The following is a 144179-nucleotide window of genomic DNA, read 5'->3' as shown; positions in this document are numbered from 1 at the left end:
CTACCCCTCGTACAGTTTTGGTTTGTTGCCTATATAACTTGGCACAAAAGTAGATTATACTGAAATACATAATTATCATGTAAGAGTTTTGATAAATTGTTTCCATGGTGTCTAAAATCGAAAATTCTATAAAATTTTATTTAAAGCTACTCCTGGAGTTGGGAGTCCTCTTGCAATCTTGCCACAAAAAGACAGCTAATCGAGGATCATTATTCTATTTAAAAATCCCTCTTCTTCTGATATTTGCCAATGTTTTTTTTTCTTTGCTTTCTCGTATTTTCCCATAAGTCGATAGACCCACTCCCTCCTCTCTCTTGATCTTTTTGTTAAGTCGGTCAAAGGCAAGCAAGGAAAGATTAAAAAATGCAGACTTTGTCTTAACGTTTGAGCATGTATTAAAAGATTCTATACCCGTTCTACCAGGTCCTTGTTTTCTCCCTTCAATTCTTCCATCTTCATAAGGAGTCTGTCATTTTGTTTTGTGAGAAATATAAACTAAACTCCGTATGCAAGTGATAAAAAGTATATTGTTGCATATTACCGTTTAATTACAAATCAAAAACAAGCAAATAACAAACAAATTAATTAATAACAAAGAAATACACAACAAAACAGCCATAATGATTCTTCTTTTTGCAGCAATCTGGAAAAGAGTTGATTAAAATGATTAGCGCAGTAGACTTTTATTCTTATTGACAAACAAGGGAGGGCGCATTGCTTTGCTGTTGTCGATCGGTCTGTCGGTCCACCAGTCTCCGTCTATTTTTCGTAGAGATTGCACATACTGAAATGAAATTTGGAATACAGATTTATCAGAAGAATATAAAAAGTAGTGTTTTGGGGGTATGATGGACTATTTTGATTTGAATCTTCTGCAATTTAAACTAAATCTGGATAAAATTATGCCCCCTGGACTACCAACTTGGCACACAAAACAGAAAAGATACATAATTCTGTGTAACAGTTTTTGATTTGGATGAATGGTGTTGCCGTGGTTACTAAATATAGGAGTTTCTTTAAAAATACATTCAAAATGCTACTCCTCGTACAGTTTTGGTTTGTTGCCGATATAACTTGGCACAAAAGTAGATTATACTGAAATACATAATTATCATGTAAGAGTTTTGATAAATTGTTTCCATGGTGTCTATTATCGAAAATTCTATAAAATTTTATTTAAAGCTACTCCTAGAGTTGGGAGTCCTCTTGCAATCTTGCCACAAAAAGACAGCTAATCGAGAATCATTATTCTATTTAAAAATCCCTCTTCTTCTGATTTTTGCCAATGTTTTTTTTTTCTTTTTTTTCTCGTATTTTCCCATAAGTCGGTAGACCCACTCCCCCTTCTCTCTTGATCTCTTGATCTTTTTGTTAAGTCGGTCAAAAGCAAGCAAGGAAAGATTTAAAAGAGCAGACTTTGTCTTAACGTTTGAGCATGTATTAAAAGATTCTATACCCGCTCTACCAGGTCCTTGTTTTCTCCCTTCAATTCCTCCATCTTCATAAGGAGTCTGTCATTCTGTTTTTGTCTTTTTTTATGAAAATGTACTGATGGATACTTTACCTTCTCTATGAATCCTTGTTTTTCTTTATCAGGGTTGTACTTGTGCAGTCTGTCAATCTCGTGTATGATTTAATGTGAAAATGTATTGTTAGATACTTTACCTTTTCTTGAAGTTTTTCCTTTCTTTAACAACCCCTCTCAAGCTCTCATTCTCTCCTATGATTTTATATTTAAAAAAAATCATCAAAGGGTTAAATACAGGTATGGTCCTGTTTCACCTGATAATGTAAATCGTGACAATTTATACAGAAAACTTAATGCCATTTGATTAAGAAATACAGACTTATTTAGATCTAAGTTTAAAATATATTTTATTCATTTAATGAAGTGGATTGAACAGCAGGTATAAATGCCCATGATCGTTCTCTCCATAATCTTTAAGGGATTTAGATCTTATTTGTCAAATGGAAAGTAATTTGTATGGTGACATCCCAGGCACTTGTTTCTGTAATTAATTTTTGACCTATAGTATAATAATAACACAAGGTATCTAATTCCGATTTACACCGAGTACCCCCTCCCTTTGAATCGCTATCATTTACACTTTCAGAGACAAGGCAGCGGCAAACTGTTTATGCCTATGTCATCTACTATAATTTATCTAAAAAGCCATATATGGCTTGCTTGTCTTTGTTTTCTTCAATCTCCGGATACAGCATCAAAATTTTACTCGCCTTGTAGAAAAGTCGAACTATACCATAGAACGGTATGTGCTAATCTCGGGCAAAGAGATGCTTAACCTAAACCCCGCCATTGATGGTTGATATGCCGTAACCGGACGATTTATTAATCGGATACATTAAACATTCTCCATTGGCAGCATCGTAGGAGGTTTTTGAACTGCTTTTCTGTTTCGTCTTATGTACTTGGTTAGATATTTAAACTGTATTACAATTAACCAATCAGATAAAGCGAAACAGAAAAGCAGCTCCAAAACCTCCCCCAAAGTTTCGAGAGGGACGTACAATAATATACTTGTCAATTTCACCATCTTATTTCATTGACTATTAAAAAAAAAATAGAGCAAAATCTGTTGACTGAAAAATAAATATAGTCAAAAATTGTTATCTCAAACTAAACTGCAGCAAGAGAATAAAAGTCTTATAAGCGGACTGATATATTTAAAGGGAATTAGTAGCAGGGATTTAAACATATCCATGGTGTTCGAAACGTATGTATTAGTATTTCAGATACACAAGTTATACTTAAAAAATAATCTCGTTCTTCATTTCATCATTTTTGATGAAGACTGCAAGTGGCTGATTTTGTGTTTTCATGTGAAATGTATTGTTAGATACTTTACCTTTTCTTGAAGTTTTTCCTTTTCTTTAACAACCCCTCTCAACCTCTCATTCTCTCCTAGGATTTTATATTTAAAAAAAATCATCAAAGGGTTAAATACAGGTATGGTCGTGTTTTGTGTTTTCATGTGAAAATGTACTGTTAGATACTTTACCTCTTCCTCGATGCCCCTCAGTCTGACTACTTCTCCTATGATTTAATATAAAAAAAGAAATTCATCAAAGGGTTTTTATACAGGTCTGGTCTTGTTTGACCTGGTAATGTAAATCGTGAAAATTTATACAGAAAAAATAATGTCATTTGATTAAGAAGAAGAGACTAATTTAAATCCTACCTGTCAAATGGAAAGCAATTTGTACAATTAGAAAAAGTGAATTGGAATGACTACATTTAAAGCAGGAGCCAAGACAGTTTTATCTGTCTGTTTATGAAAGATTGTTTCCTCAACATTTTAGATAAGATTTGTTCCTGTAGTTTTATTTTCATCCTCGGGGAAAACAGGGCGGAGGGAGCAAATACGACTTTTTCAGCATTGAAATCCTGGATCCCAGAATGATGTACAGGACATGCTGAAACAGCTTAGGGAATTTTTTTTATCTAACCCAGGATACCAATTGCTTTTGATTTATTAGAGAATTACCTCATTCTGTCTCTTCTGAGCTGATGCTCATTGCATCTTTAACCATCTTCCTGTATTTATTTGCTTTTCTTCTTTCTTTTGCGTTTTTTCTCTTGAGTTTTGCTTTCTGTCAAAAGCAGTGATATAATGCAGATTCGTATTAATTAAACGGTTAAAACTGATTCACTGTATTTAAGTGAGGATTCAATTTTGGCATTTTAGTGCAATTAGATGTTATGGTATCATTTAAGCACATGCACAACACTAAAATTACTTCTCATTCAAAGTTGATACTTTTTTTGAAGGACGAATAGCCAAATTTTTGATTTGCTTAAAAATTTCACTGATTTGGTAGATCACACAAGAAGATATTAAAATTATCATATTAAATTTTTATTATCTTTTTTCATTATGCTCGCCGCGTGGCGCAGTGGTTAGAATGTCTGATCTAGAGTGGCGAGGTAAGGTGTTTATCCTTACGTCGCGGGTCCAAAGCCCACTGTGGGATGCGGAGACCGGTCTATTGGACGAAACCGTATAAACCAAGGCCTCATGTTGCAAATAAGTGCTGGCATCCCTCATTGCTCTATGGCCCTGAAGGCCGAGTACAGGACTTTTGTAGCTTCCACCGACAATTGGTGGCGTCTCCATATGAGTAAATAGTTTTCGAGAGGGACGTACAATAATATACTTGTCAATTTCACCATCTTATTTCATTGACTATTAAAAAAAATAGAGCAAAATCTGTTGACTAAAAATAAATACAGTCAAAAATTGTTGTCTCAAACTAAACTGCAGCAAGAGAATAAAAGTCTTATAAGCGGACTGATATATTTAAAGAGAATTAGTAGCAGGGACTTAAACATATCCATGGTGTTCGAGACGTATGTATTAGTATTTCAGATACACAAGTTATACTTCAAAAATAATCTCATTCTTCATTTCATCATTTTTGATGAAGACTGCAAGTGGCTGATTTTGTGTTTTCATTTGAAAATGTATTGTTTGATACTTTACCTTTTCTTGAAGTTTTTCCTTTTCTTTAACAACCCTTCTCAACCTCTCATTTTTTCCTATGATTTTATATTTAAAAAAAAATCATCAAAGGGTTAAATACAGGTATGGTCGTGTTTTGTGTTTTCATGTGAAAATGTACTGTTAGATACTTTACCTCTTCCTCGATGCCCCTCAGTCTGACTACTTCTCCTATGATTTAATATAAAAAAAGAAATTCATCAAAGGGTTTTTATACAGGTCTGGTCTTGTTTGACCTGATAATGTAAATCGTGAAAATTTATACAGAAAAATTAATGTCATTTGATTAAAAAGAAGAGACTAATTTAAATCCTACTTGTCAAATGGAAAGCAATTTGTACAATTAGAAAAAGTGAATTGGAATGACTACATTTAAAGCAGGAGCCAAGACAATTTTATCTGTCTGTTTATGAAAGATTGTTTCCTCAACATTTTAGATAAGATTTGTTCCTGTAGTTTTATTTTCATCCTCGGGGAAAACAGGGCGGAGGGAGCAAATACGACTTTTTCAGCATTGAAATCCTGGATCCCAGAATGATGTACAGAACATGCTGAAACAGCTTAGGGAATTTTTTTTATCTAACCCAGGATACCAATTGCTTTTAATTTATTAGAGAATTACCTTATTCTGCCTCTTCTGCGCTGATGCTCATTGCGTCCCCGATTAGTTTTTTGTACCTGTTGGCTCTTCTTCTTTCTCTTGCCTTTTCTCTCTTCAGTTTTGCTTTCTGTCAAAAGCAGTGATATAATGCAGATTCGTATTAATTAAACGGTTAAAACTGATTCACTGTATTTAAGTGAGGATTCAATTTTGGCATTTTAGTGCAATTAGATGTTATGGTATCATTTAAGCACATGCACAACACTAAAATTACTTCTCATTAAAAGTTGATACCTATTTTGAAGGACGAAAAGCCAAATTTTTGATTTGCTTAAAAATTTCACTGATTTGGTAGATCACACAAGAAGATATTAAAAGTATCATATTAAATTTTTATTATCTTTTTTCATTATGCTCGCCGCGTGGCGTAGTGGTTAGAATGTCTGATCTAGAGGGGCGAGGTAAGGTGTTTATCCTTACGTCGCGGGTCCAAATCCCACTGTGGGATGCGGAGACCGGTCTATTGGACGAAACCGTATAAACCAAGGCCTCATGTTGCAAATAAGTGCTGGCATCCCTCATTGTTCTATGGCCCTGAGTGCCGAGTACAGGACTTTTGTAGCTTCCACCGACAATTGGTGGCGTCTCCATATGAGTAAATAGTTTTCGAGAGGGACGTACAATAATATACTTGTCAATTTCACCATCTTATTTCATTGACTATTAAAAAATTAGAGCAAAATCTGTTGACTAAAAAATAAATACAGTCAAAAATTGTTATCTCAAACTAAACTGCAGCAAGAGAATAAAAGTCTTATAAGCGGACTGATATATTTAAAGAGAATTAGTAGCAGGGACTTAAACATATCCATGGTGTTCGAGACGTATGTATTAGTATTTCAGATACACAAGTTATACTTCAAAAATAATCTCATTCTTCATTTCATCATTTTTGATGAAGACTGCAAGTGGCTGATTTTGTGTTTTCATGTGAAAATGTATTGTTTGATACTTTACCTTTTCTTGAAGTTTTTCCTTTTCTTTAACAACCCTTCTCAACCTCTCATTTTTTCCTATGATTTTATATTTTAAAAAAAATCATCAAAGGGTTAAATACAGGTATGGTCGTGTTTTGTGTTTTCATGTGAAAATGTACTGTTAGATACTTTACCTCTTCCTCGATGCCCCTCAGTCTGACTACTTCTCCTATGATTTAATATAAAAAAAGAAATTCATCAAAGGGTTTTTATACAGGTCTGGTCTTGTTTGACCTGATAATGTAAATCGTGAAAATTTATACAGAAAAATTAATGTCATTTGATTAAAAAGAAGAGACTAATTTAAATCCTACTTGTCAAATGGAAAGCAATTTGTACAATTAGAAAAAGTGAATTGGAATGACTACATTTAAAGCAGGAGCCAAGACAATTTTATCTGTCTGTTTATGAAAGATTGTTTCCTCAACATTTTAGATAAGATTTGTTCCTGTAGTTTTATTTTCATCCTCGGGGAAAACAGGGCGGAGGGAGCAAATACGACTTTTTCAGCATTGAAATCCTGGATCCCAGAATGATGTACAGAACATGCTGAAACAGCTTAGGGAATTTTTTTTATCTAACCCAGGATACCAATTGCTTTTAATTTATTAGAGAATTACCTCATTCTGCCTCTTCTGAGCTGATGCTCATTGCGTCTCTCATCAGCTTCTTATATCTGTTCGCTCTTCTTCTTTCTCTTGCCTTTTCTCTCTTCAGTTTTGCTTTCTGTCAAAAGCAGTGATATAATGCAGATTCGTATTAATTAAACGGTTAAAACTGATTCACTGTATTTAAGTGAGGATTCAATTTTGGCATTTTAGTGCAATTAGATGTTATGGTATCATTTAAGCACATGCACAACACTAAAATTACTTCTCATTAAAAGTTGATACCTATTTTGAAGGACGAAAAGCCAAATTTTTGATTTGCTTAAAAATTTCACTGATTTGGTAGATCACACAAGAAGATATTAAAAGTATCATATTAAATTTTTATTATCTTTTTTCATTATGCTCGCCGCGTGGCGTAGTGGTTAGAATGTCTGATCTAGAGTGGCGAGGTAAAGTGTTTATCCTTACGTCGCGGGTCCAAATCCCACTGTGGGATGCGGAGACCGGTCTATTGGACGAAACCGTATAAACCAAGGCCTCATGTTGCAAATAAGTGCTGGCATCCCTCCTTGCTTTATGGCCCTGAGTGCCGAGTACAGGACTTTTGTAGCTTCCACCGACAATTGGTGGCGTCTCCATATGAGTAAATAGTTTTCGAGAGGGACGTACAATAATATACTTGTCAATTTCACCATCTTATTTCATTGACTATTAAAAAAAATTAGAGCAAAATCCGTTGACTAAAAAATAAATACAGTCAAAAATTGTTATCTCAAACTAAACTGCAGCAAGAGAATAAAAGTCTTATAAGCGGACTGATATATTTAAAGAGAATTAGTAGCAGGGACTTAAACATATCCATGGTGTTCGAGACGTATGTATTAGTATTTCAGATACACAAGTTATACTTAAAAAAATAATCTCATTCTTCATTTCATCATTTTTGATGAAGACTGCAAGTGGCTGATTTTGTGTTTTCATGTGAAAATGTGTTGTTTAATACTTTACCTCCAGCTTTAGTTGTTTATTCTCTTCCTCATAATGTTTTAGTCTTTCTACTTCTCCTTGAAGTTTTTCCTTTTCTTTAACAACCCTTCTCAACCTCTCATTCTCTCCTATGATTTTATATTAAAAAAAATCATCAAAGGGTTAAATACAGGTATGGTCCTGTTTTGTGTTTTCATGTTAAAATGTACTGTTAGATACTTTACCTCTTCTTCTATTTCTCCATATCTGACTACTTCTCGTATGATTTAATATAAAAAAAGAAATTCATCAAAGGGTTTTTATACAGGTCTGGTCTTGTTTGACCTGATAATGTAAATCGTGAAAATTTATACAGAAAAATTAATGTCATTTGATTAAAAAGAAGAGACTAATTTAAATCCTACTTGTCAAATGGAAAGCAATTTGTACAATTAGAAAAAGTGAATTGGAATGACTACATTTAAAGCAGGAGCCAAGACAATTTTCTGGTTATGAGAGATTGTTTTCTTTAAATTTTAAGTTTCGATCCAATAGTTTCATTTTCCTCCTCGGGACAAAATGGGTGGAGGAAATAAAACGACTTTTTAGAAAATCCTGATTGATGTACAGAACATGCTGAAACAGCTTAGGGAATTTTTTTTATCTAACCCAGGATACCAATTGCTTTTAATTTATTAGAGAATTACCTCATTCTGCGTCTGTGCTCGTGCGTCGTGCGTTGTGCGTTAACATTTGAACATTTTAAGCTTCTTCTCTTGCAACTACTTTGCCAATTTCAACCAAATTTGGCACAAAGCATCTATGGGTGAAGGGGAACAAAAATTGTGAATTTCATGATCCCTGCAATTTTGGGCCTTAGGGGTGGGGCCAAAACCACTAAAATTAATGCAATCTTTAAAAATCTTCTTCTTTACTCCTGGACATCAAGCAGTCAAAAATGTTTGCATGATTGTAATCAGCATTGAGTCCTTAAAAGCAAAATTTTTAAATTCATGGCCCTGGGGTAGGGTTCTAGTGCTAGGGCGGGGCTAAATGTATATAGTGAAAATGCATTATTTCTTTGAAAATCTTCTTCTCTGCTCCTGGTCATTAAATAAACTAACTGGCACATAGTTATGATGAGCAAGAGTGCCTCTACCAAAATTGTGAATTTTATGGCCCCAGGGTCAGGGGTTCTGGTGTTGGGGGGGGGGGGGCACCATCTATTGATTATATAAAAAAAATACATGAATTCTTTGAAAGTTTTTATCTCTACTCCTGGGTATTAATTAATTAAACTATCCAAGTTCATATTTATAATGAGCAAAGTGCCTCTACCAAAATTGTGAATTTTAAAGCCCCAGGGTCAGGGCTGATTTTGTGTTTTCATGGGAAAATGTGTTGTATTGATTATAGAGTAAAAATACATGAATTCTTTGAAAATCTTCTTCTCTTCTCTCCTATGTTATTCAAAAAAAATAGATTTAGTAGGTGCATAGTTTTTCATGAAAATGACTGTTAGAGTTCCTTTACCAAAATTGTGATTTTTAGGACCTCAAGATCAGGGGTTCTGGTGTGGGGGGGGGGGTCTGGTCTTGTTTGATTATATATGAAAATACATGAATTCTTTGAAAATCTTCTTCTTTGCTCCTAGGTATTAAATAAACTATTGAAGTGCATAGTTATAATGAGCAAGAGTTCCTTTACCAAAATTGTGATTTTTAGGACCTCAAGATCAGGGGTTCTGGTGGGGGGGGGGCTCTATTGATTATATAGTGAAAATACATGAATTCTTTGAAAATCTTCTTCTTTGCTCCTAGGTATTAAATAAACTATTGAAGTGCATAGTTATAATGAGCAATGCCTCTACCAAAATTGTGAATTTTACAGCCCCAGGGTCAGAGGTTCTTGTGTTCAAAAGCAGGGGGGGGGGGCAGATTGATTATATAGTGAAAATACATGAATTCTTTGAAAATCTTCTTCTTTGCTTCTAGGTAATAAATAAACTAACTAAGTGCATAGTTATAATGAGCATGAGTGCCTATGCCGAAATTGTGAATTTTAGGACCTCAGGGTCAGGAGTTTTTATTATCTTGTGTTGGGGGGGGGGTGGCGTAGTGGTTAGAATTGATTATGTAGTGAAAATTCATGAATTCTTTGAAAATCTTCTTCTCTGCTCCTAGGTGTTAAATAAACTAACTAAATATATAGTTATAATGAGCAAGAGTGCCTCTACCACAATTGTGAATTTTTGGGCCCTAGGGTCAGGGTTCTGGTGTTAGGGGGGTGGCGTCTCTATTGATTATAGTGAAATACATAAAATCTTTGAAAATTTTCTTCTCTGCTCCTGGGTTTAAAGCAGTTGAATTACCTATATAGTTACAAACAAGGACCGTTAGCTTCGGGATTTGTGAATTTCAAGAACCCAGGGTCAGGGGTAAACATATCCATGGTGGGGGGGGGGGTATGTACTTATACACAAGTTATACTGAAAAAAATGAATTGTTTGAATTTGCTCATTTTTGATGAAGACTCAAATATTTTGTGAAAAATAAGGATACCTTTTCAAAAATTGTGCAATGTGTCCTTTGATTTTATATTTTAAAAAAATCAGGAGTTCATGTGTAGTAGGGGCATTACTGATTATTGCTGAATATGAATAATTAGTTGAAATGTATTTTTTGTTCCTACTGCCTTGTCTATGGAAAAAGTATTGGAATAACTACATTTAAAGCAGGAAAGCAACTGCTTATGAGAGATGTTTTCTTAAATTTTAAGTGATCAATGATTTTCCTCTTTCAAAATTGTGAAGGAAATAAAACATTTTTATGCATTAAATAATGAATCAAAATTCAATCACTAGGCAGTAGCCAAATGATCTTTTAAGAATATGATTGATGTACAGAAGAAGTTCATTAAGATTAGGGATTTTTTTTTATCCAGAAGGGTAGTTGGTGGGTCAAACTTAATTATTATATTTTTTTTTTTACAATATTACATTTTTATTCCTACTCACTGCTACTGCTTTTCTTTTGCACTAGCCATGTATCTGACCATTGTTATAAATACAGTCAGTTTATTCCTTACCTTTATATTCAGAACTGCTCTCTGAGTAACTGGAAATGAATCTAACCAAGCGTAGTTTTCTTCCCATGCGATCCAGTAATTTCATTTTCATCCTTGGGGCAAAGTAGGTGGAGGGGAGCAAAACGAAGATGCTCAAAAAGCTTAAATTATCCGGGACGCCATCCAGTTGGTGGGTCCAAATTTATTATTTTATTACAACATTACCTCAATCCTCCTCAGACGAAGAGCTACTATCATAATCTCTTCCTATGCCAGTAATCAGTCTTAATTTTTTCTTCATTTTCCTTTTGTAGTTCCTCATTCTGTCAAAAACAGTGAAGTAGTGCAGGTTTGTATTAATTTAACTATTTAGGTAGATACACCAAAGTTTAATATTTAATTGATACTATTTTATTACAATATTACCTCATCAATCTGCGTCAGAGCTGGAACTGCTATGGTACTGTCTTTCTAGCAGCTACTAATCGTAAATCCCGGCTTAACGTCTTATTCTCTGCTTCTAGTTCTTCGTTCTGTCAAAAACAGTGAAGTAATACAGACTTGTATTAATAAAACAATTTAGGAAGATAGGCTGTATTTTAGTGAGAATTCAAACTGAGCATCTTGGGCGAGGTATAAGGATCACCAAAGTTTAGTATAGCTAACAATTCATTTCATAGTAAGATGTTTTTGTTATCTAAGCACATCGTTCACACAAGAAGATATTAATTTAATTCTTTTCTTTAATCAAGATCGCCCGCTACACCCCGTGCCGCGGCGACCTTATTTCACGTCTGCTCTAGAGTCGCGAAGTAAGGAGTAATTCCTTATGTCGCGAGTTCAAATGCCACTGTTGTTTTTCGAAAACAATTGAGATCTCATTTCTCAATAGGTGCTGGCACGATAAAGATCCCTCCATGCTCAATGTACCTGATTGCCATGTTTATGACAAATTTAATAGCTTTCGAGAGTTACGTTAAACGAAAATTCAATAAATCCTACTTCATTGTGACTACATAAACAACAGATTTATAATCCTTTGACTACGCAATATTCTTTTCTGAAACTAAACTTTACCGAGAGAAATGTGTTATACGAGGATTGAGAGGTTTCCTTGCTGTGGCCTTCATCCATACATTTAGATATATCGACGACGTATTGTCAATTAACAATGGTAATTTCCATTCCTACGTCGATACGATATGTACCGGTGAGCTTGAGATAAAGATACCACAGAGTCTGACACAACTGTTTCATACTTGGGTATTTACTTGAAAAAGACGTTAATGATAGTCAAACAACCAAGCTATATGATAAACGTGATGACTTTAACTTTTTTATATCGCCAACTTCCCTGAGTTATGTAGTAATAACCTTCGTTACCTACATACGGAGTGTATTTATCTCAGTTCGCAGCACAGTTAAGGTTACAGTTAGGAGGCGGGGCCTAATTTGTACGGGAAATGTTTATTATGACGTCACACTTAATATAAGGTCTTCAAAATACCACAAAATGAAATTATTTGCTATTTCAAACAGCTGGATAGCTGTACACTCAGACAAACGTACTATTACATGCAGTTTTGTCGTTTGTTAAATCCCACACAACAGTATATAAACGATGCATCGATCGCAATGCACTGTCAATGTGACGTCATCTCGCAAAAATGACGCAGTTTGTACACAGCGAGAGGCTGATCAAGTCACATTTTGTACAATGAAGAATGTCTTTTGTTCTCAAATAAAATATTATTTGCAGTAAAATAAAAAGCCGTTAACTTGGATGCGATGTCTATTTTAGTATTTTATTTATAAACAGTACGTGCATTATGCAGACAAGCGATACTGTCGTGTGTTTGTATGCAGATTCATTGAAAAAGTAATGGAAGGGCCCTAATAAATCAATTTATTGCAAGGGCATACCCTCAATGTATCTTTTCAAAATTTTACACATAAAATCAAGAAGCATTAAAATATTTGAAAAGTGCTGCAAACCTCTTGAAATCTTGCAAATAAATTAATTATAGGTATATTTAATGTATTTGACCATCAAAATATTCAACCTGCCGTCCAACAAATTAAATTTTACCAATTAAAAAAGGGAATCTATATAGGTTCGCAGCACTTTTCACGAACTACTTATAGTATTGAAAAGGATTATAAAATAAATTAAAATCTTTAACTTGGTTATGCCCTTGCAATATTGAAATTTATAGATGACCACTAAACTGTAAGTATAATTGCCAAAGTCATGTGACGTCGACATCACATGACAAGTCTAAATAAAAAATCTAAATGTCCCCAACATGTAGATTTAAACCACATTACATTTTTTGATATCAGTGAATTCCTAAAAAAGAATCGCCCATCCTAATAAAGTATGTATTTTTTATCTTAAAAAGTCGCCGATATTTCAATTTGTAACCTTAATTGTGCTGCGTTGAGCTTGCTCTACGTATGAACAATTTCTCAAACGATATAGTCGCCCGCTTGGCGCAATGGTTAGAGCATCTGCTCTAGAGTTGCGTAGTAAGGAGTCAATCAATACGTCGCGGGTTCGAATCCCACTGTGGGACGTGGAGACCGGTCCTTCGGATGAAACCGTGTAAACCGAGGTCCGATGTCTCAGTAGGTGCTGGCACGAAAAAGATCCCTCCCTGCTCAATGCCCCTGAGGGCCGAGCATCTCCAAATGAATGAAAAATTCTCGAGAGGGACGTTAAACAACATATATTCAAACGAGATAATATACTGTCAGGCAAGTTGATGAAACAAGCATATCAGTATTTTCGTTTAAAGTAATCATTTCGTAAGTTCTATGGTCGATACAATGACCTTGTCAGAAATACAATTTATCATTGAGCTAAATCCTGACGGACGTTTTTCAAACCAATAGTTAGTTTATTTATACACTGAATTGACGACGGGTTTTTCTGTTATTTACTAATCATGACAAGGAGCACACGGCAGGTGTGACAGGCCAGCAGTGAATGCTCACTTCTCCATGGCGCCTGATCCCATCTCTGATGTATCGGGGGTCCGTGTTTGCTCTGCTCCTGCTTTGTATTGTTGTATGGACTTCGATATTGAATACTGTTCGTTATCTCCATATCATTCTTCCTGTAAATTTAAAATGGAATTCCATCCAAGGCAAAGAAGATGCCCAAGAAAGCTTCGGGAATTTTCTTTTTTATCCTGGAGGTCAGTTGGTGGAAAATTATTTTTTTACTTTATTATAACACTACAAGTGACGCTTTGAGTTGGTTTGCTATTTATAGCTTCTGCTTTTGCCCAGATATTTACTTTTTCTTTTCCCTTTTATTCTCTCCTCAGTGCAGCATTCTGTATAAAAAAAAGTAATGTACTGCAGATATGTATTCAATATACTGTTTATTTTCATCCTTGGGGAAAACAGGGCGGAGGTTGCAAACGACTTTTTCAGTATTGAAATTCTGAACCGAAAATGATGTACAGAAGATACTGTTCAAAACAGCATAGGGAATTTTTTTTCTTACCCAGGATGCCAATTGCTTTTAATTTATTACATTACCTTATTCCGAATCATTATCGCTTGACTCTATGGCTTTCAGCGCTTTTCTGTATCTCTTCCTTTATCTTCTTCCTTTTTGCTCTTACTTCAAACTTATTATTAAACTGTTTACGTAGATTCCCTGTATTTTAGTGAGGATTCAATTTTGACATTTTTAGCGAGGTATTAGGATCACAAAAGTATATTATGACTAACAATTAATTCCATCATTAGATGTTATGGTCATCATTTAAGCAAAAACACAAGGCTAAAATTACTTCTCATTAAAAGTTAATACATATTTTGAAGGGCAAATAGCTAAATTTTCGTTTTGCGTAAAAATTTTACTATTAAGGTAGATCACATCAGAAGATAAATAAAAGTGTCATATTTAATTTTTATCACCTTTTATTATGCTCGCCGCGTGACGTAGTGGTTAGAACGTCTCATCTAGAGTGGCGAAGTAGTTTATCCTTACGTCGCGGGTTCAGATCCTACTGTGGGACGCGGAGACCGATCTCTTGGATGACCGTATAAACCAAGCTCTCGTGTTGCAAATAAGTGCTGGCATCCCTCCCTACTCTATTGCCGTAAGTGCCGAGTACAGGACAACTTTTGTAGATCTTCACCAGCAATCGACTCCTCATTTTCCTTCATGACTTTCTCAAACCCTTGTTGAACTTATGTATAATGACATGTATACTTATGTATATTTGGTTTAAGCGTCATGACATAATATCAAATAAATACTTCTTCTACTACTTACGTTTAAGCTCTTCATTTTCCTTGATTGTCTTCTCCATATTTTTTTGCGTGCTAATTTTCAGTTGGGTTTCTTTCTTGTGAATAAAGAAAAAAATCATTGTTTGATGCATATTTCAGCAATTTTTAATGATACATATTTACTGCACTCTTTTTATCTACTTTAAATGTAATACTCATACGTTATGCATGGATTAGCTGGGGTTTAAAGAAATAAGTCTATGAATCATTTAAATGTAACTCCCCAAATATTTTATTTTTGTAAATGATATTATTAAAAATTCGTAATTTTGTTGCCTTTAATCCCCCTTTCCCCCTTTTTCCTACGTAAAACAACGTTGTGTGTTAAAAAAATTAAACATGGAGAGAAAATTACCTAATAATGTAATGGGTCGGAGTCGTTACTCAGCATGCCTGGTATCATCGCCTCTATGACAGACCTGAATCTGGATCTTAGTTATCTTCTCTTTGTCATCTTTTAATTTTTCCTTGAGTTCATTTATCTGTCAAAATCAGTGTTATAATGCAGATTCGTGTTAATTGAACTGTTTAAACATATTCATTGTAGTTAACTGAGGATTCAATTTTGCTATTTTAGCGAGGTATCAGGATCACTAAAGTTTAATATTGCTAACAACTCATTCCGTAATTAGATGTTATGGTTATCAATCTCCATATCCTTCTTGCTATTAGAACATTTTGGTTCCTGAGCCTATGGAAGATGTAGGCATATTTGAAAGGGTGGTAAATGTAGGCATCCTTGATGGTGTGGTATAAAATATTGACAGTAGTGAAGGAAAAACTTCAAGAGTACTGTACAACTATATATTCAAGAAGTGGAGTAAATCAGATGTAGAAATCACAAGCTTCCAACAGCATAAAAACTTACGAGAAGGTGGCTTTTTGAGACAGCTGTTCTTCAGGGATCCTTGAGGGAGTTAAAACAAATTCTGATTGTACACATAAGTACTCTGAAGTTGACATCAAGAAGATGCTTGAGTTTCTGATTGACAATATCTATGTGGTTTTTGGAGACCAGGGGTGGTACAAATTGCGCTCCGTTATTAGCAGACTTATTTTTATATTCATATGAAGGAATTTATGCAAAATCTTTTGCGTGAAAAGGAAAAAAACACTTGCTGTGGCCTTCAAACATTCATATCGACGACGTATTGTCAATTAATGATAATTTCCACAAAATATCTGTACGTTTCTGCTTCATACTTGGATATTTTAAAAAAGACACAAATGCTAACAACCAAGACGTGATGACTGCTTGCTATACCTAGAACATTTTATATCTCAGGTTCCGCAAGAGCATGGGATTTCTTAAACGAGGTAATCTATTGACAAGCAAGTTGATGAAACAAGAATGGTGGTGGCAGACCTTGTCAGCAAATACAATTTATCATTGAAAAATTGAAGTTTATGTCCATTATTTATACACTGAATTGACTACTTTTTTCCGTTATTTCCTGATTATGACAATGAGCACACGGCGGGTGTGACCGGTCAGACTGTAGGTTCTTATCTCTAACTATTGAAATTATCTATTTTTCCGAAAATACATGTATATGTATAATAGTTGCTCAAATCGGTAAATTATATGTCACACTATCTCACTGTGAGAAGAAAACTTGAAGTATATTTTTAGGGCACCATGTGCCATGTTCATTTTAAATAAAACTAAAGCTGTGGGAGGAAAAGGATTTTTAAAGCATTTCACCAAAATTTCTATTTTTAGTAACCAGAGCAACACCGTTCATCGAAATCGAAAACTGATGCATTAAGTTATGAATCTTGATGTAGTCAATTTTTTTGCTAAGTTATAATGTAATCAGTCCAAAACTGTAGGAGTTGGGTTTTACAAGAATTTCACCGAAATTTCTTTTTTTAGTTAACATTTCTTTCTTTCTCAATTCTTTCTTCGATGATTGATTGATTATTGCTTTTTTACGCCGAGTCGGTAATATTTCAGCCATATTTCGGCGGAGTAATTTAAATACTGTATAAACGGTTTTGAAAGTTTTGGGTTTCTCTGGCGGCCCTCAGTGAGCCTACTCTTTTTCGAACTCCAGAGAAACGATCTTTTGCGTGCCAAGGGGGTTGTTATCCTTGACACGGGGCACCATTTAACGTCCCATCCGACGGACTTTGAATTTAAAAATAAAAAAACAGTTAAATACAAATATACAAAGATAACAATGTTTATAAAAATATTGACATTTAAATCTTATTGTAAAAATCTGTATCCTGCAGGTATTGTAAAATAGCGCTAGGAGTTGCATTTGCAAAGATCATGCATCGTTTTTAAACCATAAAAAAGTTTATTTCGAACAGGTGTGAAATCAGAGGTCTATCACTTCGCTTTCAGCTTCATCTCTCTCTGTGTTTGGATAGACATAGATTTTTTTTGCGCCAGCACCTACTGCGACACGGGGCCTCGCTTTATACAGTCTCATCTAAGGACTTGCCCCCGTGGGGACCCGGGGTGACAAGAATAGGTCCCTGGCACCTCCTTGCATGTACATGTATGAAAAAAGTGACTAAATGGAGCAACCTGTTAGCCGTGGGTTGCAACCCGTGTTGATAGAGGAGGGGATCCTGGTGGCTGAGGTCTGCAGGTGCTTGGTGTAACGCACCTGTTTGACCAACACTCCACTTTGGCCCCATATTCATCTAGACGGTAGGTAAAGTTTAGCCCGATTTGATCAAGCGATTGGTCACGCGCCGAGCTGATTTTTATTGACATGCCTTAGTATTGATGTATTTGTTACCCTTTTGTTATTTCCTGATTTTTCCTGACAAATTTCCAATACGCCGACGTTTCCATTAAAATATATGTATATCAAGCGGTGGCTTACGGTCAATCAGATATATTTTATGTCTGAGTATAGTTTCTTTGTATCCTCTCGGTGTCCTTCTTACTGGATATCCATTTGATTTGACACTGCCCTTGTTGGCGCTCCGTGGCGGGCGGGGAGCAAGGATTCTGAATTGTATTCATAAAACCATGGCTTCTACTAAAAAAAGTTGTTACCCATCATGTTTAGAAACCTCTCTGAATGATGAGCAGATTTCTTCAGTTTTAGAACATTGGCCCCGCTTTATCACACTTGAAGCACAATTATCTGAAAACTATACAAAGCCTTTGACAAAAGTGTAACCTTTTGTAAAACAAAAAGGTATACAGGGAATCATAGGAAAAAAAGCCCCGAGTGCAGTCCGGTCGGTGTCAGTGTAGACTAGGTAAGGGAATGGTGTTTCCGCAGGGATGCGGAACTATTGTTTTCTGTTAAATAATAAATAAAAAAATAGTTTCATAGTTTAATCAAAATTTCAATGGTTGCAAATTGTGACATCTTGTTTACGTGCTTGTCCACCAGCTCATATAAAATATCTATTGAAGTGTCTTGTCTCCTCTTCAGACCCTTTACATTTGTTATTCACTAATTGTTCAACAATCTCCTACAAACAAACAAGATAAAGTAAATGGTTCGTGGTAAAATGGTGTATGGTACCTTCAAAGAGAGTCTTTGGTCTAATTTTATATAAAGGGTACTGTGTCTACTGTTTATGGGTTCTGTTTCTACTGGCTATGGGTTCTCCTTTACCCATGCCTCATCCATACATTCTTTTTCTAATTTTATGGCATCCCATGCCATGGATTTTAAAATGCGCGGGAGATTTATTCTATAAAGAATTTGTAAACTGCAAAAATGAATAATAAATTCCTCCTAAATTAAAATTATTATATATACTAATGGAATTTTAATTTTAAACATTCATATCTAAATCACCGATTCTCAAGTTGAACTACACAGGTACACTTCAGTTGTCCTTTACTTCACTTCATTTATTTACGAAATCTCATAATATAAAGTAAATTAAAAGTATAATGCAAATTACAAACCTTTAACCATGCCTCCTCCATTGATTCAAATTTGATGGCATCCCAAGCCATGCTTTTCAATATTCGCTCCATTGTGCAACTAAAGATAACAATTAAGTCAGATTAGTTATCTACAAAAAAAAAATCTTTCCATTTGACTTTTCATTCTATTCTACGATATCCATGTATTACTTTACACTACTCATTGTTTATTCACCATGTGGGCATTTTATACTACTCACTTCTCAGGAGCATTGGGAAATAGCAAAGTTTTAAATTCACTCAGGAAGAAACTATTATTTTGGGTGGTTTCATTGCCTTGAGAATTGGTTTCCTTCCTCAGATAAGCATAGAGGGGAAGTAGTCTCTCCTCGCCTAGTTATTAACAAGTCAAAAGGATTCAAATGAGTAAACAAAAACCGCATGTACTGAATAATCATTTTGACTTAATAAGCAATCAAATGTCAACAAATCTATCTTGTTTGATTAACAATAAACAATCTTGTTTTAAGTTAGAAGAATAATTACCTGTGTCCCTTTTGGCAAACGCCTCCTCCAACAGAGCCCCTGTGATGGCCCTGCCTCGATTTTTTTTTTCATAAGTCTCTCCACTGCTTGATGTTGATGCGTGGAGTGGAATACAATTAAAATAACAAAATTTTTATCGTTGTAGTCCATGGAATCAGTAAACTGTAAAAATGAAGATTAAATTCCTCCTCAATTAAAATTATTATATATGTTAATGGAATTTTAATTTCAAACATTCATATCTTAATCACCGATTCTCAGGTGGAACTACACAGGAACACTTCAGGTGTCCTTTACTTCACTTCATTTATTTATGAAATCTCATAATTTAAGTAAATTAAAAATATATAGCAAATTACAAACCTTTAACAATGCCTCCTCCATCGATTCTGATTTTATGGAATCCCACGCCATTTCTTTTATTATTCGCTCCATTGTGCAACTAAAGATAACAATTAAGTCAGATTAGTTATCTACAAAAAAAAAATCTTTCCATTTGACATTTCATTCTATTCTACAATATCCATGTATTACTTTACACTACTCATTGTTTATGCCCCATGTGACATTTTATACTACTCACTTCTCAGGAGCATTAGGGAATAGCAAAGTTTTATTTTCACTCAGGAAGAAACTATTATTTTGGGTGGTTTCATCGCCTTGAGAATTGGTTTCCTTCCTCAGATAAGCATAGAGGGGAAGTAGTCTCTCATCGCCTGGTTATTAACAAGTTAAAAGGATTCAAATGAGTAAACAAAAACCGCATGTACTGAATAATCATTTTGACTTAAGAAGCAATCAAATGTCAACAATCTATCTTCTTTGATTACAATAAACAATCTTGCTTTAAGTTAGAAGAATAATTACCTGTGCCCTTTTGGCAAAGGCCTCCTCCAACAGAGCCCCTGTGATGGCCCCTGCCTCGATGTTTTTTTTCAAAAGCCTCTCAACTGCTTGTTGTTGATTTGTTGAGTGGAATACAATTAAAATTAAAAATTTTTTAACGTTGTATTCCATGGAATCTGTAAACTGTAAAAATGAAGATTAAATTTCTCGTCAATTCAAATTATTATATATGTTAATGGAATTTTAATTTTAAACATTCATATCTTAATCACCGATTCTCAGGTGGAACTACACAGGAACACTTCAGGTGTCCTTTACTTCACTTCATTTATTTACGAAATCTCATAATTTAAGTAAATTAAAAATATATAGCAAATTACAAACCTTTAACAATGCCTCCTCCATCGATTCTGATTTTATGGAATCCCACGCCATTTTTTTTATTATTCGCTCCATTGTGCAACTAAAGATAACAATTAAGTCAGATTAGTTATCTACAAAAAGAAATCTTTCCATTTGACATTTCAATTTATTCTACAATATCCATGTATTACTTTACATTACTCATTGTTTAATCTCCATGTGACATTTTATACTACTCACTTCTCAGGAGCATTAGGGAATAGCAAAGTTTTATTTTCACTCAGGAAGAAACTATTATTTTGGGTGGTTTCATCGCCTTGAGAATTGGTTTCCTTCCTCAGATAAGCATAGAGGGGAAGTAGTCTCTCATCGCCTGGTTATTAACAAGTCAAAATGATTCAAATCAGTAAACAAAAACCGCATGTACTGAATAATCATTTTGACTTAAGAAGCAATCAAATGTCAACAAATCTATCTTCTTTAATTAACAATAATAAACAATCTTGTTTTAAGTTAGAGGAATAATTACCTGTGCCCTTTTCGAAAATGCCTCTTGCAACAGAGCCCCTGTGATGGCCCCTGCCTCGATTTTTTTTCTCAAAAGCCTCTCAACTGATTTCTTTTGATGTGTTGAGTGGAATACAAGTAATATCAAAAAATTTTTTACATTGTATTCCAAGGAATCTGTAAAATGTAAAAATGAAGATTAAATTCCTCCTCAATTAAAAGTATTATATATGTTAATGGAATTTTAATTTCAAACATTCATATCTTAATCACCGATTCTCAGGTGGAACTACACAGGAACACTTCAGGTGTCCTTTACTTCACTTCATTTATTTACGAAATCTCATAATTTAAGTAAATTAAAAATATATAGCAAATTACAAACCTTTATCAATGCCTCCTCCATCGATTCTGATTTTATGGAATCCCACGCCATTTTTTTTTATTATTCGCTCCATTGTGCAACTAAAGATAACAATTAAGTCAGATTAGTTATCTACAAAAAAAAATCTTTCCATTTGACATTTCATTCTATTCCACAATATCCATGTATTACTTTACATTACTCATTGTTAATTCCCCATGTGACATTTTATACTACTCACTTCTCAGGAGCATTGGAAAATAGCAAAGTCACTCAGGAAGAAACTATTATTTTGGGTGGTTTCATCGCCTTGAGAATTGGTTTCCTTCTTCAGATAAGCATAGAGGGGAAGTAGTCTCTCATCGCCTGGTTATTAACAAGTCAAAATGATTCAAATCAGTAAACAAAAACCACATGTACTGAATAATCATTTTGACTTAAGAAGCAATCAAATGTCAACAAATCTATCTTCTTTGAATAACAATAATAAACAATCTTGTTTTAAGTTAGAAGAATAATTACCTGTGCCCTTTTGGCAAATGCCTCCTCAACAGAGCCCCTGTGATGGCCCCTGCCTCGATGTTTTTTTTTTTCAAAAGCCTCTCAACTGCTTGTTGTTGATTTGTTGAGTGGAATACAATTAAAATTACAAAATTTTTAACGTTGTAGTCCATGGAATCTGTAAACTGTAAAAATGAAGATTAAATTCCTCCTCAATTAAAATTATTATATAGGTTAATGGAATTTTAATTTCAAACATTCATATCTTAATCACCGATTCCCAGGTGGAACTACACAGGAACACTTCAGGTGTCCTTTACTTCACTTCATTTATTTACGAAATCTCATAATTTAAGTAAATTAAAAATATATAGCAAATTACAAAACTTTAACAATGTCTCCTCCATCGATTCTGATTTTATGGAATCCCACGCCATTTTTTTTATTATTCGCTCCATTGTGCAACTAAAGATAACAATTAAGTCAGATTAGTTATCTACAAAAAAAATCTTTCTATTTGACATTTCATTCTATTCTACAATATCCATGTATTACTTTACATTACTCATTGTTTAATCTCCATGTGACATTTTATACTACTCACTTCTCAGGAGCATTAGGGAATACCAAAGTCACTCAGGAAGAAACTATTATTTTGTGTGGTTTCACTGACTTGAGAATTGGTTTCCATCCTCAGATAAGCATAGATGGAGGGGAAGTAGTCTCTCATTGCCTGGTTATTAACAAGTCAAAAGGATTCAAATGAGTAAACAAAAACCGCATGTACTGAATAATCATTTTGACTTAAGAAGCAATCAAATGTCAACAATCTATCTTCTTTGATTACAATAAACAATCTTGTTTTAAGTTAGAAGAATAATTACCTGTGCCCTTTTCGAAAATGCCTCTTGCAACAGAGCCCCTGTGATGGCCCCTGCCTCGATTTTTTTTTCTCAAAAGCCTCTCAACTGATTTCTTTTGATGTGTTGAGTGGAATACAATTAAAATTAAAAATTTTTTACATTGTATTCCAAGGAATCTGTAAACTGTAAAAATGAAGATTAAATTCCTCCTCAATTAAAATTATTATATATGTTAATGGAATTTTAATTTCAAACATTCATATCTTAATCACCGATTCTCAGGTGGAACTACACAGGAACACTTCAGGTGTCCTTTACTTCACTTCATTTATTTACGAAATCTCATAATTTAAGTAAATTAAAAATATATAGCAAATTACAGACCTTAAACAATGCCTCCTCTATCTATTCTGATTTAATGGAATCCCACGCCATTTTTTTTATTATTCGCACCATTGTGCAACTAAAGAAAACAATTAAGGTTTCGTCAAAGGGCATCATGTCCAAAATTTTATTTTTACAATAGCCTCAAAAGTATGTAAGGTATAAAGTTAAAACTTTTACAGTTTATAAATTATTTATTGGTTAACAGATAGAAAGTATCAGTTGATAAAAATAAGACTTGGAATAATATTAATTGAGAAAAATTCTTCTTAAAAATGCATATAATTTCAAAAAAATAGACCTAATTAATTCTATGCTTTTAGTGAAAACCATAATTGCAGAAACAAAATATGTTTATCAATGAAGGGGGAGTTGAACTTGGATAGCCTCTGTAAAGTTGTTTTCCTTGTTTATTTTGTCCAAATGTTAAGACTTGAAAGTGAAAGTACACTGCAAATGGCGGATTCTATAGGGGTCTTGTCTTTATACATGCCATGCTTTCAATAACAGGCTTTCAGAGACCATTCATGTCCAACTTGCCCTTCAATGATAAACATAAATTATATCTACAATGTTGGTTTTCACAAAAAGGACAGAATAAAGCAGATGCATTTTTTTAAAATATGCACATTTTCTGATACAATTTTTCTCAAAAAATATCTTTATGAAAATATTTGTTATCATGTAATACTTTCTATCTATTAATCAGTGATATATTTACAAAATGTAAAAGTTTTGACTTCATATCACACAGAATTTTGGAGCAATTGTAAAATTAATTTTTTAGACATGTTGACCTTTGACGAAACCTTAGGTCAGATTAGTTATCTACAAAAAAAAAATCTTTCCATTTGACATTTCATTCTATTCTACAATATCCATGTATTACGTTACACTACTCATTGTTTATGCCCCATGTGACATTTTATACTACTCACTTCTCAGGAGCATTAGGGAATAGCAAAGTTTTATTTTCACTCAGGAAGAAACTATTATTTTGGGTGGTTTCATTGCCTTGAGAATTGGTTTCCTTCCTCAGATAAGCATAGAAGGGAAGTAGTCTCTCATCGCCTGGTTATTTAACAAGTCAGAAGGATTCAAATGAGTAAACAAAAACCGCATGTACTGAATAATCATTTTGACTTAAGAAGCAATCAAATGTCAACAAATCTATCTTCTTTGATTAACAATAATAAACAATCTTGTTTTAAGTTAGAAGAATAATTACCTGTGCCCTTTTCGAAAATGCCTCTTGCAACAGAGCCCCTGTGATAGCCCCTGCCTCGATTTTATTTCTTTTGTGGCTCCACTGATTTCCTATGATGCGTGAAGTGGAATACAAGTAAGATCAAAATATCTTTCACATTGTATTCCAAAGAATCTGTAAACTGTAAAAATGAATAAGAAATTCCTCTTAAATTAAAATAATTATATATATTAATGGAATTTTAATTTTAAACATTCAAATCTTAATCACCGATTCTCAAGTGGAACTACACAGGTACACTTCAGGTGTCCTTTACTTCACTACATTTATTTACGAAATCTCATAATATAAAGTAAATTTAAAGTATATAACAAATTACAAACCTTTAAAAATGCCTCGTCCATGGCTTCTAATTTTATTGCATTCCAAGCCATGCTGTTTAAAATTCGATCTATTGTGCAACTATAGATAACAGTTAAGTCAAATTAGTTATCTACAAAAATCTTTCCAACTGATATATGATTCTACTCTATAATATCCATGTATTACTTTACACTACTCATTGTCTATTCCCAAAGTGACATTTATACTACGCACTACCAATGTAGGGACATTGGGAAGTAGCAAAGTTTTATTTTCCCTCAGCAGGAACTATTTTTCCCTCAAAAAAATATTTCAGATATCGAAGATAAATAGTAATTCAAAAATAATTTGATACATATTTTCCTTCATACTCAATATTGTTCATCCTATTTGATGAAGACTACAAATGTCTGACTTTGTCTTTAGGTTTGATGTAGACTACAAATGTCTGACTTTGTCTTTACGTTTGATGAAGACTGCAAATGTCTTTGTCTTTAGGTTTGATCAAGACTACAAATGTCTGACTTTGTCTTAACGTTTGATGAAGACTACAAATGTTTGTCTTTGTCTTTACGTTTGATGAAGACTACAAATGTCTGACTTTGTCTTTAGGTTTCATGAAGACTAAAAATGTTTGTCTTTGTCTTTACGTTTGATGAAGACTACAAATGTCTGACTTTGTCTCTACGTTTGATGAAGACTACAAATTTCTGACTTTGTCTTTACATTTGATGAAGACTACAAATGTCTTACTTTGTCTCAAGGTTTGATCAAGACTACAAATGTCTTACTTTGTCTCAAGGTTTGATCAAGACTACAAATGTCTGACTTTGACTGTAGGTTTGATCAAGACTACAAATGTCTGACTGACATTACGTTAGATGAAGACAATGAATGTCTGACTTTGTCTTAACGTTTGATGAAGAATAATTTGATACGTATTTTCCTTCATACTCAATATTGTTCATCCTATTTGATGAAGACTACAAATGTCTGACTTTGTCTTTAGGTTTGATGTAGACTACAAATGTCTGACTTTGTCTTTACGTTTGATGAAGACTACAAATGTCTTTGTCTTTAGGTTTGATCAAGACTACAAATGTCTGACTTTGTCTTAACGTTTGATGAAGACTACAAATGTTTGTCTTTACGTTTGATGAAGACTACAAATGTCTGACTTTGTCTTTAGGTTTCATGAAGACTACAAATGTTTGTCTTTGTCTTTACGTTTGATGAAGACTACAAATGTCTGACTTTGTCTCTACGTTTGATGAAGACTACAAATTTCTGACTTTGTCTTTACATTTGATGAAGACTACAAATGTCTTACTTTGTCTCAAGGTTTGATCAAGACTACAAATGTCTGACTTTGACTGTAGGTTTGATCAAGACTACAAATGTCTGACTGACTTTACGTTAGATGAAGACTATGAATGTCTGACTTTGTCCTTAGGTTTGATCAAGACTAAAAATGTCTGACTTTGTCTCTGCGTTTCAACATGTTTTGTAAGATATTTTACCCTCTTTAGGATTTCTGAATTTTCTCTGCTGTCTTTCAAAATCTTCATGACTTTGTTTAATTCACCTATGAATTTAAAAGAGAAAATACATCAAAGGGTTTATATACAGGATGGCTGAATTCGTCTTTACATTTGAACATGTATTGTTAGATACTACACGTATATCTTCTCCAGAAGGGTTCTTTTTTCTTTATTTTGTGCCTCATACACAATTTCAGGGGTCTACCTCTTACCTATGATTTTATTTTGAAGCCGCTTGGTCCGATTCTAATCGCTAAAAATAGATATTCGTTTTTCTTCTTGAAAAAAAATTGTCAATAAATTGTTTCAACTTTTGTCAAATTATATCCCCAAAGTCTTCTTCTTTTAAAAGATATGAAAATTCAAACGTTAAAAAAATAATTTTTGTTAGGTCACACAAAAAATAATCCTATGTTGAACATTGTTGATATTGCGTGAAATCACTTTCGAAAAATTAAATTTATCGCTTATATGTTTATCTCATGAAGAACGAACCCGAGCATTTTTTTTTACATACACGGACAATATTTTAACTCCTTTAAAACAATCATTTAAAATATCTGATTTTCCTTTATACCTTAAATATGAATATTAATATAAAAATTACAATGGATTATATTCAAGTAATTTCTTAATTTTGAAAAGATGTATTATGACTAAGGCTTCTATTAGTAGAGAAAAAAATACTCGGGTTTGAATTTTCTTCATTATTTAGATATATCCGATAAACTTATTTTTTTTCAAAATTGATTTCACAACAGGTCTTAACTTCCGTCAGGAACTACTGTATGTCAATAACGTTTTTGATCTGCGTTCTCCATGTAAGGATTGTTGTAATAAACAATTAAATCAATCTTATATTTATTTTTATGTATTATCTATGTTATGACGTACTTTTATTGTGTAAGATAACATGCGCCTGTTTCGGGTTAAGCGGCTTTTAAAAACAAGAGGCCCACGGGCCTTATAGGTCACCTGAGCATTATGCAACAACTTTCCAGTTATTGAATTTGATTCATGTTTTAAGCCAGATGCTATATATGGCATTCACAATTTTGAAAGAGGCACCATTGATCATTATAACAATACACTTAGCAGATGCTTAGCTTGGTTACTGAATACCCATATGCAGGGTAGGGGAACAATATTGCATTCCAACAAATCAGTAATATTCAGCAATAATCAGTAGTGCCCCTAACACTGTGACATAAACCCCTGACCCTAGGTCCACACATTGCACAACTTTTTAAAAGGCACCCTTAAAACTGCCCATCAAAAAATAAATAAATGTTTTATAATTATAAAGGAGTAGATTTCAAACAATTTATTCATTTTCAGTTTATAAGTAGAGCCCCCCACCCCCACCCCTGACCCTGGGGCCTTGATTAATTCTGAAAAAAACTATTTAAGTAGTTTATCTGCTTCATACCCAGAGACAGAGAAGAAAATTTTCAAAGATTTAATGTATTTTCACTATAAAAATCAATAGAGCCCCGCCCTAACACCAGAACCCCTGACCCTGGGGCCATAAAATTCAAAATTTTAGAAGAGGCATGTTTGCTCATCATAACTATGTACTAAGTTAGTTTATTTTATTCCTAGGAGCAGAGAAGAAGATTTTCAAAGAATTCATGTATTTTCACTATAAAATCAATAGAGCCCCCCCCCCCCCCCCCAACACAAGAACCCTTGACCCTTGGGCCATAAAATTCACAATTTTTGTTCAGGCACTCTTGCTCATCATTACTATGCACTTAGTTAGTTTGCTTAATACCTAGGGCAAAGAAGAAGATTTTCAAAGAATTCATGCATTTTCACTATACAATGTAAAATCAATAGAGCCCACACATACCCCCCCCCCCAACACCAGAACCCTTGACCCTGGGGCCATAAAATTCACAATTTTGGTTCAGGCACTCTTGCTCAACATAACTATGCACTTAGTTAGTTTATTTGATACCTAGGAGCAGAGAAGAAGATTTTCATTGAATTCATGCATTTTCACTATACAATGTATAATCAATAGAGCCCCCCCCCCCCCCCTGAGAACTCTTGTGGGGCTGTAAAACAATTTGGGTAAAAGCACTCTTGCTCATCATAACTATGCACTTAATTAGTTAATTTGATACCTAGGGGCAGAGAAGAAGATTTTCAAAGAAATTATGTATTTTCTCTATATATAATCAATAGAGCCCCACCCTAACACCAGAACCCCTGACCCTGGGGCCATAAAATTCACAATTTTGGTAGAGGCACTCTTGCTTATCTTAACTATGTACTTAGTTGGTTTATTCAATATCCAGGAGCAGAGAAGAAGATTTTCAAAAATTTTCAGAAATAATGCATTTTCACTATATACTTATTTAACCCCACCCTAGCACTAGAACCCCTGACCCCAGGGCCATGAATTTCACAGTTTTGGTAGAGGACTCAATGCTGATTACAATCATGCAAACAGTTTGACTGCTTGATGTCCAGGAGTAAAGAAGAAGATTTTTAAAGATTGCATTAATTTTAGTGGTTTTGGCCCCACCCCTCAGGCCAGGGGGGCAGGGATAATGAAATTCACAACTTTTGTTTCCCTTCACCCATAGATGCTTTATGCCAAAATTGGTTGAAATTAGTTTGAGTGGTTGCAGAGAAGAAGCTGAAAATGTTCAAATGTTAACGCACGTGAAATATTAGCAATAGGTCACCTGAGTTTACTCAGGTGACCTAAAAAGAAATTTTAATTCATCAAAAGGTGATGATGATTTTTAAAACAGCGTAGATGTCAAGCACATCGAAATGGGAGGCAATCGTTCCGACGCTTATGAATCTTTTGATAGGTATCAAACTAGCACCGTCAACATATTCACTTGATTATTCATGCAAAATTAGAAATTAAAAGCCAATGCAAGTATCAGGCAGTGTATATATTACATTGTATAAAATCAGGTTGTGTATTTAATACATTATATAAAATCAGACAGTTTATATATTACATTGTATAAAATCAGGCAGTTTATATATTACATTGTATAAAATCAGGCAGTGTATATATATATCATTGTATAAAATCCCTGTTAAATTTTCCTCCACACCAATAAAATTTGATGTTAACTAGCTGATGTTTTTCAGTCATCTCCATCTTTGTAGTTCTTCTCCCCACGCGAGTTTAACAGCTCGACACTGCTTTCTTTGCATATAAATGACGTCACTGCGCACAAAGGAGCTCACGGTAAACACTGGTCAGATCTAGTGAATAAGCCAAAAAGCATGATCGTCTACTACATGTTTATTTTTACTACAAACCTGTAGGTTAGGGAAACTTAGGATGTGATTTTACATCACTGCAGGAATTTCAATTAGTATTTTTTTTAAACATGTTTGTGAAAAATACGAAGGATAGGTACTTAGTAAGAATTTCCATACTCACATTAACAAAGTCAGTTTTCCATGTTAAATAGTACTCTTAGGTATTTAATGTATAACGACCGTATTTTGTACCTAATAAATGAACGGTCCAATATTTTTAATCATGGTAGCAATTTGAGATATTATCAAATGAAAATGCTCATTTTACAAAATTTTGATTATTGCCCAATTAATATCTCTTTGAATTTTACATTGAAGTCTATGGGCAGTGCATGATTTTATAAGATATTGTAAAAAGTAATTTGAATTTCAAGAAAATCTCTTGGTGAAAATGCATAATTGGAATTTAAAAAAAATTATTTATATTGTGAAATCAAAACATTTCTTATTTTTAAATGTGCAAAATGAAAAGGCATGTTATAAGTCTTGTCAATTTGGTTTTTTTCAAAAAGGTTTGTTTTCCACAAGTAAACAAGATTTTTTTTAATTTTACCATGTACAGTGAAACGCTGTCGCAACCACTATTGAAATAATGACCACTATTGAAATAATTGTTTCAGTAGTGGTTGCAACAAAGCGCATTGAAGTGAAAAAAAATTTCTGTTTGGATGGAACGTTTTGAGCTATCTTTAGACACGCCCGTTTCTTTTTAATAAATTGTATTCTGAACAATTAGATACCTCGGACCTGCTCCCCACAGTTTTCGGCGATTTGTTATCCGTAGGGGTTGTATCCTTGCTTGTTGTAAAAGGCGACTATATGGGGCGGTCCTTCGGATGAGATCGTATAACCCGGGGCCCCATGTCACAGCAGGTGTGGCACGAAAAAGACCCCTCCCTGCTCAATGGCCCTGAGTGCCGAGCATAGGCCTAAATTTGCAACCCTTCACCAGCTATGGTGACGTCTCCATATCAGTGAAATATTCTGGAGAGGGACGTTAAACAGTATTCATTCAATCAATCAATCGTTCGTAACATCAAACTAGAGCGGCAGTTGAAAAAAACTTCATTTAAAACAGCTGCGTTGTCATCTTTCTGATTATGAAAGATTGTTTCCTGTAAATTTTAAATAAAATTTGATGCAGTAGTTTTCATTTTCATCCTTGGGGCAAAGTGAGTAGAGGGGGAGCAAAAAGATGCTCAAAAAGCTTAGATTTTCCAGGACGCCATGCAGTTGTTGGGTCCAAATTTATAATTTTATTAAAACATTACCTCATCATTCTGCCTCGGAACTGCTTCTCATTCTTTTCTGATAGCAGTCATCAATCTTATTTTTCTTCGTAATTTCTTATTTTCCTTTTCCAGGTCCTCATTCTGTACATCAAAGGGTTTTTATACATTGTACAGGTTTGTTGTTGTTTGACCTTTTAAAGGCTTTTGATAATGTAGATCATGTAATTTTACGTAGAAAACTAAATGCCATTTGATTCAGAAATACAGACTGATTTAGTTCTTACTTATTAAATAGAAATGTATTATTATGTGTAATGTATTGTTTAATGTATGATGACATGTATAATTATGTGTGCTTGCTTTGATAGGTTATCACACTGAATGGTGCGTGTTTACTGCAGTATTTAATGTATTTCAATACACCTCATACATTCTCACAAAAATGTTTGTATTTGTTTAATGTATGATGACAAGATACCAAATAGATACTACTACTGACTCAGCAGCTCTTCTTTATCTCGTTGCAGACTTCTCGCTTCTCCAATCAATTTGGTGTTGTCTTTTTTAGATAATCTCGTTGCAGACTTCTCGCATCTCTCCTCAATTTGGTGTTGTCTTTTTTTTAAGACCTTTTTTTTCTTTTGTTCCAAAGTCCGCACTCCTTTCTCATGTTTCAAAGTCCGCACTTCTTTCTTCAAATTTGTGTTTTCTTTTATTTGTTTAGGTTTGATATTTAGACATTGAATGATACGTGTTTACTGCAGAATTTAAGGTATTTCCATCCACCTTTGATGACAGACTCATGCATTTTTACAAAAATGTTTTAAATCCATACACAATAGATCCTTTTCACTGAGTCGATTGGAGTTGTATCGTAAGACCCAGGGGACCTAAGTGAAGGTCTGCAGTTTTGGAGGAGTGGCAACAGGCAATGGCTTTAAGAAGGTTTAATATAAGTGGACAAGAATGAAACCGTTGAAATAGTTTTAAGAGTACATATAAGAGAGTGAAAAGAAGATAGTATATACTGTAAACCATGTTTATTCGCGTCCGAGAAATTTTCGCGGAGTTTGCAAGAGCCTCGTCATCGCGAATATTTCTCGCCGCGAACCGGTCCTTAAAGTGTATTTGTCTATCAACTACAGATCAAAAAAGGCTTGATCGCTAATATTAATCGTCGCAAACTAGTTTATCCATAGTCAATCGCGAAATAAAGTCGTCGCGAATAAAAGTTGGTTAACAGTAATGCATGTCATAAGAGCTAAAGAAAGATTCTTTATATTTGAAATGACCTTGACCTTGATATAAATTTCAAGGTCAAACATCAATGAATCACATGCAGTTAGATTCGTGTCTCCATGACTTATCATTTTGAAAATGTTTGATTATTTGTAAAATTTGTAAAAACTTTCCGGTGCAATCACTTATTAAAAGGGTCGATTGATTGATTGATTGTATATTGTTTAACGTCCCTCTCGAGAATTTTTTACTCATATGGAGACGTCCCCGTATGCCGGTGAAGGGCTTCAAATTTTGACCTTTACTCGGCACTCAGGGCCATTGAGCAGTGAAGGATTTGTATCGTGCCAACACCTGTCGCTGACACGGGGCCTCGGTTTTTAAGGTCTCATCCGAAGGACCCGCAACTTTCACTTCAATGTGCCGAGCGCATGGCGAAGGAACAGTTGCTACCAATTTTAACGACTAGGTCAGTCGCGGCCGAGATGCGAACTCATGACCTCCCGATCACGGAGCGAGCGCTCTACCGACTGAGCTACCGTGAACGGTTTAAAAGGGTCGAAGAAAAATTAAGCAATAAATAGATTGAAAAGTTTTCTTAATTAGTCATAGATATTGGAAAACGTTTTGTATCTCTACGGTAAGAGAGTGAAAGGAAGATTATATATGCTGCATGTCATGGGCGATATAGAAAGATTTTTTTCATATATTTGAAAGGTCAAAGGTCAATTAATCACATGCAGTTAGCTTCATGTCTCTACGACTTATCGTTTTGATAAGGGTTCTGTTTTCTTTAATTTGTGCATCATGCACTTTTTATGCCCCCGTAAACGAAGTTTCGGGGGTATATAGTTTTGGTCATGTCTGTCATGCATTGGGATATCCTACAGCATGATATATAGCAATTAGTATGAATCAAGTGCATGCACGTGCGCTGCAATCTCATTGGCTGAAACTTTAAATAGCTATAACTCCCTTGGTTTTCAACTAAACAGGATGGGATTTGGAACATAGATAGATATAAAAGACTTCTACAAGAAGGTATGGTCACCATGCACATGCATACACGTGCGTGTACGTGCGCTGCAATCTGACTGGCTTGAATATTAAACAACTATAACTCCCTTTGTTTTCAACCAAACAGGTGGGGATTTAGAACATAAATACATGTAATGGACTTCTACAAGAAGGTATGGTCACCATGCTCATGAAAGGACGTGTGTGCCCGTGAAATGAGTAAAATCAAGAATACACTTGAATGAGCGAATTTTTTAATACTTTTGGATTAAATGTGCTAGTATTAAGTATATTTTAATATGTAGATATGTACTACAGACAAGATGATATGGTCATTACGCACATACATTCACATGCGCACGCGTGCAATGCTAAAATTTGAATGAACTTGGGTACACTTCTGGGTAAACGTTGTTAAAGTCTCAAATTCACAGACTTTGTCTTTTTGAATGAAGCTTACAGGGAATAGTGCAACAAAAGGGAGTTGGGGAGCGCTTGGGGAACATCTGTAACGGTCCCCGTTACAATTAGCACTAGTTCATATGTGTATTCCTTTCTTTGGGTACCACCAAATTTGACCTTTTGACCTTGACCTTAGAGTTTGACCCACTTTTACATGACGCTTTTAAAATTTTACTTTGGTCATATCTTTTGATTGATTGATTATATATTGTTTAACGCCGAGTCGGCAATATCTCAGCCATATTTCGGCGGACTATAAGGTTGACGGATAAGTAAAGTTTTTGGTTTCTCTGGCGGCCCCCAATGAGCTTACTCTATTTCGAACTACCCCGTGGGGATCCGGGTTATAATAGTTCCTCAGTACCCCTTGCTTGTCGTAAAAGGCGACTAAATGGGGCGGTCCTTCGGATGAGACCGTATAAACCGAGGCCCCGTGTCACAGCAGGTGTGGAAAGATAAAGATCCCTCCTTGCTCAATGGTCCTGAGTGCCGAGCATAGGCCCAAATTTGCAGCCCTTCACCGGCAATGGTGACGTCTCCATATCAGTGAAATATTCTGGAGAGGGACGTTAAACAGTATACAATCAATCAGTCTATTTCAAACTCCAGAGAAACGATCTTTTGCGTGCCAAAGGGGTTGTCATCCTTGACACGGGGCACCATTTAACGTCCCGTCCGACGGACTTAAATATTTTAAAAAATATACCAACTGTTAAAAATAGTGTATAAAGTGTTGATAAATAAATTCATATATGCTAATGCATTTCTAATTGAAATTACTTTCAAGATTTTATTCAAATTTTACTATAATAATCCGTCTCTTGTAGATATTCTAAAATTTTGTAAACATGAACATTTGCATATCTTTTGAAACTAGACATCAGGACATTTATACTTCATATATGTAATGTTTGTTAAAAGACCTTTCACTGGATACCAACAACCTTTACCCTTTGACCTTGTAGATTTTCGTTCTTGTGAAAAACTTTAACCTTGAACATAACTTTTGAACGGTAAAGTATAGGGCTTTCACACTTCATATATGTAATCTTAGTGAAAAGACCCTTCATAGGATATGAAGATCCTTGACCCTTTGACCTTGATCTTTGAAATTGAACTTCTTTTAAAAAAAACAGACCTTAATCATAAATTGTAAAGACTTAGGGCTAGTACTTTCATACTTTACATAAGTGATCCTTAAGACAATACTTTTTATTTGATAACAATTACTTTGACCCTTTTACCTTGGAGTTTGACCTACTTTTTAGGGAATTTAAAATTTTACTTTTGTCATATCTTTTGAACAGTAGACACCTGGACAATTATACTTCACATATGTAATGTTTGTTAAAAGACTTTTCACTGGATACCAACAACCTTGACCCTTTGACCTTGTAGATTATCGTACTTGTGAAAAAACTTTAACCTTGGCCATAACTTTTGAACGTTAAGATATAGCGCTTTCATATTTCATATATGCAATCCTTGTGAGAAGACCCTTCATTGGATACCAAGAACGTTTTACATTTTGACCTTGACCTTTGAGATTGACCTACTTTTAAACAGCAAACCTTGACCACAACTTTAAAAGACTTAGGGCTAGAGCTTTCATACTTACATATTTGATCATTATGACAAGACCATTCATTTGATAACAATAACTTTGATCCTTTGACCTTGGCCTTTTTTAAGAAATTGAACGTTGATTATACCTTCTGAATGTGTAGGGCTAAGTCTTTCATGCTCTACAAAAGTATTTTTATGTGGCAAGACCTTTCATTTTATACTAATTACATTGACATTTTAACCTTGGAGATTTTTGTATTTAAAAAACTTTAACATTAGCTAACTTACAAATTTCACAATTGATTTCCAGTGAGAATACCCTACTTTTGGTACCAATTAATTAAATTTGCATTCAAGAAAAGCTTAATCTTTGCTATGTTTTCATACGGGGGCATCAATGTTTTACAAACATATCGTGTTTGCTTAGGCAGTCTACTTCACCTTTCAAATATAAAAAAAAAGAAATTCATCAAATGGTTCAATACAGGTATGATCTTGTTAAGTGATTTTGTCTTTAAAATATCTTGGTTGTCTCTCGTGCCTTGAAGAAGATTCCTTAAACTTTCATTTCCACCTACTTTGTATGATTTTATTAAAGAAAACAGAAGAAAATAAAAGAAAACGTTCTATATCTTTACGGTTTACGGTCTCGGAGGAGTAGTGATAACAAGCTTTTCAGTAAAAGGGGGCAATAATTGCAAAAGGCGTCAAAAATCAAACATGGGGGGTCGTTTTTGGAATAACTTTTAGAATCCGGTATTATGAACTTAAATGTTTTTTCAATAAGTCTTGCAGTTTCAAAACATCTGCAGAAATGAATTGAAAACCGGGATAGAGAACAATAAGAGGTCTTGCTTCCTACTTTGAATTTCGTTTTATATCCGTTTCCTTAAAATTAAATTCAATGAAAAAGAAAACAAAATTGGCTTAGTTAAAGGATTAGAAAAAATGAAAATTAAATAAACTGAAACGTATAACCTATAAATTTTCAAGGTCAAAAATCAAGGGTCACATTGCAAAAAAATTCATGCCTCTACGACTTACACTTTAAAGTTTTAAGGTATAAAAACAAGCGCAAAGACAGTAATGGGCGATAACTCATATCAGGGTCATAAGATCCTTTCGCTTTGATAGACTGAAGTTTTGTCTTAAGGCCCTGAAGGAATTAGTGACGGCGTTCGTTTCTCTACTGTCTGCGGTGTCGGAGGATTTGCAAAAAAAGGATTTTCGCACAAAGGGCAGTAACTTTTAAAAGTGTTAATCTTAGGGGACAAGAATGAAATGTTTGGAAAAAAAATTATGAGTACATAGTAAAGATGCAAAAACATGTAATATATGTTGAAAGATAGAAGAAATAAAAAAAAAGGATTTTCGCACAAAGGGCAGTAACTTTTAAAAGTGTTAATCTTAGGGGACAAGAATGAAATGTTTGGAAAAAAAATTATGAGTACATAGTAAAGATGCAAAAACATGTAATATATGTTGAAAGATAGAAGAAATATAAAAAGAGCTTAATTTCTCGTATTTGGAATGGCCTTGACCTAACTTTGGCCTTTGTATAAATTTCAGGATCAAAGATCATTGAATCTTGTGCAGTTGGTCCCTTGTCTCTACGACTTCTCGTTTTGAAAATTTTCAATGAGCCGTAAAATTCAAAAACTTTCAGAAGCAAACACTCATTGAAGGGGTGAACAAATACAAATATTGAAAAGTCTCCCAATTAGTAAAAGACATTGGTTAAGTTTCGGAACTTTCAATTTTGAAAGAGACCAGAGACCAGAAGAGCTTATGCGAAAGTAATGCGCCCGGCCGTCTGTCTGTCTGTTAACAATTTTTCAAAATGCTACTCCTCCTACAGTTTTGGTTTGGTTTCAATATAGGAGTATTTTACCCTATCTTTGGACTTTTAGTAGGGAGTGACTTTCTCGGCGCTACGTATTGGAGAATACTAGTAGATTCTCATAACTAGTGGTTATGAAATAAATAACACAGGAACTTAAAATTGTTGTTGATAACGATCAGACGACTTATGCCCAATCCTGTGCCGTGAGAGAACTTTTAATTGGCTATTTACACCATTTGACATTCGGCAGCATTTCTATCATGTATATTTCAACAGTGAAGGGAAGCTGTGTAAATTTCCGAAGCTAATTAGGTAACGTCGAGAATGGCACACCTGACTGAAAGTCCAAACTAAGCGTGTAATTCTTCTCAGTTGACACACAAGTAGACCATACTAAGATACATAATTCTGTGTACCGGATTTTGATTTCGATGAACGTTGCTGCCGTTATTACTAAAAATAGATTTTTTTTGGTGAAAATCATTCAAAATGCTACTCCTCCTACAGTTTTGGTCTGATTTTAATATAACTTGGCAGACAAGTAGACTACACTAAGATACATCTTTCTATTTATCGGTTTTTGATTTCGATGAACGGTGTTGCCGTTGTTACTAAAAATAGAATCATTTGTGAAAATCATTTCAAATGCTACTCCTCCTATAGTTTTGGTCTGAATTCAATATAACTTGACACACAAGTAGACCACATTAAAATACATTATTCTGTATATAGATTTTTGTTTCGATGAACGGTCTTGCTGTTGTTACTTAAAAAAAGAAATTCTTTGATATACATTTAAACGCTACTCCTCCTACAGTTTTGGCCTGATTTCAATATAACTTGGCACAGAAGAAGAAGAAGACTACACTCAGATTGATTGATTGTATACTGTTGAACGTCCCTCTCCAGAATATTTCACTGATATGGAGACGTCACCATTACGTACCGGTGAAGGGCTGAAAATTTAGGCCTATGCTCGGTACTTAAGGCCTTTGAGCAGGGAGGGATCTTTATCTTTCCACACCTGCTGTGACACGGGGCCGCGGTTTATAAGGTCTCATCCGAAGGACCACCCGATTTAGTCGCCTTTTACGACAAGCAAGGGGGTACTGAGGACCTATTCTAACCCGGATCCCCACGGGGCGACTACACTAAGATACATTATTCTGTGTGTCGGTTTTCGTCATTAAGGTCTTTCGTTTCAAAGGAATACTTTCTTATTACTCCGTTGTTTCTTTTAAACTTTTCTTATTATTCTTACCGATTTTGTGCAGGCGATTTCTCGTAAATGCGTCGATGGATTTTCATGAAACTTTCAGCATTAATGACAAATTATATGAACTTAAGGCGTTTTTTTTTTATTGGATGACGTCACTTCCGATTCGGGGTTTTCTGCGATTTAGCGAGTTTTAGAGGGTAATTTTGTCAGCCAGCAGTTTTCTCAAAAACAGCATGAAATTTTCAGTGCTGATAGAGCAACCTTTTGAGGTGTGTATTTGGTATATCTCAACCACCGGAAGTACGAAGCGCCGACGCTACGCTATGGCCCGAAAATAGTCCTATCGCGAATTTTAAAATTTCGGATACCTTTTCTTCGATAGCTTTTTACCTAGAGATATTTTGTTAAAACATATAAAACAAAAGAAATGTAGAATTACATGATCTATCAGATGACATTTTGAAAAATGGCTGGTCCCTATAATTAGAGCCAAAAGTTTTTCTCAATACCTAAACAAGAGGCCCATGGGCCACATCGCTCACCTGAGAAGCTTTGACAATTCTGTCCTTTACTAGTTTTACCCCTTGTAATACATATTGTTACCCCACCCTACCCCACTGATAATAATTTAGACAATTTGAAATCTACACTACCCTAGGATGCTTCCATATAAGTTTCAGCTTTTCTGGCACAGTTGCTATTAAGAAGATATTCAAAGATTTTTCCTATATATTTCTATGTAAAAATTTGATTCCTCATTGTGGCACCGCCCAATCCCCGGGGGTCATGATTTGTATAATTTAAAATCTTCACTATCCCAGGATAGTTCCACATAAGTTTCATCTTTTCTGGCCCATTGGTTCTTGAGGAGAAGATTTTCAAAGATGTTTCCCATATATTTCTTTGTAAAACTTTGATTCCTCATTGTGGCCCCAACCAACACCCGGGGGTCATGATTTGTATAATTTAAAATCTTCACTATCCCAGGATGCTTCCACATAAGTTTCAGCTTTTCTGGCACAGTGGTTCTTGAGAAAATTATTTTCAAAGATTTTTCCTATATATTTTTATGTAAAACTTTGATTCCCCATTGTAGCCCCGCCCAATCCTCGGGGGTCATGATGTGAACAATTTAGAATCTACACTACCCCAGGATGCTTCCACATAAGTTTCATCTATTCAGGCACAGTGGTTCTTGAGAAGAAGATTTTCAAAGATTTTTCCTATATATTTCTATGTAAAACTTTGTTTCCCCATTGTGGTTCCGCCTAAAACCCGGGGGTTATGATTTGAACAATTTAGAATCTACACTACACAAGGATGTTTCCAAATAAGTTTCAGCTTTTCTGGCACAGTGGTTCTTGAGAAGAAGATTTTCAAAGATTTTTCCTATTTATTTCTATGTAAAACTTTGATTCCCCATTGTGGCCCCGCCCAATCCCTTGGGGTTATGACAATTTAGAAACTACATTACTCCAGGATGCTTCCACATAAGTTTCAGCTTTTCTGGCCCAGTGGTTCTTGAGAAGAAGATTTTTTAATGACCCCACCCTATTTTTGTCTTTTCTTGATTATCTCCCCTTGCGAGGAGATATGTCCCTTCATTTTAACAATTTAAAATCCCCTTTACCAAAGGATGCTTTGTACCAAGTTTGGTCAAAATTGGCCCAGTGGTTCTTGAGAAGAAGTCGAAAATGTGAAAAGTTTACGGACGGACAAACGGACGGACGACGGACACAATGTGATCAGAAAAGCTCACTTGAGCTTTCAGCTCAGGTGAGCTAAAAAGAAATGAGAATTTGTAATATGTTAAAGAATCAAAGTTTTTCAAAATGTCAAGGTTAATCTATTGGAGTCGTCAAAATTTGTTCGGTTACGTCACTTCCGATCAAACCGGATGTAGTCAGAAAATGTGTATTTTTCTTCGTTTTTGACAAGTTTTGGGAGCATAAAATTCATTTTTCAGTCCATCGTCATCACTTCCTGTCAGACCGGAAGTAGCCAAATGGCTTTTTGCATGAATTAACATAGATTTGAAGGATCAAACCATTTTTGGATGTATTTAGTCTTTTTTTTTTTTTAAATGAAAGTTACTTCCGGTCAAACAAGAGGGAAGACCTACTCGTTGCTTTGCAACGAGCTTTGCTTTAGTTATTCTATTTATTGCATTTGTAAAGTTTTATATCCCAACTGCTATTTTCCTCTTTATTTTTTATAAGTACAAACCAGTAGAGTTTCAGTCTCGACAGAGACTTCTGGTTATTCTCAATACTAAGGAAAAATGGTAATCTTGGTGCGTATAAATGAAAAAATTAAATCTTTTATCCAGAAAATTCACCGTAGAATTGTTCGATAGCAAAATATACACTATATTGTAAGTCCGTGCAATTGTGGTGAACAAACTTTAAAAATGAACGCACCCGGTGAATCTTTAACATCATCAATAACAGAGCTCGTGCCCTGTTTATAAAAACTGGATATGTTTCACGGGTGTGATCGGTTTGCTAAACTGTGTTTTGATAGCCAACATTTTTAATCTGAATATGATTATTTTTCGGGATTCAAGTTTTTTTTTAAGAAAATAGATTGTTACACGAGCAACCAAGTCAGCTTTCTGATTATGAAAGATTGTTTCCTCTAAATTTTAAATGATTCGATTTTAGGGCAAAGTAACCAAAATACACATCTAACCAATTTTCATAATTTTCGGCTACATAGTCAAAAAAAAATTCGCATACTATGTTCTTATGCTTTTCTTTTAAACTGTATGATAAACGTAATGACTTAGCAGTGTAGTTTAAAGTCATAATTTTGAAAATTCTATGGTCATACAATGACCTTGTCAGGAAATACAATTTATCATTCACTCAAATGCTGACTGACGTTTTTCGTGCTGGCAGTTGGTACATTATTTGTACATTGAATTGACAACGGATTTTTCCGTTATTTCCCGATCATTACAAGAAGCACACTGTGTTTATGACCAGTCGGTGGGGGATGCTCACTGCTCCATAACTCCTGATCCTACCTCTGATATTTCGGAAATCCGTGTTTTCACTGCTCCAATTTTTTTGTTGCTTTATGGACTTGGATATTGAAAACTAGTCGTTATCTCCATATCTTCCTTTAAGTATACAATTTGATATGACTATTGAAATAATAAAAATCACAATCTTGACATATATACAAGTACTTCACACCCACAACCTGTATAACTGATTTAAATCTACCCAAATATTATTAAAATACATATTACGAGTACCTTGCAGTTATCTATCTCTGTATCTCACTACAGCTCTTTTGCGAAGGAGTTGAGAAAGCTCGACTTCTGGGGCATATGTCACTATTTACAATCGAATGATTCGTGTCGCCCGCGTGGTGCAGTGGTAAGAGCGTCTGCTCTAGAGTCGCGAAGTAAGGAGTCAATCCTTACGTCGCGGGTTCGAATCCCACTGTGGGACGTTGAGACCGGTCCTTCGAATGAGACCGTTTTAACCGAGGTCCCGTGTCGCAGTAAGTGCTGGCACAAAAAAAGATCCCTCCCTGCTCCATGGACCTGAGTGCCGAGTATATGACAATATCGGCAGCTCTCCACCGGCAAGTGGTTGCAATTGCGTCTCCATATGAGTGAAAAATTCTCGAGAAGGACGTTAAACTATATACAATCAATCGAATGATTTTAACAATTTCATAACGAAAGTACAATACATTGCCAAGAACATTGATGGATTGGTTCCTCTCAAAAATTAAATCGGCTGGTTCCGCGATTCTTTACCAATTATTTAATGACAGATCCTCCATGCTCTCTACTCTTCTCGTCCATCGGCCTCGCGGAAACAATCTGATTCCTCTTGAGTGACTTTGAAGAACCAAAGTATAGTAAATGCTATTTTTTGTAATATTTCATTTAAATTGAATTAAAATCAAAATAATTTTTTCTCCCTAATAATTATACATAAATTCATAAATCATACAGAAAGAAAAATTAAAGTCTGTTGTTGTACTACTTGTGTAAAGTCAAACTTCTCTAGAGCAGAGGTCACGTGCCATAGGGGTCTTTTAGGAGGTCCATAGGCGTCGGAATCGCATGAAATCGAAAGTGGGGGGCTTAGCCCCCCCCCCCTCTTTTACGACGCCTATGAGATCAGTATTTAAATCAACGATTAAGATCATTCCATTTTCATCAAAGCGGTAGGCATAATTTTATCTCCCAAGCCAACACATCGACTCAGCGGGAGGCACAATTTATCTCCCTTTCCAAATCATCACCCAGGGGGAGGTAGCAGATGGAGGCCGATATGCAGAACAATAGAAAATAATTCCAAGCATTGTTGTTTCTATGTTATCGTGTTCAAAGTAATCTGGACGCTTATAATCAAGATCTGTTGTCAGGCAGACATTAATTTGTGTGTATTGGCTCGAACTCCGATCTCGCGAAGTGAACTTCCGGTCCCATTTTTAGCTCAACTGAGCCGAAGGCTCAAGTAAGCTTTTCTGATCACATTTTGTCCGATGTCCGTCTGTCTGTCCGTATGTCCGTAACCTTTTCGACTTCTTCTCAAGAACCGCTGGACCAATTTCAACCAAATTTGAAGGTTGAAGGGATTCAAAATTGTTCAAATGAAGGGTCGCGCCCCTTTCGAAGGGGAGATAATTGAAAATTACTGAAAAAATTATGGCATTTTTTAGGTCACCTGAGTGCGATATCGTTTAGTCAATCGTCGTAAGTCGGGCGTAAACTTTTGAACATTTTAGCTTCTTCTCTAGAAGCACTCAACCAATTTCAACCAATTTTGGTAGACAGCATTTAAACGAAAATTGTGAATTTCATGGTCCCTGTCCCCCTTGGGACTGAGGGGTGGGGCCAAAACCACTAAAATAAATGCAATCTTTAAAAATCGTCTTCTTTACTCCTGGACTTCAAGCAGTCAAATTGTTTGCATGATTGTAATTAGCATTGAGTCTTTTACCAAAATTGTGAAATTCATGGCCCCGGGGTCAGGGGTTCTAGTATTAGGTCGGGACTCCTATTTTTTTTTTTTTTAATGCTTTATTTTTGAAAATTTTTATACTTACAAAAGAAAACAAAATACATACACAAAAACACACCCTCACACACCACACGCACTCTGTGCACCTTTTCCAAATACCAGCTTTCATAATTTCACCTTAAGTAATAATTGGAATTATGTATGACAAATCAAATCAAACATTGCCCATTTACTATACATTTTAGTTCTACAATGAAAATTGCTCTCACAATATTTTTCAATTTTCCTGTAATACTTAAAAATGTTAACAGCTTCTGTAAATTTAGGTATAATACATTGAGTTCTTGAGTAATACAAATACTTTTGTCCTTACAAGATGAGAAAATTTTCTAAACAACTTCCTTCAATATTACCCAGCTTCACCTTTTGTTTTGAAATTACATAATCATTTTCAAATGCTTGATACCAATTTTCAATCGGGACTCTTTTGATTAAAAAGTGAAAATGCATTATTTTTTTTATATAAATCTTCTATGCTCCTGGGTTTTAAATAAACTAACTTATTATAAAGTTATGATAAGAAAGTATGCCTCCACCAAAATTGTGAATCTTATGGCCCCAGGGTCTGGGGTTCTGATGTTAGGAAGAGGCTCTATAATCATAGTATACAGAAATTCTTTGAAAATCGTCTATGCTCCTGGGTATTTAAACAAACTAACTAAGTATATAGTTATGGTGAGGAAATATGCCTCTTCCAAAATTGTGAATTTTAAAGACCCATGATCAGTGGTTGCGGTGCAAGGGCGAGGTTATATATTTATAGTAAAAATTACTTTTTTTTAACAAATCTTCTTCTTTGTTCCTGGGTATTAAACAAACTTACTATGTAGTTATGATGAGCAAGAATGCGTCTTCCAAAATTATGATTTTTATGGCCCCAGGGTCAGGGGTTCTGGTGTTGAGCTCTATTGATTATATTTTGAAAATGCATTATTTCTTAACACATCTACTACAGACGTACTCCCCAGATATCTACAATGCTGAAGAAACCGGCATCTTCTTCAAAATCCTACCAGACAAGACCCTGGAATTTTAAGACATCGACTGCCATGGGGGAAAGAAAAACAGAACTAACCCTGCCTGCGTATACGTTCTTTTCATTTGTACAAGTTGCAAATACTACTTATTTTCTTTGTTCTGAGAATTCTGAAACTGCTTCTTTTTTTTCTCCTGTAAATGTTCTCTTGAAAGAGCTAGTTAAATTTCATCCTCATGGTCCACGTTATTACACCAGTGGCAATGATGTTGTCATTCAGCTGGGAGTTGCCCCGTGGGAATCCGGGTTAGAATAGGTCCTCAGAACCCCCTTGCTTGTCGTAAAAGGCGACTAAATGGGCGGTCCTTCGGATGAAGATCCCTCCCTGCTCAAAGGCCGTAAGTGCCTAGCATAAGCCTAAATTTGCAGCCCTTCACCGGTAATGGAGACGTCTCCATATCAGTGAAATATTCTGAAGAGGGACGTTAAACAGTATACAATCAATCAATCAGCTGGGAGTTGCTGTCTTTGAATGGCACAGGTGTGAGGTCCTTAGTGGATTCTATGATCATTGGCCTAACAATCTTCTCAAGGAACTTCCTCAACAAAGTCAACATCTCCTTCAAATACCCAATCTTAACTTTATCAGCCTGATAACAGACAACAATGTTTAGATATCAATTTCTCCAATAGGCATTTTTCAAATTTAATTTAAATGTACATGAACAATAATTATTTAAAACATCCAAACGTTCAAACTTTATCCAGAAAATGGTGTTAAATTTGTTAAGTGGGTGAGAAATGAAACTTGGGATGATTGGATCTATTCTACACTATACGTGTAAATGGTTGTTGTCATTGATAAAGGTCTCACCTAATCTCCTGCGGTCACCAACTATCAGCATCCTAGTAGACGACATTCATCTCTTCAGCCAGGCTTGGGACATCGTTACGCTATACACGTTAGGATCCAAGTGAGCCCATAATCCAAACCCTAATTCAGAGGACTCAAACAGCCGGTGAAATTGTGATGCAATACCTAATGTGCCGTGAAAACAGTCAAGACTTTGTGCGCCAGATGAGTGTGATTCTTGCCATTATACGTAGACACAGTATCCATACGAAGTCAGCCCTACAATCAAGAATTACCGGTACAACTTTTTTTCCAGGAGAAGTAAAGAGACGACTTTGTCAAAATATGTGCTGTGATGTGACTCGGTGAAATATTTGACAATTCTGATTATACATTACCATAAATCTGGAATTTTTAAGGTCGATTAATTAAGGTCGATTTTATTTTGCGAATTGGGGTAAAAAGGTGTTCATTAATTTTTACGTTTCAAAATTTTGCGAATGACCACTGCTTTGTTTACATTGTCTTATTGGTAATTTATAAAGAAAAATATATTAGCGATTGCAATGAACTCGAAACTGCTAAAAATTTATCTAAAGCAAAAATTTCCAGGTTAACAGTATATGTTATTGATAAAAAATGATGTAAGAAGAAAAATAAATATCGAAACTTTAAAAAAGTTTAAAAGAGTTTAGCCCAATTCTACATTTCCCCCAATAATTCGATAACTGAGCAAGATATCAAAAATCTGAGATACGATTTTGTGAACACACATTTGAGACGCATTCTGGCCAGCCAAAGCTAGAAATATATGACACCTGTAAGATTCAGCTTTGGACACATGTCGCTTATCCATATTTCCTATGCATATTCACAAGAATGGGAGGTTCTGTTCTTTATCTAGGTGCTTTTAAAGAGGTAAAATAGGTTCAATTCTGAATCCGAAAGATTCCCCTATAAAAATGGCTCCACCTCTTATTTCATGGTCATTAATGACCTTTTAGATCTCCTTCCCTAAATTAGAGTCCCTGTAGTTTAATTAATGATAGCCTCTGTGTGGCTAGCGAAGAAGAATTCCCCATGTGGTCACAGTGATTTATTGCTCCATTCATCAGCAGGCAGTTACAGACCAAGTCAATAACGGCACATTCACATGTGTTAGTGTTTATGTTTGATTACTTTTAAATAATTAGAAAACCATTTAATAATCATTTTCATGCATCATAAAGCAGTGATTAGCATTGGTTTTTAAGCCACAAATCTATAAATTGACAAAAATCTTGAAAAAAGTCTTTGGTGTATCCTTGATTGTACTGGTCTCTCATCATTATCTTCAAAATTTACAATGAGAATTTTTTCAGCACTGACAGAATGGGGATATTATCTGATTACATTTAAAAATTAACAGCATTAAGGCAACAAGAAAAAAATAAATAAAAAACAAGGGGCCCACGGGCCTTATAGGTCACCTGAGTATCATGTAACAAATTTCCAGCGATTGTATTTGGTTCGAGTTTAAATCCAAAGCCATGAAATTCAAAAATTTTGAAAGAGGCACTATTGCTTATCAATAATGTTGACTTTGTTGCTTATATTTTAGTCAAAGTACCCATCTGGCACCCCTGACCTAGAGGGAAATTATCTATTTTGAAAGAGGCCACTTTCTTCATTATAAGGCCAGCATGTTTAGGTTTAGTTATGAAATGAGAAGAAAAAAGTCCCGAAGGATAAGGAAATAAAAAAAATTGATAAATCAATCATTAATATTTGAACATTCTTTTTTATGCTATTGTAATAGGCCCCTTACCACTGGACACATAATGCTAACAATTAGGAAAGTAGAACATTGAATTCCTTATTTCATCATCTGCCAGTTTGGGCCAGTTATATAAATTTTGTGATGTTGGTCAAAATATGTTTTAAAAAACCAATTCTTTAAAAGTCTCTCAATACATCTTCATTTTTTAAATATGTGTTAGGTAAATGTATAGACATTGTTCTAAAATTTACTTGTTGCCTACAATTATAATTCCTATCATACAGGACTCACTGTTGTGTCTCCCTTGATGAATTTGCAGGGGACACCAGACCGAGAGTAGTTGCGCGGCTTTTTAGTGATGCCTGCACTCCTTCACGTCGACCTGGGCGGCCCCCCATCTTTTTCATTTTCTGCTGAAACTTTGATATCAACTTAAACATGAAAACAAGTAAACCAATGGATCTGAAAATAGGAAGCATATGGTATTTAGTACGAAACATATGATAACTAAATTAATAAATGTTAGGAGTTTCAAATAAACAAAACCAAACTATATAAAGAACTATTCACATAACACTGTAGAATTGACAATAGCATTTACCAAGTAATAATGAAACAGTCTAATATCTATTTATTTAACCAATCAATAATTTCCCCCGATTCAGATTTCCGCACACCATAATCATGCCAAAGTTGTGTGAATGGAGGAATTCGTTCTTGGGCAACCAGTAACACTACAGTTTCGCCATTTAGTTTTCTTACCTTTGAATTTAAGTTTGGATTAGTGGCTGAATGGTCGATCAACCGTCCTTTTGTTGATTCAAGATTCGGGTGGCATTTACAGGGTAACTTGGAGGCATCACAGCACTTTTTCGAGCCTTCCGCATTCTTATAAAATAAAAAATAGTTCCCAGCTGGGTCATCTCCATATGTTTTCATTCTTTTTTCTCCTTCGGAAGCCGAAATATGATCCCCATGGTAGTCGCACACAACATCACCCCTCTCAAAATCCCTTTCCATGGTGAATACTCCCTTACCTAGCTCTTCTACATTCCTTACCATTATATTGGGCCACTCCTGGGTTTCTATCAGTCTAACTATGTCCTCGTCAGTTGGACTGGGCCTTGATCTCTCAATATTCCAAAACCCTTCCATTTTCCTTTTCAACAAATCATTTTCTAATTTCTTACCTCTTGAAATGTTTTCAGGAACATTATAAGCTCTTGGAACATGTGTTTTTAGGTCCTTTATGTCCACTTTAGCAGCCCTTGCCTCCCTTTTCAACAAATATCGCGCAGCATCTTCGTGAATCCTTACCTCATAGCGAAGATCCCTGGCTATTTTTTCTCTGTTGCTTTTCTTTATGCCATATTTGCTCAACTCGGACGGTTTGGGAATTGTTGCATCCGCAAGGTCTCCATATTGTCGGGTCAGCGCCGCCTTCACTCTTGTTTTCCCAATTGACCCTGGTTCCCTAGTTGATGTCCTTTTGCTTGGGCTGGGACTTTCTATGGTACCTTTATCTCGAGTTACTGCTTCTTCTCCAGGTTTATCTGTTGTGTCTTTCCTTCTTACCTTTTGTGACGTTGGTCCTTTCTCTTTTTCTGCACCAACTGTGGCTGTCTCACTTACCTCCCTTGGGCCCTCCTCTCTGTAGGCATTGCCTGCTCCTGCCGTGGCATGGTTAGACAGCGATTGTGCGGGGTTGTATATGTCGTAGAGGGCCTGACAGGCAGATTCACAGTTGGCAAACCTGTAACACCTGTCTCTCGTGTCCTCCGAATGGCACATGAAGTCTGAAATGTTTTTAGCTTGTTCACTCGTATTTGCTTGGTTGAAGGATTCATGCGACCTTCTAGCATCCGATGTTGTTATAAAAGTCGTCTTAAAACCGTGCTTCTTTTGTAGGTCATTAATTCCATCTCCGACTTTCAAGAAAGCTTCTCCCTTACTCTGCAGCAGGACATTATCACTCGTGGTCCTGGTTTTTCTAACAATCTCGCCCCTCACCAGTCGCAGGTACTTCTCCAAAAATGATTGCAGGAAAGTATCCATAACAATCCTGGCAAGGTATTTATCAGCGGTCTTATGTTCATGCACTGGGACAAGCATCTTCTCGCCTCTAAACACTGGGTTGTTCTGTGGTTTCTCGAGTGCTGAAATGTAGGTCTGAATTTTCCAGTTCATTACTACTCCTGGCCGATGTCCTTGACGCAAACAGATCTCAAAAGCTATGTACCTGTTAAGTAAAGCTATGTTATCCATCTTTAATGCCTTAACTTTTTCTATTTCATCCATTTCCTTTACTGCAGTGGCTCGAAGTATGTTCACACGTTCAGCAATCTGCGCTGGTTGTAATGGCGGAGGGGCAGTAAGGATTTTCAGCCTGTACCGGACGCGTGCGTCCTTTGAGACACCCACCTTGAGAATTTCGTCGATCAAGTTTCTTTCGGCTTTCAGTCTTTTTCGTTCTTCCCGGTCTTCGACGTAAAGCTCTGATGCATTTACATAATACGAAATCAAATGATTCAGAGACTTCAGGTAATTGTGACTTGTTTGGGGATTGACACCCATTGACTTCATGAAGTCAATGAATTCATTGATTAAATCTCTGTGGATGGTCTTTGTTGAGAAGTCAAGACTACCCTTACCCATTTTATAACACATTCTTCGCCAAATGGTTAACCTTATTATCAGCTTCTATAGATTTTGATTGCAAATACATTCTGTCAAATTTTTCCCATACTGATAAATTTAAAAACTCTTCTTGGACATTATAGAATCCAGAATCTTGCTACTTCTTCTTCAATCCGGTTTTGTATTTCAACTTTATTACCTTACCTTTCCTGCCGTACCCTGGTGAGGATGGATCCCTAGAAGGATTTCGTTTTCTAGGAACGTATTCATGGCCCTCAGTTTCTGATAAACCGCTCAAGTCCGTGATGCAGGCATCTTCTTCGCTTTCCTTGGTGGGTTGGTATGATTCATCATCAACGGAATCATCTTCTGACTGATTCTTAAAGAGCCTTTTTTGTGCCTTCCTAAATTGTTCCCTTTTCGTACTTTGTCTTTGTCTCTGGGGCTGGCTTAAAACTGACAGGGAGAAATTTGGGGAGTAGGGTGAACATTAAGTTAAGTGTAAAATAATTTTTTTGGCTTATACAAATGATACTACATGCCTGTATATATATATCTCTATATATTCTTGCCTTTTAATTGTTGATTTTTTTATTTCTTCGGGTTATTGTTTATTTCTTCCTCAAATGGACTTAACTTCTCCCATAGTTTTATTCATTACATCTGATGCATAAGCAACCCTTTTCAGAAGAATGATGCTTAGACTGTAAGCTATATTAGAGACCTAAACAATGTCGCTGGCAATATGCAATAGCTACCACAGGTAGTTAACTGTTTAAAACCTGGGGGACGAAAATAATTAACAGACAGATACTTTTGAAACGAATACATAATTACATGTATCTCACCAGCATGTCATTGTGCAACAAAGTCGTCAGCATTTTATTTGTCCTTTGAACGTGTGAAACGTTTTGAATGCCTTCGTATCGATGAATTTTACACTAAACCAAGCAATTTTTGTCTTAGATCTAACTTTAATTACCCGCCGTTTCATCTTAAAACCGGAAGTGCGAGTTCGTAAATTTGAAATCTCGATCCCGACGCAAATTTGACATCGGAAAGAAAAAAATTGTTTTATTTTTTTTCTGAAAATTAAAAACCTTGAGCGGAGGGTTTGTAAAACTGAAAAATAGAATAAAACCTGCCCTTTAATATGTAATTTGATCATTAGTATATTAACCAGGAGCAAAGGATAAGATGTTCAAAGAATACATGCATGTCACTATATAATCATTAGAGCCCACCCTAAAACAAGAACCCCTGACCCTAGGGCCATAAAATTCACAATTTTGGTAGAGTCACTCTTGCACTCATACCTATGTACTTAGTTAGTTTATTTAATACCCAGGAGCAGAGAAGAAGATTTTCAATGAAGTCATGTATTTTCACTATATGATCAATAGAGCCCCGTCCTAACACCAGAACCCCTGACCCCATGGCCATAAATTTTACAATTTTGGTAGAGGCACTCTTGCTCATCATAACTATGTACTTAGTTGGTTTATTTAATACCTAGGAGCAGAGAAGAAGATTTTCAAAGAAATATTGCATTTTCACTACCTACTTATTTAGCCCCGCCCTAGCACTAGAACACCTGACCCCAGGGCCATGAATTTCACAATTTTGGTAGAGGACTCATTGCTGATTACAATCATGCAAACAGTTTGACTGCTTGATGTCCAGGAGTAAAGAAGAAGATTTTTAAATATTGCAATTAATTTTAGTGGTTTTGGCACCACCTCTCAGGCCCCAGGGGGCAGGGATCATGAAATTCACAATTTTTGTTCCCCTTCACCCATATATGCTTTGTGCCAAATTTGGTTGAAATTGGTTCAGTGGCTGTAGAGAAGAAGCTGAAAATGTTCAAATATTAACACACGACGGACGAAAACAGATAGCAATAGGTCACCTGAGTTTACTCAGGTGACCTAAGAAGGATATCTTGATATATATCTTGATTTTACAATTCAATAAAATTATCATAAATCAATGTGTACAGAATTTTAACCAAAATAAAGTAAAAATATCATTTTAAATCCATATTTCAGAAAATGTACACATCATTCAAAATTGACCTCAACTTCAAACAAAGTTCATTTGTAGACAGAGGCGATATAGTAATTAATCTCAATGTGACAGATAAAGATAATGCTTAAGATTTCTTCATGTGGAAAGGCAATTAATTCAAAAGGACAAATTGCACAGCCTTCCCAGTTTACAATGGTAACATTCCCAGCAGTTATGTCTCTTTGCCCATTCATTCTTATGCATAGTTAAGGAATCTACCCCACCACCCAGCTCCAAAGCAGAAGACATAGAGAACCAAATTCGGCATCAAAATATGTATTTCTCCTTACTGAACCGCCATACAAAATTTGAACTTGATTGGCAATCATAGAAAAATTATTAGAATGACAGACAGACAGACAGAGTGATTACTATAGGGCACCTGCAAATCCTTGCGGGGCCCTAGTTACCTGTTCAATACAATCGAAGGTCATACCAATATATATTTGATAAAAACGTGCATTAAATCAGAGATAATACGTGTATAAAAATTAACACGGAGTAAGAAATAGAAATGGCAATGTCTTGGATTTTACATCATATATCTAGATGGCTTGACCGAAGAAAAAATTCCAAGAGGTCTTCTGTTTCATGTTACTAAATCTTGTTTGAGTTTGTTTGAAATATAACGTCCTTCTTGAGAAATTTCACTTGAAGTTGGTGGGCTTCAAAGTTAAACCAATGCTTGTGTAACGTGCAACGCGGCCGAGCTTGGTGTGTGGTGATATGTCTTGTATCACCGAGGCGTTACACTAGGTTCGTTAACCTGTTAACTCAGATTTTTGTTGACCAAATAACATTACAATCAAATATATACAAATACAATACAATGTATCAACGGGTTTTTCTTGATTGGATAACCACTAGCTGTGGTCAACGGGTGTCTCCTGCAAGTAAATTTCACTAGTCCTGCCTCTCCACTAGTACTGCTGCATCTTGGCACTTCCCCCACCTCTAATTGTTGTATGCCACCTCTCTCTACAACCAAGTGATTGCCTTATTCAGGTCTTACGTTCATTGGTGTACTGTGAAACACTTAGCCGTTTATCCCCTGCATCCGTCTGCCTAATTCAGGTCTTACAACCGTATGCAAGAGAAGAAACAAACTAATGTTTATCCACTCCGTCACCAGAGAGGTCCCCTGAGTTCCCGTAACACAACATGTATTACCTCAGTGCAGCCCCCGTACATAGGCAGTTTCATTCTACTTGTATGATCTGAGAATTAATATTTTTTAGTGTTTAAGAATTTATGTAAAAACATAGGTCTAACGTTAAAATGAAACTAAATCACAAAACCAATTTCCGTTTCACTTGGCACCCAAGGTCATTGAGCATTAAGGATCTTCTTCCTGCCAGGATCTACTGCGACACAGGACCTCGCTTCATACAATAAAATGTAAGGATAACGAACAGTATTCAAGCTCCAAAGCCCATTCAACCAATGAAAATCAGGATCAGTCCCGACATGTACCTTTAGAACACCAAAGGTGAATCAGGAGCTATGAAGGACAATTTCCACCGAGGATCGGTCTCCGCATTTGGACTTTGACCCCGGAGGTAAGGATCAACTTGTTATAATTCCTCGACTCTAAAGCAGACATTCTTACCACTGCGCCATACTCATGTTTGAGTTCTACATTTACACATGCGTATTCAAGTGTTATTTTGTGAAATAATACGTCGTCGAGCTACTATTAGAACCAGAGTAGTTTGTAAGAAAGTGTCGGACAATATCATATTTGTGGACAGCTAGACGGCCATTTCGATCCACCCTTAAAGCTGAACACGACTCGTAAATAGGCATACGCCTTTTGTGATAGCATTATCTACGAAACATACTAGGGTATACTCGTCGCATTCGTTACACCTGACTGCTTTATTGTCACAGGTATCGGCGTGGAATGGCGACCCGTGTTCGTGCTGGTTATCTTGCATTACCTTAGTTTATATTTTATTTACGTTATTTCAGTTACGTTTATCTATGTTGTTTGTATACTGCACTGACGTATGTACCTATAATTGTAAATTTATTTGGTATCTTACTTCCCTGCTTTAGACGAAGTTTTACATTATTATTCTCGCTACCAGGTCATGTATAGCATACGTCCGTCTACACCGGTGTCCACTGATTACACTGACAAGTCTCTAATTCTTGCCCTATCAATAGGAGCCTGCAGGGTAGCGAGTCTCGAGAATTAAAATGGCGGACACAATACTTTTACGAATCGTGTTCAGCTTTAACTTCACAGAGTTGTTTATTTCCTATCTAAAAACTATGAAAAATTACTACAACTAACTTTGAGAGCAATTAAAACAGAGCCTATGGAAACTTTTTTCTACATGTAAATCAACCTTACTTGTCTTTTATTTATTTTTCAACCAATTAAAATGTAAACAACTTTTTTTTTCAAATTGTCTAAATATATACAGCGACTCACTTATCAGCAAGAAATGTTACTTGTTTATTTTTTCCATCTACATGTATATATAATTATACAAGAGTAGTATCATCATGATAGTTTATATGAAAAAAAAAAACGCTTCAAAATTGTATAATACTCAAATTCAACAAGATATATTGTACAACATAAGAATCCCGCCGTAATATTAGCCTTCTTATTAAATCTATTTCGTACTAAGTTATTTCGACCCTCTTTTGATGTCACAGGATTTTGCAAAAAAAAAAATTTTTTTTTAAATTCATACCAAATAAAACAATATTTTTGGAAGAATGCTTTTCAAAGGATGTAAGGATGAATATAATACATTTATTGACTGAGCTCGAGGGCAACATGCGTTAGTCCTAACGGCCTCAGGCAGACAGTTTGGTTCTTGAGTCCGACAAAACGCATTTTGCCCGAAAACTCTGTCAGTAAATGTTTTGTTATACCTTTCATGTTATTTTCTTTTTTGACATACATGTTTTTGCACTGTATGCGTGATGAAAAATAAAGTCTGTCACTGATTAACACCAGCGAATTAAAATGAGATTAAGCTCCGCTCATTTTGTGATGTTAGCGGTCCAACATCTCACTCAGCGGTCCAACATCGATTTTTTTTATGCCTGCTCAGCAAAACATTAAAAGTGTTAAAAGTGTTAAGACTTTTTTTTCGTATAGATTTGTATAGGAACACATTTTTAAAGGTATAACAATGTCAAATAAAAGAATTTTACAAATGTATATTTTTTTCTTTATATAGTAAATAAATCAATCTGTAAGAAATTTTGACAAGGGAAATAACTCCTTCCAGAGTATCGTCATTCAGGCATTTTCTCTTTTGTACTTCTAATGTTAAGTAATCTTCGTATTTACAATTCAAAAATATCTTATAAGTAGCAAGTATTTTGAAACTTTCAGAATAAGAATGATACATTTGAACCAGATTTTACATAATTATTATTGCAATGTCTATAAAAAATGTAAGATTTTTGAAATACGTCTGTTTATTTATGTTTCTCATCTTAAATAATATGGCGACCTATATAATTTTTTTTGTTTCAATTGGTAAAATTAAAGTATATTAAATGAAAATAAATGCAGTTTTTAGCTCTACTGGTCAGAGTCCAGAAGAGCTTATGCGATAGTAATGCGCCCGTCGTCCGTCCGTCTGTCTGTAAACAATTTTTCAATATGCTACTCCTCCTACAGCTTTGGTCCGATTTCAATATAACTTGGCACATAAGTAGACTACACTAAGATACATAATTCTGTGCATCGTTTTTTTTATTTCAATGAACGGTGTTGCCGTGGTTATTAAAAATAGAAATTTCTTTGAAATTCTTTCAAAATGCTACTCCTCCTACAGTTTTGGTTCAATTTAAATATTACTTGGCACAAAAGTAGACTACACTAAGATACATAATTCTGTGCATCGGTTTTTGATTTGGATGAACGGCGTTGCCGTGGTTACTAAAATTAGAAATTTCTGTGAATTTTTTTCAAAATGCTACTCCTCCTACAGTTTTGATCTGATTTTAATATAATTTGGCACACAAGTAGACTACACTTAGTTACAAAATTCTGTGCATCGGTTTTTGATTTCGATGAACGGTGTTGCCTTGGTTACTAAAAAAAGAAATTTCTGTGAAATTCTTTCAAAATGCTATTCCTCCTACAGATTTGGTCCAATTTCAGTATTACTTGGCACAAAAGTAGACTACACTAAGATACATAATTCTGTGCATCGGTTTTTAGCTCTACTGGTCAGAGACCAGAAGAGCTTATGCGATAGTAATGCGTCCGTCTGTCGTAAACAATTTTTCGTCCGTTTTGGTCTGTCTGTCCGTCTGTCTGTTTTTAATTTCGACAATTTTTTTCAAAACGCTACTCCTCCTACAGTTTTGGTCTGATTTCAATATAACTTGGCACACAAGTAGACTACACTAAGATACATAGAATAGTGCATCGATTTTTAATTTCGATGAACGGTGTTGCCATGGTTACTAAAATTAGAATTTTCTATGAAATTCTTTTAAAATGCTACTCCTTCTACAGTTTTGGTCTGATTTCAATATAACTTGGCACACAAGTAGATTACACTAAGATACATAGAATAGTGCATTGGTTTTAAATTTCAATGAACGGTGTTGCCATGGTTACTAAAATTAGAATTTTCTGTGAAATTCCTTTAAAACGCTACTCCTTCTACAGTTTTAGTTTGATTTCAATATAACTTGGCACACAAATAGACTACACTAAGATACATAGAATAGTGCATCGGTTTTTGATTTCAATGAATGGTGTTGCCATGGTTACTAAAAATAGAATTTTCTGTGAAATTCTTTTAAAACGCTACTCCTTCTACAGTTTAAGTATGATTTCGAAATAAGTTGGCACACAAGTAAACTACACAAAGATACATAAAATAGTGAAATGGTTTTTGATAAGTACAAACCAGTAGAGCTACAGTCTCGACAGAGACTTCTGGTTGATTTCAACAAGCATTCTGAGAGTATTGCATAAGCAATACATGTCCCCTACCGGGTTCCCCTTTATCTTCAGGATGTCATCTTTTAATGTGCAAAAGTCATGTCCTAGGTTAAACTGAAAGATTTTCAAGTTGTAAATGCCTTAAATGTAATAAAATAATAAACATTAAGACGACAATTCAACTCATTTATCCATCGTCTTTTCCTTGCTTCATATTTTTGTCGACAATCGGAAGTTAGCGCAGTTCGAAACCGATCTTAATTAAGCGATTATGAAAAATATTCAAAATGCCATGATTCTGTCAAAAATCAATGAAGCGAAACGAAATTCAAACTTGATCTGTAACTCATTAAGATACACTCACGTACCAAAATTCAGCTCAATATCTGCAAGCGTTTAGAAAAAAATGCGGAAAACCAAGTGGGACAGACTGACGGGGACAGACAGACGAACAAACAGACAGACGGACGGACGGACGGACGGACGCAGACGAAACCTATAGTCCCCTCCGGTTTCACCGGTAGGGGACTAATAATCGGTTTTGCCGTGGTTACTAAAGATAGGAATTTCTATGAAATTCTTTCAAAATGCTACTCCTCCTACAGTTTTGGTCTGATTTTGGTATAACTTGGCATACAAGTAGACTACACTAAGATACATAATTCTGTGCATCGGTTTTTGATTTCAATGAACAATGTTGCCATGGTTACTAAAAAAAGAAATTTCTTTGAAATTCTTTCAAAATGCTACTCCTCTTGCAATTTTGGTTTGATTTCAGTATAACTTGGCACACAAGTAGACTATACTAAGATACATAATTCTGTGCTTTGGTTTTTATTTTGATGAGTGGCAAGGATCATTTTTCTATTTATTGCTGATTTAAAGTCTTAAGTCCCAACTGCTACTTTTCTCTTCCTTTGTTTTAAGTATAAACCAGTAGAGCTACAGTCTCGACAGAGACTTCTGGTTTGAACTTGTAACCATTAAAACTGTGAGGATGGAAAAACCTTATAATTAATGTGTTATAATTAGATAATTGAAGTCTGAAAAAGTAAAAAAAAAAAATTGGAAAATTGTTAGCCCATAAGTGGTTCCAATCGATGCTTAAAGTGGAGAGTGTATGATGTGAACAAACATGAATCTACGGATGACTGCATATTTCTTTGACTACCTGTGGCTTTATTGCCCTTTACATTTGAACTTACATTGTGCCCCCCTCACCCCCCCCTCCCCCTCCCAAGGGGTCATGACTTGAACAAATTTGAATATACACTACCTTAGAATGCTTCAATATGAATATGACTATTTATTTATGGCTTTGCCTTTCTTGAAAAGAAAAAAAGATTTCTTTTCTACATATTTCTGTGCAAAACTTGGATTCCAGATTGTGATCCCGCCCTATCCCCAGAGTTCATGATTTCAACAAACTTCAATCTACATGTACACTTCCTAAGGATGCTTCCATATAAATAAGAATAATTATGACAATGCTTTTCTTGAGAAGAAGATTTTAAAAGAATTTTCCTATATATTTCTATGTAAAAGTTTGTGGCCCCACCTACCCCTGGAGGTCATGATTTGAACAAACTTGAGTCTACACTACCTGAGGATGCTTCAATATAAGTTTTATCTTTCCTGGCACAGTGGTACTTGAGAAGAACAATTCTAAAACATACCACCAAATTCTCACGAATTCTGAATTATCTCCCCTAAAATAAGGGCATGGCCCTTCATTTGAATAGACTCTAACAAGAAGATGAAAATGTGAAAAGTTTACGCCAACAACAACGACTACAATATGTCGACGACGACAACCGACGACGGACAAATTTAAATGAGAAAAGCTCACATGAGCCTTCGGCTCAGGTGAGCTAAAAATTCTGCATTAATTCTTTTATAGAACATCATTCTATATTTATTCACTTATAGGACATCTGTATTTATTCACTTATAGGACATCAGTATCATGCACTTACATGTATCACTCATAGAACATGATTCTGTATTTGTTCACTTATAGAACATCTGTATTTATTCATTTATATAACATCTGTATTTGTTCATTTATAGAACATCTGTATTTGTTCATTTATAGAACATGTTTCTGTATTTATTCACTTATAGAACATCTGTATTTATTCATTTATAGAACATCTGTAATTATTCACCTATAGAACATCATTCTGTATTTAGTCACTTATAGAACATCTGTATTTATTCACCTGTCACTTATAGAACATCTGTATTTATTCACCTGTCACTTATAGAACATCTGTATTTATTCACCTATCACTTATAGAACATCTGTATTTATTCAAGATTCTAAATCCACATTGTCATTCTCGTCTTCTAGTGGATCGTGCTCGGGAATAATAAAATGGTCCTCCATATTACCACTGCTCTCTGTGTGGTGGTGTTCACCTTCGATTTCATCTAACAAAACTGACGACAGATTCACGGGTCCCTTCCCCTTACCACGGGACTTTGTCTTACGTAAGTTCCGTTTCCCAATGGCGGGTATATGTCCATGTATAGCGTCCTGTTCTGACCCGGAACTAGACTCTGTAATACTACTTCCGCTGTTACTTTCACCTCTCACGCCGCCCCGCTCCCCTCGGAGTCCCGTTTTATCTGACTTGAGTTGTCGTAATGTCGGACTGCTGATTAAGGATGGTTTGGTGACGTCAGTAGACAGCGCGCCTCGTACTGGTCCATGCATTATAAATGTGGGTTTTGTGGGTAATTCCGGTTTTTTGGTTGCCTTTGGTCCCTGTGGTTTGGTCTTGGTCACGTTTTGTGTGATCTCCGGGGACGGGTCTCGCTGAATGGTTTTCTTGGCTTTTGTTGTGGAGTTCTTCATGGATTCCGGGGAGTCCGGATTAGAGGAACTAGCGTCCGCGGATCGGCGTTCTGCGTCACTTCCTTCTGTATGTACGTTCGGTTTGAGATTTAATTGATTTAGATCTGTAATTTCGGATTTGTCAACATGTAGGCATCAATTAGTTTATCATGATAGATTTCTGTGCTGGTTGTGTTAGACCTTGTCAAATGCCCATCATCAAATTAGTCTTAACAACTTAATCTATACCAAATTAATTTTGAAAAAAAAGGCTGGCCATCAAACGACATATGTTATAAACTGACCAGCAGTTCTTCTGTCTAATCCCCAAAGCTGCTTAATAGAGCAAGATACATGTAGCTAGCCTTCCTACATTGAACTCATTAATTAATCTTTAACTGGATTTGTCTAATTACTACCAAGAGATGAATGGGTCTGCACTATAATTTTTTTTTTAAACATATAAAATACTCTCATTTTTTTTTTTTTTTTGGTTTTAAATGTCCGACATTTTAGTATGTAATTCATATGGACATGCTGACATAAAATTAGTTTTTAAATTAATAATATTACATAATTATGATTATCAATATCAAATTAGTTTTAATTACTTTTCATCATTCATTTCAAAACTTAAGTCAACAAGAGCTATTTTTAATCAAACAGGCTGTGGGATATAGATAACGCCAATGCTTGTCAATAGCTCCTCGCACTCAAAACCCATTAATTTCTCTCTAATTTGACATGCAATTTTCTGTTATCAAAACTCTTAGCAGTGTTTCTCTAACATACATTATATTTGTTTTAGATTGCTGTCAAGTATATGCTTAAAAAAAATAAGTATTTTCTTGATTTAACACTTTTTTAATAAGAACAGTGCAATACTCTTACATTATTTGGGATGTGTAAATGAATAGTAAAAAGACACTTTTTTTTTTTTTATATTCACTTAAATTAAAGGTCACAGTGACCTTTCTGCATAAACTGGCCAAGTTTGATGATTTTCTTATGGTTTTCTAGTTGGGTTTTTCCATATTTGGCTATAACTTCTTAATTAAAGGTCAGAGTGACCTACTTTTTGTGTGCGACACACCTTGTCATATGACAAAGTTTGGTAATCCTATATTTTATGAGCCGGAAACGAAAAAGCTAACAGACAGACGGACAGACGGACAGACGGACGGACTAGCTCCAAATGCGACCAAATATATATTTTTTTAACTTTAATTTTTATGGACATCGCTGCATGTTATCATGACATCCTTACCTACATCCCCATTGTGAGTCTTAGCTTTAGCAGTATCTTTTTGGTTGTCGTATGTCTTAAATATATATTTTAAACTGTATACATTTTAAAATTGCACAGATATGGGTATTTAGTCTAGGTTTTTTTTAGGTCTTAAATAGGAAACACAATACATCATCCCATCTTATTTCCAAGGAAGGTTATCCCATTCACAGTTTACTCAGTCGACATAAACTACCTGATTTGATTTTCTTGATCCCTAGACAGGTCGTGTACGCCGATGTTATCTATCTTCAGAAGCTGGGCCAGGTACGGTTCTGCTGAGCAAAGGTTGTCCTCAATCTGATGGACGCGATGTTCTAATCTCTCCTCATCTGGTACCTATCACAAAACACAATCTGTAATTCATTTTTTTGTCACAATGAGTTATGGTGTATGATGGTGTCACAATTCAAAAAGCACGAGGTTCAAGCAACATACTTAGATTTAAGTAAACTTTTCATTCGTCTGTAAATTATTCATTAAATATTATATTATTTGCTAAATTTCTAGATATCAACACATTTTTGATGCAATATTGAAAATATTAACATTTCCGTACAATGTTAAGAGTGGCTTAATGGTCTAGAATCGGAAAGTAAGAGTAGGTTCGAATCCTACTATAGGACACGGAGACCGGACATTCGGATGAGACGGAGGTCCCGCGTGTTGCAATAGGTGTTGGCACGAAAAAGATCAGATCCTCTCCCTGCTCAATAGCTTTGAGCGCAGAGTATAGGACGAAACTTGCAGAAGTAGATCTTCTCTTGTACTAGGGGTTCGAATCCCAGTGTGGGGCGTGGAGACCGGTTCTTCGGATGAGACCGTATTAACCGGGGTCCCAGTTTATGCTGGCACGAAAAAGACCCATCACTGTTCTATGGCCATGAGTGCTAAGTATATGTCTTTGAAGCTCTCCGATGTCAAGTGAGAGCGTCTCCATATGAGTTAAAATTTCTAGAGAGGGACGTTAAAAAATAAACACACATCACAGTCGAAAGATTTTAAAAATAACATTTTGAAATAAACTGAAAACCTCAGATCCACCACTAGATATCCCATCATCCCCTGCAGTGTAAGTTCCGTCCGAGTCTGTGAAATAGTTGTTAGGTTTCTCTGGTAGACCGTGTGATCCAGATAAACCGGATATTCTGAAGAACAGTTCCTCTACTTGGTACTCCACCTCAGCCATCGTGAATTCCTGTACAGAAAGATGGAGCTTTTACCTGGGATGTATTTATATAAAATGTCTCGACTCTAATGAACCTAGTTTAAAACCTTTTGCCTACAAGAAGAATTTGATTTTTTATCAATATTTCAGCAAATTAGAACCTCTTCTGACGGGTCGTAACAGTGGATGATTTTTTAATTAAGATTAACTAATTAACTACAGACACTTAACTACAGTTTTCTAACGATGAATTTTCAGAAACTTTAAATCCAAAGTGTATATACAAACTTTTTCCCCATATTTTAATAATTATTATTAATAATAATAAAAGCTGAAAACTGGCCATCGATACAACTATGGTATAGACTCATTAGATATAGCAATGACTTGAGACATAACATCGAAAGACCAATGTCAAGGGAAAGGGTAAGGTTAACGAACAGTGATCATCTAAAAAAATCTATATAACAAATTTAAAACTATGAAAATTTACTAAATGATACGAGATATTTTATTTAAATTAAAAGATAGAACTATCTTACAGGTGGAAGTGTATTATCCGGTTCTATTTCCGGTTCACTGTTTACATCAGAGGTCGACCTTCCTGACATCTGACGGAGCATGCGCCAATAATATGCGAATGTTTCAGGGCAACAAAGAGCCGACATTTTATGTTGACGTCTCTTGTTTACATGAAAGCGGTACGTAAGAAAAACAACAACCTGAAAGAGACATGAAATATAAAAGTATTATAAGTAAAGATGTGTATCGATAAATTCTACTGAAATGTATTATTGAAATAAAAATCATTTAATCTTCATCTAACTCAAATAGTGAATAAACTGTTATGAAAAGGTGAACAGAAATAACAGGTCTGTAATGAAAAAGGTAGACACTCACATATGCTGTTCCCAGACCAAGGCTTAACACTGTGCTGAATAAGATGAAAATCCGGGTAGCGTGAATGAGCGAGGGTTCTGACGTCAAGTCGACATATCGCCCAGAAAAAATGGCGGAAACAGTCAAAATGCTGCTCCAAAAATCCACAAAACCGTGGAAGAAGGCCCGAAATAAGGCGTGTCCGAGGGAAGCAAAGGCCAGTAATAGGATTATCATCAGAACCTTCAAGAAAATAAAAATTTACATGTTATGTAATAAATGTAAACTTTAGTAGAATCTCCAAATGAAAGTTTACAAATTGGTAACTGTTTAAAACTTAATTTTCAGTTTTTTCTGAAAAAAAGTTGTTGAGGGACTTAAACTGTTTACAGATAGGACATCAACAATTTTTTTTTAAAACTTTATTTTCAGAAAGTAGTGAAATGCTAAGGGACGACAAAAAGAGACAGACAAACGGACACTTTTGAAACCGAAAATCCTGCTTAAGCTTCGGGCTGCAGTGGGGAGATGAATACATACTTATATGCATATTCGTTTCCATATTTAATCTTATAGTACAACCAATAAAATATTATTCGGTTTGTCTCCTGTCATTACCGCTAGAAGCTTCAGTTCTTTGTGAGCTCGACTGTAGATTCTGCCGAACAGAAGAAACATCCTCTCGTAGCGTAGAAGCCGAAGTGATTGTAAGATGACGATAAACATGATAAAGCCCACCATACAACGCAGCATCTGGAAATGAAATATCAAATGGATGGATTATAAAATAACTGGAACTAGAGATTGCAGTGTATAGAATAGAAATATATGCATATAACTTGATTACCTCGAAAACTAAAACGACTTTCCATGCATATTATAAAATATAAATGAATTAAGATATAAAAGTTGAAAGTTCTAACAATAAAAATATGTACCTTTTTAAAAGAAAGTAGCTCTTGAATTTTATTTTTTTTAATTTGATACCAATTTAAAACGTGAGAAATGACAGACCTCGTCCCAGAACGTAATGAAGGAAACGTCAACGAACTCTTCATTGTAGGTACTCTGTTGTAGCTCCAGGACGTCTGACACAAGAAAGTATCTGTACACACTACATCCTATGTAGGTCACCGACACCACACAAAGGATACCCTGAAAAAATAAATAAAATCTGTAGACTCTACATCCTATGTAAACCACCGACACCACACAAAAGATTCCCTGGGTAAAAGGTAAAAGACAAAAACAGGTTGATAACTTTTAAATCCCTTTTTGATTTTTTTTTCTTCTGACATGTATTACACATTATACATTATTAATCATTTTGACACTTGACAAATCTTAATGATAACATTTTTTTTAAATAGGCAGTTTCACCACATATGATCCACATATGCATTGCCTTTCATTTGAGGCTTCTATGAGGATCATATGTGGCAAAGATGCCTGTATAGCCTACCTGAAGGATTTCCCAGCCACATTGAAGGAAACTCGAACGGAGCTTAATGGCCTGGCAAACCACCATCTTCAATCGCCACACGGTTAACAAGATGAATATCACCTGAAATCATAGGTTGTGGTTAACTCGAGGACAGTACTTATATTGTGATATTATAAGGTATCCATATCTGCACTTAAATTATTTGTCTTCAAACAGAATGCAGCCATCATATGAATATTTGTGGAATAATGTTAATAATTAGAAAATTGAGAATCCATAGAGTTTTAATTTGTAAAAGCACCTGTCATGAAGCATAAAAAGAATCATAACGTATTATTTTTATCTTTAAAAATCACCTATTTTTTTCTATTTTAAATTTGTTGTGTATTCTAGGATATGATCTACAACGATCTTCATTATGCTACATTTTCGTTTCATGTTTTTCCATGCACACTACATGAAACTTTATGTCCTTCATGATTAACCTAAGGATAGTACCATGTATACTAATGAACTCGTAATTTAGATAGCCGTATCATTTTCAAGCGTCTAAGAGGATATATTTCTCCTCCTACGCTTGGATCCCACCTCTAAAATTACCAAGGATCCATGTTCTATGTCCATAATTGTGTGATGCCTTGATTTTTAAATCCTATTATCATTAACAGACTCTGACATCTCCTCACATTGACGGTTACCTCACAAAACAAGACGAAGTGGTCTGCCCTTGATGTGTATCTATAAAGATAGGTAGAGCTGATACTGTTGCTAGGAAACACTCGACCCGTATCCGGTATTTCTAGAAACATGATAACGGAAGTAAACAGACCAGAAGGAGGGTGGAACAGAGTGAATTCGATGAAAACTGCTTTAGTATACACGTCTATCCAGTTTGTAGAGGTTAAATTTCGTATTTGATTCCAAGCTTGATGTCTGAAAGAGAATGATATAAGGACAACAGGACGTTATCATTTACTTTCTTTATTTATTTTCCGGTGAAAAAAATGATGATTGATTGAATGAATGCAGAAAAATCATCAGAAAGTACACAAAATTAAGTTAGTTTTAATATTGCAAAAGTCACAGGGGGTCGCAGTGGATAATATAGAACATCTGCTCTATAGAGTCACAAAGTACAGAGTTGTTCATTACATTTTAGGTTCGAATCAACAACGGGACATGGAGACCAGTCCTTCAGATGAGACTGTATAGACCAAGCTGTATAAACCGAAGTCCCCTTTTGCAGTAGGTGCTAGAACGAAAAAGACCCCTTACTGCTCAATGGCCCTGAGTGCCGACCATAGGATAAAATTTGTTGCTCTCCGTCGGCAAGTTGTGGCGTCTTCCTTATGAGTGAAAAATTCGCGAGAGGGGCGTTAAACAACATTGAAACAAACAAAATATTGCAAAAATTAAGATGAGGAACTTCTGAATGAATGTCCCCAAAAGATATATATTCCAAGTTTAAGGTTTGATAATGTCTGCTAAGTACCTTGAGTGATCTAACTTAAGAACGTATCCTGAGTTGTCATAGATACCATGGCGCCCAAACAACAGGTAAGGTGAAGTTTTCCCGCTATAGGTGTCGTTATCTCCATCTTGTTCACGTGATGAGGATAACTTTCTACACTTTAGAGACATATAAGGGAGTGAACTCATGTCAGCACACCCTCTCTCTTCTTCCTTAACTTTTCTTAATTGCACGTCTCCGATTATATAACTAGTTCCTTTTAAAATCGGTTTCTGCAAGAAATAAAGTCAATTTGAAAGGAAATAACGAAACACCTTTTTAAGTGTTTTACATTTTCCAACACCTTTACGTAAATTATATCTACTTTCTTCAAAAAACAACTCTTTCACAAAGGTTAATGCAGAACAACCGTTTTTTCGCATTCTTCAAACGTTTTTTAAAACCAAAGATTTTTAAACCCCATAATTTCCCTTGTTATTCTGATTTATCTTCTTTATTTTAGCCCTTTTCTGCTCTCTGTACTTTATCTGAAGCAGCTGTCATTGAGAGCTTAGTAATTTTCTTTTTCATTTAATGGTTCTGATTTTTGATAAAAATATATTTGCTATTTATGACGCTTGTAACACAAACAAAACAGACCTGCTTCCTGCCTGAATTACTGACGTATATTTTGTCTATCAGAGATGTTGACGCCCATTCATACCACTCTTCTCTACTCTTTATGGAAGCAAAGTTCGGACTGCCTTCTCTGAAATCGGAAAGCGTACCGATCAAAATATACTATCTAAAAAATTATGTCCTGCCGCCGAACAATAAATATCAAAATTGGCTCAGTTTATTAAACTGTCCTTTGATAAGATGAATGTACATGCATGTGTTAAAAGAGCGTTTAAACCATTAATGTCTTGGAGAAAGATGCCGCTTGTTCTAGTTGTCATACATTTACGTGCATAGCTTTCGCCTGCATGGCATAGTGGTGAGAGCGTTTGCTCTAGAGTCGCAGCAAGGAGCTGTCCTGGGGGCCATAAAACTAAGACAAGCTCACTTCTCATCTTAGTCTCACTTTTTCCAAAGAAATTAATAGTGTAAGATTGAGATTGAAATCAAAAGGAAGCTCGTCTTAGATTTATGGCCCCCAGGCCTGATCTTTACGTCGCGGGTTCGAATCCACTGCATGACATGGAAACCAGTCTTGATGAAAAGACTTTATTAACTGAAGTCCCATGCACCAGTAGGTGCTGGCACGAAAAAGCTCCCTGACTGTTCAATGGTCCTACGTGCCGAGTATAGGACAAAACTTGCAGCTTTCAACCGCCAAGTGGTGGCTCTTCATGAGTAAAAAATTCTTAAAAGGGAGGTTAACCAATAAACAGACAAATTTAACGTGCATAGAACATTGACATACCCTACAAAATATCTACATATCTCGCACACAGCTTTCTGTTAATGAAAGGTGACATTTTATCACATTTTGAAATAAGGTGTTTTGGGGTATAATTTTTAGGTAAACAAGATGAAAAGCTGTATTTTAAACTGTCATTTTCAATGAAAAATTAAGAAAACCAGACATGAATATGGGAGTTTTTTTCATATTCGAAAAAGGAAATGTATCCAGATTGCCTGCAGTCTCTCAGAAAACGGTAATTAGTATGTTCATGGCCTCTTCTTTAAATCAATATCAAATTTAATATAGGTATCCGGTTTACTTTTCATATGATTTCAAATTGAATGTCATGAAAATACCCTATTTTCTACATAATTCTGCTAAAGCCGTAAAGTACGGGAAAAAGAAAGTTGAAATTGATTATGACGTCATAATAGATATAGCACCAAAAAATTAGTCTAAAGTTATTTACTAGATCTTGACCTTAATGACATTTTGTTATACATTTTGAATTGTTGGAGCACTCAGTAGTTTATATTATTTTCTTGGATTATCTGGGTTTGATTTTTCTTATTAGTATATTAATGGTGTTTCTAATTAGCATACATTATGAAGTGTTTGTACTTCTGTTGTAAGGAAATAAATTTGGTGTATCTTATATAAATATGCCTTATGATTGATTAGAGTTTGTTATGGTGTATCGTACTTTATGATTGGTTAGACTTAATTCTGGTGTATCGTACTTTATGATTGGATACGAGTTAGTTATCATGTATCAAGCCTTATGATTGGTTAGAGTAAGTTATGGTGTGTGTACTTTATTAGTTAAAGTTAGTTATGATGTGTCGTACTTTATAATTGGTAAGAATTCTGGTGTATCGATATCATAAGTAAGATTTATCATACCTTATAAAGTGGTTATACACAGCTTTGTTCAGATGATACTCTGGTTGTACATCTTTACCGTACGCCATCACAGACACGATAAGAAACGTTACTAGCAGCGAGACAACATCTCTACAAAGACAGCAACATCATCAGTCACATTAAGACAAAAGGCCTAACATGTTGTTGAGACAAACACAAAGGATTTCAAAATAAATCGGTAACGAAATTTGGACTTTTCTTCACTGTGAATCCATCATTCATTATAAAATATAACTTTCATTTAAATTCTTTGTTCCCTTTTTTTTTAAATTGTTAAAAAAATATTTCATGATAAAATTTTGCAAACCTACATGAGAGTTAGTGGCACTGGCCGTACAACACTGAATCTTCACAATGAGATATAAGAATAAAAATGTTAATAAAAGAATCAGTGTGTGAATCTGAATTCGACCTCAACTGAGAGGTACATCCTACGTCATTACGTACAGACGTCATTACGTACAGGAGAATGGAAATGGCCTTCTTCTCTTTCATGACGTTTTTTCGGGCTTCTATCAGCTGTTTTTCTTGTGGAGGTCTGGCAAATCGTAAATACCTAGATCTCTGGCGGGCGGCCACAGCCTAAATCATAGAAAGACAGCCTAAATCTAATAAAACAGCCTAAATCAAAACCAGACCTTATAGTTCATACGTCTAAATATATACCTAGGATCTTTCACACAATATTTCTGGCCCAGTTGTTCTTGAGAAGAAGAATTTTTAAAGATTTATCCTCTATATTTTAATCTAAAACTTGGACTCCTTATTGTGGCTACACCCTTAACCCCCGGATGGCCTGGATTTAAAGAATTTAGAATCTACACTATCTGAGGATTTTTTCCTTTCGTTTTAGTTTTTCAGGCTCGGTGGTTCTTGAGAGGAAGATTTTTTTATGACCAATTCTTGTCTTTTGTTGATTTTCTCCTCATTAAATGCTGGGCCTTTCATTTTAACATTTTGAATATATCTTCATCCAAGAATGCTATGTACAATTTAAAGTTTGGTTAAAATTGGCCAATCATTTCTTGAGAAGAAGATGAAATGAGAAAAGAAAAAGGTATGGTTTCCATACAAATTTTGCCCTATTTTCTAAAAAATGGGTGTAAAAGTTGAAAACTTGCTTTTTAAATAATTGAAATTCAATGCAGAAAAATTACACAAGTCATTTTTCTCACATGTGGTTTTAAATGCTAATTATGATGTCATAAACGTGTGCATTTTCCCGTATTTTCTTAAAAAGTTGCAGAAGACACCAATTTTAATGGGATTTTCTTTCAGATAACATTGTCTACAAAGATCTTGAGATATGTGATTTGTTATTAAATTTTGCACAAAATATCAAAAACTTAAAGTGGGCGACGGCTGTGGACACTGTTTTCTAAAGGAAAATCACCCTTGAAATGTGCCAATTTGAGGCTTTTTCTGTTGAAAATAGAGAAATGCTTCACATTAATGACGTCATATTGGCAGAATGGTAAACCTTAATGCCACATTCTTTCCTGATTTATCAGTGTCATTTATTTAACTAATATTTAAGCAAGTTTCAAAACTTTTTGATGTCATTACATTTTTAGGGCGCAATAAAGCTAAAATCATACCTTCTTCTTTACCAAATACAGACAGACAGATGGACGACAGACAACGGATGATCAGAAATTTAAAGCTCACTTGAACTTTCAGTTCAGGTGAGCTAATAAAATTAATTGAGCAGTATGCTAAACTTTAAATTTCGAAGAAGAAAAGATGTTATTTAAAAACAGTGTTTAATCAGAAGAGCAGTCCAGCAATATTTCATCCAATATTTTTTTCGATGCATTTAATTTCTTTTAACTCATACTGAGAGTAAGTTTTGTCAATGTTATTTGTTTTCTTACATACAACATTCACACGATATTATAAGTACACAGTAGATTGATAAATTTAACCGATATCAAGTTCTACGATTTATAATCAACGATTTAAGGACAGATGATACAATTTTTTTTTCTTTGGAAGGGACTAAATATCATGCCACAAGTTTAGAAAAATGGATAATTCTTAGAATCTTTCCTCCTAAGAACTGGAAAATGAAATAGACGTACTAAATAAGTTGAATCTGATTCGTCGAAAAACATTTGTAAAAAAAAAACCACTATAACCCTCTGAATGACGAAATGAAGCCGTCCAGCAAAGAAACGGTATTTAAAGTTATTCACTAGAACTGTTCAAATACCCCCGCTGGGTTTTTCAGAGTAGGTGCCAATTCAGAAATATTTTATGGATTTAGTAAGTGGTATTCACTATTGTCTAATAAAGTTTAAATTTCAGATATTGTTGATAATCATAAATTGGTTAGGGTGTTATAACCTTAAAAACACAGATTTCAATGATCTAATTTCCATTTCTTATCATGCTTAAAATATTGTAAATACACCTCTAAGAGACTTACAGTGTAGGGATTAATTAAAATAAATAATACATCATATAATTCTAAAATGGCTGTGTTAGAGCTTAACAAATATCCATCTGCAGCTTTCAATTGTTTATTGCAATATTATGAAATTTGCTACAGTTTAAAAAAAATTCAAAAATTAATTACCGGTATTCTTTAGACTATAAAATTCAAGTGAGACATGACTGCAATTTGTTGCAAATATATGAAAATTGAAATGTAATTTTTTTTCAATGAACACATATATATAATTAATTTTAATTATATCATACAATACTAACAGTTTTAATCATACATAAAACATCAATTTGTTTTAATTACATTACACCAATTAAAGATCTTTATCTGAACTACAGCCACAAGAACTCTTAATTAACACAAGCAACTATAAGGCCATTTCTTTTTACCCAACTCCCAAGAGGTAAATTAAGATAATCAGAGATGCTCTAAGTTAACTCCCGACAATGAACTCATTAATTTCTCTCTAATTTGACATGCACATTTTTTTTTCCTTGACCAGTGCTTGAAGAGACAAACTGAAAAATCATTAACATTTGTTATAGAATTTGCTGTAAAGTATATGATAAAAAATAAGTTTTTACTTAATTTAGCATTTTTTAATAAGCCTAGGATACAAATATATTTTTTACATTTTTAAGGATTATGAAATTTAAAATTTTAAAGACTTAGTTTTTTTAAAAAAATCACTTAAATTAAAGGTCACAGTGACCTTAAAAAGGTCGTGACACACCGTCTACCCAAGATGCATAAATTGTCAAAGTTTGAACATAGTTTTCTAATGAAAAAAAATCACAAAATAAAAAAGAAAAAACTAAAATAAAAAATCATCCAATCTGAAAAATCCCAGGTGCACACCTTCATATGGTGAATAATAAGTGTATAAATTTTCAGACAAATCCATCCAACACTTTCTGAAACAGTCAACAAAATCTTGCTTGACAACGGACAGTGGACATGGTGATTCCAAAAAAAAAAAAAATGACTGCGCAGATTTTATGCGCGCATGTTTCCATGTTATATTTATTTCATAATGTTTATACCAAAGGAACACTGAGTTCTTTGAAGTTTAGTTTATTTGACAAGAGTTAAGGAAATAGCCAATCAGAACCTTTTCCAGCTCCTCAGCCTCGCTCCCATTCTCACACAACTGTTCCTTCTTCCTGCGCTGTATCTCCCTCTCTGCAGTTTCCCCGAAATACGACTCTTCATAATGGTCCAGTGTAGTAGGGTCACAGCGATACCTCAGGAGGGTGTACAGGACTGCCAACACAATCTGACAGAAACGATAAGTTAGTTTAAAATAACATCATTTACTTTTGTTTTGACAAAACGAGGACGTTGGAATAAGGGCCAGGTTTAACGGTCTTCGAAAGACAATCTGAAATTTCATAAATCATTTTTTTCACGTATTTAACTGATTCATAAATTAACGTCTATCAGAATTGTCCATATATAACAGTTATTCCTTGAACTGTCAACATCATTTTTGGCAGCAAAACTCCCAGAATTTAACACAATTTCAAAATCAGGTAGTTAATCACTGAAAAGAAATTCATCAAAATAACAATGTTTCCAGAGTATGACGGCGACTCACAATGATAGGGTGGACCAGGAAGACACAGGCCAGTAGACTGATGTAGAGGGACTGCAACCACAGGACACTGCGGACCTCGTCAAACCTGAAACCAAGCCACACTGTGACCACCGCCGAGCAGACGATAATGACGACACACAGACACCAGGCCACGTACGTCATCCATGTGGGTAGGAGCAGGCGCGAGCTAGGGTTCTTCTTAGAAGCTGCTGAAAATTAAAGTTTAAGCATTAAAAATAAAACACAAATAGAAAAAAGTAAAGGAGATGTAATATTTTTCTTATATTTGAGTGGTCCCTTCTAGCTGGAACAGGATAGAAAACTACCTCCCAAAATTATTTTTATGGAAGTGTTTCAAAGGTTTGTTAGTACTAAACAGTAAATGTAGGCTGGCACCTAATTAGACTTACCCGGACATTTACTGGGGTTTGACTGCTCTTCGAGGATGCCTTATCAATATAGACTTACCCGGACATTTACTGGGAGTTTGACTGCTTTCTGAGGATGTCTTGTTCTTTATGCTGTTGGAGGGTGAGTTACTGACAGGTGAGCTACTGGTCACGTGAGGACGTGGATCTGTGCTGTTCGAGTCCTCAAATCCACTGGACGCCATGTCGGTATCCGAACCTATCACTAATTATAAAAGTTGTAATCCATTGAAAAGTTATGACTCTGACCACCTTATAATTTTTTTGATATTTTCGATCAAATTGTTCTTGCGATTACAATCACATTTAATTTTCATTGGTAAAGTTTTCCTACATCTGTTTTGTAAGGTTGATTTTAATGACCGACCTTAAGCTGTTATTTAGGTAAGATTTATTGACATCATTGTTTGTTTTTCTGACTTACATCTGTTTAGTAAGGTATCTGTTGTTGAAGAGGGACATTCCTTTATTGTTGTATGCTGCCGTTTAATCCACTGTTTCTGTGCCCAACCCTTTGAGGAACAATTAAAATAAACAAATGGTTGACGAATTAGATTAGATTTGTAATTTTAAAATACTTATGAAAAGGATAATTATATGCTAAGTTTTATTCAAACTTGAATTATTTTATATTTTGGTGAACATTTATTTAATTTAACAGTGAGAATTGACCATAAGTGAAATCAAATTGTCACAAAAAGATCTGAATGAAACTCAAGTAGCACACGATGGATGTGACCAGTCAACAGGAACTGAGTACTCCTTCATGACATCTGATCCCACCTCTGATGTTTAAAGGTCCGTGTTTGCGCTATTCCCGATTTGTGCAGTGGGCTTTTGGGCTTAGACACTTTTCGTTACCTCTGATGTTTAAAGGTTGACCAGTGTTTTAAATGTGCTATATGACACAGTACTGATCCCACCTCTGATGTTTAAAGGTCCGTGTTTGTGCTATATGACACCTGATCCCACCTCTGATGTTTAAAGGTCCGTGTTTGTGCTATATGACACCTGATCCCACCTCTGATGTTTAAAGGTCCGTGTTTACGCTATTCCCGATTTGTGCACTGGTCTTTTGAGCTGAGATACTTTTCGTTATCTTCATATTTCACGCATAAATTGACAATGTTGACCAGTTGAACGTCAATATTTAAATGGGGCACGTGGCCGTCAAGTTAAGCACGGATGGATCCAATAATCAGTACATCACAATTGGGTTTTACCTCAGTCATCCTTTTATACTGATGTACCTGAATGGCTGGCCAGTTAAGAATTGATTGGTCCAGTAATGTCAATAAAGTGCCACGTCATGATCGGCTGTACAATTAACTTCAGTTTAGAGTGCGAAAATCTGACCTGTCCCATGATTTTTTCTCCTATTCCTGGGAGATCATAATAAATAACATCGGTTTCCCGCTGGGATACGCGTCCTCATCTTTATCGTCTGCTGAAGAAGTCTTATTGTTGTCTGTAGGAACTAACTGGAAAAAAAGAAGGAAAACAAATACAGTGAAACCTGACTAATCCGACATGCACTGGGAGGCGAATTTCGTGTCAAGAAAGATACTGTGTCAGTTTAAACAGTGTTCAATTACATGAAAATTAGAAGTATGGGAAAGAAATTTTTTTTAAATTAATAATTTTTACAATGAAAGGGATAATATATTGTTGGATTAGACATTTTTCAAATTAGTAGCTAATTACTTTTCATAAAATTTTAAAACTTCTAAACTTTGTAGTTTATACCTTGCTTCTCCTGAAGAGGAAGGATAACAGAAAATTGAGAGGAATGGCTACAACACAACAGACTGCTCCGATAGCTATACTGCTCCAGGACAGGTCCAGTACATTATATTTGTTATAAATTGCTGCCAAGTATATGCTACAAAAAAAGTACCAACACTACAAGTTATTTTTAATTTTTTAGGCAAACCAAAATGTTGAAAAAATTTCATAAATTGTTCTTTTACTTTTGGATTCACTGCTCAATGTCAAAAATGTTCTGATGAGTTTTTAACTCAAAGATAATGAAACATCTACTGCATTGATTTATTTTCAAATCAAAATACATTACGAAGAACGTCAAGTATCCTCTTAGTGGGTGTTGGGGGTATATCATTGACTCAGTTTTGTGAGTAGACTGTGACTGACCTCTTTGTGGGTGTAGTGGTAGACCAGGGTATTCAGACACATGTAGACAGTGAAGAGAGTGAGACAGCAGGTCAGCCTCTGAGTGCGCGTGAACTGACTGTAGGAGGGACAGGTAAAGGGTGACATCCACAGGTGGTAGTCAGCCAGGTACTGAGTACCCTTGGTCATGAACACCTGAATGTTTGTAATCAATGAAGACAGAATGATAAATATCAAAATACCGGGTAAGTGACAATTGATTTTGTTAAAAGGATGTACATATTTAAATTTGCATATCTTCTGGTTGAAAATGTACGACTTGACACGGTTTTTATTGCTCTTGATTTATAACTGACCGTTTTGAATCCGAGGTTTCCCTCTAAGGCCAAGAATTCTCTCTCCACTTTTCCATCCTCCTCTTCAACAGCCAGCCATTTCTCAGATATAAAGTAGAATATCCGCTCTAAGACAAGACAAAGATCAAATTTAACCAACCTATTGCTGATCATTATTGAGGGTTACATATGCATGTAATACCTTGCAATTTAATGCATGTTGCCTGTATACTGTGACAATCATACCATAAGGTTTCTTATTAATAGCTGTCTAATAACAGAGCAATTTTAATTATATATTGTTTAACGTCCTTCTCAAAATTTTTTAACTTATATGGAGACGCCACAACTTGCCGGTGGAAGGCTGCAAATTTTGTCCTATATGTACACGGCACTTAGGTCCATTGAGCAGGGAGGGATCTTTTTCGTGCCAGCACCTACTGCGACAAGGGACCTCGGTTTATACGGTCTCATCCGAAGAACCGGTCTCCACGTCCCACAGTGGGATTCGAACCTTCGACGTAAGGATTGGCTCCTTATATCGCCACTTTAGAGCAGACGCTCGAACCACTGTGCCCCGCGGGCGTCGAGCAATTTTGAAATCCTTGACAAAGATCCTGCTTAGAGGTGTTATTTAAAATCCTTGAGAAGGAGATTACTAAACTTCCCTTGTCGACTTAAGTTATAACCTACCATTGTTAATGTCCTAATGTAATAACCTACCATTGTTAATGTATTTTACTATGACTGAGGTACCATCTTGTAATAACCTACCATTGTAATGTCTTTTATTATGACTGAGATACCAGCTGGTAATAACCTACCATTGTTAATGTCTTTTACTATGACTGAGGTACCAGCTTGTGATAACCTACAATTGTTAAGGTGCTAATGTTATAACCTACCATTGTTAATGTCCTATACTATGACTGAGGTACCAGCTTGTAATAACCTACCATTGTTAATGTATTTTATTATGTCTGAGGTACCATCTTGTAATAACCTACCATTGTTAATGTATTTTACTATGACTGAGGCACTAGCTCGTAATAACCATTGTTAAGGTCCTAATATAATAACCTACCATTGTTAAGGTCCTTTACTATGACTCTACTGAGGTACCAGCTGGGGGAGGAACCAGAGTTGTTGTGCCAGATCTGAACCTTCCAGATTTTACCAATACTGTCTGGTAGTCTGAAATAACAATCAAAGGCCTGAAGAGGCTGAGAGTCGACTCTTTAATATAGTATATTATGATAATCTTATTAACCTTCCAGATTTTACCAATACTGTCTGGTAGTCTGAAATAATAATCAAAGGCCTGAAGAGCCTGAGAGAGTCGACTCGCTAATATACAATAATATGATAATCTTATTAAACTTCCAGATCTTAACAAAACTGTCTGGTAGTCTGAAATAACATTCAAAGGCCTGAAGAGTCTGAAAGAGTTGACTCGCTAATATATTCTTTAAGTAATAATCTTATTAACCTTCCAGATCTTACCAATACTGTCTGGAATTTAGAAAAAAAAAAACAATTATTTATTATAATATAATAATAAGGGATATTGAATTGTACGTTAAATAATGATAATCATAGTTTTTTTAGTTTTTGTTTTATAAAACTCATGGAAATGAATGTCCTGAATATGAAATTTTATGAAGATTGTCTGGGTGCATATTTGAATAAAAAGGGGAACAATTACATAATATACTCTGTCAAATTTTACATCAAGAACCAATGTCAGCGAGTGTAGGCGAATAGAAATTAATTGATCTTATGTTGTTAAAAGTCTCCATCCGAGAATATTTCACTCATAAAGAGCTGCAAAATTAGAAATCTACTCGGCACCCGGGCTGTTTAGCACTGTCAAGGTATCGTGTCAACGCCTACCAGAACACGGGGCCCCATCTCGTATGTCCTTTTCCGAATGACCAGCAACTTTCACTTGAAAAAAAACGAGTGCTTAGCGAAAGAACAGTTGTTTCCTTTTCATTTGTCGACTTAGGATAGTTGCAGCCGTGATTTGAACACAAGTCATTCTGATCACGGGGCAATCATTCTACCCACTGGGCTACCCTGACGGTGCTAAAGGATAAGACCAATAACCAGTAAGTTATTGTGCGTTTATTCATTTGTGTGAGTGTTTGTGTATGTACTAACGTTAAGATAAATTTGTCTCTGGAGTTCCTCTCGAACATTGGTCTATCATCGTCACTGATTAACTCCCTTGTTCCTGACATCCCTTCTTCACCATGAAGAATAATGCTTATCTATAAAAAAAAACCCACATCAGTCAAATCAAGATATGCAGCTGTCATTTGTTAAATAAATTTTTAGTCACGTTATTCTAAAATTTAAAATTCACGGATGTCATAAATCCATGGATCTCTCCATAATGTGAAAACAACTTTTTCCAAAAAAAAAAAAAAAAAAAAAATGAAAAACCCTAAATGATTTCTCAGTAAATACAATTGTACTTACTTTTGCAGTGGTTCCCGCTCCCCTACGGAAGCCCGTCTCTACGATGATTTCATATTTCTGTTGGTCACTGAGCGCGTTGTCTCTGAGGTAGAGAATCCCTCCCTTCCGGGCGTCGTGCTGGTCCATCTTATGACAGAGTACCATCAGAATAGTGTATACAGCCAACGACATCACCAGGACAGTGATACACACGGCGTTCTTGTTGGCTCTAAAGATGTGAAATAAAGACGGATGTTTACGTTATTGACAAAACACAAGTTCATTTTCTGAAAGACCAACATCAGGAGTACATTATCAACGTCAACAAGTAAATAGTGATACTTAGGTTCCAATATAGAAAGATATAACAAAGAGATATATCGTAACCTTTACTTAGGTTCTATGATATATATAATATATAAACACAGAGACATAAACTCAGATAGAAATACAGAGATATATTGTAACCTGAATCAGGAAGTGAACGATCTAAATGTGGAAAGATTTATATAAAGCTAAGAAGAAACTGTACTACAGATCTAGAATTTGGAACAGCAAAATGTTTTTAGAGAACTGCAGTAAAAGTGAAAGTTTCCTTTACTTTGAAAGTTATGACAAAAATAAAGATTGGCATTTCAGTGACGATAGAAAACTAGAATTCGAAACCTTTCAAAATTTTGTTTTTGTACAAACTTACAGATTCATTTGAACTTACAGATTCATTTGACTGATTTATGCAGATTTCTAAACATACTCACTCAAAGAAGGTTTCTACAGGAATTAGTGTTAACACAGGTACGGTCTCTCCAAAGAAGGCGCCAAAAGTGGAAAGATGGTTACATCTGAAATGTGTTATATATATATATATTGTATGGTTTCATCTGACATATTGTCGGTCGTATGGTAACATATAACATTGTTACAAAAGAGGATAAATGGATCTACTATTGTGACGTGTTCGACTAGAAAGCTTTGATAAGTAGTTTTGAAAGTAACCTGTTGGTATTTGGGTGTCTCAAAAATTTTCCCAGTATAGTATTGGAACTGATCTGATAATCGTTTGATTATTTTATTCATACATGTATATAATCAGCCATCGACAAATTAAAGTGAGTGCTTAATATTATAAAAAAAAAATAAACAGAGTAGTAATGACAACCTGCAATGAGTCACGTGATACGTGGATTGGTAGGTTGTCCAGCAGCCGTCACGTGACCACTGGGTTTCCTCCTGCTGCCAGTATAGACACTGTGTGTGCCAGATCTGTAGTGTGTAGTTCCGTGTCAGTACCTGCCCGGGGCGGGGTCTGCCCGCGTTATATTTAGCATCCACCAAACCCAGAAAGTACTCTCCTGAAACTACAAATCATAATGTCAGTTACGTGTTTTCTATTGAATTTGTAAAAATGAAACAGACTCTGACTTTAGATCTGATCTTCGTTTTTTTTCAAAACCAACAGTAAACTACAGTCTGTAGATCTCTGATTTAGCAGACAACGGCTGTTTTATTTGGTAATGTTGTGATGAATATATCTATCACTTATTTTGACCAAATTTTGATTCTACATACAGTAAATATCTGTCCGTCTGTCCGTCTGTCTGTCTGTCCGTCTGTAAACTTTTCACATTTTCGTTCTTCTCAAGAACCACTGCGCCAATTTTGACCAAACTTGGTACAAAGCATTCTTGGGTAAAAATTTAAATTGTTAAAATGAAGGGACATATCCCCTCGCAAGGTGTTCGATAATCAGAAATTAGACAAAAATAGGGTGGGGTCATTAAAAAATCTTCTTCTCAAGAACCACTGGGCCAGTAAAGCTGAAACTTATGAAGCATCCTGGGGTAGTGTAGATGCTAAATTGTTCAAATCATGACCCCAAAGAAGGGCGGGGCCACAATGGGGAAAAAGTTTTACATAGAAATATATAGGAAAAATCTTTGAAAATCTTCTTCTCAAGAACCACTGGGCCAGAAAAGCTGAAACTTATGTGGAAGCATCCTGGTATAGTGTAGATTCAAGTTTGTTCAAATCATGACCCCCAGGGAAAGGGCGGGGCCACAATTGGGAATCACAGTTTTACATAGAAATATATAGGAAGAAATCTTTGAAAATCTTCTTCTCAAGAACCACTGGGCCAGAAAAGCTGAAACTTATGTGGAAGCATCCTGGTATAATGTAAATTCTAAATTGTTCAAATCATGACCCCCGGGGGAAGGGCGGGGCCACAATGGGGAATCACAGTTTTACATAGAAATATATTGGAAAATTCTTTGAAAAGCTTCTTCTCAAGAACAACTGGGCCAGAAAAGTTCATACTTATATGGAAGCATCCTGGTATAGTGTTAATTCTTAATTGTTCAAATCATGACCCCCGGGGGAAGGGCGGGGCCACAATGGGGAATCAAAGTTTTTATAGAAATATATAGGAAAATTCTTTGAAAAGCTTCTTCTCAAGAACCACTGGGCCAAAAAGCTGAAACTTATGTAAAAGCATCCTGGTATAATGTAGATTCTAAATTGTTCAAATAATGACCCCATGTGATGGGTGGGGCCACAATGGGGAATCAAAGTTTTATAAAGAAATATATAGGAAAAATCTTTTCAAATCTTCTTCTCAAGAACCACTGGGCCAGAAAAGCTGAAACTTATGTGGAAGCATCCTTATTATGTAGATTCTAAATTGTTCAATTAATGACCCCCAGGGAAAGGGCGGGGCCACAATGGGGTATCAAATTTTTACATAGAAATATATAGGAAAAATCTTTGAAAATCTTCTTCTCAAGAACCACTGGGCCAGAAAAGCTGAAACTTATGTGGAAGCATCCTGGTATAATGTAGATTCTAAATTGTTCAAATAATGACCCCCGGGGGATGGGTGGGGCCACAATGGGGAATCAAAGTTTTATAAAGAAATATATAGGAAAAATCTTTTCAAATCTTCTTCTCAAGAACCACTGGGCCAGAAAAGCTGAAACTTATGTGGAAGCATCCTGGTATTATGTAGATTCTAAATTGTTCAATTAATGACCCCCAGGGAAAGGGCGGGGCCACAATGGGGTATCAAATTTTTACATAGAAATATATAGGAAAAATCTTTGAAAATTTTCTTCTTAAGAACCACTTGGCCAGAAAAAGTGAAGCTTATGTGAAAGCATTCTGGGGTAGTGTAAATTCTAAATTGTAGGAATCGTGACCCCCGGGGGAAGGGCGGGGCCATTATAGGGAATCAAAGTTTTACATAGAAATATATAGGAAAAATCTTTGAAAATCTTCTTCTGGGAAACCACTGGGTCAAAAAGCTGAAACATACGGGCCCATGGAAGGATCATGTGGTAGTGTAGATTTCAAAATGTCTAAATTATGATCAGTGGGGTAGGGTGGGGATGCATTATGTATAACAAGGGTGAAATCTGGTAAAGAACAGAATGGTCAAAGCTTCTCAGGTGAGCGATGTGGCCCATGGGCCTCTTTTACTTATTTTGACCAATTTTTGATTCTACATAATTTTATTTTGAACTGAAGATATTGGGACTCTGATACATTCAACCAAAACAAAGAATGCACGGCTAAATGCAAAAAATTGTGAATTACCATACTAAATTTTGGAAATTGTTTTCATAAACATATTACGAACAATTATGCAGTGCGTATCTGCTCCGATTCCTTGTTCTGTATTCAAAACCAAGTCGCCATGTCAAAAGGACCCAATCGGAACATCACTCGGCCTTTTCCGTCAAGTAGAGACTAGGCCGAGTGATGTTCCGATCGTAAAGGACCATGGTATGGTGTGGTCTTGTGTTTCTTAATATGACCTTGAACGAAGAAGCGGTCAAGGTGCAAATTTTGATGCATTGCAATAATCTTAATGTTGTCTTTCCTTGCGGCAAGTTTGAAATCCTAATGTGAAAACGTTCTCGAGATATGACCTGGACTATAATTAACCCTGACTTCATTAATAAGTCAAAGTGAAAAAAGCACTCACCCTTCATCATTAATATCAAAGGATTCTTAAATTATGAATTAATCGAGTTTTCGCCATTTGACCTTGATGAAGAAAGGGTCCAAAATCTTACTTTTGGTAGCAGGGCATTTTATATGTGTTTGTACAATTGTTCCAAGTTTGAAATCGCAATATCAAAGGGTACTCAAGCTATGGCGTTTACACTTTTTTGATAAAAAAGATTGACCTTATAATTTAGATCAAAGTCAAAAAATTTGTTTGCATCCCTCCAACCTTCATTCCACCCCTGCATGTACCAAGTTTGAAGTCTGTTTAGCAAAGGATTCTTAAGTTATGGTCTTATCAAGATTTTTTTTTCTATTAAAGGGAAGCTTGAAGGAGGAAAGGGGTCCAGATAAAAATTTCGGTGTGTTGCATCTAGATACAATATCTTCTATATTTGTTACAAGTTTGAATTATTTTGATCTTAAAGATTGACTTTGGTCTTTATTTTTTGATAGCATGCATCCCTCATTTTCTGCATATTCAGAGTTACAAGTCTAAATGTCATAAAGGTATGGTCAAATCGTCTTTTAATCCTTTTGAGTTTGAAGGAAGGGGTCAAAGACAAAACTCTGATGATGAAACAGTGCATTTTGTATCAAAGTCTTCTTTCTATGTTGCACGATTGTAGGTCTTAATTTTAGTGCTGTACATCTTACATGTGTTTTACTATGTTCCAAGTTTGAAATCGTAATATGAAAGGGTTCTCTAGTTATGGCCTGGATTCTTTTTAAGATCAGGGAATATTTTTAAAAAGATTCCGGTTCAAATGACGTCACGTCCGTTTTGCAAAGCTGTGTTTCTTTATCCCCCAACTTGCGTGGGATATTAACAGTGAAAATCAACAACTTCTGACAAATTGCAAAGCTTTAATAGTAATTTTTACTGAGAGAGGGAGAAACTATATAAAAACCCTTGCATGACGCTGTTGAGAGTACTATTGAAAGTAAGCTGATTTGTCAGTCATTATTAAGCCAACAAATCCTTTATTTCGATTAGTTTGTCAGCATGAAGCATATTGCTCATTTGTCATAGGTGTTCTGCTAATAAGCCAAAGTGGCAGGTTTAAGTCCTGCTGTAAGCACTTGATGTGCTTTGTATCCCAAGACAAGGCATCTTTTTTGCCTTTGAATTCCTTTTCTTTTTAAGTTTGCAGATGACCAATTTTTATTGAAGAAAGAACTGTCAATGATTTCTAACTATGGTTTTTAATTTATATGAGGCATGGACTTCGTCATATTTAATATTGAAAACGTATATATTGTATATATATTAAGTTTTTTTCTGTTCATCAATTTGAATTCCATGTAGACCGCAATGTTTCGGCCTAATCTCATTCAATCTGATTTTTGGAATGCATGTATCAAAAACATTTTTTAAAAAAACATTCTCTCTCTGACCTTATTTGTTTGAGCCGAATGATTTTCTTTCACAAAACTGATTTTCTAGAATTGAAAGTGGACACTTGGTATATTTTGATTAAACTGATCTGGAGCTATATAAACAGATAATGCTCTACGTATAAATAATTTCTGAAACGAAGTATGTTATTGACAAACAAGTTGATAAAACAAGAATATCAACAGTCTCGTTTAAATTCTATGGTCGATACAATACCCTTGTCATCAAATACAATCTTTGATTAAATCAAATGCTGACTGATTTTTCCTTCCAATTGTTAGGCCATTATTTTTACACTGTGAACTGTCGACGGATTTTGTGGATACTTCCTGGCCATGACAAACAGCATACGGATGGTGTGACCGGTCGCCAGGGGATGTTCACTGTTTTAGAGGTCCATGTTTGGTCTGCTCCTGATTAACAGTGTTTATGGGGACTTTTGAGCTTGAATGCTGTTCGATATCTCCATATACTAGTTCCTCATTTAATAGGAAATAAAATATAATCTTTGAACACCACGGTGTTCTATTTTGTCTAATATTGGGATTTATAAAGGTGACCAGAGAGATTGCTCATTGATTTTGCACAAACGGCTTTACCTAAACGCAATCGAGCTAAAAGTACTTAGAAACAATTGAAATTGGTAGTAACCAGTATCTTCTTGCGTATCGAATCAAGTGGCATAGAAGACATAGACTCTATATGCAAGTAACAATGGTATTCAGCTATATATATAAGGGAATTTGACGATAGAAAAGTTAGTCGTCACATTATCTTTAAGTTTTGTTGCTAAGTCACTATTAACGTCCCTGCAAGATTTTTTTTCCCAATTTTCATCAGTATTATGTATCTGTAAGAGTCCGGGCCCCGGGATCATGAAACAGACTTAGACTTAAGTCAAAATTTCAATTATCTATAAAATCTTTAAAACTTGTTAAAGGAAACTCCTAATTTGCATACAACAGCAGACTGATGATACAAAATCGGAAGGATTTTTTATTTTGGGCTGCTTGAACTCTAAAAAAATTCAGCATCTAAGGCATTTTTTGACTTAAGCTTAAGATGCTTCATGATCCCGGGGCCGGGTCTACAGGAGTAACATTTGCAAATATTACAAACTTTTAAGAAGAACTTTGTTTCTGTGATATAAAAAACTTCCCCCTTTCTCTCCTCTTCCTTTTATTTCATTAATTATTAATGTTAATAGCACATTAGCCAGGATTATTTTTAAATACACTTTTACATCTAACATGTCTTCTACTGGGTCAAGATAACCAACAGTGACTGATCTCATCATTTTACCTAAAAACACTATAAATCTGTGAACACGGAATAAAACACTATAAATCTGTGAACACGGAATAAAACACTATAAATCTCCATATATTTTATATAATAGGAAATAAAATATCTGTGAACACGGAATAAAACACTATAAATCTGTGAACACGGAATAAAACACTATAAATCTGTGAACACGGAATAAAACACTATAAATCTGTGAACACGGAATAAAACACTATAAATCTGTGAACACGGAATAAAACACTATAAATCTGTGAACACGGAATAAAACAATATAAATCTGTGAACACGGAATAAAACACTATAAATCTGTTAACACGGAATAAAACACTATAAATCTGTGAACACGGAATAAAACACTATAAATCTGTGAACACGGAATAAAACACTATAAATCTGTTAACACGGAATAAAACACTATAAATCTGTGAACACGGAATAAAACACGGACCCCTGGATATTCCAGACGCGCCTAACAGAACCTAAACTTTATGATAAACAACAACCAGAAGTCAGACTGTAGCTCTACTGGTCTATACGTAATACAAAGGAACAGTAGCAATTGGCTTTTAAACTTTGGAATAGGCAGCAATAAATAACATTATGTATCATGGTGTAGTCTACTGGTGTGCCAAATTACCAGGGTATATTGAAACAAGAGGCCCATGGGCCACATCGCTCACCTGAGAAGCTTTGACCTTCTGTTCTTTAACCAGATTTCACCTTATACATAATGCATCCCTACATTACCCCATTGATCATAATTTAAACATTTTGAAATCTACACTACCCCATGATCCTTTCATTGGCACATATGTTTCAGCTTTTTTTGGCCCAGTGGTTCCTGAGAAGAAGATTTTCAAAGGTTTTTCCTATATATTTCTATATATAAAACTTTGATTCCCCATTGTGGCCCCGCCCTTCCCCCTGGGGTCATGATTCCTACAATTTAGAATTTACACAACCCCAGAACGCTTCCACATAAGTTTCAGCTTTTCTGGCCCAGTGGTTCTTGAGAAGAAGATTTTCAAAGATTTTTCCTATATATTTCTATATAAAACTTTGATTCCCCATTGTGGCCCCGCCCTTCCCCCTGGGGTCATGATGATAAAAATTTAGAATCTACACTATACCAGGATGCTTCCACATAAGTTTCAGCTTTTCTGGCCCAGTGGTTCTTGAGAAGAAGATTTTCGAAGATTTTTCCTATATATTTCTATATAAAACTTTGATTCCCCATTGTGGCCCCGCCCTTCCCCCGGGGGTCATGATGTGAACAATTTAGAATCTACACTATACCAGGATGCTTCCACATAAGTTTCAGCTTTTCTGGCCCAGTGGTTCTTTAGAAGAAGATTTTTTAATGACCCCACCCTATTTTTGTCTTTTCTTGATTATCTCCCCTTGCGAGGGGATATGTCCCTTCATTTTAACAATTTCAATTCCCCTTAACCAAAGGATGCTTTGTACCAAGTTTGGTCAAAATTGGCACAGTGGTTCTTGAGAAGAAGTTGAAAATGTGAAAAGTTTACAGACGGACAGACAGACGGACGGACAGACAGACGGACGGACGACGGACAAAATGTGATCAGAAAAGCTCACTTGAGCCTTCGGCTCAGGTGAGCTAATCAGACCAAAACTGTTAAAAGAGTAAGGTTAAAAAGGAATTTCACAGAAATTTCTAATTTTAGTAACCAGGGCAACACCCTTCAATGAAATCAAAAACCGATAGGGTGCATAAGGGCTTGTCTTCCGGATTGTTAAATGTAAAATAAATTTTAAAAATTTTGAATCTTCTTTAAATACACTTAAAAGTTGTTAAAATAAAGATCCTGACACTTTCAGGCAAGAAAAACCACGTTTAAAAAAGACGTACCACACCTATATACATAAACTCTATAAGGGACGCAAGCTCCCATCTTGGAAAAAATACCCCCGCCCACTTCAGTGCCTATTTCTGGACTCTAAACCATTATTTTATTTCGGTATCATGGCTCTGTCCCCTACAGTGATGATTTTCCTAAATGTTGATGCGATGTCAGTCGTGAACACGCGTTTAATCAACAGTAAACGGATACAATTTCTTCGACTTGAGCTCATATGAGCATCATATTTAGAAAAAATCGATTTTTAATGATATTTTCTCAATGAAAAACATATGTGTCCCAAATTTATATTTTAATCACATACTAAGTGTTAAGCTCCATTTTGATAATTGACCGTTGGTAGCGAGAACTTGTTGAAGTACAAGGGTGTCCGATGCATGGTGAATTCACCTTAAGATAATTGTGTATCTTAGTAAAGTCTACTTGTGTGTCAAGTTATAATAAAATCACACCAAAACTGCAGGAGGAGTAGCGTTTTGAAAAATTGTTTAGGCAGACAGACGGACGATAGACACCTTACCATCGCAAAAGCTCTTCTGTTCTCTGACCAGTGGAGCTAAAAACGGGAAATAGTATTAACAATTTAAGGGGAAAGCAACCTTCATTTTCCTTATTTGGACAATCAGTTGTTTACTGCTGGCAATATGCATGTTGTTTGAACTTATTTGCTCATTGTCAAACTGTTATTTCAAATGATGCCATGCCATTCCAAACTCAAAATAAAAACAACACAAGATTATTTCTCAATAAAAGTATATTTTTATTTTAAAAAATCATTTACTAATACAGCTGCCATACCTGATTACATTTCATCATAAGGTCAGATCGATGTATAATAACTTAAAAAAAATCCTTCATTTACCATACCTGCTTTGCCTCATTCAGGCATATCCTCTTGATCATATATATATATCATACTTTACCTCTTTCTTCATATTGCTGTCATACCTATACCCAATTTCCTTCCTTTGAATATTTTGTTTTCTATCCTCAAATCAGTGTATTATGCCCAAGAATTCTTTTCAATAATCATACACATGTACCTGCTCACAAGTCCTCTGTCCAATTTCAAGTCATACCTCACCTGATTAATTTTTTATCAGATCCTTTGGTTGTCAGTAGGTCTAACTATCTACCGGAATACTTATCCATCTAATTAAAGGACAGGCATTTCCCACTGAACCATTATGTTCATCACAATTAACAGACTTGCTGCTTACCAGAGACCAGAATTGGGAACCTCATCTGGAGTCAGTGTCTCTTTATACACTACCTGGATTTACATATTAACATGCATAATAACATGGCTATGAGGGAACTGTTAATCAACACTTAATCACATAATGGTGCCATGCTGTTAGAATCTGGTTGGAAGCCTTTCTACAGTGCATATCAAGACACACCTACAAGTAAAAAAAAAAAATTCTCTTTGATTTTTTTTTTCAGAAAACTACATACATGTTATTCTAGCATTGAGTTAGCTCTCTTTGAGCAAGAAAAAGAAAACACAGGCTTTATTCAATGCTTTGATATCATGCCATTAGTTTGTGTTCCAGGAAAGGAAACAATGTGAAGGACCAGATGAGATTCAAGGTCAACTATCCCTGGCTCACAGTCCAGATGTTCTACGAGAGAGCTATCTGGCCAAGGCCAAACTGCCATTTTCCTCCCTCCTTAAAGATTTTTATACACCCCACCTCACCCAAGTCACCAACCCTTGATCTTCCAAAGCGGGTTTTCAATCTGTCCATTTTAGAGCTTGGACTGGCACTAAATGTAACAGGAAAGGACTGGAATCTTAGCCCCCTAAATGACTAGTCAAGCAAAGTCTCTACTGACTGAGCTATTTGACCACTTGTCATCAAACCTGGGTGATAGCTAGTTTTTCACCACTTTAGTTGCAATGATTAGAGCCATTGCAAGATACTGTAAACCAACTTTTATTCGCTTCGACTTGATTTCGCTATTCACAAGAGATAAACTAGTTCGCGATGATTAATTTTCCTGATCAAGCCTTTCTGAATCTGTTGTTTATAGTCATATACACTTTAAAGACAGGTTCATGGCGAGAAATATTCACGAAGAAGACGAACCTCACGAAAATTTCTCGCATGCAAATAAAAGTTGGTTTACAGTATTATTAAGTCTTTCTTACTACAATAAAACAGCCCATTGAAAAAAATATAAATTCAGCACATTTAACCATTGCAGTATTGCAAAGATTTCCTTTTTTACATGCATGCCATGGGTATAAAAGAAAGCAAGAGGATTTTCTCATTTATGTAGTTCACAAGGAAGAAACAAGCAGAGCACCTTACCATTGAAATAGCCGGCTGGTAAGAACATCTGGATTTCGTTTTCTGTGGCTGGAGTTTCTTTCTTCAGGAGGAACCTCTGAGGGGTAGGGTGGTTCTTGTATCTGTTAAAATATTGAGATTATTATTGACCAATCAAATTCATCTGATGAAGCTGTTAACCAATCAAAATTATAACTTACTACATAATTATGTACCATTTAAATTCATTTGCTGATGTCCATTATCCAATCAAAATCATTAAAACAATCACTGTACCAATCAAATTGATTATAACTTTTTTACATCTTATCTAATCAGAACACCATTTCTGTATATTGTTGGTATTAACTTCAATATATTTTTTCACATTCTAGTTGTTTATCACTGAGAGTTATAATTTTTAACATCCTGAATCTGTTCACCAATACAATAATTTTTGTGCACCTGGACCTGTTAACCAATATGATTTTTAAAAATATTTATTCACTCAGGTAAGAATATCAAACCTATCGGTATTGGAATTGACCCTGATCTTTGACCCTCATATTGGTAAAAGAGCTCTATAAATCTTTGCGAGAGGCTACTTGTTACGAGCATCTCTTCCTCTGATTAAGACTGGTACACAGGTAATATATAGATAAAAATAAATCACTGATTTCAGGTAATTTAAAGCTGAACACAAGGTCACCAAAAATTGTACATGACTTTCTCTTGATGTTTCATAAATACTGATGAGTACAATACAAATAACACTTCATTTTTGTTATAAAATTTTAAGAGACAATTAATTGTTACATCTGAACTCCTGATCTTGTTTGGTAATACTCAAAGACCAATACATTTCATTTCCAGAATTTGTGTTGTTTAGTCACCCAAAAGTCTATATAATGTGTGATATATGAAACAAAATGCAATCTTGGTAGAATGTCCATTGCCTGACACAAATGGTTACTCTGCAGACTCCAGAGCTTGTGTTGTACATTCACAGACAAACACACCTGAAACTTTGCTCACCTGATAATTAAAGGTCTGAGTCAAAATAACAGGCGTGCCAGTCATGTGACATTCTAAATCTGGAATCTTTACCATGACAAATGTTGTAAATCTGGAATCTTTACCATGACAAATGTTCTAAATCTGGAATCTTTACTGTGACAAATGTTCTAAATCTGGAATCTTTACCATTTGATAAATGTTCTAATAATCTGTTTGCTACATTCATATACCAAAGACAAAAGTTCTAAATCTGGAATCAGACATGTGACAAATGTTCAATTGTGAATCATGTGACAAATGACAAAAGTCTGAAAATTTATCAGACATGTGACAAATGTTTCTAAACACATGCTAGTGAACTTTATGTGAATTGGAAACACTAACTATCTGACAAGCAAAGAAATGATCATATGTGCTACATTCATACACCAACACAACTGCTAGTCTGGAACTTGTGAAACCTTGCTCACCTAATGATAGAAGGAATATGTGTGACAGTCATATTACAGTCATGTGACTATTAATCTAAATCTGTAATCAGTCCTGTGATAAATGCTCATATCAGATGATAATTTTCATATGAATTTAAGATATTTTTGAAATATCATGCTAGTGAACTGTATATGAATTTGAAACACTAACTAGACTTTATACAATAAAACAGTAAAAGGGAAGAAGCATAAATCAGTAGATTCTAATAAGCCAGTGAGAGTTTCCCTTTCTGTTACCATGACACCTACTCATTAGTTGTAGCTGACCTTTTTTGTTTCTCATACTTTAACATTGCATTGTCTCTCTCAGCAACAGACTGCAACTTAGCCATTAATTGTCCCCTAAGTCCATTTACATTATTTAAGACACTGCAAAGTGTAGACCTGCACAGTGTCCTTAACTTAATGATCATTAGGGAAGAACTGTTTGGTAAGGATAAACCTAGTATTCCATATGCAAGGATTCAGGATCCATTACCAAGATATTGAATTAATTTCAAAACAACATTTTAAAAAGGTTACTTTCACAGACAAAGAGCAAATCAAAATGTCATTCAAATTATTTCATATTAACCATCTCTAGCCTTTACATAGATGTTATGTGAATCTTAACCATCTCTAGGCCTTACACAGATGTTCTGGCTGCCTGCAGACCACCCAAAAACTTTGCTCACCTTTTCAGATTTACAGGTTTGAGCCAAAATTTCGGGCCCGTCTGCAAAACAACATTTTTACTTCAGGCTTTCTAATACAAGTAATGTACTGGTATCAAAGCGCTGGGTGATGAATATAATTGTTGTGCATTTTTGTCATTTGTAAACATAGAGAAAAGAACATTGAAGTTTCCATTCAAAATATATCTGGGATGTACCATGTTTGAGTTTCAATGACTGTTCAAAACTTAAAACTGTGTTGTGTTTACCGATTATCAGATCTTATTTGAGTGATTCTATAAAATATTTATGTACTTTGCTGATTTGATTAAAACCATCACAAATTATTCCTCAGCTCTCATCAATGTCACCTAATGTGAGACAACAGACATCAACATGAACCACATCAGAGAGAAATGTCACGTCTCAGAATCAAACTCATTTATAGGACCTTCCATCACACAATGCCTGAGTACAATATAGAGATCATTAGAATGTGGCAATAAATTCATAAAACCTTGAGAAATTGAGTATCTGGCCATGAAATGGAAAAGCCGGGAAGGCCTTGGAGGGGATTAAGACAGGTCTGCGGTTGTGTTAAGACAAGGGATCTGACATCACAAATGAAGACAAACATTGATTCCCTGTGCATCTCATGGCTAAATTAGACCGTTAATTTCCCCACCGAGAAGCCAGGATAGCGAGAGCAAGATTTAAAATGGTTTTGTAACGAGGAAATTGGTTTTTGTGGAAAGATTAAGGAGTAAATTGTTTTACCACGGACTGATAACTTTATCAAATGACTCAAGACTGTCACTGATCAGAAACCTCAATATCCCTACACTGTTTACATTAGAATTTTTAGTGATATGCAAATTAAACATTTATCCTAAAAATCAGTTACTGTAATATATATTTAATTTCAGCAGTTTTATACTGGCGACAAGAGACACATTTCAATTGATAAACAATTCACTGCTGGCCATATTCAATTTTAGGAATCTCAACACCCTCGCTAATGATTCTAAAATTGTTTAAAAATTTTTGTAGTGTGTGCAAATAAGAACATGATACACAGAATAAATTTTGGTCTTAGTCATAATAAGTTATTCTGTAAAATGGTCACTGTCTTTGACATCTGTCTGTTACTATACAGTGTTTGTCTTAAAATAAACTGTTTGTCTTACCCAATAAGGAGAGCTGTTGGGAAGAGTCTGCCACGATTCTCTGGCACCATCTTTACATGTATGTGCAGTGTTTGGTGGATGCTGGTTTTAGTCAAGTTAAACTGGTGGACATTCATGGTGGATTTCTGTAGCTGATACACTGTCTCCTGTTGAGTCTGTAACATTAATACATTTTGTATCAAGATACTGTTATCTGCCTAAAGTCTCAAGATTTCAATGTAACCTATACCATGATATTTACATTTTCATAATATTGTTTAACAGTAATGATATAAAGAAGATAATATAATTCCCATAATGATATATGATACAGAATCTGAGGCGTTCTACTACCCCCACATGCTCGCTGCACGAACGATACATGGGTAGTAGCACGTCTCAGGGTCTGTATCAATTTGATACATGATACAGATATATTATATCTCATGATAATGTACCCTATCATGAGATATCTCAGGGGATTGGTAGGGGATGCTTACTCCACTATGGCACCTGATTACATCTCTGATGTTTTTACTCTGCTCCTGCATTGTATTGTTAATCTTAATATACATTTCTAAATATGTTATATGACACAAGATAGCAGCAAAGTCTTCAGAAGATATCAATGTAATCTGTTTTGTATGTGTTGAATCCTAATTTCTAGTTTAAAGTTATAATTTCGTAAGTTCTATGGTTGATACAAAGACCTTGTCAGCAAATATAATTTATCATCAAGTCAATCGAGTCAAATGCTGACTGACGTTTTTCATACTAATTGTTAGTCCATTATTTAACAATAAATTGACAACAGATTTTTCCATTATTTCCTGATCATGACAAGGAGCACACAACACTTTGACCGGTTGGCAAGGGATGCTTACTCCTCCATGGCACCTGATCCCACCTCTGATGTTTTGGAGGTCTGTGTTTGCTCTGCTCCTTTTTGTATTGTTTTGTTGACTTTTGAACTTGGATACTGTTTGTTATATCCATATGTTTCATCCTGGATGTTGTTAAATATAACAGATCTTCAATGTTGAATGTGTACAAGTTCTTTTTTTCTTCAACGTTCTGTACTTGTGTTTTACACCCTGCATTCATTACACACTGTCAATCCTACATTTCTTTACAGGCCATTCCTTCTTTTTCTCCCATTAGACATCTCGTTCTCAGAGAAGCGTACAGGAGTAAATTGACTGCCAATATCAAGTTACTCCACTGCTGAAAACATCATCATCCCTACAGAGTAGTGAGTACAGAATGATCTATCCTGTCTGTCAAAACTGGCCAGCCATTTGTCACAGAAACAGATAATGTAATGGTGAAGAGAGATTGTGACATTAGATTTATAGTTTAGACTTCGGTGACTAAGAGAGATTTTTACTTTAAAACGAAGGTCCTCACAGAAATCAAAACTTAGCATGTAACATGAGAATTTCTTGTTTAATTCTTTTTTTTTTTTTGAAAAAAAAAGGCTTTCTGACGAGCCTTCAAGTTATTTGTTCATTGGATCAATTTATAATAAAATAAGCTAAGGCTGCATAAATCAAATTCTTTGGTTATCAGGCCAATTTTCTCCAATACAGATGTTAAAGGGAGGCTTCTTTTTATCATTTAATTAGTGATGAAGTAGATGAAGAGGGTATATATTTAACCACACTTTCAATGTCTGATCAATAGGTCTGCACTATCCATTGCTTTTCAGAAAGAGAGAATTGTAAGCATTATCTTCAATGTATTTTTAAGCAATAGCCAACATGACCAAGTCTTTTGAAAATGGCCATTGGAAGTAATATTCGAAAACTTAACTATGAGGTCGGAACTTTTTTCCCTGATTGTTTCTGCATAACTATTTTTTTATTTTATCAAAAATATGATAAAACTTTGAATGCAGCTGCCTCAAAACAGATGCAAACAGGCCTGAAAACTGTAACTTTTATTTCAGCCTAATCAGGGCAAGTATTGCAGAGCATATTGGCTAATAATTCAATAGGTATATGTATTCCCTAAGCACGCCCACTCACTGTTGTGATTGCATATATTGCAAAGTCATTTGTCCTTCAGAAAGAAGCAATAATTATACAGTTATTAAAATCAGAAGTTTCTCCCACTGGTATCATTGACTGTAATTATGGAACAGTGGTTGACTCTCAATGACAAAATAACACGATTCAGTCTTCTAAACTACCTCCTCTACAAATTATTACATTACCACCTCTCTCTTGAAATACAAGGTAGTGTTCAACAGTCAAACACAATTGTTGATATCTTAAACATTCTTATTCTGAATTATAATATATAATGGATATGTCAAAGAATTAATTTGAAAGTATACCAACAATGTTTTCTGTTTAAAATTTACTTTCAATACCTCAAAATCTCTTTTTCCATTCCATTGCTTACAACTACATATCTGATGATAAATGTATTAATTTGCTCATCATTTATTTATCATTTTTTTCAAAAATGTTGGTGTTTTGTTATACCTTCTGTTGTTGCCGTGGTAACTGAATGGTTACTGGGTCATCATCCTGGAGACTGTTTAGGCCGTTTCCATGGCAATCATAAACATTCAGTGAAGTAACTTCAGAGTTAACCTGAAAGATTTCAACAAAATTCTTCACAATAAACCATATGATTTGTACCCTAATCCTTGTGATTTGTTAATTTTTTTGTATCTTAATGTTAACATGAATTTCACTTTATAGATGAATGTTACAATATAAACTAAATTATAATATTATGCTTTCATGTAAATTTGTTACTAGAATAAAAAACACTATTACCCGAACAGTCAACATTGCTTGATGACATTCAAAAAATAGTGACTGTGCAGAATTTATGTTCTGTTATATGTATTCCATTCAGTATAATATAATAAATATAGATTGGTATACATGTATTAGTGACCTACATGTAACATCAAGATAAAATTTTAAAAATCAAATATAATTCCAAATTATCAGCTATATTTTGTCTCTCTCTGGGATTTTGTTTGTGGTTGAACCTTCCCTGTCATGTCTTATTGCGACTATTCCCTCTTCTAATTAGTTTTGGGTTTAGTCATTAAAAGATCTTGATCTGTTTCTTCTTCTAGATTGGTTACTTTTTCTAAGTTCCCTATTTTGATTGGTTATTAATTTTGATTTCCTTCTTTTGATTGGTCACTATATAATTTTTATGACGTAATAACTCCGAAAATGACGTCAGAATATAGAATGTTTAGCATACTGACAATAAAAATGACGTAACAAAAGATACAATTTGATCAAATTAAAGTTTTCAAGACAACTTTTGCTCATTACTCGGACGCAAGTTAACTCCAAATGCCAGTTGACACAACCCACTATCATATGGTATTTTATTTTCGAGATTTTCTTGTTCTGAAATGGTTTTAGCGAGTGTCAAAATTAGCATGGTTTTATCGATAAACTTTTGGGAGACCTAAATGTGTTGACAATCAAAGAAAAATAGGCTCTGTTACAAAATCAGGCATTAATTCTGTGTTTTAACCTGTACATCACTGAAGGATGTCAGTTTTTTTGGTAACCTGATTTCTGATTGACCAATTTTGATGCATGGAAAATAAATAAGACTTTATATGTCGTCTCGGTAACTTATATTCATTTTTTGGATTCAAAAGTCAAAAGCAGTAGTGAGTTTTGCCGAGATGTTTATATGAAAATATACGGATCCCTGTGTTGTAATTGGTGGTTTAATCAAAATATATTTGATGAAAACCAGGTGATAGGTTTTATTTCAAACAATGCTATATAAAAGACAGTCGTATCATGTAGAGAAAATTTTTGAAAGAATGTCTATGAAAGCAAAACCGGACAGATCTGTTATACAATGAATAATGGAATTGCTGATAACAGCAGCATCTTAAAGTTAAAATTTTCTTTGTTTGACAAAACTTTTACGATCGTCTTATGTGGAAGAGATTGTCATATAATCAGCATCATCTAAAAAATACAAAGTGACTGTGGAATTTTTTTCATCTTTCCAAGAACTTAATTTCAAAACGTACTTTAAAAATTGAAACTTTTGAGGAAATATGTTTTTATTTTGATTTCCTTTAAAAATGAAACACTAAATTCTCCTCTCTGAACAAACTGGAATGGATCGGTATGGGAGCTAACAAACCCACGCCGTCACAAATGTCTTACATTACTGAATGTCCGTTTTGGTAACCTGATTTCTGATTGGCCGATTTTCAGCATAAATCTAAAAACAGTCCTGCCAGTGCTGATGTAAATGTTAGGTGGTTCTTAAATTATCTATAATTAGTAAACAGAAAAAAGTTAAATCTGTCCAAAAGAGATTGTCTCAGCACTAATTTTGAATTTATCATTAAGAACTTCAAAGTACTTTCAATATGATACTAGGAAATATGACAAAAAGCCTAAAATGTTTTACCTTTTTCAGCATAAATCTTACTATGAATTTTCAGAGAGAGAGAGAGAGAGAGGCAAACATTTTCAATGAAACATAAGAAATCTTAAAACCTCTACTGCATGTTAAGTAAACATCAGAAGTAACTGTTAATCCATTAAAGACCACTGATTTCATTCTGACAAGGAAATCTGTTTCCTCAAAAATCAATAGTGTTGACTTAAAACAAAGTCCAGTTCTGGAAATCAAACATTACATCAATCCTTTAATCTGGGGCCTCCTAATGTTTGTTTCTGTAGTAACAGCTGGTCAGATTACCACATCTCCATCATCGACCCAGTTACTGTACTGAAATACCCAGTTATCATTAAAAAACCCGAGTTATATCATCAAATAACAAAGTTATCAGTACTGAATAACCTTAAATCTACCATCAATACTGTAAATCACTAAATTTTCGCCACACTCTATCATTGAATTACCTAGATAGTTATTTACTCAAGTTATCAGTGCTGAATTACCTAGAATCTACCATCAACAGTCAAGTTATCAGTGCTGAATTACCTAAAATTTACCATCAACAATCTAGTTATCAGTGCTGAATTACCTAGAATCTACCATCAACAATCTAGTTATCATGAATAAAAGGTGATGTACAGTAACAGAGTTATCATTAAAGAAGCCAGTTATCAGTGCTGAATAACTCAATAACTAGTAACAGCTGGTCTAATTGCCACATCTTCATCACTGACCCAGTTATCATTAAATTACCAAAGTATCAGACTGAGTGCTGAATTACCTAAAATCTACCATCAATAACTGAGTTATCAGTACTGAAATACCTAAAATCTACCATCAATAACTGAGTTATCAGTACTGAAATACCTAAAATCTACCATCAATAACTGAGTTATCAGTACTGAAATACCTAAAATCTACCATCAATAACTGAGTTATCAGTACTGAAATGCCTAAAATCTACCATCAATAACTGAGTTATCAGTACTGAAATACCTAAAATCTACCATCGATAACAAAGTTATCAGTACTGCATGAATAACTTAAAATCAACCATCAAAAATCCAGTTATTAGTACTGAATAACTTAAAACAAAGCCCTGAATAACCCATTAACCCATTTATCACTACTAGATAGCTTGAATAACTTAAAACAAAGCCCTGAATAACCCATTAACCCATTTATCACTACTAGATAGCTTAACTCAACCATCAATAACTAGTTATCAATACTGTACAACTTTTAGTCAACCTTTAATAAACTAGTTATCCACACTGAATAACTTTCTACATTTAAATGTCCCATCCTATCCAATTAATAAGGACTACTCTATCAATCCAAAAATATATTATGACCTTATACATGTAGTACAGAATCAGGACCCAGATAACCTCAACAAATCTTTTATAATAGAAATTGTGTTAATTCTGTTAACTGCAGGAACACATAGAATCTGAATGCACTAGCAATTTTAAAACTGTAAAATACTTCTACTCTGTCTGCAGATTAGCGTTAATAATCAATCAAACCATTAACTTTGGACCAGTCCACCCTTCTTTCTTTGTCTTAGGCTGTATATAATAATTACTGTTGGTTTATGGCTGATTCTAGCAGATTTGTCCTCAGTACATGGAGTATGGGTTTATAAATGACACTACGGTAATGATGAATTATGAGATTAGGGCTAAATCAATACACACTATCAGTATTAGGTTTTTACACAGGGATTAGATTCCACAGTAATCAACAGATTTTTTTTTAAACCAGGAGAGAAGTTCACCAGGTTCTTGTTTCATTTTTAAATTCTTGATAAATGTGCTAAATTATGCACTAAAATATGCACTGTGATGAAATGGTTCTAAAATATATTATAATCAAACTGGAAAAAGTAAATAAAAAAATACTTTTATAAAAAGATGACTATTGGTTTTGTCTGTACCATGCTACTATCTTTCCTTCTTTTATATTTGAGTTTTTAATTTTTTTTTTTGTTTTAAATTTTCAATTAAAGCTAAAGATAAGTTGTTCAGTCAAGCTGAAGATGTGAAAATCCGTTGGACTGCTTTTGGTTTCATAATGATTAAAACATATTGAAATACTTCAAATGAATTATATTTTCTTTATTGAATCTTATTCAATGATCTTCACAGATGTATTGCTGTTTTTATGGTTCTAGCAGCTCCATTTAATCAATCAGCGAGTAAAAAAGGGAAAGAATATGAACATTTACGAAGCCTGTCACCACCGCAAAAAACACACAGGACGCTATTGACGAATGATTCAAATCTATTGATTCACCAATCAAGTTATACTTTTCCTCTTTTATGACCGTTTTCTAATTATTTTGTTTAGACAGAATGGCCCGTGCTTTTTTTTGCCCTGCCGTGAACACACTCTCGATAACTTCACGTAATGTTCCACAAACACTGTTGTCAAGGTGACTTGTAAGGTAAATGCCTTTCTTTGAAAGAAACTGTTTAGTTACAGTGTCTCTGTTTATGGGTAATCTCAGCATCAGTGACAAAGTGAAATCTGAAATGTGCCTCCGTCCCTGTATTGATTAACGTGGTCAGAGCGTTATCTTAAATACCTCTTCAACAGCAGCTGTTCTATCATTAACCACATCTCAAGGCTCCTATCTAATTCACTGGAAAGTTAACCATTAATTATTCTATATAAAAAACATCTCCAAGCCCTTATCTAATTCATTGCAAAGTTAACCATTAATTCTATACAACCACATCTAACTCACTGGAAAGTTAACTATTAATTAACAGCATCTCTAAGCTCCTATCTCTATATAACCCACCCAATCTCTGACTCCAATCTAATTAACTGTAGAAAGTTAACCATTAATTCTATATAACCACATCTCTATAGGGTCCTATCTAATTCACTGGAGAAAGTTAACCATTAATTCTATATAACCACATCTCTATAGGGTCCTATCTAATTCATTGTAGATTGATTAATTGTATATTGTTTAACGTCCCTCTCGAGCATTTTTCACTCATATGGAGACGTCACCATATGCCGGTGAAGGGCTTCAATTCACTGTAATTCACTGTAGAAAGTTAACCATTAATTCTATATAACCACATCTCTACAGGGTCCTATCTAATTCATTGTAGAACGTTAACCATTAATTCTACATAACCACATCTCTAGCTCCTACCTAATTCATTGGAAAGTTAACCATTAATTCTTTATAGAAGGAGACTGGGTATAATTAATATGTAATGAAAGATTTTAAATAAACGCAGTAAAAGAAGTCAATGAAAAAATCCCTTGATTTCAACACTTATTGAAAAAGACAAAAACTCTCAAGATAAATTGTTGAAGAAATATGGTTTTACTTATCCTCATTTTGAAGTCCAGTGTTGTGATGGTTAAAAAAAATTGTTAAAACTATAAACTAGACTAACATTTCCATCTAGATAATATCAAGAGGGTTGGGTGGTTGTGGCCATTTTTATACTTTATCGATCTCCCTCAGAAGAAGAGCTCCATTTAAAAATAAACAAAAATTATCAAATTTTAAAACTAAAATGTATGAAATCTTTTTTTGCCAAATGACAGTTTGGAGCTTTAGATATCTTGTCTAAGAAATGAAGTTATATCTGATGGGTAATTTGTTGACCCCCCAGCCTCCTAAAGGGCTACATTGACTGACCTTGATAAACCTTTCCAGTGCCTTTATACTCTGGGACAGTTTCTCTCTGAAGAACCACAGATCTTTGTTAACAATGGCTGCCCTAGAGACGGCCTTGATGATGTTTGACCCTGCTTCCACGGCCAAGGTCAGGAGTCCCTGGATGGGGGACTGTCTCTGGGCATACAAGGTCAAGGTCGTCTCCAAGAGTCTGTGTAGGAGGGAGGTAGAATCACTGAGAGACACCTGGCTCATCTGTAACAAGAAAACAATTAAAAAAAACTACCAATTAGAAAGAACAATCTCTGTCTTAAAGATACCCTTAAAACTATTTTTTGTTTTTTGTGTTATAATTATAGAATTAAACCTGCCAGAAAGAATAATCTGTAACTTAACAATACTCTTAAAACTATTTGTTTTTTTGTGTTATAAAAATATATTATTCATAACGTACTGCATTAATTGGAGCAAACAGCAGACTGAATTTCAACAGCAGATTTGAATGCTTTAAATCAATTTAAAACTTTCCATTAAAGCATATATCAGGGAAAATCAGTTTAAAAAAAAAAAAATAATATTAATATGCAGAAACACAATAAATTTAGCATTTAAAATAAACAAACTCCAGGGTTACATGTATATAGATCAAGTATAAGAAACGTTTCTGATCAGTGGTAGGACTGTGCACCTAATAACGTAGCAATTCTTTCATAATATATATCCTATGAACTTAGTCACAACTGTATTATTTTGAAGTTTTTCTTTCAGTCATCTGTTGGTATGTCTTTGTCCTTGATTTCTGTGTTGAGTTTAGAGACCCCTTCTATCTCCTGTATAAGTCTCTGCTATCACAGCCCGGTCTGATATCTCTTGTAGCTGTATAATACATCCATTAGGGCCTTATCACTGTCAAATTAGCATCACAAGTTTTGCGTGACTTTCACCCCGCGATGACAAGACGCGAGACAGAAGCATGAATTTGAGCCGCGGATCAATCAAACTCGGTGATAATCAACACTAACATGCTGACTCTATATGCCTAAGTCTCACACTGAATTCTATCTTATTCACTCAATGAGAGAAAGATAACTCACAATCCAAATTTCTACAAAATCCTCATCAATGTGTTAAATCTAGGTATACATGTACTTAAAAATAAAATTAACAACTGACACAGTTCTTGTCCTCTGAAGTATTGGGTTCAATATTGTGAAAAACTTGACTAGAATTTAGAGTGATATATTATATCAATTATATTTCAGAAGCATTATGAACTCTTCAGAACTTACATGCCCAACAAACCTTTAAATAAACATTGCAGCGCAGTGCTTATAAAAAGTTTTTGTATCCTTCCAAGATCAAAGACAGTTCACACTGACTCTTCCCTTGTCTTGTATAATGATCACTTCACATTACCCTTCTTTACTATTGAGACACTGTTTGGGTGAGGTATCTTGGTCAATATAAGTCTGTTGACATAACATTTATTGACTTTTACAGTAACCGTGAAGTAATCGTTCACTCTGTTTGAACAGCATGCAGATGTGAAATTCAAGTCAAAAGCACTCAACGTATATCAAAGAAGAACATCTCTGTTTGAACTATTTCTTCTTTATACAGGTCAAATATTTTCCCCGTGTTTTTTGTCGTAAATGTATTACAGTGAATGTTGTGCAAAACTTCCAATACAGCAACGATGACATTGTCTGGGTTTAATATTGTCAAACCCAGAGTTCATCTCAAGTACATGTATACTAAAATATGTAAAATACAAAAAAAGCTACAAAGCACTGACATTGAATCACACCATTGACCTTGAGTTTCTCCAACAAAAAGAGACACACTACACGGGTATATTATTTTTCAATTGGATTTAATCTTACAGTTTAATTATATGGATGTAGAATAGTGCAAGTCTTTGAATAGAATCTGTAAGCTTTTTGTTGAATTATCAAGCATTGATTGATCAAATGCTGCACATTGTGGTTCCTCAAAACAGAAACTAGATTAAGCCGCATCATTTTTTTATAAGTCTATATATGCACAATAAAAGTTGGAAATATTAATGATATTTAAAATAAAGATGTTGTAGACTGATTCTATAAGTTTTCAAAACATCATAAAGACTTACCCTATAAACCAGCCTACACTGACTTGGCCTTAACTTCCAACACAATACTCTAATTCCTAATGTTCACTTAAAAAGCAGTCTCTGTATTTAATAGTGTTGTGTAATTATCCTGACAATCTATAGAAGATTATTGACCAAAAGCTGACATTTACAAAGTTATAGTAGGACAGAGTTCAGCCTCTGTAGTAACAGCTGTAGGGTCTTCACCTATTAAATATAGGGCTATGTCAGGTTATAGGGAACTTCATCAGTCTAAAGTCAAATATAGGGTTGTATCAAACTTCTCCTACTTAAATATAGGGCTGTGTCAGGTTATAGGGAACTTCATCAGTCTAAAGTCAAATATAGGGTTGTATCAAACTTCTCCTACTTAAAGGGCTAATATAGGGCTTCATGTGTGTCAGGGTTCATCAGTCTGAAGTCAAAAATAGGGTTTTATTATATACCTAATGTGTATCACTCAATTTTACTGTTGATTTTACGCAATCACGTGACGTCGTGATCCGACTTTTTGGATCACCACACTGTGGTTTTCTGAATCCATATCACCACTCTCTGAAACTGATGAGGTAGTATGCAGAAAAATGACGTTATTTTTCTTGCGCATTAAAAAGTCCCTTAATATTATGCTTTGTTTTATGGATTAATATTATACAACCATCATCTTTATGTAACAGAGACAATTTTGTGCCTCTGCTGGGGATTGAACCTTCATCTATAGTCAAACAGGTAACAGACAATTTTGTGCCTCTGCTGGAGATTGAACCCGAGACCTCTGGCTTGCCAGACCAGTGCTCTACCAATTGAGCTAAGGGGTTAACCAATTAGTAGGGTGCCAATTGTCTTAACACCACCACATTTAGTCAAATAGAAGTATCAACCTTCATCTATAGTCAAAGATTGGGAGGTGTCACCATATCGCCTCTTTTTCCTGTATAGCACTGTGTTATTCAATAACTAATTCCATGGTATATTCACTGCACACCTACTGCTAAACCTCAATCCAAAGATCAAAATTTTATCCTTCACTGTTAATTGATCAAAATATCCCCAATAAGTATGAACTCTGTTTTAGCAACACACTACATGTATTACAACATACTCAAACATGATTTTTCTTAACTTTCAATCAATATTGAGAAAGCACAAACTCACTGTTGTGTACTGTGACATCAGAACAAAAGAATAAAGGGAAGGGCTACTCTGAATACTATATCTGATATTTACTTACAAATATTACAAGGACTTCTATGACACCTACAAAACACTAATCAATGTTGCACTTACTACTACATCACTTAAAATTATTACACTTACTACAATTATTGCACTTAGGCACAACTTTTACCAGTACATTTACAATAAGAGATGTTTGTACTTAAAATACTAATATTATGCCCCCTCCCCAAATAATTAGAATTTTTCTCAGTCCAAGGGGCATAACTCTTTCCAAAATGGTTCGATCATAACCAAAACAGAACTTGACCTAGATATTCTTATGATAAATCTGTTTACAAAATCTTTGCAAAATCTGCAAAGAAAAAGAAAACCGGAAACTTAGTGGACTGACAGACAGACCTACAGCCCTACCAAAAGACAGCAGCAAAACAATATATGCCCTTCTTTGAAGGAGGACATAGATATAACATAGATCTCTATATCATCTACAAATACTAATAAATATAATTATACCTAGTATATTACAATTATTGCACTTACAACAATTATTACATTTTAAGGTAATGTATATCTTCATTAGTTTTATTTATTTTATTTCAAAGGGCAGAGCACTCTAATTACATAAAACTAAATAAAATAGAGCTTTTCAGTGATAATTGTTGAGAGCTTCCTGAATAAAGAAATCATTTTGGAATCAAAAAGACTAATTAGAAGCTACTTTAACACAAAAGGAAAAAAACACACTCTTTAGAGATTCCAAAAAAAAAAATTGCCTACTGAAATGCAAGGCTATTTTATATTTGATTCTTTGCCATCCATGAACAACTTTCTAGCAAAGATAAGAAAATGTATGAGAGAAAGGATTGGAAATTAGTCGAGGATAATTAAATAAGTTTTGTTTGCGTAGAGAGATAACCACACTTGATTGTTCTCTGACTCTGGGGCTGTTTGCTTTGTCCAATAAATTCACCGAGTTTTTATTGAATTTTTCCCCATATCTATACAACAGGTGAAAATGACTGATAAAAGAAGGAACATTTGATTGGAGACAAATTCTTATAGGAGAGTCGTGATCTAGGGAATCAATAGCGATCAATATAAAAAATCCCTGAACATTCTTATACCGGGAAATCCTGCAGACTTATAAATCCCTGAAATAATAGTATTTTATAGAACATTGACTTCTTATCCCTGTGTAAGTGCAGTAAAAACCAGAATAAAATTTCAGTTTTTTTCTTCTTCAGATGAATCAAATTTAAATCATTTCCATAACCTGGCTAGAATTTATCAAACACATGCATCTGTTGAATATTTGCATACTGTAAACCATTTTTTATTAACAAGAAATTTTCACATAATTATATCAGGTAATTTGCTAGGAAAAATTTCATTTTCGTTTACATGACATTGTATATCTAGTTTGCATAAATTTCACTAGGGTAAATACGATATATGTAGCAAAAACCAACATTTCATATCTTTATATTCATAAATACAAAATACACAATAATTTGGTTATCTAAAGCAGTTATAAAAACTATAAAATTATCTGTCAATTCACTGTTGTAAGCATATGTTACATGTATCTTTCAGAGCATCTAAAAAATTAAAGCCTACAACTTAAGACTGGTCACATGATCACAGTTTCTTAGCAACCCATGACAACAAAACAACAAAGAACACAGGCCAATTGGTGAGACAAAAATAAGCTGGAGAATAAGATCTGGTCCTAAACACTCTCCATCAAATTGGATCTCATCAACCAATCGGATTACAGCAGCATTTTCTGGTTAAATCCCATTGAGCTGACAAAGGACGCGGACAGATTCTGACACGGGCTTAGTGAGGGACAAATCGGCTTTACTGACACAAGATGGAGGGGTGTCTAAAATCAAGCTTAATGAAGAAACCTGAAGCAACTTAGGAAAGAAAAATTCCTCCAACTTATAAATTAAGTGATCCAAAAACACACTATAGTCTCTTCCCCCCATTCCTCTCATTTACTGAATTTATGAAAAGAGAAGGATAGGGAGAGGGAAAGTTTTTTTCTGGTATGGCACATTGATAGAATTACAATAAGCAGAAATACCAGAAACCACTAAAGAATCAAAAACGAAAAGTTCTCAACAATATACAGCATAAAAGTACATATCCATATGCTTTTCCCTAAAAAGCCAAATCAAACTTATTAATGCAGGATTTGAATATGGTGGAGACTCTGTTGTATTATATAGGAGATCTACAGCATCAGCAGACAAGCTACAGTAAATACGGCCCTAATGGGATTAGTCGCCTAATGTCCACCGCTACAGATCTAACTCACAAGTTGAGCCATCAGGAAAATTGAATTAGATCTTTACATGACAACATCATATCCCCCGATAATGTCCTCCTGTTTTGATTTCCCGGACTGAAATCAGCTCTCAATTCTCTCTGTACACTTCTACCACAGAAACTCACCATCAACCTCCTGTGGCTGTTTTTACTTTCAAGTACATTATTGATAAATGAATCTTTTGTCTTCTTCATTTTATCATTTTCCAGTTCAGTTATAATTATATTTTTCCCTTTTTAGCTTTCTACACATGACAGACACATGATTTTTGGTGAGTGGTGATTGGTTGAGACTGTATATACTCACATTATGTTTATATTGTACTCACCTTGTGTGAATCTGAGGTCAGCTGTACTAAAGCCTGCAGTGTCTGAAGCACTTCTACCTAAAATAAAAAGAACACGTAATGATCATAACCTAATATTAACATACCATATAAGTAGAATTCTTAGCGAGGATTTAATTTTGGCATTATTAGCAAGGGTGCCGAGATAACTAAAATTGAATACCGCTAAAAATTAATTGCGAGTTAATTTCTAATAGCTACTTTAATGTGCATTTTAAAATCGCTAAATAAACATCTCGCTAAAAATAAATTACCAGTTCTTAAGGACAAATCGCTAATTTGCATCTCGCTAAAATTTCCACTTATACGGTATTATGATTCTTTGATAGTTTTAATTTCACTATGTTTGTGATCCTATATTCTGTACAAGTCTATACAAACTCACCTCGTCCTGTATAGGCAGGTTCCAGAGGTTCCTCATTATCTGCGAATAAAGAACCTGATGTCTAAATCCAGCATCATAGCTGGAGTTCTCTCCCCTGTAGAGACTGTTGTGTTGGGGGTGATCTCCCTTGTTGAGCAGCATGGCCAGGTACAGAGCTAGGAGTCGAGTCTGACTGTTGTCTTTATTCAAACTGGCGTCATATTTCTTCTTCATCTCCAATCTGTAAATAAATAACAGGAAATGTAAGGAAATTTACTCAGTTATTTTTTTTTTTACAAAGTATTTCTTTGTGGTTTTATTTCCTTGACTTCTTGGTGGAGGTAATCACAATGAAAAAAAAGGGGGAGGGGTGCCTCAGACAATCGAAAAAAGTCAAGGGTTGCTTATGTGGGTAGGGGATATCAAAAGGGATTTATTGGTATGTACAAACTTAACTTCTATGTCATGCAGATTTGTACAGTTTAAGGTAAGAACAGTACAGGGTTTTTTTGGATCATTTTCTGCAAAAACTTTTCAATGTCATATAATGTGGGTTTTGTAGAGTTCTAAGTTGTACGTCTTATAGTGCAATTTTTTTTGTATATTTTTCTTCAGGACAAGTGATGAAGATATGGCTTGTACAGTACGTTACAGTGTATTCAATTTTTTAAATATATATTTTGTGTTATTTCCACCAGGTCATGTGATGTAAATATGTACATCATACAGGACAAGATATACTGACTATATACAAATTTTGGTGAAATTTTCTTGTCATGTGATGTGGTTATTTACATTCAAAACCAACTCAGTATCTTTTACGCCATCCTGCAGTGTACAATTCAAGCTATATTTTTTTTCTCTCGTATCAATTTATGCGTGAATTTCCCCAGGTCATGCAAATTGGCAATCTCTTACGATTAAATTCTCTTCAACGTATTCATTTCTCCAGAATATCAATAAATTGGAAAATTGCTATGTTGCCTCCTCTAGTAATGAATTCTTATTTCCAATCAAACCTTTTCTCCTATTACCAGTAATGGTATAAAACAGTAGCAGAATCTATAATGAACAAAAAAAATCTTATCCAAGTCTTGAGAAACAGTTCACGAAGAGGAATTTCTAAACCTAAACCTGCCCACTTAATTCCTCCCCCCTCAGACATTGTGATTGAGATGAATTTGAACTTTTTAAATGTCACCATACATCTTTCAGCACCAGCAGTGAGGGCCCTGAACATTGTTGACATTTCATTTTGTCTTTAAATGCAAGATTACAAGCCTTGGTTAAAGCCGTGGTTACATAATGGCAAATAATTGTCAGACAGAAAGCCAGGAAAGGTAGATAATAACAGGTAATGTCATTATAGGAAAGAGAGAGAGAGAGTCAGAGAGAGAGAGAGAGAGAGAATCTATTGAAGGTTAAGTCAAAGAGAAAGAGAAGCTGTTTGGGGTAGTCAGAGAGAGAGAGAGAGAGAGAGGAGAATGTGTGTTAAGATATATAACAGGTACTGCCCTATAAATTAAAGCCAGAGAGAGAAAGAGAGCCTATCGATAGCTGATAACAGGTATATGGTTATAAATTACATATACAGAAGAACTCTGAATTATTCAGGACCATTAATCCATTCCAGATAATGCTGATAAAATACTACTCTGTACTGACATAACAAAAATGATATGGAGGAAATTAAAATGTTATAATGGGCTTTTAATAATGAATTAGATCTACACCACTTTCCATATGTTTGATACACATCACCATGACAACATTTAGTTTTCCCTTTAATCCAATAATTAAAGACAAAATAGAGGTTTAGTTTTACAACAAACTGGTCCAGCATTAATTCATAACTCTACTTCATTTTAGTATAATATAGTAATTTATGAGGGAGGGACATCAGTGACAGGGGGGTAACAATGCCTCCTAGGACTAAGAACATATTGAAGTGCTCAGAAATAATGGAGTAATGAGAAGGTCAGGGACATAATGAAGTTCTAAAATGTGATAGGGGTCATAAGGTCAAGGACATATAGAAGTGCTCAGAAATGATGGAGAAATGAGAAGGTCATAAAGCCAAGGACTTACTGAAGGAGTCATAAGGTCAAGGGAATACTGAGGGGCTCTGAAATGCTAAGAGGGGTTTATATTGGGTAAAGATGCACTGATATGTCAAGAAATAATGGGATAGGGAGGGATTTGAATTAAGGTATATTGAAGCATTCAGAAAAGGGGAAGGAGGGAAAGGGGGGCTAGGAGAGGTATTTTAATTGGCTTGGTAGAGGTGTCTAGATCTATTCTGACTTGAATTCCTACTATTTTCTTTAGGGGACAATGTAAGTTCTCTGCCTCAATGTTGTTTTTTTTTTTTTACACAAATAACCTTGGTCAAATTATATAGATTAAATGCATGAAATAAATTGAAAGTTTCACAGTGTTAAACATCTTGATTTGATTTTTTGTGATGTAAAATTCTATAGCACTTAAAATGAAGCCATAATTTTTCTAGATAAGTAAAAAGAATTTTACGGCCATTATGCTAACCAGCACGAAGAGGATTAATGCAAAAAAGAATTTTATCTGAATTCCATACTTTAAATCTCAGTTATGTTATATTAACATGTTTGCCCTGGACAGGTACTCAGATATACAGGTAAGGAGAAAAACAACTTCTCTGGCACACATAACATTTCTCCCCCTCTCCAATAGATCAAAGTCAATAATTTGGTCTTATCTTTCAGAAGAAGATTTCTATCAGTGTATGTTAGCATTACAATGCCGTGTACACACCGCTATAACTTATCCTACCTGTGTGGACCAGACGTGAGACCAGGTAAATATCCAGGTGTTATATACCTACATGTCGTGGGGGACCCCTAAATCTGCTACAAAGTCAGATGAGTCATTTATTACAATTAATTCTGGTGTAAAACCATTTAACACTCCAGTGACAATCGGGGCACGGCTTTAAAAGATGCATCCCTAAATAAACCGGGATCAATGGGTGTTCATTATACGGACAATTACCCAAACTAAAAAGGACCGGCCCTTACTAAAGCGAGATAAAGATCCATACATCAGGATAAAATTCTTAAGAAAATGCGACATAAAGCCACAGAAATCAAGGTCGACATTAAGCCGGGGCCATTGGACCGGGTGCTGACTGCAGTAACATAGCGGACATTATTTCTAGATTTAAGACCCGAGCGCAGGGTGTTACCGTGGTTTCACAGAAGTGTTATTGAACGATATTGATACGGCATTCAGGTACAGGGGGTCAATTGTTACATAAACTGCTGCTCTGATAATTTACAGTGGAGCTCTGCCTCTCGATTTGTTGCACAATTTTAATAATAAAGACATTTTATTGCTAAAATGATTTTTGTGGTATTACGACATAATTGTTGCTATTTAGATATCATTTACCCCTAAACTGCTGAGATGTAAATCAGATCTGAATTCACAGGCATTTTCATCAGCAAACAACAGAAACGCATTCTCTTATAAAAAACAATTGCCATTATTTCTGGAAAACTAAAGTCATAAAAGTATCATCTTACTGAATCAATAAATCAGGAATTTAAAACTTCAAAAATAAAAAAAAATGCCCCTTTGTGATATTGATTTACGACAAAAATGCATTTTATAAATAAAATTTTTTTTTTAAAAACCTAGCTGTTAGAAAGATCAAGTGATTTGTGATTTAAACTGGGACATACAGCCTGCCAATTCTGATAAAACATTCTCTTTATTGACGCTGCTGTTTAATACATTTTTATTATATAAGAGCCTGCAAGTTTCATCTCTTTTGTAGGATTGCGAGTGACACAACATGCAATATTGACAATACTGTGAGAATGCTAGTACTGACTTACATTTTGTGGTCTGTGATTTCACTTCCTGATTCTACGTGACCTTGGTGTTCCGTCGTCCCTGTACTGGTTCTATCTCTGGCCGCTGTACTGGTCCTATCTCCTGCGCCGGTCCGTGCGGGGGTCGTACTTGTCGCGCCCGGTCTGACTTGTATGGAGGTGACGCAGTGTCGTACCGCAGCATTTCGTCCATCCAGCACTGAGACCTTCAGGAAAACTGCAAAGTATCGGAAAAGATGTTGAAAGCACGTCACACGCTCCATCGACTGTACTTGTAATAAGAGAGGCTATAGCCATCAATTTTCTCATTTTAGCCCGGCTTTCATTACCTGGGTCTGAGCTACTTAATGTGAAGCCTTCAGTTCAGGAGAAAAAAAATGACTTTAACCAGTCGGGACACGAAGTAATCAATTCCCCAAACTCCGGCAGCCCAGCATCGGTTGTCACGGCAACCAGCTAGTCCCCGACAGATATGGGACTTTTTTTTAATGTAATCCACTTTTCCTTTTTCTATCAGCCTGTTGTAAAAATGACCAAACACACACACATCGCTGACGTCCTCTGTCGGTAAATTAAATGTCTCTCTCTGCTGTAACACACATCTCTCTAACACAGAGGGTCTACACCTAATACCCACAGGTAGAAGAATCTCATTTCCTCCAGAGTAATGACTCACAAATAACATTTAAATCCCCAGCCTTACACATTTATCAAACACGGCCCGTAATGACCACACTACCTCTACAGGACACACACCCTTCTCTCATAAAACTTCAAAGAATGCGGGGATGTCAGGTTTCTAGTGTGCACTGTTAGAGACTCTAAATAAGTGGCTGTTGGTGTGAATTGTACACCTATACCAGGTTAACCTTGAACACAGTAACAGTGTGGTAAGGACAGTTCCCAGGGATCTTCTCCTGTGGTACGCGATGTTTATAGAGATCCTGGCAGAGTGACCTTAGATAAATTTAAAACCTTGAGACAAGGAATGTACCAGATAGCTTACAGATAGAGGGCTGTTTATGACTAATGATCTAATAAACTCTTACCAACAAACCCCTCCAAGTCATAACACAGTGATTAATGAACGGTCCTAACAGTAAAGTAATACCCAGGCTACTATAACACTGGGTCCAGATACAGACATTTATAGTCTATAATTAAGTGGACACAGAATAATAATTTTCAAGAAATATGGTCCAGATCTAATAATCTAATAAATCAAAAAAAAATAGTCTGTGGTCCAGATCATTCACCATATTTAGTAAGAACCTCCAGTGAGCCGGCATAGAAAGGCATTTACTACTCCTAGTCTTTACCAATAAACACGTCCTCTCACTCCCTCAGTATAAATACCGATATACCCAATCAATAGACAGTCCAAAGATAAACGATCATTCAATATATACTAACCTTTATATTAAGACAACACAATCTAGACGTCCCTGATTTCTTATACAGAATCTTAACAACTTTCTCCCCGGAATCTAATGACCAGCGTCCAGGATTCAATAACCCCTTTGGCTGTCCTTTGATTGGCCCAGGCCTATCTCTGCTGAATACAGCCATTCTAGCATTCAATAACCTATCAGATCCCCTTCACTATCAGGGATATAAAAAGCTCAATAAATTTCAATTTGGAAGGGGCTTTATTGCAGGGAACAAATATTGGAGCTTGTCAACCACGGTGATAAGATCTTGTAGCGTTTCTGCTCTGCTATTCCCAGAAGGTGTTTACTCCCCACAAGCTGAAGGGCTGTTCCGCGACACGCTTCATTAACCCCAACCTCAATGACAGTGCATCACGATCATCAAAACCTACCACACACACTGTAACACTGCACAGAATCTAAATAAAACATCACCATGCAGAAAAACATGGTAGAGAATCTAAGAAATTAGATTTGTCAGACTAAGATTTAAATATATTCTCCCCTCTGAAATAATCCTGACTCTTAATGTTGCACTGTTTACCATCACATCTGCAGCGTTGTACTTTTCAAAGAACTATTTGCGGCATATGCATTTTTTTTTGCCCACCACAAACGTCATATTTTGAAAATTTCTTTAAATGTGCTGAATTGCATATATATATATATAATACATGTATCAGATTAAAAAAATATACTTTCAAACTAGGTTATTGGCAATTTTTGTTTATATGACATTACAAACTATTCAGATTTTATGTCATTTTGCTGACAGAGAGAGAAATGGAAAGAAATTGTTCATTTTTACTATAAAATTTATAGATCACAAGCCTGCTTCGGTCGGAACAATATTTACACATTCCATTGATATTATTGTTCTGCACATTATATCAAAATATTGAGTTGAGGCAGACCTGCGCTTGGTGACTTTTACTCAAAATATCAAGGTTATATGCACTTTTTTCTGAATTATTCAAAGAAATATTTATTAATTTGCATCATCTTCTAGCTGACATCATATCTAATATATGACATTATGGTGTATGTAAACATTCAGTCCTTTGAAGTCTGCAGCTATCAACCTCTTTTAGAACATAATTATATATTTCTCCGTGATCAAAGTTTGATTTTGGAGGGCAAATATTGGTCATTATCATATATAGTCCTTTGTTGCATACTGTTGAATCATTTGCTTTATTATTCTTGTAAAATTCAAGTAAATTTGATTTTGTGTATTATTTCAAGTCATTGACTATAATTACTTAAACAATGGACAACACGAATCTAAAACATCCTTCAGCAGTCAATACAGCAATAAATAAAATCAATGTAAAACTCTTTTGAGCACTACAAGTTTACAGGAGGACTACTGTATTTTATAAAGACTGGGAAAGCCTACAGCTGTAACACAGAGACTGCTCATCCCCAAGTCCTCAGATAGTGATTTTTATGAATGGCAGGTTAGCTAACATAGAGGTGTCCATCTTCCTGGTAAAATACATCTCCCTCCCATTCTGACTCTTATTTTCATCTCTCCCATTCTGACTCTTATTTCTCTTTCTCCTCTCAGATAACATGGACTCAGTGATTGATTCTTTCAGGGCTTGTTTACATCTCAGTAATATTTCATTAGTTTCAATTTAAGTTGAAAAATGGATAACATTTTTTTTCCAAAAAAAAAAAAATCAATAATGTATTAATAACTCATGTTACAGATTCCGTGAAATGCTTTTTGTTTTGATTCCAGGGATGAAAAAAATTATGAACAAAGGAAAATAGGGGAAGTGAAAGATGAAGCCTTCTGAGCTAATATGTAAAATGTAGAAAATAATTTGACGTGTTTAGTATGGGTATCTCATGCTTTATTTTTGTTCTTAGAATACTTATTATAGGTGTTGGTGTATCTTTTAATGTAAACTTAGTGGTATATGTTGGAGGTCAAAAGGTCATAAATGACTCACCTTTAAACTTATTTTCAGGTAAGCCGGCAGGTAAAGTAAACAGCAGACTCTTTTTTAGGCCCCGGTACAAGATGACTTCTGATTGGTTATTGCCCAGGTCAAAGGTCACCTGATACTGAATAGGTTGTTGCTATAAAAAGAAACAATGTGAATGATTTTATTTTGAAAAGAACATACTCTTTAATTTTGATAGTTACTCCAGCAACATATGCAACATGAGTTTCACAAACTATTGACAAATTTTGGCTCTAGCTCAGCTCTCTGGCTGATGCAGACCCCATGTAGTTAGAATTTTACAATTCGGTACATTACATGATTGTACAACTTACAGTTCATAATGTTTTCAATTTCCTCAAAAGTGAATAAAAATTAAAAACATTTGAGAGGAGAATTACATGTAACTGTAGCAATCTTTACAAATAACTTGTTCTTAATATTGCTTCAATAATCATCGTTCATGAATTCCACATCTCAGAATTTGACTTTAACAAATCGTTTTTCAATTATAGCAAAACTCTTTTAGTACGAACACAGATATAGTGAATTTACGGATATACAGTACTGTTATCTTTGATCCCCAGACATATAAAGCTCTTTTACAAATTTCTTGCATGGATATAATGAATTACGGATATAGCGAAGTAATTTCGTTTGTCCCTGTTACATGTACTTCATTATAACCGCGTTTTACTGTATATGTATGGAAGGGAATTACCGCCAAAAGTCTATGTATCTTGCTTTTATTCTTATTCTGCCTACTTCTTTATGCTTTCATTGTTATTATTGTAATTATATGTCACTTTATTGTTTTCGTATTCGTCTTTATTACATTTCACTTTGACTTTTATCCTTCTTCATTTTGGCCTTACTTCTATGTTGCTTTATTCTTTTTAATTCATTTTACTTCCTTTTAAATCGATACAGTTTCTTAAATGATTATCTCAATTACAAACGTGAATTCAACCACACAAAGAATGAAGCATATTCAATGAAGACGAATACAAGTTGTCAAAATTTAGTGCCGCATTAAAACGCTAGGTGGCAGGGGTGTTCGCTACGAGTGTTGGTAAAACTAGGTCAGCAAACCCGGGCCGGGGTTATCTAAGATTTTTCAATTTTCTGCCTTAATACTTTATCAATCGAATATCTGAAGGCCGAATCCGATCACCCGATACAATGATGGAAACTCCATATAATTTTTATTTTCTCTGGGCACACAGGAATAGCGGCCCCCGGTACTTTACTGAATATGTTCATTAAAAGTCCGACCCACTTTTTGTAAGGGTAAGGGTCAAATAAGGTTAATGTAGTATAGTACATTTAAATTTGATACTATAGATGAATTTGAATCCAACCCAAAACCCACCCCGCCCCCTTGATATGATTTCATTGGCGTCGGAAGCAAAGTGAAAGTTGGGGCCGGGGGGGGGGGGGGGGGGGGGACGGGGGGCTAAGCGTAAGAAATATTTTTTAGACCTTCAAAAAAAAAAACATGAAAAGCAAAAAAAAAAAAAAGAGAGAGAGAGAAATGTCCACTGTCCAAACACAAAAATCCTATTTCGTGTGTGTGTGGTGGTGATGGGGGGGTCAAATTACAGTGCCAATTTTTTTTTTCAAAACACCACCACTTTCCACATTTTAAACCTATACTGCATCGTGTCCATGGAAAGTGGGGGGGGGGGGACTTAACCTACGCAGTAATGTTCAATATCTATACTAAGTTTAACTTTGCGAAAAAGTGGGGGCAAAGCCCTCTCCCCGGTTCCGATCGACGCCTATGTATTTTCAAGTTTGGAAATTTCCTTGTTTTTTCTTTTTTTTCTTTTTTTTTTTTTGCTTGTCAAGTTGTTTTCAGCGGATAGCTTGAATTTTCAAAATCGATGCTACGTCACTGTTCTCTCGCCTGAAAAATATCACTCTACTAAAGTTATTTGTTGGATAATTGAATTCCAGCATAACAGTTTAATTGACATAAAAATGTTAAATATTTTGATACTAGATACCCCTTTATAAATTTATAAATTGAGTTATTTTTCAGGACGTTCACAGGCATGGATCTAGGAAATGAAGTTAGATGGGGCGCCAAAAGTAGGCAAGGGGTCTGGGGGCCACCTTGAGGCCCCCAGTGGGTCAAGGGCAAAGCCCTGGTGGGGGCTCAGGAGGCGAAGCCCCCGGAAGCTCCTGGGTTCTAGAGATTTTGTAGAGTAAAAATGAGGTCTACCAAGTAGGCATATTTACATTTTCTAGACAAGACTGTGATTTATGTTAACTTTGACAATTTTAGGAGGGGGGGGGGGGGGGGGGGGGGGGCGCCGGGTGCGCCCCCTCCTTAAATCCGTCACTGGTTCCACTGAACTGAACTTTATTTCACGACAGATAGTAATTGCTCATGCCTGTGATTCTAGGGACGGGGCTTTGCAAAGGAGTGAGGAGTGTTATGGGTAGGCAAAGTCGGAACCAGGGAACACCTTAGGCATACTAGAAACTCCCCAGTCTTTTTTATGCATTAATATTTTACATTGATATAGCACTTTTTAATAAAGAAAAAAATATCTTTAGAACGCAACGTATTTTACATCAGCCAGTAGAGTTAAACAAGAGGCCCATGGGCCACATCACTCACCTGAGAATCTTTTGTCATATTGTTCTTCACCAGATTTCCCCCTTGTAATACATATTGTGGCCCCGCCCTACCCCCGGGGGTCATGATTTGAACAATTTAGAATCTACACTACCCCACAATGCTTCCACATCAGTTTCAGCTTTTCTGGCCCAGTGGTTCTTGAGAAGAAGATTTTCAAAGATTTTTCCTAAATATTTCTATGTAAAACTTTGATTCACTATTGTGGCCCCACCCAACCCCCGGGGGTCATGATTTGAACAATTCAAAATCTACACTACCCCACAATGCTTCCACATGAGTTTCAGCTTTTCTGGCCCAGTGGTTCTTGAGAAGAAGATTTTCAAAGATTTTTCCTATAAATTTCTATGTAAAACTTTGATTCCCCATTGTAGCCCCGCCCTACCCCCGGGGGTCATGATTTGAACAATTTAGAATCTACACTACCCAAGGATGCTTCCACATGAGTTTCAGCTTTTCTGGCCCAGTGGTTCTTGAGAAGAAGATTTTTAAAGATTTTTCCTATATATTTCTATGTAAAACTTTGATTCCCCATTGTGGCCCTGCCCAACCCCCGGGGGTCATGATTTGAACAATTTAGAATCTACACTACCCCAGGGTGCTTCCACATCAGTTTCAGCTTTTCTGGCCCAGTGGTTCTTGAGAAGAAGATTTTCAAAGATTTTTCCTAAATATTTCTATGTAAAACTTTGATTCCCCATTGTGGCCCCGCCCAATCCCCAGGGGTCATGATTTGAACAATTTAGAATCTACACTATCCCAGGGTGCCTCCACATAAGTTTCAGCCTTATTGGCCCAGTGGTTCTTGAGAAGAAGATTTTTTAATGACCCCACCCTATTTTTGTCTTTTCTTGATTATTTCCCCTTTGTGAGGGGACTTGGCCCTTCATTTTAACAATTTAAATTCCCCTTCATCCAAGAATGCTTTGTACCAAGTTTGGTCAAAATTGGCCCAGTGGTTCTTGAGAAGAAGTCGAAAATGTGAAAAGTTTACAGACGGACGGACAGACAGACAGACAGACAGACAGACGGACGACGGACAAAATGTGATCAAAAAAGCTCACTTGAGCCTTCCGCTCAGGTGAGCTAAAAAATCTTAAAACTTGAAAAATCTGTATTTGGTGGTGGTGAAGGGGGGGGGGGGGGGGGGGGGGGGGGTCGTCAACTTGTTTTCAGTACCAAATATTACTCATATTTACATATGCCACTAAGTACATGACTATTATTATATTAATTGACTACATTGCATAGGCGTCGGAACCGGGGGGAAGACGCCGTAACCACAGTGCCACGCGGGTGATTGCACCCGGGGGGGGGGGCATCCACGGGACTGGGGGGGGGGGGATTCATTACCCATTTGGACTCGTGAAGATTATCGATGTCAAACTAAATGGTTAAAATGATTTAATTATTAACCACTATTAAAATGGTTTCATTTAAACATTTATTCATATAGGACGGATAACTTTTCTTCAAAAACTGAAAACGTTAGCATAAAAACATTGTTTTACGATTAAAAAAATATTCGGGGGAGGGGTTGCTATGAAGGGGGACGAATTGCTATATACAGCTAGATTTCCCACGGAACACTAGCTATATATTGAAACTTCCCCGGGGGAAGTCTCACTGTATAGTCTTCCGAAGGAAGCATCACTATGTAGTCAGTCTTCCAGGGAAAATCTTACCATCTTCCGAGGAAATGGCATTATTGGGTACATACTGTAAAAGCACAAATATTCGTGGGGGATTAAATTTCGTTTATTTCGTTGTTTACAATATTCAACGAAATTAAATCCCACACGAAATTTTATTTGACTATAAACTGAATAGGGTTACTTTCAAAACAACGAAATTAAATGCCCACGAAACTATTTTTGAAGAAAAACAACGAAATTTTATGCCCACGAAAATTTGTGCTTCTACAGTACCTGAATTTATAACAAACATCATTTGAAAATTTAAGTTCGATTGATAAAGTATTAAGGCAGAAAATTGAAAAAATCTTTAATAACCCCGGCCCGGGTTTGCTTACCTATTTTTACCAACACTTGTTTAGCGAACACCCTGCCACCTAGCGTTATAATGCGGCACTAAATTCGGACAACTTGCATTCGTCTTCATTGAATTTAGTGCCGCATTATAACGCTAGGTGGCACTGTTTACATGATTGAATTTACGTTCGTAATCGAGATAATCAAGATAGTTTATTTAAGAAACAGTATCAAATTAAAAGAAAGTAGAATGTATTCACAAGAATAAAGCAACATAGAAGTAAGGACAAAATAAAGAACGATAAAAGCTCAAGTGTAATGTAATAAAGACGAATACGAAAACAATAAAGTGACATATAATTACAATAATAACAAAGCATAAAGAAGTAGGCAGAATAAGAATAAAAGCAAGATACATAGACTTTTGGCGGTAATTCCCTTCCATATATATGAAGTACCAACATACATTAAGGACATATGTATGTGATATAAGTACCCTATGTGGCCTCACCTGGTCTTGCCATTCCCTGCAGAAGACCTTGAACTCTGTCCTGAACTCTTCCCCTGACAGTGGTGCCACCTCACAGTTCCCATTAATTGGCCCCGAGTTCACGTAAAATGTCTCCTTTGCCATTCCTGTTTTCTGACCATCTGAAATATACCAGTTAATAGGTACAGAATCAAAACAAGCTATTAGGCCTTGGAAATTGCTCAACAGCGTTCTTAGTCTCATCTGGGACCAGAGTATTAGAAGTGTGTGACAGGAATTTTTACCATTTTTAGGGACTTTTTTGTTCCCTATAACTATGCATATTTATTTTCTTTTTAACTTCAAAATTTAAAATATTTTTAAATTAGCCTCATATACGATAAGGCTCTTTGACCGTTGACTTTACAATTGCAGAGTTTCCCAATTGACACATGTTCCTTCAACACTCTTGTTCACACAAATTTAAATCATAAATCTGTCTTAACATGTTGTTTAGTACTCATCAAGTACTGTAAATCCCTTTTTATTCGCGAGAATATATAATTACGCGAACAGCGTGCTCGCGATACATATAAAAGTATTCCTTAAGATTATGTAAAACAATAACCACAATTCGTGAAAATTTTGTCTGGCTAATCAAGAGTCAATGACTATCTCGCGAAAATAAGGTGTCGCGAAAAAATTTAGTGATCTACTGTATTCAGATGCATGCATATATATAGAGATAGTGGTCTTAAGAGTATACAGCAAATATTGGTTATTATAAAGAGCTATCTTACAAGGAAATCTGGATTCTTAGGAAACAAACACATTATTTTCTCCATGTTAATTAAAAAAAAATCTAAATTGAAAAGTAGCAAAGTCCAAGAGACTTCATAATAATCAAGTATTTTGAAGTGTGGTTTAGGCTCCCCTATGGAACACTTTTTTTGTTGCTTTCCTCAGATAAATGATTTTAAAATGATAAATCAGAGACCTGAGAATTTGAAGAGTGGATGCTGGGAAAACAAGGAAACTTAACAATACTATTTCAGCATGTAAGTTCTAGCATATTAGATAATCCAGTAGTCAGTGTAGGAGACAGCTATATATAGACCGTGGCTCTCGGCTAAACTTAATGGTTCCTTGGTATGGCTTTTTTTTCATTTCTGGAAATATCCGCAGATGGGACTGATAGAAAATCAATTAGGATGATTAATTAATTACACACATGCTCAGCAGATTTAATACAGGGCTTACATTACAGCATCACGCGAGCTCTCCTGTGTTCGTATATCAAATGTACCTCCTATATATCATCATTATACCTGGGTGTGACCAGCTACTGAATGTAGAGTGATCATGGTAATGTCTCATACGAAGAAATTTCTAACATTATTACTGTTCTGATTTTCCCAGGGTACCCCCACCCCACTCCCCCTTGTATGTTTGATCTACGTACTCCCCTCGCCTTTACGAATATGCACCCAGCCCCATTCCCCCACTCCTTACCCAATATAATAATTGTACATGTGACACGATGTATTTTTATCACTATATTCCAGTTGAATCAATTTGTTTGTTGTTGGGTTCTAGTAATGAACCTTCAAATTTTGTAAATTTTCTATTGACCAAATTTATTTAAATATAATTTGAATGATTCTAAATTAAGATACTGTAAACTGACTATTATCTGCGTCAATTATTCTTCCGGATTTATCAGTATGAAATCACTCTGTGACGATTAATTTTCACGATTAAGGAAGCTAGCATTTTCATCAAATACTCTGTAAAACTTTTGGTTTGCGTCAATTAATATTTGCGAGATTAAGTAGGTCACAAAACTCTTCAATATATATTGCATACCAATAGATTTTGGTTTACAGTAAATGACTAAAATTCAGCATGAAAAGCGTGAATCAATTAAAGATTTTAAACTGAATAACAGTATCCGGCCCCATTCCTTATAATTAACTTTATTCATTCCACAATAAATAAGAGATTCTGTCTATTTCTCATTCATGTCAAGTAAGTATAAATCTGTACCAAGTAAGCTAGTCAAAAAAGGCGATTAATTACAACAAACTATTCAATAATGCATCTCTTATCTATAACAGGGAGGGAAAAATCAATCTCGCTAGCCAATTCTGGAGGAGAACTTAATAAAAAAAATCCCCCCGAAGTTATTTCTTGAGGGAATGATTTCGCACAAAGCCTTAAAAAATGTAATTGATTAATTCATTTAATACTTAACCAATCTGAACACCACACCTATTTTGTCTTTCTCTTATATCATGTAATAGATACCAATTATACTTATAACCACATCAAACTTCTAAAAATAACTCGTATGAGGAAATAGCTCAGTCAGTAAAAGTGGTCTCTTCTCCCAGGTAGTTTAAAATAGCATAAATCTCCGGCTATTCTTACACTTTCTTACGTCAAAGAAAATTCAATATCAGACATTTATTCACAAAAATATTTACGATGTACTCTGACAAAGCCAATAAAAAATAATCTTGGCCAAAAGTATGACTCTTTTAAAGTTCACAGGGATATATTTTTATTTTTTTGAAAGGACAAAAGACAGAAGGAAGAAAGAGAGAAAAAGAGATGTGAAGAAATTTTGTGATATGTGTATTTTACTTGAAGCTAACAACAGAAAAATAAAAGGTCCAATCAATACCATGGCTACTTCCTCCACTAAGATTGAATTTATCTGATAAATCACGGCTAATTACAAATCAATACCCCTCTCTATACTAATACTGCAGAATAAAGGGAGGTCACTCCTAATCAATATTCCTCACCACACTAAAATGGCAATATAAAGGGATGTAACTCTGGATTAATGTCCCGAACAAAATTAAAACTAAAGTATAAAAGAAACAACATCTGTTCTGTATCCTTCATAATATACCAAAAACTGCAAAAAGGGAAATAACTCCTTGTTCCTCCCTCATGATAACAACTATTGCATTAAAAAGGGAATTAACTGTTACGCATGTTATTCAATAAAGTATTTTGCCTCAGGCCATTCCAAGTTTTTTCTATGTTTAGCGTCCATGTGCGCCTTGGTTTTTGACAAGCCATATAAGAAAAAACACACAACATCAGGAGTCCTGAAATTGATTAATTTAGTCCAAATTTTTTAATTTTGTCAATTTTTCCAAATAATTCTATACAGTAAGTTATATTGGGTGTATTTTAAGCATTTAATCCCTTGTTTTTTTGCTTAAGAATAGATATTTCTTCTATTAAAGCAGTTAAGTTAGATCAAATCATTTGAAGGGCGTCATTTTTATGACTTTTAAGCCTTTGTATTATGTTTTGGCTTCTGTGTTTTTTGCGAATAGGTAGGTAGGTTTTTGAAAGATGGGTGGATGCTAAACAGAGAAAAAACTTGGAATGGCCTCATTTATCCAATGCAAATTTCTGTTGATATTAGTGATGGGGAATCAGAAAAAAATCAGAATCGATTATCGGTTATAATCGGCTGGGCATAATCGATTAATAATCGATTATGATAAAAATTTTGAACTTTAATAGAATTAATATAGAAAAGGTGAAACTTATTCAGATTTCTGTCAGACTTTTACAAAAAAAAACAAAACTTTTACTTATACATAAAATATTCAAAAATGTTAATTGAAATTTCTTTTATAAAAAGTGGAAAATAATATTTTGTTTACTTTAAACAATATAGGACTATATAAGACTATTGAAGCAGAATGGGAATTTATTAATTTTTTTTTTATAAAGTCCATGCAATGGGTATTTTACTGGTATTAGTCCCATCTTTCATTTAATACATGTATATTTTTCTTAAAATTAGTTTTAAATAGTTAAAATAATAAAATTGCAAGTCTTAAAAATAATTATCCAGAAGTTAGACTTGTATTTATGATTATAATTACGTTTAAAGATTGACTAGACTAATTATGTTTTCCTTTGTATAGTAAAACCTTGCAATATTAGCGTTTCCTGGTATTAGTCTAACCCCATATTTAATCATGGCGGTAAAAGTATCAACAAGACAATTAAGGCAATCGCAACTTCTCGGGCCTTTCCGACTGGCGGAAAAACGACCTCGAATGTATATGGTAGCTGCCATGACAACCCTCCTTTTTCACGATCTTGGAAATAAATGCATGAGGACCTTTTATCTGTGGAATATGAAGTTTAACTTTATTCAATGTAATGATATTACCTAAAATATACTATGAAGGGATTTCTTACTCCTCCTATCTTACATTTGACTAAACAGGAAATGTATAAATTTTTAACATCCGGCGATGTTAATACATTCGAGGTTGTTTTTCTGATCTCTGACGGAAACACCCGAGATGATGCGATTGCAAGACAAGGAATAGCATTTCTTCTGGCCGCTAGGGGGAAATAAAGAACGATAACCGTAAGTTCTGAATTGTTGATAGTGTTCTTGAATAGACAAACAAAACATCAGGTAGTGAGTTCTACTTGGAATACTTCCCTGGCGTATGACATTGTCCGAACAAGGTAAATATATTTTTTGTAGGTTCATAGAAAGCTATTCTTACTCAGTTTTTATCTGTTACAACTTGAAACGTTAACAAAAATCATTCTAAATGCACGTGTTATGAATTTGTCAACTAGAAAAAAAATTATTTACAAAGGTATTTCTGCCTAACCTATGCCAACCCATCAACATGATCAATTAACAAGAGGCCCAGGGGCCACAGCGCTCACCTGAGCACATCGGGCTTGAATTTACTCCCCCCCCCCCCCTCCAGGCATTCATCATTTGAACAAACTAGAATCTACACTACCTGAGGATGATTCCATATAAATATCACTAATCATAGCTTTGAAGTACTTGAAAAGAAGATTTTAAAAGGTTTCCCTATATATCCCTATGTAAAACTTGGGTCGGCCATTTTGGCCCCACCCTTGCCCCGTGGGTCATGATTTGAACAAATTTGAATCTACACTACCTGAGGATGATTCCACATGAGTTTCATCTTTCCTGGCCCAGCGGTTCTGGAGAAGAAGATTTTTAAAGATATTTCCTATATATTCCTATGTAAAACTTGGGTCGGCCATTTTGGCCCCAACCTTGCCCCGGGGGTCATGATTTGAACAAACTTGAATCTACACTACCTGAGAATGATTCCACATGAGTTTCATCTTTCCTGGCCCAGTGGTTCTGGAGAAGAAGATTTTTAAAGATTTTTCCTATATATTCCTATGTAAAACTTGGGTCGGCCATTTTGTCCCTACCCTTGCCCCGTGGGTCATGATTTGAACAAATTTGAATCTACACTACCTGAGGATGATTCCACATAAGTTTCATCTTTCCTGGCCCAGTGGTTCTGGAGGAGAAGATTTTTAAAGATTTATTTTATATATATTCCTATGTAAAACTTGGGTCAGCCATTTTGGCCCCATCCTTGCCCTGGGGGTCATGATTTGAATAAACTTAAATCTACACTACCTGAGGATGATTCCACACGAGTTTCATCTTTCCTGGCCCAGCGGTTCTGGAGAAGAAGATTTTTTAAAAACGCCATTAATTTTTAACAAATTCATGATTATCTCCCCTTGGAAAAGGGCATGGCCCTTCATTTGAACAAACTTGAATCCCCTTCACCCAAGGATACTTTGTACCAAGTTTGGTTGAAATTGGCCCAGTGGTTCTTGAGAAGATGAAAATGTGAAAAGTTTACGACAACAACGACAACGACGACAACAGACAACGGACAAATTTTGATCAGAAAAGCTCACTTGAGCCTTTGGCTCAGGTAAGCTAAAAAGTGCAAAATACGTTCAGATATTATTATGCAAAATTACAGTTTGAACAGAGGCAGCATTTTTTGGTGACCATTTTTTTAGTATATTGGAGTGGTGATGTTTAGTCGTTTTATTACCTCCCTGTTGTTTATAGTTTTGTTATACGTACGTCATATATTTTCATGGAAGGCATGTTCTATGTAGTTTCATTAAGAAGTTATGACAACATTTGCTTATGAATGATACAAATATAGTGAATATGTTTAATTTAAATGCATCCCACTTTTTTCATGTTCTGTGTTATGCTACACTAATACAAGGAAACAGGTTATAGATACGAGTTATCCTTCCTAACTCCAACTTTATCTTTCCCTAGGGACACACATCGCTGTCTGAGGTAGGTTCTACCTGTCACTTGATTTTATGAATTCTAGTTCATTTTGAATATACTATTGTGGGAAGATAGAATAAAGAAAAATGACATTTGACCTTATAATATTGTATTTTTATTTTTAGGAAGAATTGCTACAAGGAATCCTTCCATGTTTTCGACGTTCATCACTACTTTTATGCTCTTTGAACTTGGATTTGGTAATAAAATTAAAGTATGACAATTTTATTTTTTGTTAGCGATGTCGGCGACATTTATTTTATAATCGATTAGTAGCATCGAAGAGCTTCTAACGATCGACAATCGATTGTCGGCAACAATCGTTCCATCACTAGTTGATATTTTAAATTAAAAAAAAACTTTTTACATTTTAAACTTCTATACATGAAACGCTGGACCAATTTCAAATAAAATGGCTCCCAAGTTGTTCTGGGGTGATTGGAATTCATTTTTGTTCCAAGGAAAAAGCCAAGGATTCCGGCAGAAATACTGGAATAAGGTCAGGAGGGCTATTTAACATATCTTTTTATTATAGGTGTAGTGAATATCATACACCAGCTGACTTATGTTTGACTTTGAGGGAGATGACGTATGCCCTCGCTGATGACTTACGTTTGACTCTGAGGGAGATGACGTATGACCTGGCTGATGACTTACGTTTGACTTTGAGGGAGATGACATATGCTCTCGCCGCTGACAGCTGGTAGGGTCTGATGACCAGTGCCCTTGAGTTGGCAGGCGTGCTGGTCTGGTGAGGCGCGATCATCATCAAGCTGGCTCTCCTGTTAATCAGTAGATCTATAGAGTCACTGGGAACAGACTGCTGATCCTCATTGTCATGAACTGCAAACAATATTAAGGTTTAACTATTACATATCATCTAAATAATTCTCAGCTACAAAAGAATAACAACTAAAAATTAACACTGTTTTACATTATAAGATGGGGATACAGTAACATTACAACATAAAGCTTCATTACAACAAAGAATTACAAAATTATTATGTTACAACAAATTAATAACATTACCTTTGTCTGAATCATCCCCTCCCCCTCTTCCAGTGTTCTGTCCTATAGAATAGAAAAAGACAGAGGGGTAACAAAACTGGACTGGTCAACTTGTGATTCAAAGAAAAAGACAGAGGTGTAACAAAACTGGACTGGTCAACTTCTGATTCAAAGAATCCCATAACAAAAACATCTCATTGGAATTCAATAATTGATTTATATTCCAATATTATACTTGGGAAAACTTGTTAAACAGAAACTTATCCATGAATTGAGGTTTATTTTAGATGACTTTACATGTAGCTATTTGACAGTGATATAAAATCTTACCTGGGTCCCTACCCCTGCCTTCTTTCTCTCCCATGCTGTCTATTTGTCCTGTAAAACACAGATATTCTATTTTAGACATTGTATCATTAACCTTGTCTTCTGTCCTGTAAAACACAGATATTCTATTTTAGACAATATTGTATCATTAACCTTGTCTTCTGGCATTCATCACCTGAAGTTCACTGCTACCTGGTTTACCTGTCCATTCCATCCACAAATAATCTGTAGTTTACCTGTCCATATCCAGGTAGCACTTACTGCAATATTGCTTATTTTGAGGTGTTAAATTTTATGGGGTTTAGAGAACTTTATTGGAAGGATTAAGCACTGCTAGGTTGTGGTGACATAAATTCATGGGTTTATCCATACACATACATACAAAAAATTATTTATTACCTATTAGAAATGAAATGTAGATTTGACAAAAATCAATCTCTACCTGGAATCCTGGAACTACCCTCTTCAATGTAATATCTATTTTTAGATCACACCTGCTGTTTACCTGGGATCCTGCCGTCAGAACTGCCCGACTCCCCGGGGGCCCTATATCTATTTTTAGATCACACCTGAGTTTTACCTGGGATCCTGCCATCAGAACTGCCCACCTCCCCAGGGGACCCCTCCACAGGAAACACAATCCCGGGCTCCGGTTTCGTCAGCCCGGGCTTACGTCGACCAACAGCCTTAGTGTTCTCAGAGACTGTAAATAAATCAGAGTACTGAGAGTACTGCAACACAGGGTTCAACAATCAAGAAAAATAGCAAGGCGTGCTGTGTGAGAAATCACAAAATGATTCCTTGTTCACAGCTGTTTATTTGGGACAATATTTTGTGAAGCATCAACATCAGTTAAATCCTTCTATATATTAAGTCAAAAAAAAAATCTATAAACTATTTATAACTTACTAAAGGGAAAGTCTGAGTCCATCTTGTCTTCTTCTTTATTGTTAGTGGTAACATCTCCATTGCTATTGGTGATGACCCTGTTCTTGGATGACCTATCTTCATTTATCACAGGGCCAAGGTTAAGTGTTACTTCTGAAGCTGTTGTAGTCGAGGTAGTGCTGACCTCAGTTTTATATTCTTTGGTAGTTGGACCTAAAACAAAGATGCAGAATTTCTCATTAAATCAAATACTGCCTAATTTGTCGTGTACATTTTATTAGGCAAGTTTGTATTTTTTGGTGAACAAAATGACTTAATCAAAAGAACTTATATATCTAAAGCATTCTGCCACAGATGGTCCCTCCTCAATCTCTACTTCTTTTAATAAATGCTGCATGTAACAGTACAGATTTAATTCTTCACCTGTAGCTGTGATTGTCTTTACGACTGTCCTGTTCGACTTCTTCAGGAGTTCAAACTGTGACTCCCCGGCGGTGATACAGGTCTTTGGTTCCTGCGGCTCTATCCCCTGGTATCCCTCCACGTACCACAGCGTCCAGTCATAGCTAACGTCAGTCTGACCCTCGCACTCGGGACAAACCGCCTCTATCCTGATTGGTTCATTCTCATTGATGACATCACGCTGACACAGAGGACATCTCAGGCCCACACTGCAAGTAATATTCACATCTGATCACATGTCTAAAATCAAATTCAAACCTGATCACACGTCTAAAATCAAATTCAGACCTGATTGATCACATGTCTAAAATCAAATTTAAACCTAATCACATGTCTAAAATCAAATTCAGACCTGATTGATCACATGTCTAAAATCAAATTTAAACCTAATCACATGTCTAAAATCAAATTCAGACCTGATTGATCACATTGTCTTAAATCAAATTTAAACCTGTCTAAAACATAAGGGCTGAGGATCAAAATGTATCATTATACCTCATTATAAATATTCTACACAACGCGTTATCTCGACGTCACAATAGCCTGGTTTACGTCACAAAACTGATGACAATGTGTTGACCAAAGGGTTTTATAGTAACTTTACGTTAACAATGAAAGTGAATTTGAGAGCGGTGTCGAATTTGAAAGTTTATGTTTATTTCAAAGGTTTTGCTTGTTTCGGTATAATAAACAATTCATTGCATGAATGTTCTGGAAACATGAAGACTTATTCAGCCAAGAAATATCATATTTCCCTCAGGCGAAGCCCTCGGGGAATATTATTTTTCTTGGCTGAACAAGTCTTCATATTTCCCTCACTATCATGCAATAAATGTATAATATTGAGTCACATCACTCTCTCTCTCACCCTCTTACTGCCAAAAAAAAAATGTTCTGAAAACCCTTTGAGTCCCAATTTGATCAATTCTAACCTGACTAGTTGTGATATTCTCTGATTCTGACTTACTCTATAGTGATATATCCAGACTCCACCTCTATGACTTGTGTGCTGACTTACTCTATAGTGATATATCCAGACTCCACCTCTATGACTTGTGTGCTGACTTACTCTATAGTGATATATCCAGACTCCACCTCTATGACTTGTGTGCTGACTTACTCTATAGTGATATATCCGGACTCTACCTCTATGACTTGTGTGCTGACTTACTCTATAGTGATATACCCGGACTCCACCTCTATGACTTGTGTGCTGACTTACTCTATAGTGATATATCCAGACTCCACCTCTATGACTTGTGTGCTGACTTACTCTATAGTGATATATCCAGACTCCATCTCTATTACTTGTGTGCTGACTTACTCTATAGTGATATATCCAGACTCCACCTCTATGACTTGTGTGCTGTTCTGGGAAGCTAGTCCGTTTGTGGAGACATTTAAGATGAAGAGATACTGTCTTCCTGACTCTAACCAGGAGGCGGGAAAACTCAGCATCGACTCAGTCAGGTCTAAAGTCTGGTTGTCAAGGAAACAGGGCTCCTCAATGTTTGTCAGACTTAGGCTGCATGTCCAGTTAAACCTGTCAAAAAAAATTGTAGAAGCCTTCTTTTATCTATTCAAAAAATTATGTTTCAAAATTTAAGATTTGCTTCAGATTTTCTAGTGAAAAGAATTTTCCACAAGTCCTACTCCATAGTTACAGAAAACAGTTTATCCCATGTATTGAATATTAACAAGATTATAAGTACATGTTTATTTTACCTCTGAAAAGAATTCATTTATCTACATCAGACCATGTGTAATGTTACCTTAACTGAGCTGAGTCCTGTGAGTTTGGGTCTGTAGACTCTGTTCCGTTCAGTGTGATGTTTCCTGTATGACCCACCCGTCTGAAGGCCCCACCGTCTATGTGGACTGAGAGTGGAGCTGGCACCACCTCAAACTGTGTCTTCTTTATAGCATACACTATTGTACCACTGTACTTAACCTAGAGTAGATAAAGTTATATACATGTCTTTCCATTCTTTATAGTTTAAGCAAAATCTCTTTGCTCCCAAGAGTTTGAAAGCTAGTATCAAATATTTCAAAACTCAAAGCCATATATGGCGTAACTGATCAAAAAAAAAAATATTTTTGAAAAATACAAAATTAAGAAAAGAAATATAGTTAATACATTTAAATTAAAGCTTTTCATACAATTCTGAACACGGTGAACACCTCGTTTTATCTAATAATACGATTTTATCTTCTCTATAATGTGTAATTTAAATCTTTTGTATTTTCTTCCGAGTCGGAGAAAATTCTGAGAATCCAAATTAAATTGTGATATCTTTATAACGCAATTGACTACGATTTTGTAATTTACGGAAAAGTTCTATCTTTATATAAAGTAATGATACAAATAATGAGTTCTTATAATTTTAGTCAAATAATTTTCATTTTACATACGCCATATATGGCTTTAAAATGGAAACATTCTAATCAATGACAAATTAGTAAGTGTCTGAACTAGACTACCTTACCATCAGTGACAGTGTGTATTCTCCTGACTCAGTGTCTGAACTAGACTACCTTACCATCAGTGACAGAGTGTATTCTACTGACTCAGTGTCTGAACTAGACTACCTTACCATCAGTGACAGTGTGTATTCTCCTGGCTCAGTGTCTGAACTAGACTTCCTTACCATCAGTGACAGTGTGTATTCTCCTGGCTCAGTGTCTGAACTAGACTACCTTACCATCAGTGACAGAGTGTATTCTACTGACTCAGTGTCTGAACTAGACTACCTTACCATCAGTGACAGTGTGTATTCTCCTGGCTCAGTGTCTGAACTAGACTACCTTACCATCAGTGACAGAGTGTATTCTCCTGACTCAGTGTCTGAACTAGACTAACTTACCATCAGTGACAGTGTGTATTCTCCTGACTCAGTGCCTGAACTAGACTACTTTACCATCAGTGACAGTGTGTATTCTCCAGGCTCAGTGCCTGAACTAGATTACCTTACCATCAGTGACAGTGTGTATTCTCCTGACTCAGTGCCTGAACTAGATTACCTTACCATCAGTGACAGTGTGTATTCTCCAGGCTCAGTGCCTGAACTAGATTACCTTACCATCAGTGACAGTGTGTATTCTCCTGACTCAGTGTCTGAACTAGACTACCTTACCATCAGTGACAGTGTGTATTCTCCTGACTCAGTGTCTGAACTAGTCTACCTTACCATCAGTGACAGAGTGTATTCTCCTGGCTCAGTGTCTGAACTAGATTACCTTACCATCAGTGACAGTGTGTATTCTCCTGACTCAGTGTCTGAACTAGTCTACCTTACCATCAGTGACAGAGTGTATTCTCCTGACTCAGTGTCTGAACTAGTCTACCTTACCATCAGTGACAGAGTGTATTCTCCTGGCTCAGTGTCTGAACTAGTCTACCTTACCATCAGTGACAGTGTGTATTCTCCTGGCTCAGTGTCTGAACTAGTCTACCTTACCCTCAGTGACAGTGTGTATTCTCCTGACTCAGTGTCTGAACTAGACTACCTTACCCTCAGTGACAGTGTGTATTCTCCTGGCTCAGTGTCTGAACTAGATTACTTTACCATCAGTGACAGTGTGTATTCTCCTGACTCAGTGTCTGAACTAGACTACCTTACCATCAGTGACAGAGTGTATTCTCCTGGCTCAGTGTCTGAACTAGACTACCTTACCATCAGTGACAGAGTGTATTCTCCTGGCTCAGTGTCTGAACTAGACTTCCTTACCATCAGTGACAGTGTGTATTCTCCTGGCTCAGTGTCTGAACTAGACTACCTTACCATCAGTGACAGAGTGTATTCTCCTGGCTCAGTGTCTGAACTAGACTTCCTTACCATCAGTGACAGAGTGTATTCTCCTGACTCAGTGTCTGAACTAGACTACCTTACCATCAGTGACAGTGTGTATTCTCCTGACTCAGTGTCTGAACTAGACTACCTTACCATCAGTGACAGAGTGTATTCTCCTGGCTCAGTGTCTGAACTAGACTACCTTACCATCAGTGACAGTGTGTATTCTCCTGGCTCAGTGTCTGAACTAGACTACCTTACCATCAGTGACAGTGTGTATTCTCCTGACTCAGTGTCTGAACTAGACTACCTTACCATCAGTGACAGTGTGTATTCTCCTGGCTCAGTGTCTGAACTAGATTACCTTACCATCAGTGACAGTGTGTATTCTCCTGGCTCAGTGCCTGAACTAGACTACCTTACCATCAGTGACAGTGTGTATTCTCCTGACTCAGTGTCTGAACTAGACTACCTTACCATCAGTGACAGTGTGTATTCTCCTGGCTCAGTGTCTGAACTAGACTACCTTACCATCAGTGACAGTGTGTATTCTCCTGGCTCTAGATATCTCGGTGGAAGATTAAGGACTCGCTGATGGAGCTGGGGAAGATCCATGTTTTTGAACAACACAGGAGTTTTAGAGAGTGTCTTCACAAAGCTCCACTGATACTCTATCTCACGCGTGTACTCACAGTGAAGGCGAGTTATCTCAGCCTCAAAATAGATCCGGTCTGATCGAGAAACCTGCACAGTGAATTAAATTACATTTAGTAATCAATATCCACTCTGACATTATTATATACAAAAGACAAGCTACTGTATAATCCCTATTAACCAGCCCTGCCCCTATAAGCGCCCCCTTAGGTCTTTTTCAATTGTCAGGAAATAAGGGCCCCCTGTACAGTGATTAAATTCAACTAGAATCGTATCAAAAATTGAAGAAAGTGAAAATGAAACTTGTTTATTATCCAATTTCTCAATGGAAAATGAATAATTTAGCATAATTTCGGTGGATTATCTTCACTTTAAGTAAAGTTAGACATTACTTTAGTGGTTCCTATTATTATTTTTTTTTTGAAAAATTTTGTGAAGTTAAAAATATGACATTAAATATTATGAAGAGAAAACCAAAATAACTGCCCCCTTTTTGCAATTTTCTAAGCGCCCGGGGCAGATAATAGGGATTATACGGTATATGAAACACTGAATTTTAAATCTAGTTTTCAGTTTTACAAACTCTTGTTATTAAGTTGATAAGTAATATATAGAGTACCTTTTAACGAGTATCTTCAGATATCAGACGAGGGGGCTTGCCCCCCGAGTCTGATATCTGAAGATGCACGAGTTAAAATGTACTCTATATGTTTTGTATCATTGTTCCCAGGAACTGATTTACCCATGATCTATCACTTTTACCTTAACAGCACGTAGTTCGACTGTATTCTCACGCATTGAGTTAGACATGATCTATTAAAATTTCCTCATACAATTTTATCTGACCAATGAAAAAGGAGTATGTGATTCGAAAAGTATATAGCGCGCTGCATTTCTGAAACTTCGGATTACCTCGCCTTTCAAGTCCTGGATGACAGTTGTGATTTTATGTTATTGCAATTCTCGATGCAAACTGATATTATGAAGGAAAATTCTTTTTGTCACTTAATCTTTACACTCATAAAAATACTAAATGGGCAATTTAAACGTTCAAGGAATACCGCATGGGAAAATTGACACTTTTGACCGAGATGTACGCCGATTCTTCTAATTACTGGATGCGTCGATTTGTGTTGGAATTAATAAAATAAGACGGCTCGGAATATTTAACTCATTTCCTGTACATGTAGTTTATTGTGTGTGCTTTGTTATGCTTCAAGTTTATGAGAGTCAAAAACATTAATTTCTAAACCCGCTGTGTGAATTTCATTTTGGATTCAAAAATCGACGTGCAAAATTATTTTTTTTTTATCTTAGGGAAGGTATTCCTTCACTATGCTTACATGACTTTGTATTTACTTTTCCCCTAATTATTCGGTGTAAGGTCATGGGCCATTTAATAGAACTGTCTCATCATCACCCTGGCATGCTCTATCGTGATAGATCACGGTTGTCACCAGTTAGCCATGATGTATCAAAAATAAAAAACACAGAGATCTTCAAAGGAAAAACACTGCAACAATGATACAAGGAGATGATTACTCCCCCTAGGCACCTGATCCAGGAGTCCTTGTTTTATGCCCCCCTTTAAGACAATCCTTGTTCATTATCTTCACCTTTGACATTTGTTACCACAGTAACTGACCTTTGTGACCTCCCTGATTGACAGTTGATACCATGGTAACTGACCTTTGTAACCTTTCTGTTTTACATTTGTTACCATGGTAATGTACCTGTGTGACCTCTCGGCTGTGGATGTCAAACTCTGGCAGTTTACAGACTCGGTCCAGTACAAACAGTTCTATCCGGTCTGTCTCGTTACTGATCTGGTTGTAGGCCGTCAAGGTCACAAAGTACTTCCCCACGCTGTAACAACAGAAACATAGATATACATCATTGACAGTGACATCATCAAGTTGTCAACGTCACAAAGTACTTTCCAACACTGTACAACCGATTAATAGATATACATCACTGACAATGACAATATAACTGACTTGTACTTCATCCAAAATTCCTACTTAACATACGTTATTATAACAATTGACTTATAGATTTACAGAAATACATACTTGACATAAGTATGTCTGATTTGAGGCCCGGTGACTGTGGACTGTAGAGGAGGAGTGCCGTCTCCAAAGTCCCAGACATACGTCAGATTAGAGCCGGAGTAACTCAGCGCAGCGAATTCCAGCGACGTGTTAACCAGCGAGTCGTTCAGACAGCGTACCTCCAGGTTCTTCACTTTAGACAGGACGGTGATTTCTACCGGCACTGACTCCGCCTGACTGATATTGTTGTAAGCCTTTACTGTCGCAATAAATCTGGAAAATATTTTGAACATTAGTTTTGCCATACAACTGGCTACATGTAAATAAGGAGTATTTGATTTTCCATTATTAACATGAAGAGAATTTCTTAAGGTTTACAAGGAGGTTCTGATTTTTTTTCTTGATAATGAATTTTTTTTTATTGTTTACTACAAGGAGAGATTCTCTTTGGCTGTTTTCTATGAAAGGAGATTTGACTCAAAGATCTCTGTTAGGGATTCCGATATAAGATTTCAACAGGAGATAGTTTGGTTTGTTTTTGTATTTGGGAGAACATTTCCATTGTTAATATTAGGGATGTCAAAATTTTTATTTTCCTTAGTCGAACATTCGATTGCATTATTCGAACGATAGTCGACTATTCGGAACATTTTTTTCATAATAAAATCTTAATTTCCGTTTTACTTTCGTTTGCATACACTATGCAAGAGTTATCCTTCTTTGGTTTATGCATTACGTATGCTTTTGACAGATATTCACAGGCACTTGACTTGTAGCTATTATGTTTACATGAAATTATAATTATTTGGTTTTAATATGCATCAAAAACTACCAGCAAATATTTTTAAAAACTCCTTTAAATAAAATAAGATAAACACAGCGTATATACGTCAGGTGCCCGTGTGACATTGTTAATACCGATTACCGTATTAACTTTAAAACAGTTAAATGCCCTAGTTTACAACACTACAATGTATGCGTGTTTTTATAAAAGTAATTATCAAATTATCAAAACGTGTCTCGGCTACCGTATGTGAAACTATGAATATTACTAAAATTACAATATTTTGGATACATGGAATGTAAAGTCTAATTAACTGTGTTTTCATTATAATTCTACAAACAAAACCCACAACAGTGATTCATAATTTATCAGAAAAACAATTGTTATTGACAATTATCAGATTATAGAAGAGCATTAATGCATTTATACATTGATAATGAAAAGTCAACAGTTTTTGTTCAGGAAAATAATTTTGTCAACAACGTCTGAAGACAGACGATTTCTCAATTTTGTGACGAGTAATCCCGCCGAAGAAAATATATGTTCTGAGGGCACTGATGTGGCAGGGGAGCCAAAGAATCAAAGATGTTTTCTTATCATCGTACATTTTATCTATTCTTGATTTGATCGTGTTCCTCGATGGAATTTTACACGCAGGCGCTACTTCATTCATAAATCCAATAAAGCCATCCCAAGACACAATGCTTAGAGGTAAATAATCCTTCACAACCATCAGTCCAGTCCAATACGAAAATTCGTAATATTACGAAAAAACGTAAGATTACGAGAAAGCGTAATATTACAAGTTATCGTAATATAAAACTTATATTACAATTTTTCGTAATGGAGTTAAATTACGAATTCGCGTAATATAGCAGATTGTAGAGACTATATTACGAGTTTTCGTAATCCAAGACAAATTCAAGCATTGCAAGAAATTGAGTGGCGGGTAGCAAAGTGTGACGTTTACTACGAGATGTCACGGGCGATAACTTGTACGACTCTTACTGAGATTTGAATTCTGTGTATTTCAATAAGAATTGCACGAACAGTTGAATTATGAGACGAGGTAGTGATTTTTAGGGTAGACTTCGCAAGAAAAGTAGGGAGTTGGTGATATAGACCAATGCGACATGCTTAAGCGAATATTGAAATTTACTGGAAAATTGGTCTTATCCTTGGGAAAATTCCTATAAAAGAATAATAAAAGAAATTGTCCACTCACCCATTGCTGGCGGTACTTTCTTCTTGAATTTCCATGCTTTCTGATAGGCGTAACTGACCAAACTGACCGCGTGCTATCAGTAGCCGTGGAATCTGATATATTACTGACGTCATACTTTGCTACCCACCACTCAATTTCTTGCAATGCTTGAATTTGTCTTGGATTACAAAAATTCGTAATATAGTCTCTTACAATCTGCTATATTACGCGTATTCGTAATTTAACTACATTACGAAAAATTGTAATATAAGTTTTATATTACAATAACTTGTAATATTACGCTTTCTTGTAATCTTACGTTTTTACGTAATATTACGAATGTTCGTATTGGACTGGACTGACCATATTTGCTATAGATTTTGAAATAGAATCGGACTGAGTAGCGGACAGTTTTTTTTGCGAACGTGTGAAAAATTCTCCAACAGTTGGCTGTGCCTCATCGTCCAATTTATTTGGATGAAGATTTGTAAGATGGTATCGCATATTGGAAGTAGTTCCGCAATAGCTTAATACAGCTTCGCATAACGTACATTTTACAGTTTTTTCATCAAAGTTTCGCTTAAAAAATTTCCACACGGTTGATTTCGGTGGTGGCATTTTCAAAACTGAACTGAAAATCTATGAAACCTAAACGTAATTGGGGGTTTGATTTTTCTGAACGGTTCTTACGTAGTGAATAATACTCACAAATGAATAGCTAGTAATGACTTTGTAAAGAAAGATAACCCATGAACTTTTTCATAAATTTGTAATCAACAGTTATCGCTCTTTTTTTTATCGTATTTTATTTAGTCGATAGTCGGTTGTATTATTCGATAGTCGGTCCTTTCGACTGACAGTCGAATAGTCGACTATTCGTTGACATCCCTAGTTAATATATATTGAGATAAGACAGCATGATTGATAAACTACTGAACATGAGAGGAGTTTTAATGGTTGAACATTGTAAAAAAAAAAAAAACAACAGAGAGTATAAATAGGAAAGAGAGAATCTGATTGGTTGATGACTGTGAGGAGAGAATTTGATTGGTTGATGACTTAGAGGAGTGAATCTGATTGGTTAATCACTATTAGGAATCTGATCGGTTAATCCTGTGAGGAGAGAGTCCAATTTGTTAATCACTGTGAGGAAAGCATCTGATTGGTTTAATATTTCATAGGAGAGAGTCTGATTGGTTATGCCCTGTGGGGAGAATTGGATTGGTTGCTTTCTATCCCTACACTTACTTTCTGTTTCTCCTGTATCTGTAGTCTATCTCTGGTTGATAACAATGATAAGATCGTCTGATTGGTTGACACTTACCTTCCGTTTCTCCTGTATCTGTAGTCTATCTCCGGTTCTGTTGTCTGGACTCCTTTCTGGTTGTCCCCCAGGTTCCAGTGATGGTACGTCCCCAGACCCGGTTCTGGTAACGTCTCGGCTCTCAGCTCAATCACCTGGTTCGTCTCAGTGATGTTGGTGCTCGTTATCAACCTCACCCCTTAAAAATAACAGGAAGAAATATAAATATTAAATTTTGGGGGTCAAGAGAAACCTTCTATACATTGAACTGTACACTATCCCTTTCCAAGACATCTCTGTCAATAAGGGGGGTTGGGGGGTGGGGGGTGGGGGGTGATGGTTCATTTAAAATTATTGAACACTAACCTTGTAGAAGACCACAACTTGTTCTGTGGGTGGGGGATCACATTATTGACCTTTATCCCTGTATGAGGCTCTTAACTTTTGACCACCATTTGTTCTTTGGAAAGGTGCCTTCTTTCAGTAGAACACTGACCTTGTATAAGACTCTGGACTCTGTGGGAGAGGGAGGTTGGGTTAGGGGTCATCTTGTTTGTATAGAACACTGACCTTGTATCAGACTCTGGACGACCACCAAGGCGTGTTCTGTTTGGGAAGACACTCTGTTTCTGGCTATCACCGTCACACTGAACTCTCCCCGTGTCTGGTACGTGTGTCTCATCACCGAGCCTGAACAGAGAAAAGATACTGTAGACGTACTTTTTTCCACGGAGTCATAATTCCGCGGAATCTCAATTTCCATTTAGTACGCGGGTATAAAATTACGCGGATTTCTTAGACTGTCACTATATGCCATACATTTACATTAAGTACGCTAGGACATATTTCTGCGGAAAGCGTAAATTAATACCACGCGGAAAAAAGTTTTTCTACAGTACTTAAACAGGTCAGAAGCTCTCACACTGAACCTGAACAGATACAAAAAAGATACAAAACTGGTCAGGGGCCTGGAAAGCTTACCTGAGCTACAAGCAGATTTAAAACTTCTTTTCAGGCATAAAATACAATAAATTTACTAATCTGAAGTAAACATGTCATTATGGAACCAGTCTTCACAATTTCTAAATAATACAAGCAGGTTTTGTTTTTTATTTATGAGTCATATGAGATAGAAATAAGTGAAGCGAGTAATTTCAGAATTTGGGCAACCATTAATTACCTGAATCACAATTAATTACCTGAGTTACCATTAATTACCAGAATCATCATAATTACCTGAGTTATTGTTAGTTACCTGTGTTACTGTTAGTTACCAGTGTTACTGTTAGTTACCTGAGTTGTTGAGTATATCAGTCTGGTCTCCGAGCTTCCAGTCAAATGTTACATTGGTACCATGAGAGAAAGTAGCACGCATAACAGTGACATCACCAAGTTTTGTGTAGTAAATGGATTTATCCAGCTTTAATCCAAACGGTGAGGCCTGTACATAGAACAGCCTGTCAAGTGTTGCTGTTCTGTTGCCAAGGGGATTTATTGCTGTCACCGTGATGTTAAACACTCCCTCTGAAATATGTAAACAAAACTGCTCTAAACAGAAACCAGTTTCAAATTTAAGATTTGGATCAATGAGTGGTTATATGAATGGTCTGACTATGTAGCTTACCCTGTGTGTATCTGTAATACTAGGTTTTATATGTCTATATGTACATTCTACTGACCCTGTGTATATCTGTGGGACGTGCTGCCTTTGACATAGTTAAGGAACATCTCTCTCTCCCCTGTACTATATAGCCTACCCTGTGTATATCTGATTATATAGCCTACCCTGTGTATATCTGATTATATAGCCTACCCTGTGTATATCTGACTATATAGCCTACCCTGTGTATATCTGATTATATAGCCTACCTTGTGTATATCTGATTATATAGCCTACCCTGTGTATATCTGACTATGTAGCCTACCCTGTGTATATCTGATTATATAGCCTACCCTGTGTATATCTGACTATGTAGCCTACCCTGTGTATATCTGATTATATAGCCTACCCTGTGTATATCTGATTATATAGCCTACCCTGTGTATATCTGACTATATAGCCTACCCTGTGTATATCTGACTATATAGCCTACCTTGTGTATATCTGATTATATAGCCTACCCTGTGTATATCTGACTATGTAGCCTACCTTGTGTATATCTGACTATGTAGCCTACACTGTGTATATCTGACTATGTAGCCTAACCTGTGTATATCTGACTATGTAGCCTACCCTGTGTATATCTGACTATGTAGCCTACCCTGTGTATATCTGACTATGTAGCCTACCTTGTGTATATCTGACTATGTAGCCTACCTTGTGTATATCTGACTATGTAGCCTACCCTGTGTATATCTGATTATATAGCCTACCCTGTGTATATCTGACTATGTAGCCTACCCTGTGTATATCTGACTATATAGCCTACACTGTGTATATCTGATTATATAGCCTACCCTGTGTATATCTGACTATGTAGCCTACCCTGTGTATATCTGATTATGTAGCCTACCTTGTGTATATCTGTGAGACTATAGGTTTTATATGTCTATATGTTCGTTCTACCTACCCTGTGTATATCTGTGAGACGTGCTGCCTTTGACGTAGTTAAGGAACATCTCTTCTCTCCCCTGTACCACTGTTGTCGTGCCATCACCAAAGTCAAACTGGAACTCGATGTGGGAACCCTTCTCACAGCTAAAAATAGAAACAAGGAGCCCCTTCTTACAATTAAAATAAACATGTAGAATCCTTTCGTATAGCTGTATTAAAAAGGTAGTAAAATATATTTGACAGCTCATCAGAAAGAGCTGAAGTAAAATACAGAAATAAAGAATTTAGCGGCACTTTAGAATCAGGAAATGTTTTTATCACTTGACATAACATAACAACCAACTCCCAGGGTTTTAAGTGCTTTAAGGTGCCTGTACAGAACTGACTTTTGAAGTGATTGCGCAAAATTTAAGTGTCCTTAAACTAATATACTTACTAGAAAAGTTTAGGTCTCTTCCAATAATTTAAGATTTTTCTTACAAAAATTCGGGGTTTTTCCCCTTGTAACACACTTTAGACCAATTAAAATTGTGAAGCATTGCAACAATTATTTGACTGAAAACTGACAAATGACATCTTTATTCCATCTTTAGATGGTGTTTTTGGTTTACATTGGCTACAAATTCTGTCAAACAAGAAGATATTTCCCCAACTTACTGTCCAGTACTAAATCTTTTGATATGGCCTCTGTACAATTTACTTCACAAAGCCCACTGTCCTTTTTTTGTCGTTTTTTTTTCTAGACGTGTCACATTTCAACAAACAAGTTGTTCACTCATGACTCTAAATGACCTGAACGAACGGAATTTCATTTTTATCTGAACTTTTTTTTCTCTATCAAAAATGTAGTGTACTTTTTATGGCCTGAAAAAAGCCTTTTTAATATTCACCATTTATGTTTGATAAAAATTATTGCTACAATATTAATAATCATTTTCAACACACTGCCAACTAGACTTTATTGTTCAATAATCATAAAATTTTTATGGCTGTTAATTAAAGAACAACACTTATCAACTGAATTAATAGGTTTTATATTTCAGGATGACCAAGGTAAACGATATACATATATGGTCAAGAAATTCCTTACGTTTTTATATGCCAAATATTTTTATCACTAGTTTCTGAAAAATATTTTTTTTATTTCATGAGATAAAACTATATAACTAGAAAAAAAAAATCATCCTTAATTTTTCACAATTGCATCAAATAATGCCACATATCAAATAGCAATATCAGCACTCTACAAACTACCGTACATCAAAGTTATCATCTATCAGGCATTCTCACAGGGTCTTACCATTAATGGGCATCATTAAAAAAATATCTCCCTCTACTCTTATCCTGTCACACAATGTTTCACAATTTTACTTCCCATAAAAATATATCAGTTTATCTCTCATTATGAAACTAGTCAAATTCCATGAAAAGAACAAGGGCACTTTACTGAGCTAAAGAGCCACTGCCTCCATGTTTCTTTTTGTGAGAAATGTCCCTTCACAGAACTGAAGAACATACCTTACTCAACAATTCTCTCTTCACAGAAAGCATAAACAGCCCTAGTTTTGTTTACATCACTTCAAAAAAATGAGTCACATCCCAGAATACACTGTTTTAATATGGCCACTCATCACAGAAAGAAAAGATTCCCGTTAATGTGACGACCAGTTCGACACATCATTTATAGGGTGGTTATAGGGGAATGGTTGAAATGTTATAAAATACAGCATCTCTGATCTGTACTTCTTCCGACACTATTTTACACACACCCTGTAGCTTCTGACACTATTTTATACACCCCTGTACCTTCTTTGTGACCTTGTGTTACATGTTTATGTGCCTGCAGTCCAATTAATTAATTAATTAATTACAAGAGAGAAAATGTCCCCCCTGGTGAAATGTTATTTCTGACAAGACCTGCTCACTCTTCTTTTTAATGACTTCAGGTAAACACATCTTCTTAGAAGTCCGCTCTCTTCATTTTTATTCCTTGTTTTATCTAGATTTTTAATTAATGAGAAAATTAAAAAGTTAAGATGTAACTTTTATCTCTTATGATCTAGGAGCCTCCTGGGATCTGTACACGTCAGGAAAAACAATTATATGTATCATCCTGGTCTGTTATTTAATGCAGTTCACCTAACGATATGAAACTACATGCCTAAAATGTACCTATATGTGAAATAAAAAAAATAAATCATTGAAAAGTATACCTTTAGTATCCCTTTTTTGTACCAATTTGCTACCTATACTTGAAAAAGTGGTTCCAAACTTGTATACTTTAAAGCTGACATGAATTCTTAAAAACGCAACATTTTCATCTATGTACGACTTGTTTCATACCAACTATAGCCGTTTTCCGCCATATTTCTTTCAGATACATTGTCTCATTGTAACGATATATACCCCAATGCGCTCGTTACACTTGAATGATTTTTTGGCATGGGTATCGACTTGTGCACATCTCCGATAGTAAAGCATATATATAAGAACACATGAGGTGATCAAGACATTTCAAAACCAAAATAAACAACATAATAAGCATATTTCTGAATGATTATTGATTTGAATCAAAAGAAAAAAAATGCAAGTTTGGAAGAGAAAGTTAGATGCATGAGTACGTATTTTTACAGTGCGCCAATTTATTCAGAATAAACTTGAAATAAAGAGCAGTATAATCTGCAAACACTTTTTTGAAATTATTATCATTTGAATGGAACAAAACAACCAACGTCTTTGATTTGCAGGTCCTATGCAATTGATGCATATCGAGAAAACGCGTCGAACGCTGTAAACGTACCCATACCTGGTAATAAGGTTACTGCATCGGTTCGAAGATGTGCACAAGTCAAGTGATATACACCCTGAATTCCATTTATTGAAATATACATCACAAAAAAGAAATAAACTCCATAAAAAGCTCAATAGTAAACACACTGTCATTACTCCGTACAGACTAGCACATCAAAACACTTAGTCCGTGCTGATCAGATTTTGGTCAGGGAAAATATCACAAGTGGAAAGAGAAGTTATTTGGTATTTGCGCGGCTGAAAGGGGGGGGGGGTAACTAATATATATTTATAACTGCTTCATAATATGTAACTGAAAATTTTCTCTCAATAGTTCTAATAAACATTCTATATAGTCTGCAGTTGTTTTGCATCGCAAAATTCTTTTTTCAATTATTACTGATTACTTTAGTACTAATCTCAAATCTAAACCGAGTTGTTTGATATACGGTAATTATTTAGTTCAAGAAATAAAAGCATTTAACCAGAATACAAAAATTTATTTGTACATCGGTAGGTTCTTTAACACACAGAAAGAAAGACCATCCCCTGTTTATATTGACATTTAGGCATTTTGTATTTTTTATGGGGAGGGGGGGGGGGTAATTGACATGACCGTTACCTAAACATTCGTGGAAGACAGACATTTCTGCTAAATCCATTTTTGAGATGTTTTATTGTCTCACTCCGACCACAAAGTAAGTACATTTGGGGTATGTGACTGTTTTATTATTATGTAGTACAGGAAGTCTTTCATTTCGAGATTTCATTATCCCTGTCTGACAGTCTAGCTTTTTCAAAAATAGAAATAATTCCTGTAGGAATATTTGGGAGATAAATTTTTAAAACTAGGGTAGGGATACTTGAAAGCTGGTTCAATACGGATAATTTTTATTTAGTCTTTTATTCATTGAATCATTAAAATCTCTCTCTCTCCTGTAACCATTCGTTAGCGCAAAATTTTAGGTTTAAAATTCTACGCACTTTGTGCGCTACCATTTATTAACCCTAGAGACAGATCAATGATTTTTTTTTTCAGGCAGGGATGTCGATTGTCAAAACTTGTTCAAAAATTGAAATGATAATTTACTTTTGACCAGAAAATTTACCTAAACGCAGAAATTGAAAGGGGAAAAAAGTGAAATCTACATCATAAGAATGGGGACATTGTAAACTTTCTTAATTACCTTCTCAGGCAAGGAATCTGGACAAAAAATATTTAGACAAGAGGAATAAGTTTAAAGTTAATTTTAGTAAGAATGTGGCATTCTCATCGGCAGTTCGCTTTCCGTTCCTGTATGCATCGACTATTTTTAATCATTAAAATTTTATGTCAAGAAATATAATCCACATTCAATTATAGAGGCGGATCCAGCCAGTTTAGAAAAGCGGGGGGGGGGGGGGGGGGGGGGGTGTTTCAGGTCAGTTCCCCCCACCATTCATTAGCATAGAATCAAACCACGGCCACTTCAAGTCCTTAGCTATACATTATGAGAAGGGGGCCTCAAAAAGCAGTTGAAAAGCAAAAAAGAAATAAATCAAAACCAAAACCAAAAAAATGAAATAATAAAGCAACAACAACAACAACAAAACCTATTTACCATGCACCCTTAAAATCCTAAAATCCTTTTTGGGAAGGGATAGATCGAGAGGGGGGGGTCCTGTAACCTTTCTGTTCGGTACATTACTGCGTATTTTCCGGTAACAAAAAATGTGGAGAGAGCTTTCAAATCAAAATATTATTTAAAACTGCAGCAAAAGCTACATTATCCTCAGAAAAAGTGAGCCTTCAGGCCTCCATCTGCATACTATGGG

General features: G+C 35.3%; 2 protein-coding genes and 1 long non-coding RNA gene across 3 annotated transcripts; all 3 read right to left on the bottom strand.

The window, feature by feature from the left end:
• Positions 1-18404: 18404 nt before the first annotated feature.
• On the bottom strand, positions 18405-21394 carry LOC134245097 (uncharacterized). The gene is made up of 7 exons (XR_009987353.1): positions 21250-21394; positions 20961-21093; positions 20742-20820; positions 20379-20540; positions 20095-20227; positions 19005-19083; positions 18405-18559 (listed from the first exon to the last, which is right to left on the bottom strand). It is a non-coding gene; the product is annotated as an uncharacterized LOC134245097 (long non-coding RNA).
• Positions 21395-47591: 26197 nt separating this feature from the next.
• LOC134245105 (uncharacterized) lies at positions 47592-49619 on the bottom strand. Its single transcript, XM_062727367.1, has one exon. The coding sequence runs from the start codon at positions 49617-49619 to the stop codon at positions 47592-47594; it is 2028 nt and encodes a 675-aa protein (XP_062583351.1).
• Positions 49620-58507: 8888 nt separating this feature from the next.
• On the bottom strand, positions 58508-139714 carry LOC134245086 (polycystin-1-like protein 1). The gene is given in 55 exon segments (XM_062727352.1): positions 58508-59565; positions 60708-60781; positions 60925-61067; positions 61762-61926; positions 62439-62618; positions 62797-63018; positions 63394-63528; positions 63790-63930; positions 64238-64339; positions 64918-65152; positions 65712-65962; positions 66330-66438; positions 67981-68091; positions 68465-68583; positions 71562-71726; positions 72048-72256; positions 72516-72680; positions 72900-72987; positions 73726-73776; positions 73778-73826; positions 73880-73956; positions 74222-74343; positions 74623-74800; positions 74962-75068; positions 76025-76134; positions 77104-77213; positions 77425-77632; positions 78162-78245; positions 78563-78761; positions 88317-88417; positions 91623-91777; positions 94091-94201; positions 95696-95746; positions 99691-99924; positions 105643-105699; positions 106046-106265; positions 109900-110113; positions 113288-113417; positions 118431-118570; positions 125206-125391; positions 125578-125619; positions 125887-125934; positions 126464-126586; positions 126793-126984; positions 127195-127442; positions 128405-128430; positions 128584-128776; positions 129006-129184; positions 131556-131768; positions 133412-133544; positions 133751-134002; positions 137042-137219; positions 137591-137710; positions 138314-138544; positions 139591-139714. Coding segments are annotated over 55 exon segments (8385 nt in total). The 5' UTR covers positions 139640-139714; the 3' UTR covers positions 58508-58915.
• Positions 139715-144179: the final 4465 nt, after the last annotated feature.

The sequence above is a fragment of the Saccostrea cucullata genome, unplaced genomic scaffold (genome assembly GCF_032062105.1).
Source record: "Saccostrea cucullata isolate Sc308-1 unplaced genomic scaffold, CSIRO_AGI_Scuc_v1 ctg556, whole genome shotgun sequence".
Classification (NCBI taxonomy): domain Eukaryota; kingdom Metazoa; phylum Mollusca; class Bivalvia; order Ostreida; family Ostreidae; genus Saccostrea; species Saccostrea cuccullata.
Note: the sequence above shows the minus strand (reverse complement) of the source record. Positions and strands in the feature narration are given on the sequence as shown.

Coding starts and splice junctions, on each gene's coding strand:
- LOC134245105 (XM_062727367.1), bottom strand. CDS start 49,619: ATGGGTAAGGGTAGTCTTGACTTCTCAACAAAGACCATCCACAGAGAT.